Genomic DNA, 144,179 nt, shown 5'->3' on the forward strand with positions numbered 1-144,179 from the left:
TATGCTGGAGCTTTTCAAGGCCCAAACGGACATTTTTATCTATAGAATTTCCTTTTTAGTTTTCTGTCAATCCTCTTGTTTGCTCCAATGGGTATCACTGCCACAGGCAACCATTGTTAAGTGAAAAGCTTTGGGGAAAGGTCTTCCCTCACAGAGCAAGATTTTAGTCAGGCAAAAGAAAGACCAGCCCTGTGAATAAGGATTTTTATGAGAGTTGCCAGACAGGTCAAATTGTGACAATTTTCCAGGTATGGGACATTTTTGTTGCTCGAATGCCATCCGGCCCCTCCAGGGGCTGCTAGCTGCTGGTGTTCACCGTGATTGCAGAGTTGCTGATTTTCAAGAGAGAACTATCATGAAGCTCACCCTTCATACCGAGAATCAGCCATATTTTCTTGAATAAACTGTACTCCAAATTTTGCAAGCCATTGGTTAATTTCCAGATTTCTGAAAATGTTGATTTTTAAAAACTTTCCAGGGTTTGTTTTCATTTTATGGGAGAGAGAATTTTAGGAGGTCATGCCTATATCTGGAGGTACTTCTCCCACTATTACTCTTTTTGAGTTAATGAGTTTTCTCTTTACTTAAGAGTAACAGTATTAGATTATAATTAGCATTAGGAAACCCTGAGTATGATATAAGACATTAATATATGAAACACATTCTTTATACCACTTTAATCATTGTCTCCAATTTTAATTAATGAACAAAATAGTAAAAACAATGAGCATTTAGTACTAAGATGAGAAGATGAGAAACTATGATATTGAAGAAAAATAAAAGTTCATGGATTTACAGGGAACAATTTACCAAAAGACATATTTTGCAGCCAAAAACGATTAATTGATAGCAGTTCAAAGAAGCAAAAAATACTCTGAACATTCACTCTAACCTCATTTTCTTCTTACAACATGTTCCTTGGCCAAAATCCATAATCATAAGCTTGGGCTTTTCTGAGAAACTGAACATCCTTCATTCTGACCCGATTTCTGTTTACTGACTTCTCAGTAGTTCCACTCTTACCCCTTAGTTCTGGCTTGGAAAGGGAATCCCGCACCAGTTACTCCACAGAAGAGAGAGTGGTAGGCATTCCCTCTTTCTCTTTTCCTAATGTTTATTACCTTTTTCAAATACTCTCTTTCCCTTCAGTGATGAAGAAAATTAACCAGACCCATATGTTAACCCTGCAACTTTAACAGTCAGAAATGCAACAGATTACTGCCACGACACCGGCCGCGGAGCTGAGGCGTGATTTGGGAGAAGGATGACAGAGACAGGTTAGCTGAGAAAGAGAGCGTGGGTGCAGGGGACTACTGCAAAGCGTGCCACCACCAAGAGTGCGATCGCCCCGAACAGCTGCAACCTCACATATTTATTGGCAATAAACAATCGAAGACAATTAAGGGGGGTCTTGTGATCTGTGGTACACCCTAGTGAATAGTAGTACATCACGGGGAAGGTCATGGGAGTAGATGATGTAACGTTCAGCAAGTGAGGCCTATTCTTAAACATGTTTCTATGGACCCTGTGGGCTATTGTCAAGAGCAATCAAGTTTCCGTTGGGGCAGCATTCTGCCCTTTAGCAGACCAGGCGTTCCTGGCCGCTCGTTATCTGAGGGGTTTTCAGGAAGGACAGCGTTCCACCCTGAGCAAGCCGGGTGTTCCCAGCTGCTGTGCAAGCTGGGCGTTCCCGACTGCTGTGCTCTGACGTTTAAGCTAAAGTCCGCAGGGTCACTAACATGTTTTCCTATTATATCCTTAGCATAAGCTCTCGGCCAGGGGCTGCTGCTGATTACCTTTAGCACAAGACTGAGAAAGAGCTGAACATGTGAAAAGAGCTGATACTTCTGCTCTCCTAGAACTGGAATTGTGTGAGGACTTTACAAGTATCATCTCACTTACCTACCATATCTGCTGCATATAAGACCCTAACTTTTCCCCATATCACTGTTGGGCACTAAAACCTAAGGTGTTTCAGCTAATTAGGGCTAGAAGAAAAACATCAAACACGATTTTGTGTGATCTAGTTTATGCTCTTTCCAAGGATTTCTTAGCACATGTATATCCTTTCTGCCAGCAAAATACGCATCTAGTCACCCACTGGATTGGGGAAAAAATTAAATAGCTTAGTTTTTAAGCAACTGATTTCTTAAGTAAGTAACACAAGTATCAGCAAATTTATAGCTGATTATCACTCTTTTCTTGAATACCGAAGTATAGTACCTGGAGTGCCTAGTCTAGAAAACTAAGGAAAAGCTGAGTTTTCTTGATTTCTGGGAAAGCTCTTCTATTATCTGGTTGTTTTTTGCCACCTGTGGTTCTGAAATGATGCTCTAGGTAGCACTGACAGAATTTTTACTGTCATTTCAAGCCATTTGGGGATGCATTGTCCTCTACTTATACTTCTTCACTGTGTCTACACTAGACACAGGTACATTTTCTCCCAAATAAGACATCTTTAACACAGGGAAATGATGCGAAACAGACAAAATATAATCCCTTAGCTATTGATAATCTGCCATGGCCTGTATGGAATACATCTTACCAAAATAGATCAAATATATAAAATATTTATTTTAATATTTATTTAGTTTAATATTTATTTTATATTTATGTTTTAATTATATTATATATTCCTATTTGAAATATTAAGTTATTTTACCTCAGTTTGTTAGAAAATAAAGTGAAAACTGAATTGTTGCATTTTACATAGAAGTTGCTTCACAACAATAGATATAAGCTCAAGAGGGAATTTGTAAATATAAGAATAACATGATTGACAGTTTCATGAAGCTGGATTCATTCGCATTTTAATAAGCTACATATTCCTTTTCAAACAAAAACAAAAGAAAGTTCAGCATATTTAAATATCTTCCTTCTTTCAATCATTACAACTTGGCCATTTTAGACATGTTGGTTTTTTTAGATGTAAAAGTGTATGTTGTTTGTATTGTGATCTCCTTACAAAATGGCCAGTTTAATATTTGGACTGCATGAATTGTGATTTCAGGTGGAAGACCAGTTCGTAATTTGTATTCTTTTAAGTAAACCTTCCCCCTTGCTGATGATTTCATTTTCGTGTATCAACCACCCCCCAAAAGTTCCCTCAGGCTACTGACAGACAAATTAAGTTTGCAGAGGCAAAATGGCAACAAAGTCAGTAAAGAGCTAGTAGTCCCTGCTGACAATGCAGTGGCCTGAACCCTGGGTCTATGTGTTCTCTCCAGAACATATTTTGTATCGGGAATGTGGCCATGTCTGGCTGCCCAGCCCCCTTTGGTCATGCTTGTTTTGCAAGCCTCATTCTTCAAATATCTCAAGGACTCTATGAGACACCCAATATTCTTGTAATAAATTCTTTTCTGTTAAATTAGCCAGAGTAAACCTCTATTGCTTTCCATTAAGAACCCTAACTATTGCCCTGTGTCACAGCAATTGTGGGAGAATTAAATGAAGTAAGGAAAGAGCTTGGCACAGTGCCTGCCTCACAGTAAATAATCAACAAGTATTCGGTCTTTCCCATGTTTTAATACTGCATTCCATTCTGAATTTCCCTTTAAACTCCTCTTGTTAATAAGAATGCTTAATTTAGATCATGGGTAACATGCATCTCTAACAAATAATCAAACCTCTCTCCATTCAGGTTAATATGCTGCGTAATCACCCCAGGATGAAGCAGGATTTGCAGACTTACTTAATCACCTGGACTTTCATAAAATAAAAATATCTTAAATCCCCAAAAGCTGTAAACCCACATTAATATCTAACAAAAAAAAGGGTGGGGGAGACTTAATCCCTAAACTTTAGGTCCCTCCCTCAAAAGTCCTTTAGCCTGAAAGTTATTAGGGAGGAAAAAGGAGAGTAAGGTGAGAAATATAATACGGAGACACGTTCTGCACTATATTTATAAGAATTCTAATCAGTGAAATAAATGGTTTCTCTCCAGATATGTGTTCTATTTTTTTGTCAGCAAAATGTAGCACCCTTTTAGTTTTTACTTCAGCTAGGTATTTGTTTGAAAGCTTTATGGATTTTTCTCTAATAGATCTTTATTTCTTATTCAGTACCATTTCAAAGGTTTTTTTTTTCCCCTACAAACAGATACTTTGTTTAATTAATTGTGTCTCTAACACTTTCTTTAGTATTCTTGTCTTATATGAATTAAACACATCATTTCACCACTGTTTCTCATATGCTTTAAAAGCTTCCATAACACAAGACTATATATTACATACTTCATTTGATAATGGTATTGAACCAAGAATTTTGAAGTATTAACTAGATCTCTGGAGAATATTCTTTGCCCATGGTTTTATACCCATTATTCTAGTTTCGTTTTTATTATACTTTCTCTCTCTTTTTTAAGACCAGCTTTTCTACCTAAGATTACTATTTGTCCCACAAAATAATATTTGCACCCAGATTTATGAGTCACTTGAATTGATATTTAAAGCCCAAGATTATACTGGTTAAGGAGTATTAACCAGTACAGATATATCCACTGGATTGGCCACAAAATTAGAAGTCAGAAGATGTGGCTTAAATCCCAATTGCAACAATTTTTATTATATGATTTCAGGAAAATTAATTTAAACTCATTGAATCTCAGCTTCTTTCAACTGTAAAATGGGGACACTATGGGTAATATATACTCTTAACTACTCAGAATGTTACCTTGAACATCAGATGGTGTGATGTGTATGAGAGCAATTTGCTAAACTAAATAGCACTTCAAATTGCTTCTCTCCATGAAAGCACTTATCACAATGTCTGGTAATTATCTGTTAACTTGTCTGTCACCCCCTCCTAAATCCTTTCCTCCTTGAAGGAAAGATGAATGAATGAAAATGTAAATTACAAGTTCCAGAGCCAATAAGAGTATTATACTACTAGAAATCTAAAAGACTTTCACCACTTGCTGTGCTTTTACAGTCTTGTGCCTTCTTGCTTAAATTTAGAAACAATTTGTATGAACTTTGCTCCTACTTTCTCTTTTTTTTTCTTGTTGTTTTCTTATAAATGTGAAACGAGAAAGAGGAGAGAGCATGTGGTTATGAAAACTTGCTTTGTAGACAATGTCACATTTATAGAGAACATGTTACAAGTAATCAGTAACAGAAAACAAAGTTTTAAACTTTCCTTGTAATTTAATTAAAACTGTGATTTTTATATTCAACATGCTTTATAAATATGAACTGATTTGTCCCTGTATAACTTCGGAGGATATATATGTGAATAAAATAATTCTCATTATTATAACTAAAGAATTTAGGGGGAAAATTCTCATTATTGCAATTAAAGACATTCGGGCAATTGTGATTTAAAATGGCAGAGATGGAGTCATTTCTGCATTCTTGGTTATAAATCTTACTTCTGTTTTCATGTTTTAGAAGTGTGTTGAAATCATTTATCACTTGGAATGTATAGAAAACATGTTATTTTTAATTGGGGATGTGAACGAACAAGTCATTGCCTAATTTATTTCAGATTAAGTGGTGTTTTATTCCAAAACCTGGCAGGAAAATTCTTTCTCATTGTTACGAAAAAAGTTAGTGAAAATATAATCACTCTAATTTTTCCCTTTTGCCTTGGGCCAGGATTGGAAGAAAGAGCTCTGGGAGGAATTTTGTAAGAAAATCCCTGTGTTTTTGAGTGACATAAATTAAGGATCATGTTTTATTGAAAAATGTAACTTCAACAAATGTGACTAATCCGTGTCGAGAGAGGCCTTAGCTGGCAGATGTAAATAAACAAGGAAATAGAACAATTATATGGATATAGCAAGTAAATCATCTTTCTGTCCTTTCACTTATCAAATATTCATTGTGCGTATTTTGTACCAACACTGTGCTAGACAATAGAGCTTGGATGAGCACAACTATTCTGAGAGCCTTTACAGATGCATAACATTTAATGCAGTAACTGCTCTTACTCTCACAGCTCAAAGCAGAGATAGAGACAATTTGCAGATCAAAAGTGGCCAGAAGTAGTTTCAGCAATCCCTTTCTACAAGTTCACTGGAGCAGAACTGACTTCCTCAAGTAGCACTAAGGCACATTTATGTTTAGCACTACTTGAAATCAAAATGAGCTTAAAGGCGCTGTGCTCAGATGCTGAACACTGACAAAAGTCATTATTTTTCCAAAGAAGCACTCAGATCTCCTACATGATAGTCACCATCAGGGGGCCAACTAGAATGGAATGTAGAGAAAGATCTCTAAGAAATAGAAATGTGTTGTCAAGAAGTATGTGGTAAGCACCAGGACGAAGGTGTGTATGAGATATAATTTACATGCAGTAAAATTCACGGATTTTAGAGGTATTGCTCAATGAATTTTACCTTTGTATATACCAGTTAGATCGCTTCTCAGTTCAGGATATAAAACATTCCCTTTATCCCAGAAGCTTTATTATTGATTTTTCCAGTCCATCTTCTAGAGTAGCCACCATTCTGATTTCTTTTATAAGAGCTTAATTTTGCATGTCATTGAACTACATAAAGTTGTACTTATGTCTTACTGAGTAGGAATTTTAATTTATGGAATATTTTCACATTAGATTTATTGTTTGCTTTTTCCAGTGTATTTGCTAATTTTAATGGTATGGATTCAATAGCTTTCTACTAACTAATCCTTTCTACTAGAATTTTTTAATTCTATGCACAATATGTATTTGTGCATCAATAACCAACACGTTTTGAGTCTGGGTGACAACTGCAGGCAAGAATATGCCATATCCCCATGGGTAGACTACTTGAGTGGTGGTCATTACACAATGAGGGTTGCTCCTTGAACAAAGTCTGTTTATGCGCCATGTTACTTATCAGTTCACAAAGTTCTTTTACATAACATTTCATGTGACACTTAATACACCCTATAAGAGAACAGGGATATTTTTCTGCATTTTGTTGGAGATTGAGTGGTGAGTTTCAGAAAAGTGATAGGTTTAACACACTAAAGGAGTCTTATCTCTCTCTGCTATCCTACATCATTTTCTTCTTCTTGTAGTGATTGTGGTCATGCTAAGAGTGGTTTATTACAAGCATTGTACATAAAAGTCCTTGATTTAGCTCCAGATTGTACCATAACAGGGTTATAGGTTTTTTTTTCATCTTTTGTTCCCCTCTTAAAGATATTTTTATGGATGAGTGAACAAAGCCAAGGAATATTCTGTTATTCCTAGAAGAAAATTAAACGGTCACAGTATCAGGAAATAAAAAAGAGGTAATGGGGAAGGAAGTTGAGACAGAAAATTTGAACATCTGATCTCATTTAACAACTGCAGAATATGTTAAGTACAATAACCTATAGTCAACCTGATTCCTAGAGATTTCAGGTTGAGAGATCAGGCTACCTTGTCACTGAGTCCTTTTCCACTTTTGCAGGATTCTGTCAGAGTTCAGAGCCTTAGGTTTACAACACAGGTGGATTGAACCCATCTCTTAGAGGGGTTTTATGTTCAGTCAATCTTAGTAGAAGTTGAGAACAGACTATATTACATTTTAACATTTTTTCTAGCTCAGGGTTTTATGATCCTTTGGAGATTCATAATTTCCAGTATCTATGACACTCCTTGGTATTAAGCTGAGTTTTTCTAATTTACTGCATCACACTAAATGGTGCCCTAGTGGTCTGAAAAATGAATGTGTGCACCCAACCCTAAATACTGTATTTTGTGCACTTGCCACCATCCCTTTCTTCTTTGCATATTTTCATCTAGGATTATCTCTTATGAGCAGGAAAGAAATCTTTGTCAAAAGCAGTATCAACTGAATCCTGTGCTCGTCATATATTAGGCACAGAATCTTAAGACTTTACTTTCTGCATTATAGAAAAAGGAGGAAATTATATAGACTTCCCAAGGTGTTAAATGACTTAAGGTAAATAAAACATTTAATAACTATTTGGAACCTTTAACAAGATATTAATTATATACATAAATACTAATTATGTATGTATTCTGTACATATTCTAAATACTATTTATGTACATACACATGTATATGTATGTTTGTATATATGTATATGCCGCTATACATCTTGCTCTCATTTTCCCTCTTCATGGCATAATATACTAGCTTCTTAATTTGTTTTCTCCTTTAATTTCAGGGTAAAATGCAGTTTCAAAATGCAGTTGTCCTATCTCAGTATCTTTGATCTTTACCCTAAAACCCTACAGCGTTAAATTCCATTTGCTTAGTATGGCCAAAAAGTCCATCACAATCTTGCTAAACTTATTTCCCAAACTCATCCTGCAGCATCCCACCTCGTCACTCACCTCATCTGCAAATATCTTTGACTGAATCCAACTATTGGTTGTTCCTTCAATAAGCTTTATATGTGGGCTTCTGATACCATTGCTTCCTGCCTATGAGATGCTTAGCCCACCTTCCCACATCATAAATTAAGACATTCTTCAGATTTAGATAAAATATTACCCTCCTAAAACTCCTAGGCAGGCATTTTCTTCCAGGTTTCCACATAGTGTTTTCAATTTTGCTGATACAAAGTTTAATTAATTACATAACAATTAGTTGTTTGTGGGTGCACAGCTCTTGATAGCAAGAGACAGATGTCATCTTCCTCTGAAAACCGTATCAGAATCGACCCTATGTCAAAAATGTTAGTTTCTCTTCTGTGCATGTGTACTATAGTGAATATACTCTTATTTTAATTAACTTCATTCTTGGTTTACTTTTCTGTCTCTTAATCTCTCTTCTAGTTCCAAGTCTATGAACTCAAAGACACTGCATTTATCTATTTATTTATTTATTTACACATTCACCAGCAAGCCTAAGGCTTGACATAGAGGAAACATACCATTGATGTCTGATATTTTTCATTTTTTATCTGCCAACAAATGAAATTTAGCAAACCCCTCATGTGAAATTGTGTACTATTAAGTGATCACATTGGATCATTTGCTTCTGTTGGTTTGGTGTCAAAAAAGACAGAAAAAACAAGAAATAACTTCTCCTAAACACTGTCCTATAGGAATACAAAAAAGCAACTCAGAAATTGTTAATTTACTTTTTTACTCCCTCCTTCCCTTATATTAGTAATATCTGCCTGTCAGCTGTGTATGTATGTTGCTTTATATACTGGCAAACATTGTCCTTAGTTATTTGAAATTTGATATGACCTGTTCAGCATGACTGACATGGTAACCATTTTGTGTCATTGTCATTCTCAGCTTACTTGGCGTCTTCTGTCAGGCATTTTGAGTGGTGCAGGAGATGGAGTTTGTAAATTTATATCTCTGCCTTTATTTTTACATTTAGACCTTTCAAACTCTTGAGTAGTGCCTGACTTATTATCTGTGTCATTCTATACATTACACATGTTCCAATCACTTCATTTTTTGTTGCTGTCTTAGACACTTATTAATATTGTCACTCAGGGACAGTGAACTACAATACTAAAGTAGTCATTGTATTATTTCAATTTGTATCATGTATAGAAGTTAAAGTACAATAGATTATCTGCACTAGCCACTCTCTGCTACCTAATGGAGATCCCAAAAGAGAGTGGCATATATGAACAGAAATAGTGACATTGGAATAGCAGCCTGGAATTGGTGAATAATTCTCACTCTTAAATACACGATGAGAGTAGACCCAAATATTTCCCATCTGTTTTCATAGGGGGTTAGAAATAATGGAGGATATATTTTAAATTCATTTAAAAAATGTATATTCCGTGTCTGCACTCTAAGGAATAGTTCTTGTTACTCAACTACCATACAATCTTTTCTTTTTTAAAAATTCTTTCCTTCTTTTTTCTGTTCCATTTCTTTCTTCTTTCCATTCTTTTATCCTCTTTCTATTCTTATTTCCCTCCCTTCTTTTTTCTTCCTTTTTTTCATTTCCATATCAAATATTTAATAATATTGTTTTTAGTGAAAGATATCATACTATGACCTGTAGGAAATACTGATTTAAACAAAATTAGCCAACAAACAAAAAAGCTTGGTCCTTCAAGAATTGTTATCTAGTATACATGTACAAGAGTAAATGTGGGTAGCAGATGGTTTTCTTGGAAGGAAGAGAAAAGCAAAACAAGAAATAAAGCTATGAGAATAATCACAACAGATAGTGGTGAACAGATGCTTACTGTGCATCAAGAAATGTTCTAATATATGTTTAGTTTGAGTTTTGTCTTCCTGTGTAATGATCTCTGTTTTCCATTTTTTAACATGCTCCTATATTTCCGTATATACACATTTGTGTTTGTTTTCCATCAGATTATGTATGTATGTGTATGCATAAGTTATGAAGATTATTAGCAGAGAAAAATGAAAACTGACTTTTAAATTTGTTAATATGTATAGAGATGCATCAAATAAATTTTTGGCCAAACGCTTAAAAAAAAGAGAGAGAGAGAAAGAAAAAATAAAAAGAGATGAAAAGAAAAGAAAAAGAAATGTTCTAAGCATTATACCTGTATTATAGATTTAATCATCACAGCAAAAGGAACCATAAAAGAGATAAACTGAGGATAGCATAGCCTTAGACTGGGAGGACTTATTTAGGGATATGAACGTGAAATACTTCAGCAAAGATATAACATTTGAATCTGAAATTGGGGTGAATAATTTTGTGTTGATAGAGAAGGGATAGGTAAGGAACTGGACAGTGCATTCGTCTCACTTGGAAATTTCTTATAGAGATCTTTATACTTCTGAATCAGAATCTTCTAATGAGATTCCTGGTGAGAATCCTTACAGATTCACTAGGGAGGAGCACGGATAGCCACCATCTTAAAAAAATAGCCTCAATAATGCAACAATCAATAAGTCAGTGATGCTTGCCAACCTCTAGATTGTGAAATAACCTGGGATGAGGCTTGGCACAGGTTGAAACCATAATTAGTTGGAACTGAAGGCCCTTAAGTACATATAAAGGAGAAATGGTTGATAGATCTGAAAAAATAAGTAATTATCAGAGAATGAGGTTCTTAAACATAAGGTTACTATTTCTGGTATTTATTTAAAACATTTTTGAGAGCCAAATTGCTGTTGAAGACTATATGAATCAAGCAATGATCAAGATAGATATTTACTCTTGTGGATTTCCATGCTAGTTAAGACAGACAAACAATAAGCAAATACAAAAAAAAAAAAAAAGCAAGATTTTTTTTTTACATAACGAGTGTTATAAAGAAAGATTGTATCAGGGATGGGATAGGGTGGATCGAACAGTAATGCTTAGAAGACCTTAAAGATGAGAAGGAGCTAAAAATTGTAGACCGTAGGGAGGATCCAGGAAAAGTCTAGATGAAATGTATTTGCAGTAGCCAACATAATAGGTGATAAAGTCTTTCCCCAACCAAATGACTCTAGAAATGGCCAAGAGATTGACAACAATTTTGAGAGATATTTGGGAGGCAGAACTAACAGGACTTGGCAACTGAACTTGGCAATGTAAGCTACCACAGTAAAGAGAACGGTCAAAACTTGATTTAAAATTTTGAGTATGTGTGATGTTGTTTAATAGCACTACCATGTGCAAAAAATAAGGATATGTGAAACTAGAAAATTTGAACAGACCAATTACTAGCAAAGAAATTGAATCAGTAATAAAAAAAACTTCCAACAAACAAAATTCCAGGACCAGATAGCTTCAGAACTAAATGGTACCAGACATTTAAAGAAGAATTAACACCTATTTTCAAGCTATTCCAAAAAATAGAAAGGAAAGAAAAACTTCCAAATTCATTGTATGAGGCTAGTATTACCTTGATACCAAAACCAGATAAAGACAACACAAAAGAGAGAGAGAGAGAGAAAGAGAGAGAGAGAACTATAGACCAAATCTCTGATGAACATGGATGCCAAAAATCTTCAACAAAATATTAGCAAAATGAATCCAACAATACATTAAAAAAAATCATTCCCCATGTTCAAGTGGGATTTCTTCCTGGGTTGTAAGGGTGTAAGGATGGTTCAACATTCACAAATCAATCAACATAATACATCACATCAATAAGAGAAATGATAAGAATGTGATCATTTCAATAGACACAGAAAAAGCTTTTGACAAAGTACAACATTCAATCATGATAAAAATTCTTTACTAAGTAGATTTAGAGGGAAAAGATCTCAATGTAATAAAGGCCATCTATGAAAAATCCACAGCTAACATGATCCTCAATAGGGAAAAACAGATTCTTTCTCCTAAAGTCAAGAACAAGAAAAGGATGTCCACTCTCACCACTTTTATTCAACATACTACTGGAAGTCCTCGTCACAGCAATCAGACAAAAAGATATAAAAGGCATCCAAATTAGTAAGGAACTAGCAAAAATTTCACTATTTGCAAATTACATGGTACTACTTAGAGAAAAAACCCAAAGACTCCACCAAAAAACTGTTAAAACTAATAAATGGATTTAGTAAAGTCACAGGAAACAAAATCAATCTGTAGAAATCTGTTGCATTTCTATATAATGATAATGAAGAAGCAGAAAGAGAAATTAAGAAAACAATCCCATTTATAATTGCACCAAAAATAATAAGATACCTAGGAATAAATCTAACCAAAGAAGTCAAAGACCTGTACTCTCAAAACTATAAAAGTCTGATGAAAGAAATTGAAGATTTCTTCATTGATTGATTGAACATTCCACGCTCATGGATTGGAAGAACAAATATGGTTAAAATGTCTATACTACCTAAAGCAGTCTACACATATAATGCATCCTTAATGAAATACCACTATCATTTTTCACAAAGCTAGAACAAACAATTCTAAATTTGTATGGAACCACAAAAGACCCCCACTAGTCAAAGCAATCTTGAAAAAGAAAAACAAAGCTGGAGGCATCACAATTCTGGATTTTAAATTATATTACAAAGCTGTAGTAATCTAAATAGTATGGTACTAACATAAAAAATAGTCATATAAATCAATAGAACAGAACAGAAAACCAGAAACGAGCCCACAATTATATGGTCAATTAATCTTCAACAAAGCAGGATAGAATGTCCAAAAAGACAGTCTCTTCAACAATGGTGTTGGGGAAAATGGACAGCACCCTGCAGAAGAATGAAAGTGGACCACTCTCTTACACCACACACAAAGATACATTCAAAACGGATTAAAGACCTACATATGAGACAGGAAACCATCAAAATCCTAGAAAAGACTACAGGCAGTAACTTCTTTGACATTGGCCATAGCAACTTTTTTCTAGATAGATCCCCTGATATAAGGGAAAGATAGGCAAAAATAAACTATTGGGACTACATAAAAATAAAAAGCTTCTGCACAGCAAAGGAAACAATCAACAAACACTAAGGCAACCTACTGAATGGGAGAAGATGTTTGCAAATGACATACCCGGTAAAGGGTTAGTATTCAAAATATATAAAGAACTTGTAAAACTCAACAGCCTAAAAACAAAAAATCCAATTTAAAAAAGGTTAGAAGATGTGAACAGACATTTCTTGCAAAGAAGACCTATAGATGTCCAACAGACACAAGATGCTCATTATCACTTATCATCAGGAAAATGCAAATCAAAACCACAATGAGATATTACCTCCCACCTGCCAGAATGGCTTAAATCAACAACACAGGAAACAACTGGAGTTGGCAAGAATGTGGAGAAAAAAAGTACCTTGTGCACTTCTGGTGGGAATGTAAACTGGTGCAGCCACTCTGAAAAACAGTATGGGGTTTCCCAAAAAACTTAAATATAGAACTACCTTACAATCCAGCAATCACACTACTGGGTATTTATCCAAAGACTATGAACACTAATTCAAAGGGATACATGTGCCCCTATGCTTTTTACAGCATTATTTACAATAGCCAAGATATGAAAATGTCCACTGATTAATGAATGGAAAAAGAAGAGATAGTATATACATACAAAGGAATATTATTCAGCCATAAAAAAGAATGAAACCTTGCCATTTGCAATGAAATGGATGGAGCTAGAGAGTATCATGCTAAATGAAATAAATCAGTCAGAGAAAGACAAACACCATATAATTTCATTCATATATAGAATTTAATAAAGAGAACAAATGAGCAAAGGGGAGAAAAAGAGAGAGGGAGAGACACAGCAAGAAACAGATTCTTAACTATGGAGAACAAACTGATAGTTACCAGAGGGATCGAGGGTGGGTGAGTGGAACTGGTGATGGGTATTAAGGAATGCACTTGTCATGACGAGCACTGGATGATTAAAAAATTTGAAAAATTAAAAAATTAAAAATTTTAAAATATAAAGTAAGGATATTTGAAAATGAAGGCAAATGGAAAGGCATTTACATATTTTGTTCTGATTATATTAACTTCATGCTTTGAGAGAGAAGACCTTCTACTGCTTATGTGAGGGATTTAAAACTTGCTTCAGTTCAGAGCAATTAATTAATATATATGCCTTATAAGATAAATCCTCATTCAATTTCTCTGGGTATTATATTCATTACACTTTACTTTTATTTGACCTAAAAAAGTACTGAATCAGAAGGTTGGAAACCCTACATGTTTCTAGCCCTAATGGTGCAATCTTGAACAAGTCATTTTTCAAATATTCAATATTCTAATTTTAGAAAGAGGAATCTAAAAGAAGTCTTGATTTATTCTAGCTCTAAAATGTATGATTTTATTATTATTTTGGTAACTTGGTTAACCTATGAAAAGGTTTTTTTTCTTTAATGTTCTTTCCATATAAATTAATTGCCTTTTTTAAAGCATGTATTTTTTCTCTACATTTAGTGATTAAATACTCTCAACAATGGCCAAAGACACAGAACTAAAAATTAGAGTTAATGATCAGGGAAGAGATATTCATGTGGTTATTCATAGCAATTTTATATATTTTAAAAATATTTTGATTAATATATAATAAACTTTCATCATCGGCAATCAGTAGTAAAATTAAGATGTATAATTAAGATCAGTGTTATACTTAAATGCTTCATACAGGCTGCTCACAACATTTCTCAAATATTTAGGCCAATACTCATTGCCTCTGGTGCTATATAGACTAAATGTATGTGTCCCCCCAAAATTCATATATTAAAACCTAATCCCCAATGTGACCGTAACAGGAGTTGTTGGGAGCTTTGGAGGGTTATCAGGTCCTGAAGATGGGACCATCATGAATGAGATTAGTGCCCTTTTCAAAGAAGCTCCAGAGAGATCCCTCTCTCTTCCAACATTTAAGGACACAGTGAGAAGATAGTTGTCTATGAACCAGGCAGTGGGATCCCACCAGATACTGAATCTGCCACCACCCGGATTTGGGTTTCCCAGCCTTCAGAACTATGAAAAGTAAATTTTTGTTGCTAGAAGCCACCCCAATTATGGGATTATCTTATAGTAGCTTGAAGAGACTAAGACATCTGGTTATATTTTTTTGCAGGTATTGTCAGTTTGAGGTGACACTATGTTAAAAACTGATTTATTCTTTGAAAATACTGGAGGGGCACCTGGGTGACTCCGTCACTTAAGTGTCCGACTCTTGATTTTGGCTCAGGTCATGATCTTGGGGTCCTGGGATAGAGCCCCATGTCAGGCTCTGCGCTGAGTGCAGAGTCTGCTTGGGATTCTCTCTCTCCCTCTGCTCCTCCCCCCACTCGTGCTCCCTCTCTCTATTTCTCTCTAAAAAATAAATAAATAAAGTCTTAAAAAATATACTGGAAGAAAGTGTTATGTAATGGTCAAAGATCAGGACAGGATATCAAAAACACTTTCATTTGCTTCTAAGTTCTAAAACTTTGGTTAGCAAAAAGTCTATTATGCTGACACAAGACAAAAATTACTTTTATGAATTAAAAAGTTGAACATTATTCTAAACTCTGCCAAATACCTTGGGCAAACCATTTATGGGAGAGCAGTTCATTCTCCTTAAAGGTAAAATAAGGATAATTGTACCTTTCCCCTACCAACTGCACAGTAAAATTAAAAGGATTAACAATTCAGTCTGGTGCTTCGAGGTCCTCAGAGAATGGCGCTAGTAAGTATAATGCACCTTCATTAGCTGAGGCCTGTGGCATGTTATCTTAACCTGTCCTATCTTTGCTTCCTCATCTGTAAAATGGGGAACTAACAACCCCCTGCCATACCTATTAATTTGTAGGTGGATTAATTAGTAAATGATAGCTTTCTACAGCCTTATTGAGGGGGGTATCATATTATTGACTGAAGGATCCACAACAGGCTGCAGCTTGTTAGTAAAGGATCAGAATCATTTTGTGAAATAGGTATGCCCTAAACTCTAACAGTTTATGACTATGCTGCTTAATATTCAGCGATGTAATCTATGTGTATTTAACATTTCTCTTTGTAAGAACATTCCTGAAAACATGTCTCTTAATCTTTATTCTGTATGAATGAAACATTTTATTCAGTATCTTCCATATATCTTTCAACAGCAAAATTACAAGTTAAAAATGATTCCTTAAGAGATCTCATCACAGGAAAAAATTATAACTATGTTGGTGATAGATGTTAACTAGACCTACCATGGTGATCATTTTGTGATATATATGAATATCAAATCATTATGTTGTAGACCTGACACTAATATAATACGTCAATTATACTTCAATTTAAGAAAAATATTCCCCATCTTATATTAATAGTATTTAATTTTTTTGCTTATTACTCCAATTTAGAAATTGCATTACTGAATTACGTTTTCTAAAACATGCACCCGTTTATATTTATTAATATAAAGCAAAAATATTACCAATATTAAAAGTAATAATAAGTGTGTTAAAGTTATATGTATTTATCATGTGTTATTATATATTAAACAACATATTTTAATTTTAACTATGAAGTATCAAGCAAACTCATATACAAACTCACACACAGATGGAGTAAATGTTTACATTCTGCCATGGTAAAGGTATATTTTTTGTTTCCTCTTCAAATATATCACATTTAAATGAAAACTTCTTCCACATATTAAAATGACAAAAATAAAATTTTCCTCATTTCCAAATTTTGTTTCAAGATAACTAGACATGTAAATTCTTTAAAAGATCCTTTCTGCTAAATAATATCATTATTTAGTGTATTGGATATCTGTTTCTCTGTTTTCCTGAGATTATAAACCTACAGGAATGTGAATTTACATTACATTTACTAGTATAAATACCCAGAAAGAAAGCTTTTATAATTGGGTTCATCTTGAGTGGAATTTAACCTTTTTTGCCTATAAATAAAACAGCCCACATTTATTTTCTTTTGTGTTATTCTGGTTACATAAAAATAGTTAAATTACAAGAGAAGATATCACGTACCAGAAGTTTTATTTTGCTCAGAGCGTGAAATGTCTGGTTTTTTTTTTTCACACCTTGTAGGGATAGATTTACCTAGGATGAAATTTGGTTCTGCAGGTATCCTGTTGTGTTTTGACATTCACAATTAAACAATTCCACATCACCCTAATTACATTACATTGGCTATAGAGACAGAATAAGATATTTTCCCCCATTTTCACAGAGTCAAACTGGCGTAGTAATGAGACAATCTTACTAGGCAGGGGGGCCTTAATGCTGAGTATGTTCTTCAGCTACTCTTAAGATAGTTTTTAGGTGATGCTAAAACAATGTTTACCTGCGGTAAAGAATAATAGCTCCAGTTTTCTATTTGCTCTCTATCCCACGGAGCTCATCAAAAGAACTTTTCTTGAATCAGTTCAACAAATTCAGAATCAGGTAAGAAATAGTCCCTAAGATACCAAAAAGTATTTTGTCAAAGAAGTAGCTTGAATGATATTGCTGTATCAGAATACAAAAGGAAGAACAGATCAAGGCTGGTGCCTCTATCAGAGATACACCACTATTTAATTTTCAACAAATAATTGTTCAATTAAATATTTAATTTAATTTTAAGATTGATTTTTGCCTCCAGGAATGAGCCATTCTATTTGACCCATTGATACTTTCATTAGGTGAAAAGTTTTTTCTAAGATCAGGATAATAATATATTTGGTTACAAGAAACAGAAAATGATTCTGGTTAGCTTAGTCAATGTGTCAATGTATGTGTGTGTGTGTGTGTGTGTGTGTGTGCATCTCACGCATCAGGGGGGAGTTATAGAATCTAGAAAATTATTCAGCAGTGAGGTACTGGCAAAAGCTTAGCAGACACTCAAAAATCTATTTTATACGTTAAAGACAAGAGCATTTGACTTGGGGGTGTAGTAATTACCAGTGTGCAAAGAAGGTTTCAAATGTCTATTTATTATCTACTTGCTTATATGAGGGGATTTTTTTCTCCATTTCTTAAATGAAAGCTTGCCTTTTTGCCAAAGTTTATTTGTTCAGTTTATATCTGCAGAGGTCGAGCTCAGCGTTAAATGGCCAAAGTAAACTGGTCTTCAGAATTACAGATCCAGTTATCTTGACTTTGCAACCAACGACAAAATTAGATCAACTGTGCACAACTGCATCAGAGCTTAGCAAACGAAGTTAAACCACGCTTGGCTTATATATTACAAGGATATACTTATATATAGCCGCTCTGTTCTACTTTATTCCTAGCATGACCTTCAACTGATCAATACTATATTTTGTAATATTAAGTGGAGATTCTATTTTGAGGGTAGCATTGCTCTTCTTTGTTACTTCCAGAACTATCTTTTTATTAAAAGCATAAACGTTGGAATAATATTGACCCAGCTCCTCTTAAAGCAATGCTTCAATTAATTCCTCTGTATTTGCTTCTGGATCCCTGTTGCACCTAAAGTTTACTCCACCAGAAACAGAGCTGTCCTGTAATCATCTTTGCGGCATTTCTCCTACAGACCTGGAACTCTGATTTCCACCAGAATTTTTAGTCTACGTATCTGATGCCATCTTCCAGAAACCCCACATAATTTCTTGGAGCAGACTTTCTGGTTTTCTAGCATTCTTAACACTTTCTCTGTCTGTCTGTCTCTTTCTCTCTGTCACACACACACACACGCACGCACACACACACACACTTTACCCTTACTTATATATACCCTGGGATTTGTCATGAAGAACAGAAAGAAGGTAGTCATGCATATGCATATTTAGTTTGTTGTGTTATTCAAATTTCAGCTGACTATTCTTTTATCTCAACATAAAAGATTGAATGTTATACTTCATGTATTTGGTAATCACAGAGAAATTTTAAGTGTGGAATAGCATGCTCAGATATGTATATTAGAAAGATAAGTTTGGCGAATTTTGGAGATTAGTTTGAAAAGCTTCAAAATGGCAGGAAGAGAACTAGATGGAAGCTGTTTAAACATTTAAATGAGAATTATTAAGGCAAAGTTAAGGAAGAAGCTCTCAAAAGGAAGAGGCAGATAGAAGATACATTGCGTGGTGTGGAGGCACAGGGCTCCTTCAGTGGATGTGGATATGAAAGGACAGGTGAGTTTGCAATGCCTTCTGAGTTTCTGTTTTAGGTCAGAGTTGTTAGAGGTTACATTCACTAGAGTAGGAAATATAAAGAAGTGGATCGGGTTGAAAGGACATATAACCTTCATTTTGGCCTTCAAATGATCAGTTTAGAGCTCAGAACCCATCAAAAAGATGGAGATTTGGATTTAAGGACGATCAGGATATAAGTGGTAGTTAAAGTCAGAGGAAGCAGGAAATTACACAGAGAGGTCTGGTGGAGTGAAAAGAGAACCAAGAACAAAATGCTGGAGGAAAATAAATAATGGTTAAATAAAGAAGAAAACAATCATAATGGTTAAATAAGACAAAGGGAATGTGAGAGAATGATGTCATGGGGTAAAAAGACAAGAGAAATTCACCCAGGGAGTGGAGAACTCTGTTGCATTACATAAAGGAAAGCCAAACAAAACGAAACCTCTAGATTTGGGAATTAGAAAGCCGACTTTCTTTGGTAGAGCATTTGAATTACATGGAGGAGTCAGGTAGGAGAATGAGTAAGGAGTGTGCAAGTGCATATAGAACTCAGATAATGAACTTGAGTTTGAGAAATAAAACAATGTTAGGCATTGAAATTATGAAATTATTTTTATGACATATACATAGAAATACATAAAGTTATCACTGGCTATGTCAAATAAAAAGTAAATAAATATAAAATAAATGTGAATTCCAATAAATAAAAATAAAATAAATATAAATATAAAATTAAACTAAATTTGAAAAAAATGAAAAGCAGAATTTCTAGTATTTTTGAAAAGAGAACTCTAAATTTAAATATCAAATGTTAATAGTACTTTTACTGGAATTTGAATTATTTCCTGGAATGGAGTTTTTTTGGAGAATAGAAACAAATCCAGAGTACCCATTACTTCTAGTCATGCAGAAAGAATACCACTCTATACTGTACGAGATAAGGATTTTAGGAGAAATATAGAATGTCTAGTAAAACGTAACAATGATGTACTTTGATTGGCTTTGTTCTGATTTTAGCCAGAATATCACTATCTATTACCATAATAATACTGCACAATAAACAACCACGACTTTCTATGGCATATGCTAATAAATGTTCCTTTCTGCTGATGAGTCTATGGGTCAGCTGGGTGATTCTGCTAAGGGCCTGGCTTGACTCATCTCAGCTGGGCTTGCTCATGGGTCTTTGGTCAACTTGTAGGTCAGCTGGGTGCCTCTGGGTCTGGAATGGACTCAAATGTGTCATTATAATCTCCTGTATGCATCTGTCATATTATTTTGACAGACTAGCCCAGATATTTCCCATGGCAACCACATGGAGGGAAGACAAAGTAAAAATGTACAAGAGGTTTTTCAAGTCTCTGTTTCAAGTTTGTGAACTATAATATTAATGCAAGTCACACATTCAAGCTGCATAAGTATGAGAGGACACTAGCAAATGGTGTAAAAATAAGGAGCTGTGGAAAAACTGTTCATTCATCACAACATATATAGGGAGATATATGTTCTGAATGCATAAAATAACATCTTAATTTTAAAAATCTACTCTTCCAGTCCATCATGTTTTTAATCAGGTATTATCATTTATGCTTATATGGATGTTTAAAACATAATTTATAAAATATAATTTATAAATCAATGCATGATTGAAAGTATTAAAAATCAAACATAAAAAGAAACGAATAGTCTGGAAATGTCTAAAACACACATTTTATATCAAAATAACTAACTGTACAACTTCATTTCCCTAAGCTTGAGATTCAATAATATCTTTTTTTTCATGATAGGGGTCAACCTCAAATACCTTTTTCAGGAGGTTGTTCACATTTGATATCAAACATATGTTTTGCCTTTTAGACTTAGCTAGAATATTAAAACATTTCATTCTCTTTTCTTCCACTAGTGGAAGAAAACATTGTGGATTTCTCAAGAAAACCCATCACAGCATTGGTTACAATTTTTAAAATGACAAAAACTATCTCTACAATCATAGACTGAGACACATTCATTATGTGTGTTCATTGTATTGATGCCCCCAAATTAATCAATTTCTCTATAACCTATTTTAGACTAACCCATATACAATTGGATACAGAATGATGCATTAATAAAATTTCTACAACCAGAAAATCAATAATTGGCAATATCATACAAGGCTACACATCTCCAAAGTTTCTAGAGGCAAAATGAATATATGCAGGTAAAAGCTAAATCTTTCATTTCAGACTTACGAGAACGTTATATAAGGCACAGAGTTAAATTAATGGAATAAAAAAAAATATCTGTAAGTACAAACTGCAGTGATGTCCTAGTTAGGAAATGGCAGAAAAGTAGGAATTCGGAATAGAGGATAAATTCCTGGAGCCAGAACATGACTTCAAAATGCTCAGGAGGGCCTGAGGAAAACAGGATCCCGTCGCTCTGAATCCTTCGCATCTCTAGCAAAGCAGGCATCGCAGAGTAGGAAAGGAGTAAAGAACACAACCTTGGTCAATGTACTCATGATTCTAGCAATACTGCCCAATAGGATTTGCTTCATTTCAAGGATATATTCTATACCTGCCATGTTCCATATAGTGTCCACAAGTCACATTTGGCTGCTGACAGCATTGTGGCTTATATGACTAAGGGACAGAATTTTTAATTTTAAAAAAATGAACTTAAATTTGAATTGTCCCATGGGCCTAGTCACTTCGGCAGAGGACAATTCTATAGTTTCATCTATTGGGTTAGAATCTATATTCCCAGCTCAGTCTATTTCTTTGACTTGATGATAAATTTGATAAAAAGTATAGAAATTAGTCATAATGAGTTTTCTATTGTTCTTTTTCTATTGCATAGTCATGTTAGTACATAATGTAAGAAAGTGTCAGCCCACTTTTGAAGTCACTCGGACCAAAGCAAAACTGGGAAACACAAGCAGCTAGATAAATACTAACTCTGGTTTGACTGGGTGACAATATTGGAGTCACTGAGAGACGCCTTACTAATCTTTGCTCATTGTCTGAATGCACTGTTGATGATGTCCGAGAAATGTTTAGGTATATTTCTGATAGTATCACTACGTGAATATTATATTTTAAACTGTTCAAGTTGAAGAGAGAAATTATGCTAGTCCTGTTTACTCTTAAATTATCATTCAATACCACTTGGCCTTGGTTTAATTTGGCTTCAGAGCTCTGCCCCAAGTGGGAAATCTTTATTTATTTGATAGCACGCAGAGCAGTTCTCAGCAGAAGTGATATGAAGCCAGAAACAAGTGGACTAACTTTGCTGTGTGTCTGGATTTACAAATTAAATTTATTTTTTCAAACGAGCGCTCTCCATGTACTCAGTTGTCCTACTGCCTCTTGCAGAAGATAAACACTAGGAAAGATGGTTCAGGTCATTCTCACTAACTTAAGCCCTGTGTATGTTGACCCTTACTGGATGATCTAAAGGGAAAAAATAATTAGATCTTGCTAAATATTTGGTTAGCTATTTCATTTTGATGTTTTATATTCTTCAACATACTATTTCAAACAGTTATATCGGAAAATAGTTTCAAATGACATTGAAGTCAAACTCGTGGTGACGTTGCTTAAAAATCTCTTTAGGCTGGTTCCATGAAATAAGGAGTATAGACTGTGTTTGTAAGTTTCCATGAAGCTGTTAAATACTCTTTAACTTGGAAGTGAAAATAGCACCTCTAAAGAATCATGGCTCAATGATTCCTTTTTTTCTTTCCTCCAAAATCACCTCTAAACTTCAGAAATGCACATATTCTCCTGTTTCATTTCCTACCCTTTCCATCCTTCCCGGATTTTTTTTGTTCTTAGTTTAGTTTCATTCTTTATTGTCATCAAACTCTTTATATTACTTCCCAAAGACTAGCTTATTGCCAAGTCTTTTCAGCTCTGACTCGATATTTTCAAACTTAAGACATTATTGAGCAAAAATCAAGACAAATACTACAATTTAATAATTTTTAAAATGTTAATGTATATATGCATATATATGTATTAGAAATCAAGGAGATCAATATGCTAATGAATTATTGATTGCTAAACAGACTTAAGGCTCATTTTTATACTACAAAGGAAAAATATGACCCCTTGCTATAAATGATACTGGACTTTCTGCTCTTGTATTAGGTTTTTAGGGATATTAAAGAAGGTTTAAAAAAGTTTGTTGAAGATGCTAAATTATGTTAGTGGCTGCTATATTTTCCCTATTTTTTAATTTTTTTTATTCAATGTGTTTAAATTAAAAAAAATCTTTAGTCTGCTTGGCCACCAATAATTCATTACTAGCAATTAGATGAACTTAATAATTTTAAGTGTGTTTTGTATTACTGGATATGCAACAAGGCAATACTTCTTAGATGCGAACATGATCTAAGCCCAAAACATTTTGCAAAAAAGAAAAAAAAATCATAGAATAATTCATGATATAAAAATAACCGTCTTGGTATAACTGATAACAGTCTTTGTAAAACATAAGGCTTTGTGAAGATTATCCATATTCAGATATAAGGAGACATAACAATATGTGAGTGGGGACTGAGGAGGATGATATTTATTATTATTAAGATTGAAATAAGTGCGCTCTTCATTTAATGTTAAGAAAAAAAAGTATTAGTAAGGGATACAATCCAAAAGCTTAATTACTTGTGCACATATTGAAAAAATGACATTTCCTTTACCAGGATCCTTTTTAGAGAATATGTCAGTGTATAGGGCCTTAAGATCTTTAACTTTTTTCCCCCTTTTAAATGTTCCTACACATTGTTCAGCTTTTAAAAACTGGAAAATAGTTACTTTGCCATATTCAAAAATATAAGTAAATAACTTTTTACTTTAGGGGTGACTGGGTGGCTCAGATGGTTTAGCACCTGCCTTTGGCTCAGGTCACGATCCCTGGTCCTGGGATTGAGCCCCATGTCAGGCTTCCAGCTCAGTGGGGAGTCTGCTTCTCCCTCTCCCTCTGCCTCACCTCTTGGTTGTGCTCTCTCTGTTTCTCTCTTCTTCTCAAATGAATAAATAAAATTTAAAAAATAAAATAAAATAACTTTTTACTTTATCATTGTCTTCCATCTGGCAACAAAACTAGACTACCTCCTTTATATTTTTAAATATGGCATATTTAAAAATTATCTTATTTAAATTATAATTATAGTATTCTATATTATATTATTATTAAATTATAATTATAGTTGATTAAAATTATAGAAAATTATAAGATTTATAAAAGCCATAAGTCTGTCTTTTTTCTAATCATGAATATGATTAAAAGAAAAAGTAAATAATTACTTATAAATTCGTGCTTTTGGAGGTTTTGCTAAACAAATATGAAACTCAGAACACACAAGGAACAGAGACAGAAAATAGAAACAACAACATCAGAAAGAATGGCAAAAATGTCAAAATACAAATGCAAGATTGTTAAAAAGCAATAGTGACATATTTCAACAAAGGGAAAATATCTCCTGCTGGTTATCTCTCCAAAGAACTCTAGACTTTTATATCCAGCTATGACCCCAACTGGGATGTATAGTAAGCATCTCAAACTTCACCTGTCCTTAACAGGACCTCTGATCCTCAAACACAAAAACAAATTTAAATGCAGCATCAAAAACTTCAACAATTCCTTGTCTGCTATCCTTTCAAAATATATCCAGAATTCAAGTTTTCTTATCCTCCACTGCCACCTCGATGTAAGCCACTATAATTTTTTTCCTGGATTACAGAAATAGTCTCCAAAGTTATCTTTTGGTTCTGCCTTTACTACCAAACCTCTTCCCTACCTGGTCAAAATTGTATTATCAATTTGGCAGCCAGGGTGGTTCTTTAAAAATGAATTAGATCCTGTTACTCAGCTCAGATCTTTCTAATGACTCCCCATTTCACTACTCAGAATAAAAACACAAATCTTTATAATGACGCCTTGGGCCGTATGTGATCAGTCTTCCACCACCGTAACTCCTTGATCTGATTTTCTACCTTTCTCACCCACTCTCACTATGCTCCCACCACACAGACTTCCATACAGTTTAACCATCCATCAGAAATGCTCACCAAAGGGAATCTGTGCTTGCTCTTCTCTCTGTTTGGAATGTTCTTCCCAAGGTACAGATATCACTTCCTACCTTAGATCCTTGGGACTTTGCTTATATTCTCTAAGAGCAGTTTCTGAATACCCCATTTAAAACTGCACTTCCCCAGACATTCTGCATTTTGCATCCTCTCTCCTGCATTAGGTTTCACCATCTAATACACCGTACATTATACTCATTTATTTATTGTCTTCAAACTCTAGAATATGACTTTTATGAAGGCAGGCATTTTTGCCTATTTTGTTCACTGGATCCCACTGCCTAGAACAAAACCAGTCACATAATGGGTATTTAATGCATGTTTATTGAGTTAATGAACGAGTGGATACTTGATATTCAAAGAACTCTTTAAAACGATATAGTAGAAAAAGTTGGCAAAAATATGAATAGGTAGTTCATAGGTAAGCAAATAAACATTTGAAAATGTGCTCTACTCAACAGAATAAAGGTAATTGCAATTATTTCAAATGAGATTTGTATTTTTCCCATCAGATTGGCAATTTAAAAAATTGTTAGGTGCAGATACTAAAAAACTATGAATTTCTCTGACATATTTGGACAAACTGATGGACATCTTCTCTTTGTTAATTGATTTCACTCTCACAGTGATAACTATTGAGGGGATTTTCGTGGTTTCTGTGGTGGGAGCACAAACGTGGACCAAGAGAAAGACCAATGCTAAGGGAATGGAAGGCAGTGGTTTCCACTCCATTTTCCCCTTCTTCCCACACTTCCTGGAGCTCCTGGGATACTGACCTGTAAAGGTTCATTAGCTAGATGCCTGATCCTTGAATTTCTAGTTGTATTCACCCAATGAAGATGAGAAAAAGATTAAGGTCATAGTATGTATGTTACCGACTCCCTTTTATCAGAATCTCTGCTGGCTGACAACATCGCTGAGGCAGGTCACAACTCCTTTGGGCAGTCTTCTTCACATATTCCCTCTGCCTCTAGAGCCTCCTGGTCTAGAAGTGGTAATTCATTAGCGTTATTAGCATTAGTGGATTGATCTACCCCTCATAGTCTCCCTAAATCCTAGCCGCTCCTTTATAATTGGTCTCTTTATTAAACTCTTCTCAAATTTGATGACTTTCATGTGTCCAGGTTCCATGCTGGGAGCCTAACTGGTACAAAAAGCAATGACTGCATATTAAAACTAAAAAAAATTTATGTAATCTTCTACCAGCAACTCTTGAAAATCTAACCTTTTCAAACAAAAGCACCAGTACTAACAGAATATTGCAGCATATTAACCATAACGGTAAAGCAACTAAAAGTAAACTGAATCCTTTTCAATGAGGAAATAGTTATATCTATTATGGTATGATCATATTGAGGTATTAATGCAGTTATTAAAAAAATAATTAGTTAGAAGTATATCCTAATTTGGAAAGATGACCATGATATATTTTAAATAAGAAAATTAAGAGTCAAAGTAATTGCTACATTTTTTTAAGAAAAGCAATAAACCTCATATACGTGTATGGATAAGGGCCTGGGGAGAAACCATGAAGCTATTAATATTAAAAAGAGCTGAAGGGGACATACTTAACATTTTTCTTTAAAATATTTGCATTTTTTTTCAAGATGTAAAATGAACATGTATTACTCCTACTTTTAGAATTAAAATCATTAAAAAGTGGTAAGAGTAATGAACATAGCTATGTTCCTACAGGCTAAGAATTTCTCTGCCTCCTAAATCAGACTTTATTTTCCAGTTCTTTTTAACTTTCTTATAATCTCTACAGAGAATTCAGAAATCTCCTTCAGTGAGAGTAACAGGCTTTGGAAGGAGGAAGGGGGCTGAGTGAGGACCTCTCTATTTTTATTTTTTCCTACCCTTGTTTGTGGTCTGACTCACACAGGGCTGAGGCCACCAACTTTCCTCTGGCTAACATGGCACCTGTATGGAAATACTGGATATTTTCTTTTGCTTTAGCGTCCTTTATGACCTGTATTGTGTTGCAAGACCAATTGAGGAATATTTATTTCATTTTCTATTAATTATAGAAATGCTCATATTGTGTAGAATAGTCAGAATTTTACTCCAATCTTACCTCTTACTTAATAGCTATAAACTCAGAAGCTGTTCTTATCTAAAGAACATGTGCCAGGAAAGTAAATTTGGTATTAGAACAAGAGAAGTTCAAAATGATAGAGTAGAAACCCACTGTAACTTAAATGTGGCGGGAGAAAAAAATCTAAACCCAATTAATTGTATCCTGTTTCTGTTTTTATTTCAGAGGACAAAATGGCCTATAGTATATGCAGATCTACTTCAAATAGAGGCTTCAAAAGGAGTTCTATGCGCATGGAATCTCCACTAGAATTGTAAAAGTACCCCACAGAGTAAGTATGCCACCTAAGCCACCTCAGGCTCATTTCAAACCCTTCATTCCACATTCCAAAGGCATCTAAATAAAACATTAAAAATTGTGATAAATTGTTTAGAGTATGACCTAGATAGAAGGTACCATCTCAGTTATCTATGAAATGAACACATTAATAATGAAATTTGTAGACCATTTTATTAAATACATTAAAACTTGCATCAGCAGAATGTATTAAATGCATTTATAAATCAGATAAAATGCTAAGCCCTTGAATACAGTTATATGATAAAAACATTATTAATAGGAAATGGAACTGAGTAGCTGCATAAATTAATCGCAAATAGCTTACTGCAGGGGCTGAGGTTCATATCTAGATTAATATGATTTGTTGAAGAATGACTTTGGTTAGATTGCTAAACAATGATGAAATGGATTTCACAATCTCAGCACTTATCTGTGCGTTCATAGTTTTCTCACCCCCATGCAATAAATAGTCCCTGTTTGGATGACAAGTTTAAGTGAATGTGAAAAACAAAAGAAATGTATGTGTCTGGGATGCCACTTTAATACTGTCAAACAGCTTAGAAAGTTTACATCAAATACGTAAGGTTTACTTCAAATATAAGGTTTGTGTCAAATATCTTATTTTTGGAATGCATGGCTATAATATGGGAGACCAAATATTTAACATTTTCATCTTGCATAGTAATTCAGACAGATCTCCTACTTTCTTCATAATTCAGTAAAGACTATAGGCAGTTAAGGGGCACCTGGGTGGCACAGCAGTTAAGCTTCTGCCTTCGGCTCAGGGCGTGGTCCCGGCATTATGGGATTGAGCCCCACATCAGGCTCTTCCGCTATGAGCCTGCTTCTTCCTCTCCCACTCCCCCTGCTTGTGTTCCCTCTCTCGCTGGCTGTCTCTATCTCTGTCAAATAAATAAATAAAATCTTTAAAAAGATAAAACAAAACAAAATAAATAAATAAATATGGGTAGATCTATTGTAGACATGTCTACTACAGGCCAGTAGAAGCTAATATTGGATAAAATATTTTCTGTTAAAGCAATAAAAGATAGAATAACAAATATCCTAAATGTTTCTAGAGATGGACACATATCCATACATTTTGAAATATAGCTTAGTCTGAGAAAAAAACCTTGAAAAGTAGTGAACATATAATTTGTTTGCTCAGCTACGGTACAAAGCCAAAGACAGGTTCCCTTATATTTGAGATAACATTTGTATCCCCATCACCACATAGGGAGTTGGCTCAAGTAATTAGCCAGCCATTAAAGCACTCAGAGCACTGACCTAATAATCAGCAATCTTGCAACTTTCTAGTCTGTATTTTAACAGTTCTGGGACCAAATTGAAGGTCTATAAGTATTTGTTATTTTTGAAAATGTTTTGATTAAGAATTTAAAAAGAAAAAAAGGATTGGATATTTTTGAATGATCCATGTGCTTCTAATATGGTCTGGGAACACAGTGCTTTGATTACTAAACACAAGCATTCTATAACCCTAGGTATGTATATCTTACTAGTAAAAAATCAGATTTTACAAATCAAGGACCCAAATTCAGCATGTAATAGAAAATTTACTTTTAGATTTGTGGTTTTGTTTTTACACAAAATCTGAAATACGTTAAAAATCTAACTGTGGTACAATAGCTAAATCGTGGAAGGAGCCGAGATGCCCTTCAACAGATCACTGGATTAAGAAGTTGTGGTCCATATATACAATGGAATATTACTCAGCTATCAGAAAGAACGAATTCTCAGCATTTGCTGCAACATGGATGGCACTGGAGGAGATAATGCTAAGTGAAATAAGTCAAGCAGAGAAAGACAATTATCATATGATTTCTCTCATCTATGGAACGTAAGAACTAGGAAGATCGGTAGGGGAAGAAAGGGATAAAGAAAGGGGGTAATCAGAAGGGGGAATGAAACATGAGAGACTATGGACTATGAGAAACAAACTGAGGGACTTAGAGGGGAGGGGGGCGGGGGAATGGGATAGACTGGTGATGAGTAGTAAGGAGGGCACGTATTGCATGGTGCACTGGGTGTTATACGCAACTAATGAAGCGTCGAACTTTACATCGGAATCCGGGGATGTACTTTATGGTGACTAACATAATATACTAAAAAAATTTTTTTAAAAATCTAACTGTGGTAGTCTTGGTGCATTTAATTATTTTTTTTAATTTTACTACTTTTAAGTAATCTTTATACTTAACATGGGGCTCAAACTTACTATCCCCGAATCAAGAGTTGTGTGCTCTACTCACTGAGCCATAATATTAGAGAGTTCACATGTTTTTTAAGGTTGACTAATGTTGCTACTTAGTTGTTTCATTGTATAAATAAATAAATAGTGTTTGGATTTGGATGATAAACTGTATAGTCACTCTACTATAAGACTGAAAAGATAGCGATTTATTCTCTCATTTTACAGTGATGAAATTTAAAACTCAAAGTTGTTAAATTAATTATCTTTAGTAACACTGAGATCTGGTCAGTGCTCTTTCTGCCATAACTTTCTGCTTGTGGTTGCATAAAACCTTTTATTTGGGTACATTACTATATCCATTGTAGAGTGTAAGTAAATAAAGTAAAAGGCTCTCTAGCTCCATTCCAGATTCAGTAATTTGCATATAGACATGTATTACAGTAGGATAGGCCTATAGAGCAATATGGAGGAGCAAAGTCTTGGTAAAAAGTACATCTTGGCAGAATGAAGGTTGTGTTTTTCTTTCTGGATAGAAAATTGTTATTAGTTTTACTTGGATTAAAAATTGTAACTTACACAATTTTTCTCGTAAAATGGAGTGTACCAGAGAAAAATGAACTATTCATCCTTAACATTGCAGCATGAATTTATCATGATGATATGTAATATAAAATTATATAATCATAAAATATCTGTGACAAAAAGGACACAGGAGTGTCTGACTCTTGGTTTCAGCTCAGGTCATGATCTCACCAGTTGTGATCTCATGGGTCATGAGATGGAGCCCTGAGTTGGGCTTTGTGCTCAGCCAGGAGTTTGCTTGAAGATTCTCTCCCTGTGCCCATCCCTCTACTCGCACTCTCCCTCCCTCACTCTCTCTCTCTCTAAAATAAATAAATAAATCTTTTTAAAAACAGAAATCTTAGATTTCATCTCCTCAAGCCCGTAATTTTACAAATGAAGAAACCATGTCACAAAAGTCACATATTAATATTTAAGAGCAGATCAGTACTATGACATTGCATACTTTAAAAGATGGAATTATGAAGAGAGAGGTTTCAATATTTGATAACCAATTTCTTCCAAAACCTGTCCTACAAAAGGCTTTGTATAGAAAGATCCTTTGGTCATACATGTTTATAGAATATTTCATACAGCACTAAGAAGACCAAGAACTCAGTAAAGTTATGTATTTAGAAATCTAATTTTCCTTCATGTCACCAAGCATTTTCAGAATTTATTTCTCCATGTATTCTTATTGTGTTTATGTATACTTATTAGGAAGATCTATTAGGAAATGCTGATCTATAGAGATACTTATCAATCTTTCAAATGAAAACATTCCCTTTCTCAATAATCCCATGTAATTTGAGTGTAGGTTGATCAAGAAATGAACAATGACTAAAACGTTATTAAGAATTTGGTAATAGTAGTAAATTGTTTCTACAAAAGAGTTACTAATGTTTACTTAAGTTTTTATTTAAATTACAAACATTACTTGAGATAACAGATGAGATAGATAGATAGATAAATAGATGGTAGATATTCTCAGTCCCAAGGCTGACATGTTGTACAAGGAAATAAATACAGAGCAATCTTTAAACTAAACATACATATACAGAGAACTAGATGGAATAAAATAAATGACTAGGGAATGGAAAACCTAACCTTAAAGAGAGAAGTATAGGCCAATAAAATATGAACTATGCTTCTTGTTTAATTTATCCCAGTCACAGGGATGTTGATGGGAAAAATAAAGGTAAATTATTCTTTATAACTCTTTTTATATATTTGCCCAGAAAAAACCCAAAATTTCACATGCCTCACTTGTACAATGCTAATTTATTTCTAGGACCTAGGAAAATCCAGAATTGCTTTAGTATGTTTCACCCAGCTCTCTTTCTCTAAACACTGTGTGCTTTGAAGCGCTTTCTTGCTTTTGCATTGGAAGAAGTGTGTGGTTAATTATGAGACATTATCTCTTGCAGAAGATTCAAGAAACAGTTTCTTCAAATTTCCAGAAAATAAAAACACTAGTGCTTTGCCTACCAAGAATATAAGTGAGGATGGAGCTCATTATCTCCATCTCCAAAGAGCAAACATTAATTCTTGTCAAGATACCACATTCTTTTTCAAAACTTATTTCCTTCTTCTCACTTTTCAATAGATCCACCATTGCTTGCTTGGTCATTCAATATCTGAAAGAGGGATTCATAGTGTTGGCCATCGAAGAACACCCTTCAATGACAGTGTAAGTACCTAACATGATATTGCCAAAACTACAGTTCCTCCTTTGGTAAAATGAGAAAGGACCCTGCCGTAGAAGACTTCATGGTTGTCAAGACAAGACACAAGCCAATCTCTAAGGCTATGACTAGAGCTTATGTTCCAACTTCAACCCTGAAACTAAAATTTTAATTTTTCGTTAAACTAAAGGAAGAATGGAATTAAGAGTACTTGAATGCATACAACGTGAGAAACACATCATTAAGTTTTGAATCCCATTATTTCAATTGTCCCTGGCTTAAAGCCTCTAACATGATGGAATTATCTTGAATTTAAGATGAGAAAACTGAGGCTCAAAGAAATGGGGTAATTTATGAGACACTGCGTGACTAGCTAAATTGCAGTGGTGGCATTTGAAAGCAACTGGATTAAATGGCATGGTCTTTTCTCTCTATCAGTATGGCTCCATGAACATAATATCTAAACTCAGGGAAATAAGAAAAAATAAAAATAAAAAGCATCTCTAAAAATAAAGTTTTCCCTATGTTTCTCTAGGCTTCTTCAGGCTGAAAATTTAAACACAAAATCATAAAAATTAGAACAAGCACTCTTTCTTTGATTTTGCCCCAATTTATGTTTTTGATCCCACACCTCCCAATTTACAGGAATTTGCATCCTTCACTATCTTTCCCTCTCTTACATGCTTTATGACACTTTACTAGATATTTTATAAAATCAAACGTTATGTTTTTTCAAGTTTTTCACATAAAAACAAGATAAATGGAAAAGTGTCCCTTCCTTCCATACCCTTCATCTTCTCTAGCTATCGCTTTATCTTCTTTTTTTACAGCACTACCTTTTTGAGCCCATGATCTTGAAGAAGTTGCCTTCATTTTATTCGACTCTTTATATTTCATAACCAATACTGATACGACATCCACCCCCATCACTTCACAAAGCAGATTTTGGTGAAGTCACCAATGCCTTATGTATTGCTAAATACATTTTTTCAGCCTTGCTCATAAGCCCTCAGGAACTTCTTACACTGTTAATGATATCCTTGGTGAAAAATCTTCTCTTCTTGGTTTCTATAAAGATACACTCTTTTGGTTAAAGTCTTACCTCTGTGGCTACCTACTCTCTCATTCCAAATGGCTCTTTCTTCCAGTTATCAGACATTAATTATGGAAGTTCTTCAAGTCTTAGTACTAGTACTTTTTCTCAATTAACTCTAGCCCTAGCAGACCCTAAAGTTATATCATAGATCAGGACATTCCCTTAAAGCCTCAGACCTACTTATCCAAACACCTTTTGCTATCATTTATTGGATAATCTTATATATAATGTAAAGTCGATATGCCCAAATCAGAACTGCTGTTTCTTCTCTCTCCCTATTCCCAAATCATCCATTTTTCTGTGTCCTTTACTTAAAAGTATAGCAGCAGCAGACTTCATCCCATTGTGTAAGGAAACATTTATGAAATCATTCCTGCCAATTACTTCTTCTTATTCCTAATAGGCAACCTATCACATCTGGCTGACTTGACTTTCCAAATACCTTAAGACATAAAAAAACTAAAAACTCTGGGTTAAAATTGTCACAGATGCCCTGGTTTTGCTCTGTATCTCTAAGACATCTTTATATTAAAATGTCCTTAAATTTTGCCTATACTATCTCACTACATGGGTGGAGAGAAATTATTTATTTCTGTGTCCCTAGATTAGCCTCTTAAGCTTTAAAAAAGCAGGGATGATGGTGGTGGTGGTAAAGGGTGCCATGAAAACAGTCCAATAAAAATACATTGTTCAGAACTAGAGCCCTGTACTTTTTAAATCTGTGTTTTGGCTCAAATTAGGGGACTTCAAAAGTAAGTATAATAGATACTGCCCAATATATTAGCTTAAAGTAGAATATTTAAGTTCAATTAATTGACATAGAGTGTCTTAATAGTTTCAGAGTTCAGCGATTCATCAGTCTTATATTTTAAAAAAATTATAAAAAGAAGTTAGAAGCACAGTAGAAAATTGAAGACATTTCAAATTGTTTTGGAGAAATTCCAGTGTCAGTTATTTAGATACAGGAGATAGCTAATTTAAATTATCCATGTAATTTAAAACATATTCATTTTCTGCCATTTCAATGAATATAATGTATCTTTCAATATTCCTATATCTAGAAAATAAAAGGTCTTATTTATACTCATAAAAATAAAGTAGAATATTTAATGTGCTGATAAATAGAAAATACATTCTGTACCCAGTCTTCCCATATTCTTTTTTTTCTGGTTCAAAAATATGGAGGAAATACTTGGGCTATAGGGAAATTTGGATTATCAACTTTTTGCATGACTGCTTTAACTTTGTCTTCACTAGTGCACAGGCCATCCCGAAGCATCCACGCATTCTGCTGCTGATATGGACACACCTACCCCAGGCACTGAGCCCCTTTTCATCTTGGGTTGGCAATAGGAGGGAACATAGCAATTGACTGTGTCAAAGTGCCTTAAAACATCACTGTGGCACTCAAACCCCTGCTTCTTACCAACTGAGGCTAAATCTTTCCCAGATGCCCAGGCCTGTTCACTTGGAGCTCAACTTCTGTGCTAGGTGGAGGAGGTGGACAGAGTAGAACAGCTCACAGAATCTCCTCAGCCTCCTTCCATTTCCTGTGGTTTTTCATTTCACCAGGTCAAAGAAGTCTCTTGGCAGGTGAAGACACTTGGCAAGGCACAGTGTGCTAATGCTTTGCTGCATCCTCTTTTTCTCCCCCTTTCCCATCATTTTCCAAATTGACTGGTTCTAACTGGGAAGTATTCCAGGGCTCGCTTAGTCCATCTTTACACACTTTACCAAGGTTCTAGAAGCCAGTTTGAAAAAAGGTTTTGAATTTTCTGCAGCAGATTTTGCTATATAAAGAATATATATTCTAGTTGATATTATTCAGTCTGAGGACAGAATCTACCTTCTTAATCCTTGGGCGAAAAATCTTTTATTGTTCCCTTGCACATAAAAGTAATTCCAAATTCCTGAGCGGACATCTAAAAACTTTCTTAAATCTGATCTCAGGCAAGTTGAAGACAAGAAGTTTTCATGTTTTTAGATAGAATGAGGATGATTTGGTGAATTAAAGGTGTGAAAGAGGGGAACAGGAAGGAGACATTGTCATCAGAAAGGTAGAATGTTTAGGAAAGCAGATCCTGGTGAAGTGGCAATTCTTGTGCATGGGGAAGGTAAAGACTTATCCCAGTGTTTCCAAGGAATTAGGTACTGCGCCTCTTTTTTTTAAAGATTTTATTTATTTATTTGACAGACAGACAGACAGCCAGTGAGAGAGGGAACACAAGCAAGGGGAGTGGGAGAGGAAGAAGCAGGTTTCCAGCAAAGGAGCCTGATGCGGGGCTTGATCCCAGAACCCCCGGGATCATGTCCTGAGCCAAAGGCAGACGCTTAACAACTGAGCCACCCAGGCGCCCCAGGTACTGCCTCTTTGATGGCACTGTTCTCTTTAAGGATAAAAACTGGCAATTTATCAATTCTTTTATCAAGACCTTTTACTGTCTTTTAATTTTTGAATAATTCAATACTCATAGTAAAGTTGCTAAACAATTAAAGTTGCTCTCTGCCCAAACTGAAACAGAACACAAATAATGTATTCTCCAATATGTCTAAATCATAGCACCTGGCTGTATTTCAGTGTTTCTAACCTTCCAGAGAAGCCGACCTCATGCCAGAGAAGAGCAAACCTGTGCTCCTGGGATGTCTTACAGACATAGACACGGGAGTGTGAAATGTATTTCCTTTGTCTTAAAAAGTAAGGCATTTAACTCTACACATATCCATGTAAACATTTTAAGTAGGTATTTCTGCAAAATCATTGACACAGGTCATTTTACCTTGTGGCTGGCTTCTTTGCTCCCTAGCTAGCACAATGTAAAAGCATTTGTAAAAAGCATTTACTGTTTTTCTTCTCCTTGGCGAAATCATCCCTGTATCACAGTTGAAAAAGTTGAGCATATTGTGTTTAACATCTAGTTCAGCTCTCTTTTCTCTTGATGGACAGGTCAATTCAGAGGTTTGAGACTGCCTGAGGCAAATATACATGAAGACCATACAAATCACTGCTTTCCTCTAATTAGAAGTATATTTATGAGACAAAGTACAAGAGAAGTAATTCTATGTTTTTGACCTCATTCTCTTGCTGAATAATTGGAGATAATTCTCATTGATATTTGAATATCTATTTAATCTTTATAACTAAATCAAACTACTGTCATATCTGAAATATTTTCTTCTGTTTATAGAAAGTGGAGTTTAGCAATTATCCAGAGAAAAGAAAATGTAGACAGCTGACCTAGATAATGTGGGTGTTTCTTTACACTGCCAAAATTAACTGAGTCTCATGCTCAACCTGCAATTCATTTTGACTGCATAGGTCAGACTCTTGGCTCTATTACCTGAGTCCAGTGCATAACAAGTACTTCGTTCTGGTTAAATGACTACACTTACAGCAGGTCTCAGTGCAGAGTTCACAATCACCTTCACTAAAGCAAAATATTTCACCATCACTGTTAACAGTGCCATTCAGTATATCTATCAACCACACTCCAATATGTCCTGGCAGCAATTCAGACCATTCGATTTGCAAAGATATGACGGCCCACTAGAGGCCCACCAAATCACTCCACCATAATAATCACATCTAGCCTTGGCACTGAGTCCCAGATTATTCTCCCCAAATGAACAAATAAAACGGTTGGGGGAAAATGCTTCTTGGCAACAGCTTGAACTTAAACAGTAACAACAGCTGGCTTAGCAGATGTTCTTCATATGACATAACACCTGAGTTCTTGAAGACAGAATTTTGACTGAATTCATACCTCTAGATGTCCTAAAACATATTTTAATATAATTTTGCAAGCCAAAATGGGAAATGCTGAGTGAAACCAATGACACTGATGACATTAAAAAGATAATATTTATTTCTATACTTTTAGTAGTCATATATCTCCAAATTTTAATATCTTCCTGCATAATAACCTATGAATCAAATCCAGAAGGACAATTGGTTTTATCTTACAATCTTGCTAAAGTAGAAATGGTTTATATAAAATTAGTCCTATGCAACTAAATAAACGCATAATTTAACACCATGATAATTTTAATGTTTGCATCTTCTTCAAGTACCTTTTTAAACTTCAATACCTTTTTGTTCTAAAAGTAATTTTTGCCTTAGAAAGTCAAAATATTCAACAAGTACTGATTAAGTCCTAGAGTTGCTTGTACAAATGTATAAAGGTATTGGTAATATGTATGATAGTAATATAGACATTGAAAAGTTATATTCAGAGACATTTAAATTCTGAATTGAAATGTTTCAGAAATTCTGGGACCAATGATTGTGGTAACTTTGAACAACTTGGCTCATTGCAAATTCAACTATATCCCTGGACCCAGCCATTGTTTTAATGTCTCATCATAACAAAGATATGTAAGAAAAACATGGACATATTACATGAACTTTCAACAATATACTGGTCTACATCTGGTTAGGTATAAGTATTTATGAGCAACCTATGTCAGAAGAAACAGAATGTATAAATCTAGCTGTATTCATTAACTTTTTTTGGTGCATCCAGGTTTATTAATGTTTCTTGTCAGGTCATGTGACCTGAATGTGATAATATACATGACATATACATTTACTGTATTTTCTATAATAATATTTCATTGTTTTCTATAGTTTCTCAATAGTGTCAAATTTGAAAGCAACAATTCCTAGACGAAAAAGTGCTTATTTTTTAAACAAAATTGATGGATAAGTAACAATCCTCAACTAAAAAATTATAAGTTAAGAGGCTTTCAGTGAACCTAAACAGCAACAACAACAACAAAAAAAAAACAGTTTGAAAAGAAACCATGGGAATTGGGAAGCCTCTCTCTTAGAGTCATTTAAAGCTATACCTGTCAGGTTTAATATTCAAATGGGCAAATTAATGTTTTATTGATAGTACAAAGAAAGGGAAATAGCTATTATAGTAATATACTCTTCTTTTCAAAAATTGAATTGTCATGCTCCATAAGAGATTAAACTCTTTCACTCCACTCTCATTCTCCAAAAGATCTGAAATAATCAACACCAGTTACTGAACTCCTTCTATATGCCTGAAGTTCTACTCTGCATTCAACATTCATTCTTTCATTTAATTTTCACCGTACTATAAGGCAGGCTTATTATTATTTTCTACATTAGTCAGGATATTTCAAGTTACACCATTCAACTCCAAATGCCTTAATTTTAAAAAACAGGGGTGCCTACGTGGCTCAGTCAGTTAAGCATCTGCCTTCGGCCCAGGTCATGATCCCAGGGTCCTGGAATTTAGCCCCACATCAGGCCCCCTGCTCAGTGGTGAGTCTGTTTCTCCCTCTTCCTCACCCTCTGTGGTCTGTCTTGCTCTCTCTCAAATAAAAAATATAAATAAATAAATAAATAAAATCTTAAAAAAATTCAAAAAACAGCATATCACATTTGAAGATTCCAGAAAAAGGACAGGCTTTGAGTTATTTGATTCAGTACTTCATCGATGTTCTTGATGGTCTATGTTCTTTCTATTTTTTGTTCATGGTATAGATTTTTTCCTAAGTCTGGCTCACCTCGTGACTGCAGAATGATTGAAAGAAGCAGCTGGGTTCACATGTTCCCTGATCACATCCAGCCAGAAAAAGACTGGCTTTTCTTTCTCAGAAGCCTTGAGCAAAAGATTTGAAGGGAGCCTCAATGCCTTATTGGACTAAATAAGATTAAATCATCTCTAAAGCAAGGAACATGTAGCTATCCTGATTGGCTGAGAAAAAGTATAAGAGATGCAGAAAATGCAGAGGAATACAAAATGATGTCATTTCCATTTTTCTTTTGGAAATAAAGAAACTGAGAATGACAAGCTAAATAATTTTCCTAAAGTCCTACAGTAATTGAATGATGACTTCTGAATTGGGAACCATATCTCTGCCACAATATTTACTCTACTTTCTGCACTTTCCTTGAATAGCTTACATTGGTGGACAGAGGTAAGAAGGAATGAGCATACAAACACTAATGATTTCTTCCATTCCTGTAAAAATAATTATTATTTCACAAAGTGACTTCCACAGATAGGAAATTCCATATAATATATACTTGATTTTTTAAAAAAGATCTATTTTAGTGACAAGATAGTGTAAATCTTTTCCCTGCTTCTCCTCACTAAGGGAAAATGTATTACCACAGATAATTTGAGGATTATGAAAGAGGATTCTGAAAAGTAGGAAGAGAAAGTTGGACTGACTAGGGAATTGAAGACTTGAGGAGCAAATCCCAGCATTTTCAGCTTTTGGTTATCTAATGGGTTGACTGGTAGAGATGCCTGCAACTCTGAACCACCAGGAGGCACAAATAAAAAGAGTTCCAAGGAAAACCTATTCTCTTCAGGCAAAGGACTGGGAAAGGGGACAGTCTAACAGTACCAAAATCTTTTTAACAATATCTAGCTGACTCCAGCCAAATACTGTAGATGGTCACCCTTCCACCCCACGACAGTGTCAATGGAGGGCAGTGGTGCCAGATGGCCCAGATAGCATTCCTCTTCCTCTCTGGTGTAGTGTCAGCAGAGACTGTGTAGGAAGTCTAGATTTTCAGTTACAGCCCAGTGATGGTAAGATGCCACCATCCTTACCCCAATGAGGCATTGGAAATAGGATCCCAGAAAGAAGGGAATTAAAGAAAGTGATTCTTTAAACATGCAAAGGAAGTCTTGGGCAGATCCCTGTCAGACCTAAAAAGTGAAATTGACTAGAATTAACATAGTGAAAGGCTTAAAAACTGAACTACTGTATAGAATAGCACCCACATTCTCAGAGTGGTCTCCTTGTATCACAGAAATGGGGCAGACCAGAAAGGTACTGCAAGGGCTCTGAAAACTAAATTTTCATTGGAACCACAGCTTATTAAAGGGAGCTAGAACTTATATGCATTAACAAGGTGACTGCCTGCTTAAAAAAAATTGAATAAAATGTAGTTTCTCAGAATATAATACTCAAAATAAGATGCAACTGAAATCACTCATTATACAAAGAACCAGGAAAATCATAATTTGAAAAAAGGAAGACAATCAACAGACACCAACTATTGATTGATACCTTATCAACCAATCAGATAACAGTTATAATTGATATCTGATTGATACTATCATATATCATCAAAAACATCATATACAAGATGACTCAGATGTAAGGATTCTCTGACAAAGATTTTATTTTTTTTTAATTTTATTTACTTATTTATTTGAGAGCGTGAGAGAGGGAGACAGAGCATGAATGGGGAAAAGGAGCAGAAGAAGAGAGAGAAGCTGAGCAGGGAGCCCCACTCGGGGCTCAATTCCAGGACCCCGGGATTATGATCTGAGCCCAAGGCAGGCACTTAACTGACTGAGCCACCCAGGTGCCCTTCTCTAACAAAGATTTTAAAACAGCTGTCACAAAAGTGTTTCAGTGAAACAGGTGGAACAGACAGAAACAAATAATAAAATGGTGAAATAATCCCTAATATATCAATAATTACTTTAAATAAAAATAGTCTAAATATGCCAATTAAAAATATCTAGAGTGCATTTTTATTTTTTTTGTAATTTTTTTTTGTTATATTAGTCACCATACAGTACATCCCCAGTTTTTGATGCAATGTTCCATGATTCATTATTTGCATATAACACCCAGCGCACCATGCAATATGTGCCCTCCTTAATACCCATCATTGGCCTATCTGAATACCCCACCTCCCTCCCCTCTGAAACCCTCAGTTTGTTTCCCAGAGTCCACAGTCTCTCATGGTTCATTCCCCCTTCTGTGTGTGTGTGTATATATATATATATATTTTTTAAATGATCCAACTATATGCTGTCTTTAAGAAACTCATTTCAGATATAAAGACATAGCATAGCTAGGTTAAAAGTAAAAAAATAGGAAGAGACATATCATACAAACATTAGTTTTTATATAAAAGCAGAAGTAATAATATTAATATCAGCTAAATGTGACTTCAGTGCAAAGGAAATTATCAAGAGTAAAGAAGGAAACTGCATTATAACAATATGTCAGTCCTCCAAGAACATCTGGTGATCCTAAATGTTTATGTATCTAAAAAAAATGTAAAAAGTGAAAACTGGTAGAACTGCAAGAGGAAATAGAGAAATCCACAATTATATTGGTGACTTCAGTAACTTTCTTTCTTAGATTGATAGAACTATTTAACAGAAAATCTCCAAGGATAAAAAGGAACTCAACAACACCATCAACCAACATGATCTAACAGACATTTAAAGATATTCCACCCAACACAGCAGAAAGAACATTCTTCTCAAGCTCACATCAGACTTTCACAAAAGTAAACCACATTCTGGGCCATAAACACACCTTAACAAATTTTTAAAAATTGAAGTCATAAAAAATATGTTCACAAAAAGTGGAAAATATCAAATTAGATTTTAAAAATAATAATAAATCAGGAGAAGCTGAATGATGTCTATCTAAAAAGACCAATAATCACTAGCCAGACTGATCAGGAAAAAAAGGGAAAGAAGACAAATGACCTACATAAAGAATAGACAGGTGATATGATCACAGATTATGCACATATTAAGAGGATAATGAAGATTATGAACAATTTTAGGAGATAATGAAATGGCTATAGCCTTGAAATGGATACAGTCTATAATAGTCGTGTATCTACCAAATGAATTTTGTAGTTAAAAATATTTCCACCAAGAAAATTCCAGCCCCAAATCTTAATTATGGAATTCTAACAAAAGTTTCCAGAAAACTGATGAAGATATAAAACTACCCAACTCATTACACAGTGCCAGCATTGCTCTAAGACTAACACCAGACAAAGACATTGCAAGAAAGGAGATAATGAAATGGCTATAGCCTTGAAATGGATACAGTCTATAATAGTCGTGTATCTACCAAATGAATTTTGTAGTTAAAAATATTTCCACCAAGAAAATTCCAGCCCCAAATCTTAATTATGGAATTCTAACAAAAGTTTCCAGAAAACTGATGAAGATATAAAACTACCCAACTCATTACACAGTGCCAGCATTGCTCTAAGACCAACACCAGACAAAGACATTGCAAGAAAAGGCAACTACATAATACTTCTGAACATAGATGTAAAAATTCTTTACAAAACTTTATCAACTCAAGTGCAGCTACATAAAAAGAAGAAAGCACTTCATGACCAATTAGTTTACTTCAAGACTGCAGGTTAGTTTAAAATTTTAAAAATCAACATTGATTTGATTTGCCATATAAACAGACTAAAAAAGAAAAAAAATATATTGTCATCGCAATACATGAAAAAAATGGGCAAAATTCAATATTCATTCTGTATAAAAAGTTCTTGAGATATGAAAAAAGAAGGGAATTTCCTCCACTTGAAAAAAGACATCAATAAAAGATCCTACAGCTGTTATCAAGGAAGGACCCTGTGTTTTCTTCCTAAAAGGTTAAGGATGTCCATTCTCAGCACATCTATTCAGCATTGTGCTGACCATTCTAGACCATTCAATTGGGCAAGAAATTAAAAAGGAGGAAATAAACTGTTCTTATTTGTAGCATTCATGATCATCCATCTAATAAAATCTTCACAAAAGGCCCTAGGACTAATAATTGAATTTAATGAGGCTGAAGGACACAAGACCAATACAAATAACCACATTTTTATATACCAGCAATAGTTGATCAGAAGTTGAAATAAAGAAAACAATGTGATTTAAAATGGCATTGAAAATATTAAATACTTGGTGATAAATCTAACAAAATTATGTAAGACTTGTACTCTGAAAACTGCAAAATACTGCTGAGAACATTTAAAATACTAAGTAAATACACAGATATAAAGTATCCATGGGTCAGAATACTGTTGTTCTTCCCCAGATTTGTCTGTAGATCTATGAATTCAACACAATTCCAGTCAAATTTCACCCAGGCATTTTGGTAGTACTTTACAAGCCAACTCAAAAATTCATGCAGAAATTAAACAAAACAAAACAACAACAACAAAAAAAACCCCAAAACACCTAGACTAGATAAAACTGCTTTTAAAAAAACAACATTGGAGGATATATTCTACTTAGTATAGTATATAGTATATAGTATATTGAATATACAGTATATATATATATATATCCCATAGAATATATAGTATAATATATAATATAGACTATATAGTATATAGAATGTATAGGATATATTCTATTTAGCATAAATTTATAGTAATCAGAACACTAGAATTGGCACAAAGGTAAAGACAGCAATGAAACAGAACAGCAAGTTCAAAATAACCCACACCAATTTGGACAAATGATTGACAAAAGTACAAAAAAAAATTTCTTTTTTTTTTTAAAGATTTTATTTATTTATTTGACAGAGAGAGAGACGGTCAGCGAGAGAGGGAACACAAGCAGGGGGAGTGGGAGAGGAAGAAGCAGGCTCATAGCAGAGGAGCCTGATGTGGGGGTCGATCCCATAACGCTGGGATCACGCCCTGAGCCGAAGGCAGACACTCAACCGCTGTGCCACCCAGGTGCCCCCCAAAAATTTCTGGGATAAAAAACAAAACAAAACAAAACAAAAAGACCCAAACAGTTTTCAAAAAAATGATGCTAGAACAATTAAATATTCATATGCAAAAATGTTGATATATATTTCACACCATATGAAAATATTAAATAATTGGCCTTAGAACCAAATATAAAAAGAAACATAAAACTGTAGGAAAGAAACAGATTAGAAAATCTTTTTTGACCACATATTTCTCAGTGACAACACCAAATGCATGATCCATAAGAGAATAAATTTAAAAGCTGCACATTAATAAAATGAACTTATGCTTTTTGAAAACAACTATTAAGAGAATGAAAAAACAAGGTACAAGCTAGTGGAAGATATTTGCAAATTATAAATCTGATAAGGTATTGTATCCTGAATATATAAAGAATCCTTAGAATTCAATAATAAGAAAATATACAACCCAAATTTAAAAATTAGCAAAATATTTAAATAGATATCTCTTTCCCACCCAAAAAGACTCCTTTAATATATCTTGCAGGGCTGGTTTGGTGGTTATGGACCTCTTTAGTTTTCATTAGTCTGGAAAATGCTTTATCTCTCCTTCTACTCTGAATGATAGCCTTGCTGTATAGAGCTTTATTGGTGCAGATTTTTCCCATTCAGCACATTGAATATATCATGCCACAAGCTTCTGGCTTGCCAAGTTTCTGTGAAAAGATCTGCTGCTAACCTTATTTGTCTTCCCTTGTAAGTTACGGACTTCTGTCTTGCTGCTTTTAGGATTTTTTTTTCCTTATCTCGATATTTTGCAAATTTAACTACAATATGTCTTTTTTTTTTAAGATTTTATTTATTTATTCGACAGAGATAGAGACAGCCAGCGAGAGAGGGAACACAAGCAGGGGGAGAGGGAGAGGAAGAAGCAGGCTCACAGCAGAGGAGCCTGACGTGGGGCTCGATCCCATAACGCCGGGATCACGCCCTGAGCCGAAGGCAGCCGCTTAACCCGCTGTGCCACCCAGGCGCCCCTAACTACAATATGTCTTGGTGTTGGCCTGCTTTTGTTGATTTTGATGGGAGTTCTCTGTGCCTCCTGGACTTGGATGTCTATTTCCTTCCCCAGATTAGGGAGTTTTTCAGCTATAATTTCCTCAAATAAACCTCTGCCCCCTTTTCTCTCTCTTCTTCTGGAACTTTGATGATATGAATGTTCTTTCACCTTATGGAGTCTCTCAGTTCCCTAAGTTAACATTCATGATCTAAATTTTTTCTTTCTCTCTTTTTCAGCTTCATTATTTTCCATAATTTCATCTTCTTTTTTTCATAATTCTATCTTCTATATAACTTATTTGTCCCCTGCTTCTTCCATCCTTGTAGTCATTACATACATTCGGTTTTGAATCTCAGTTCTTGCATTTTTCATTTCAGCCTGACTAGTTTTTAGGTCTTTTACCTCTGCAATAAGGGTGTCTTCTATGCTTTCTCCAGGCTAGCTAGTATCCTTATGATTGTTGCTTTAAATTCTGGATCAGTCATATTACTTATATCTGTTTCAATTAGATACTGGATATGACCGTCTCTTGTTCTTTCTTTTGGGATAAATTCCTCTGTCTTGGCATTTTGTCTAGGTCTCTATCTTTTTCTTTGTGTTAGGAAAGTCTGTTAAGTTTCCTGCTCCTGAAGTTCATATCTACCAGTAATTACTCTGAATGAAAATGGACTAAATCCTCCAATCAAAAGACATAAGGTGTCAGACTGGATTTAAAAAACAAGACCCATCCGTATGCTGCCTATAAGCAACTCATTTTAGACCTAAAGAAACATGCAGATAGAAAGTGAGGGGATGGAAAACACTCTATCATGCTAATGAACATCAAAGGAAAGCTGGAGTAGCAATACTTATATCAGACAAACTAGAGTTTAAACCAAAGACTATAACAAAAGATGAAGAGGAGCACTCTGTTATAATTAAGGAGTCTATCCAACAAGAAGTTTTAACAATTGTAAATACTTATGCTCCCAACTTTGGAGCACCCAAAAACATAAAGGAACTCATTGATAGTAATACAATAATAGTAGGAGACTTAACACCCCACTTACATTAATGGACAAATTGTCCTCGCAGAAAATAAACAAGGAAACAGTGGCTTTGAATGACACACTGGACCAGATGGACTTAACAGATATTCAGAACATTTCATCCTAAAGCAACAGAATACACATTCTTTTCAAGTACATGGGACATTCTCCAGAACAGATCACATACTAGGTCACAAATCAGGCCTCAAAAAGTACAAAAAGACTGAGATCATACCATGTATATTTTCCAACCATAATGCTATGAAAGTTGAAGTCAACCACAAGAAAAAAATATATATATATTTTTTGGAAAGACCACAAATACATGGAGGTTAAAGAACATCCTACTAAAAAATGAGTGGGTCAACCAGGAAATTAAAGAAGAAATAAGGGGCACCTGGGTGGCTCACATTACATGTCTGACTCTTGATTTCAGCTCAGATCATGATCTCAGGGTCATGAGATCAAGCCCATGTCACCTCTGGGCTCAGTGAGGAGTCTACTTGTCCCTCTCCCTTACCCTCTGCTCATTTCCCTACTCACCCCCATTGCTCTCTCTCTCTCTCTAAAATAAATTAAATAAATACAATCTTTCTTTTAAGAAGAAATTTAAAAATACATGGAAATGAATGATAAATTTTTACAACAAACCCAAACCATTGGGATGAACAAAGAGGATCATAAGAGAGAATTATATAGCAGTACAGGCCTTCCTTAAGAAGCAAGAAAAATCTCAAATACACAACCTGAACTGTACACTTAAAGGAGCTAAAAAAAGTAATAAATGAAGCATAAAGCCAATAGAAGAAGGGAAATAATAAAGATTAGAGAAGAAATAAATGATATAGAAACAAACAAACAAACAAAACGCAGTAGAACAGATCGATGAAGGCAGGAGCTGGTTCTTTGAAAGAACTAATAAAATTGAAAAACCTCTAGCCAGATTTATCAGCTAGAAAAGAGAAAGGACCCAAATAAATAAAAATCACAAAAGAGAGAGGACAAATCACAATGAACACCACCGAAGAAATACAAGCAATTATAAGAGACTATTATGAAAAACTATATGCCAACAAATTGAGTAATCTGGAAGAAATGATAAATTCCTAGAAACGTATAAACTACTAAAACTGAAACATGAAGAAATAGAAAACACACAGATAACCAGTGAAGAAATTGAATCAGTAATCAAAAATTCCCAGCAAACAAAAGTCCAGGGCCTGATGAAATACTTAAAGAATTAATACTTATTCTTCTCCAACTGTTCCAAAAATAGAAATGGGAGGAAAACTTCCAAACTCATTCTACAAGGCCAGCATATGTTGATTCCAAAACCAGACAAAGACCCTACTAAAAAAGAGAAATACAAGCCAATAACCCTGATAAACACGGATACAAAAATTCTCAAAAAAAAAATTAGCAAATTGAATCAAACAGTATATTAAAAGAACTCCTCACCACAATCAAGTGGGATTTATTCCTGGGTTGCAAGTGCTTCAATATTTTCAACAATCAACACAATACACCACATTAATAGAAGAATAGATAAGACTCAGATGATACTCTCAATAGGTGCAGAAAAAGCATTTGACAAAGTACAATATGCATTCTTGATAAAAACCCTCAAAAAATAGGGATAGAGGGAAAATATCCCAACATCATAAAGGCCATATACAAAAGTTATATCACCCTCAATGGGAAAAAAACTGAGAGCTTTTCCTATCTAGTGAAGAACAAAACAAGGATGTCCACTCTCACCATTGTTATTTAACATAGTACTGCAAGTCCTAACCTCAGCGACCAGACAGCAAAAAGAAATAAAAGGCATCCAAATCAGCAAAGAACTCAAACTTTTCCTATTTGCAGATGGCATGATACTCCATGTAGAAAACCTGGAAGATTCCACAAAAAAATTGATACACAGATTCAGCAAAGTCATAAGATACAAAATCAATGTACATAAATCTATTGCATTTCTATACACCAAGAAAGAGAAATCAAGGAATCAATCTCATTTACAATTGCACCAAAAATAATAAGATACCTGGGTAAAAGAGGTAAACTCTGAAAATTATAGAACACTTATGAAAGAAATTGAAGATGACACAAAGACATGGAAAAACATTCCATGCACATGGATTGGAAGAAATATTGTTAAAAAGCCTGTACTACTCAAAGCAATCTACACATTTAATGCAATTCATATCAAAATACCACCAGCATTTTTCACAGAGTTAGAACAAACAATCTTAAAATTTGTATGGAACCACAAAATACCCTGGGTAGCCAAAGTAGTCTTGAAAAAGGCAAGCAAAGCCAAAGGCATCACGATTCTGGCATTCAAGATATATTACAAAGCTATAGTCATCCAGACAGTATGGTACTGGCACAAAAAACAGAAATCAATGGAACAGAATAGAAAACCCAGAAATGGACCCATAACAATATGGTCAACTAATCTTTGACAAAACAGGAAAGAATATCCAGTGGAAAAAAGACAGTCTCTTGAACGAATAGTGTTGGGGAAACTGGATAGCAAAAGAATGAAACTGGACCACTTCCCTACACCATATACAAAAATAAATTCAAAGTCAACAAAAGACCTAAATGTGAAACAGTTAACCATCAAAATCCTAGAGGAGAATGCAGGCAGCAACCTCTTTGACCTCAGCTGTAGCAACTTCTTACTAGACATGTCTCCTGAGGCAAGGGAAATGTCTTTTTCAAAAAAGACATCCAGATGGCTAACAGACATGGAAAGATGCTCAACATCACTCACCATCAGGGAAATAGAAATCAAAACTTCAGTGAGATATCACCTCATACCTGTCAGAATGGCTAAAACAAACAACACGGGAAACATGAGATGCTGGTGAGGATGCAGAGAAAGGGGAACCCTCTTGCGCTGTTGGTGGGAATGCTAACTGGTATAGACACTCTGGAAAACGGTATGGAGCTTTCTCAAAAAGTTAAAAATAGAACTACTCGTATGATCCATAAATAGCATTACATGGTATTTATCCAAAGTATACAAAAATACTGATTTGAAGGGTCATACATATCCTGATGTTTATATCAGCATTATCAATAGCCAAATTAACAAAGAGCCTAATGTCCATTGACTGATGAATGGATAAAGAAAAGGTGGTATGTGTGTGTGTGTGTGTGTATATATATATATATATATGTATATATATATATATATGCAGTGTGTGTGTGTATATATATATATATATATATATAAAATGGAATATTACTCAGCCATCAAAAATAATGAACTCTTGGGGCGCCTGGGTGGCTCAGTCGTTAAGGGTCTGCCTTCAGCTCAGGGCATGATCCCGGAGTCCTGGGATCGAGCCCCACATCGGGCTCCTCCGCTGGGAGACTGCTTCTTCCTCTCCCACTCCCCCTGCCTGTGATCCTTCTCTCACTGGCTGTCTCTCCGTCAAATAAATAAATAAAATCTTTAAAAAAAATAATGAACTCTTGCCATTAGCAATGACATGGAGTATATAATGCTAAGTGAAACAAGTCAGTCAGAGAAAGACAAATACCATATGATTTCACTCATATGTGGAATTTAGAAACAGAACAAATGAATATAAGGGGAAAAAATGGGAGGCAAACCATAAAATAGACTCTTATCTATAGAGAACATACTGAGGGTTGCTGGAGGGGAGGTGGGCAGGGGATGGGCTAAATGGGTATTAAGGTGGACATTTGTTATGATGACTACTGGGTGTTGTATGTAAGTGATGAATCACTAAATTCTGAAATGAATATTACCCTATATGTTAACTACTGAATTGAAACAAAAGCTTGAAACAAATAAACAAAAAATTAAAAATAAAAATTAAATGTATATTCTATAAATAAATAAGACAAGGGTAAAAATATTTAAATAGATACTTCATTGATAATGGTACATGGATGGCAAATAAGCATAGGAAAAGATGTTCAGTACCACTAGTCATTAGGGAAATGCAAATTAAAACCACAATGAGATATTACAACATACCTATTAGAATGTTTACCATTAAAAAGACTGACTGTATCAACTTTTGGCAAAGATATAGAGCAAATGAAACTCTCATACACTACAGTTGGGAATGTAAAATAGTGCAATCACTTTGGAAAATGATCTGACTTTGGCAATTCCCTAAAATGATAAATACAGGGACATCTGGTTGTTACAATCAGTTAAGTGCCCAACTCTTGGTTTTGGCTCAGACTGTGATCCCAGGGTCATGAGATTGAGCCCCAAGTCAGGCTTTATGCTTGGCACAGAGTCTGCTTGAGACTGTCTCTCCCTTTCCCTCCCTCTCTGATCTTACCCCCTGCTCCTGCACTCTCTCTCTCTAAAATAAATAATTTAAAAAATATGATAAACATAAACCTTCCATATAATCTAGATATTCCACTCCTAGATATTCATCCAAGAAAGTGGAAGCATGTGTCCTTATAGAGAGTGGAATGTGAATTTTCATAGCAGCTTTATATGTAATAACAAACAAAAAAACAGAGAAAGTTCAAATGTCAACAGGTTAATGGAATAAAAAATATGATAAATTCATACTCAGAAATATAAAAGAATATATTGTTTATCTACTTATAAACACAAACAAAACTGAAAATAATTCTGAGTGAAATAAATCTAGACTAGAAACAGTAAATATCTTATGATTATGTAAACATCTAAACCACACAAACAAACATATGACAGAAAGCAGATTAGTGATTGCTAAGGGACAGGTGGTGTTCTGACAGACAGAAGCAGGGAGGGATTTTAAAAGGGAATAGTAATCTTTTGGAGGCGATAGACCTGTCTTATCCTGACTATGATGTTGGTTTTATAGGTATACATCTGTGAGCACTTATCAAATAAATGTTACACTCTTTAAATATATGCAGTTAATTATATGTCAATTACACACCAATAAAATGTTGAGAAAAAAAATAAATTGTAAGGTATAGAATGTATAAATCAAATGAAGGCGGGTCAATTTGGTATGTAATAGGTAGTGCAAGTCTTTCAATGCAGAGCGAAAAATTACTGTCAATGGAACAACATTACTATATTTAAAATAGAAGTGTCGTGGAGTGCCAGAGAGATTCAGGTATGGCAGATAACGATAAAGTCTCAGCAAGAACAGCTGAGGCCCTGAGGCTATTACTGCTAGGGTGTCAAGCTCTGGCGAAAATCTTGAGTTAGTTTCACATCAGCATTGTCATTATCCAGCTTGAAAGAACCCATATTCAATTTCTACCAACCCATTTTTCACTCCTATCCAATTATTAAGTCTCTAAAAGAAAGGATTTATTTTTATTACTCCTGAATGTAAAGGCTTTTTTTTTAAATATCTGCTCTTTAATTAATTTGCTTACTATTTTTGAAAAACAGTATTTTATTTTAATTGATAACTATTAATTTGAACTTTAACATATTTGAATTTTCACCTTACAAACTTCTTTTAAAAAATAGATTTCTTTCTTTTTCTTTTCTTTTTCTTCTTCTTCTTTTTTTTTTAATAGATGTTACTCTAGGCACTTATGCTGAGAAAGAACTTTACAAATGGGAAATGACATAACAGTGTTTGGAAAAGTTATAGACTGGCCAAACACTTTTAAAATAAGGCCTTAACCCCATTAAAAATTGACTCATTTAAAGACAGCTGCTTTGAGAATATATAAGCACCTCTGGATGATAGAACTGCTATCTTAAACACTTCCCTTCCATCTGTGTGTAATAGAGATGTATTGATTGCTCCTTACCATCCATATTTTTGATGACCTCTTTGCAACCAACAGGATGGCACAGTGTCACTTTCAACACTATTCATACCAACATCATTAAATCAGCTCACAAAATGAGCATGGCTCCTGGGAGAGAGGGTAACTTCATTGGAAAAGACAAGGGCAACTCGGAGACATGACTTCAATATTCTGAAATGTCTATTGCAAAGATAGAGCTACAAATATCCTAAAGAAATACACTCTTTTATATCCTATATGAGATCACCAATATGCTTGGAAACTGTAATTATTTATTTTGATTTCTCTTTATCTTCTTGGATTCTGAGAAGATTTTCTTAGAATTGAAACATAAACTAGGTCATAGGTATGAGGGAAGAAAAAATAAATAAAAATCAAAACAAGAAATGAAGAGTAAGAGACAAGCTAAGTGGAAAAAATTGGGATGGTCAAATCAGAGAAGAGAAGTGACATATGAGTTCAGTGTGGTGATGGCACCTTGCACCTGGAGTTCAAAGACTACAAATTTGGCCACTGTCAGCTGTGTTTCTTAACCATTCTAACCTTTAAAGCTTCTCATCTGTGAAATGGGAATTGTGTGCATATAATGCGTTATGCTCTTACGCAGATCAAAATAAGATAAATGTAAAATTTGTAAGTCCTATTGAGTTTTATAAGTATAAGGTATTGTTGTATGACAAACATGGAGAATTCATATTCTTGTATAACAGCGATCTTGATAGAGAACAATGCAACTGTCTGTAAATCTCTAATAATTAGTAATGGAAAGTTCAATTATTATCTTTCTACTCAAATAATATAATATGACAAACTCCTTTTTTTTCTGGAAATAAGTGAAAAGCAGTAGTAACGTCAGAATTTCTATACAGTAGACACTTAGTGGAAGGAAAGGTGGGAATATAGTTGGAAGGCAGGGACTAGATGACTTGTCTTAATCCCAAATCTGCATAGCAAGTACATGAAACTTAATTAAGTCTTATGTTTATTTTGAGGAGATATGGCTTTGGAAAGGCAGCTTTAGATGGTTGGGGAGGCAGATGCTGATGAAGACTGTGATTAGGTGCCTGTTGAACTTTCTGTTTCCTCATTGTCCCCCCCCATACTCTTTGGCAAGACCACTGATCAAAGATCCAGTCACCACATGAAACATAGATACAAAGACCGCAATATCCGAGACTTCAGGATATTTTTTCCTTAACGACAGTATACCTTTCAAAGATCTATGCTTTTATTTCTCTATTTTTCATTCTTCCAACAATATAATTTTATTTTGACTTTGGCAAGGATAGAAAAAAATCAGATTAATGGTAAGTATTGCTTTAGATCCTGCACCAATTCATCATGAGGCGTTCCTTCCGTCAGTCAAATACCATTAGAATTATTATTCACAGTCAGTTTTTCTAAAGACTTCAATTATTCCATAGATTATCCCCTAAAAAAAGGCTCATCATTTTACTGGCAGATTTCCTTAAGTGATTCATTCAATGGAACAAATCATTAGTAGTGATTATGATAACCCACAATTTAGAACACGAAGTTGAGGAACAACTTTCTAAAAGTTCTCAGAAAATGGAATGTGATACAATACAACTATAAGACATTTAGACATGTCATTTTACTTGTCAGCTAACTATACGAAGTGTGTGTTTGTCAGGGGAGAATATGGTGCACACCATTCAGAGTAACAGTTTAGTTAGCCTGGCTTTAATTTGAAGTAAATTATATTGGCTTTTGATGGCAGCAAGTAAATCTTTATTTTTAGTTTTTGATGTGATAGTGATAAACAGGTTTTTATTCCATGAGTCTATGCTAGTCAATACTTGTAAACAGTCATGTAAATTACATTTCTATTGGGACCAGAACAGACTCTTTAAGTCTTTATACCTAGAAAAGGGATTTGAACACTGTTTTCTAAAAGGCATCTGACATGAGGTGCCTGGGTGGCTCAGTTGGTTAAGTGTCCATACTTGATTTTGGCTCAGGTCATGATCTCAGGGTTGTCTGATCAAGCCCCAAGCTGGGATCCTTCCTGGTGTGGAGTCTCTCTTTCCTTCTCCCTCTGCCCCTCCCTTGCTCACATGCACTCTCACTCTCTCTTTTTCTCTCTAAAAAATAAAAATAAATAAATGAAAGGCACCTGGTAGGGCAGAATAACCCAATCATTGATATCCCTTCCATATCTAAGCACAAGTCCAGACAATGGGTGGCCTCTGGGGACTATTGAGGTTTGGGAACATGTGACACACTGATTGCTCCCTCAGGGATTCCAACCAGTACTTAAAACCAATATTTTCTTTAGAAAATACCAAACTTCAACTTTGGAAAACCTAGACTCAATTTACTGAATGGCTGATTAGATATAAGCAGTAACCAGTCAACTTTGACTTCCATTCTTTTCTTATCTAGAGTTTAAGTCAGAGGCAAGATTCCTGTGAAGGCAAAGAAGCTTAAGTTTCTGGAAACTTCACTTGTATGAGCTTCTTTCCAGAATGGCTGTCCTCCAAGAAAGTGGGGAGGACACAGCTGCTGTCCCAGCTGGGGTCCAACCCAGCCCAGGTAGTGGTTTCCAGGTTGAAGGTCAGCATTCACCCACTGCCAACCACGACCAGCCCCTTTCAGACTTCATGGAGCATCAAGATGCTTGAATCTCAGCAGAAGTTGGCTAAAGACTTCACTCTGCTCCCTGCTTTAGGTAGAGAGAAGGCTATGGTCCTGGTTTCATAACCATCTCACCATGCATGGATTCTCTCTTCAAAGGCTCAGCACTGAAAAGCACAGTAGACCTGGCAGAAATGGAGCTGCTGAAGCACCAAGTGTCAGGACCAAAGAGGTTAAAGGCCTGGTAGTCTCTGGAACTTTCCTCTGGCTAAGGACTCACCTTCTCCTAGCAAAGAACTATGAAGGGACGTAGAGACATAATATCACTGCTAAGGCATAGTGAAGTTGAAAGAAGCTTTTTGAAATTTTCAATAGTAATCATCATCATCATTCAATAAATAATGATGGAGGAAAGAACATATTATCTTTCTGTTCTTTGAATAAACAACATTAAACAACTGTCATTTGACAAGGTAACTACATATAGAAGCAATACAAATTAGTAGGAGTATTATTGATATATGCTAGACAATTGCTATGGTTATTATTATATTGTTACTGTTCTAAACGACGTGATTCTTAACTTTTATATTTTTTTTAAATTATTGTCATTTTTTCTCATTCTAAATAAATTTATTTAGAATAAATAACTTTGCATACCTAAATAAATACATTTGCATACCTAATTTTATATTCATATTTTGCATATGTTTGTTTGTTACTGAATGGACCCACAAATCCTGGGTCAGCCTCAGTGCTAGTGCATTCTCTAGGCATGAATGCCAGTGCAATGCTTTTGGACTGCATCTTACTTTTCTATCATTTTCTGGTGTGTAAATCACAAGATTTTTAGATTTCTTTTACATTTCTCAAGTGCCATTTGCTACAGTACTAGAGTTTGCCCCCATAGTCTTCTGAATGCTGCCTTTCCTAAACTCCTTTGATTCAATTCTTCTGAAGCATCTCTTTCCTACACACTTCCCTCTCTTGTGTGATTTTCATGTTTTGCTGCCCTTCGTGGGTTCCACACCTTTCCTTGCACGCTCTTTCCTGTTTCACTTCAACATCCATTCTCTTCACCCTCATCTCCATTCCCAAGCTCTACCAGGCTTTCATTTTTGTCCACCCGCCCACCCAACTTTTAGCCCAAGTGGCAAATTTTTCAGTTCTTTGTCCCATAAAATAAGATAGGATCTGGAGTTCCTGGAATACCTTTATCTAAATCATTTAGTTTCCTTCAGAGGCATAATGATCTAGAGTCTCTGAACGTATGGGGCCCAGAAGTTGCCTTTTAAGAAGCCACCAAAGTGATTCTTATGCACACTTCAGGTCTAGACCCATGGTCCTATGGAATTAAACCTACCTCCTGATCAGCAAGTTACATGGATTTCAGTGGCCACAGAAGAGCTAGTAGAATGAGCTTTTCTTCTTTCTTTTCTTTCTCATGCTAGCCTCTTCAAAGGGAATAAAGCAGTTCGGAGTTCTCTCTTTTCACTAATATGAATTATACTACCCTTCACATTCTAAATGCCAGAAGCTAAAGAAAGTTAAAATTAGTCTTGGTTTCGAATTCCCAAAAATGTTCATTATACCTAAATTTCCAAAAAGTGGTCTTAATCACTGCTCCCCAAAAAAGCAAATAAGAGTAAATTTACATTACATATTCCTTTTATTCAAGCCATGCTGCATATTGAAAAGAGATTGACTCCATATGTTTCCAATGACATTTTAATATACTTGCTCATAATTAATCTCTCTACCATGTATCCATGCCTATAACTGCAACCTCATCATATAGTTCTTGCCATTCCTGGACACGCCCTACTCGCCAGCTTTGCCCAGTGCTACTTCTCATTTTTCCCTTCTTTATATTACTACTGCTGCTGCTGCTGCTGTCTTACATTTGTAAAGCACTTTATTGTTTACTAAATTCTTCCACATGTTACTTAATCCTTACAATGATCTCCTTTAAGAAAGGAGAAAATCAGGGATCATAAATTTCTCCGAATTCTAGTGTTGGCAAGAAACAACCATACTCAAACACAAGTTCACTGTTTTGTTTTTCTATCTACCAGTCTTGTCAGTGAATCAGTTTTCCAAGAAACATTCCCATAACCTTCCATGAAAATGCATCTCCTTCGACTTTATCAGTGCTTAAGGGTAAGTGAAAGGTATTAACTATGTTTACATTTCAGGGTATTGACACAACTTAAATGCATACTGCAAAAACAGACAAAACTAACTTATGGTGCTGGAAATCAAGATAACGGGTACCCTTGCAGGGAGTAGGGTTAGTGATAAGGTGACCGGCAAGTGTCACATGAGAGCTCCTGGGTCTTTAGTAATATTCAATTTCTTGATCTAGGTGCATGTTTCACAGATGTTTTCAATTTGTAAAATTTCATGGAGTTGAACAATTAGAATTTCTATTGTCTCTGTGTACGCTATATGTCATTTGTAAAAAGACACAGTGCATGAAAAACTCTCAGCAGAGCTTGGCAATAAATTTTTTNTCTGGAAACTTCACTTGTATGAGCTTCTTTCCAGAATGGCTGTCCTCCAAGAAAGTAGGGAGGACACAGCTGCTGTCCCAGCTGGGGTCCAACCCAGCCCAGGTAGTGGTTTCCAGGTTGAAGGTCAGCATTCACCCACTGCCAACCACGACCAGCCCCTTTCAGACTTCATGGAGCATCAAGATGCTTGAATCTCAGCAGAAGTTGGCTAAAGACTTCACTCTGCTCCCTGCTTTAGGTAGAGAGAAGGCTATGGTCCTGGTTTCATAACCATCTCACCATGCATGGATTCTCTCTTCAAAGGCTCAGCACTGAAAAGCACAGTAGACCTGGCAGAAATGGAGCTGCTGAAGCACCAAGTGTCAGGACCAAAGAGGTTAAAGGCCTGGTAGTCTCTGGAACTTTCCTCTGGCTAAGGACTCACCTTCTCCTAGCAAAGAACTATGAAGGGACGTAGAGACATAATATCACTGCTAAGGCATAGTGAAGTTGAAAGAAGCTTTTTGAAATTTTCAATAGTAATCATCATCATCATTCAATAAATAATGATGGAGGAAAGAACATATTATCTTTCTGTTCTTTGAATAAACAACATTAAACAACTGTCATTTGACAAGGTAACTACATATAGAAGCAATACAAATTAGTAGGAGTATTATCGATATATGCTAGGCAATTGCTATGGTTATTATTATATTGTTACTGTTCTAAATGACGTGATTCTTAACTTTTATATTTTTTTAAATTATTGTCATTTTTTCTCATTCTAAATTAATTTATTTAGAATAAATAACTTTGCATACCTAAATAAATACATTTGCATACCTAATTTTATATTCATATTTTGCATATGTTTGTTTGTTACTGAATGGACCCACAAATCCTGGGTCAGCCTCAGTGCTAGTGCATTCTCTAGGCATGAATGCCAGTGCAATGCTTTTGGACTGCATCTTACTTTTCTATCATTTTCTGGTGTGTAAATCACAAGATTTTTAGATTTCTTTTACATTTCTCAAGTGCCATTTGCTACAGTACTAGAGTTTGCCCCCATAGTCTTCTGAATGCTGCCTTTCCTAAACTCCTTTGATTCAATTCTTCTGAAGCATCTCTTTCCTACACACTTCCCTCTCTTGTGTGATTTTCATGTTTTGCTGCCCTTCGTGGGTTCCACACCTTTCCCTTGCACGCTCTTTCCTGTTTCACTTCAACATCCATTCTCTTCACCCTCATCTCCATTCCCAAGCTCTACCAGGCTTTCATTTTTGTCCACCCGCCCACCCAACTTTTAGCCCAAGTGGCAAATTTTTCAGTTCTTTGTCCCATAAAATAAGATAGGATCTGGAGTTCCTGGAATACCTTTATCTAAATCATTTAGTTTCCTTCAGAGGCATAATGATCTAGAGTCTCTGAACGTATGGGGCCCAGAAGTTGCCTTTTAAGAAGCCACCAAAGTGATTCTTATGCCCACTTCAGGTCTAGACCCATGGTCCTATGGAATTAAACCTACCTCCTGATCAGCAAGTTACATGGATTTCAGTGGCCACAGAAGAGCTAGTAGAATGAGCTTTTCTTCTTTCTTTTCTTTCTCATGCTAGCCTCTTCAAAGGGAATAAAGCAGTTCAGAGTTCTCTCTTTTCACTAATATGAATTATACTACCCTTCACATTCTAAATGCCAGAAGCTAAAGAAAGTTAAAATTAGTCTTGGTTTCGAATTCCCAAAAATGTTCATTATACCTAAATTTCCAAAAAGTGGTCTTAATCACTGCTCCCCAAAAAAGCAAATAAGAGTAAATTTACATTACATATTCCTTTTATTCAAGCCATGCTGCATATTGAAAAGAGATTGACTCCATATGTTTCCAATGACATTTTAATATACTTGCTCATAATTAATCTCTCTACCATGTATCCATGCCTATAACTGCAACCTCATCATATAGTTCTTGCCATTCCTGGACACGCCCTACTCGCCAGCTTTGCCCAGTGCTACTTCTCATTTTTCCCTTCTTTATATTACTACTGCTGCTGCTGCTGCTGTCTTACATTTGTAAAGCACTTTATTGTTTACTAAATTCTTCCACATGTTACTTAATCCTTACAATGATCTCCTTTAAGAAAGGAGAAAATCAGGGATCATAAATTTCTCCGAATTCTAGTGTTGGCAAGAAACAACCATACTCAAACACAAGTTCACTGTTTTGTTTTTCTATCTACCAGTCTTGTCAGTGAATCAGTTTTCCAAGAAACATTCCCATAACCTTCCATGAAAATGCATCTCCTTCGACTTTATCAGTGCTTAAGGGTAAGTGAAAGGTATTAACTATGTTTACATTTCAGGGTATTGACATAACTTAAATGCATACTGCAAAAACAGACAAAACTAACTTATGGTGCTGGAAATCAAGATAACAGGTACCCTTGCAGGGAGTAGGGTTAGTGATAAGGTGACCGGCAAGTGTCACATGAGAGCTCCTGGGTCTTTAGTAATATTCAATTTCTTGATCTAGGTGCATGTTTCACAGATGTTTTCAATTTGTAAAATTTCATGGAGTTGAACAATTAGAATTTCTATTGTCTCTGTGTACGCTATATGTCATTTGTAAAAAGACACAGTGCATGAAAAACTCTCAGCAGAGCTTGGCAATAAATTTTTTAAAAATTCTCTTCAGGGGCTCTTGGGTGGCTCAGTCGGTTAAGCATGTGCCTTTGGCCCAGGTCATGATCCCAGGTCCTGGGATCGAGCTCCACAACAGGCTTTTTGCTCAGCGGGTGTCTGCTTCTCTCTCTCCCTCTGCTGCTTACCCTGCTTGTGCTCTCTCTGTCTTTCTCTAAAATAAAATCTTTAAAAAATTATTTTTTTCGTATATATTAATACCAAAATTAATATTTTCATTGTTAAAATTCTTTTTGTACAGAGATGAATATTTTATTCCACAGACAAGGAAACTAATACGTGGAGATGTTAAGGCAATTTCATCCAGAAAGTGAATAATAGAGCTGAGATTCAATCCAGGTAGAATCCTTTGCCACTTCTATTCTCCTGTAAAATAAACTTACAGTGTAAGTGAGCATTGCTCGTAGACTGCCTTTAATGAGTGTTCTCTAGATACATACATATAGTGATTTCACTAAACTTTTAACTCCTGGAGCAGAATGTTTGATTCATTTTTCTACCCACCCCACCCCACCCCCGCCCACCATGAGCTTACACATCTTATATATTTGTACTGTCCTCAGAAAAACACATGTGAGCACACAAACACACATTTTTAAAACTCTCCTAAAGGGAAACAATATAGATATCTTGAATCAAGGGCGTGCCTCTTGCACATTATCAATGCATTTTTGCACTAGCAAGCAAATAGTTATTTTTCAGATTAAATTTTGAAAATAAGCTCCCCAGCAGCTAACTGAAAATCACTGCAAAGTGTGTAACTCAATCATCCATTTTCCTGTACACAAAATCTGCCTATGTGATATTTTAGTATAATGCCCTTTTCAATATGCAGTTGGAAAGAAGTACAACAGTATTCCCTGAACTTCCAGTTTTTGAAAGAAGATGAGGCAAAAAACATGAATAAATAATTCTCTTATGTATTGGATTCCTTTAAGAAGCAGAGAAATTTTCAAGACCTTGGAAATCTTTACGAAAGAACTGTGCCTTTTTAATTTAATAAAGATAAATAGGTTTAAAAATATTTCATTTTTCTTGCTTAGAAAAATAAGAGATTCACACTGGTTCCTTTCTGTCCCCCCCTGCCCCATGTAGTGATTTCATTGTGGTTAGTTGTTGAGAAATGTTCTTCTTTTAAATTTGAAATACATTATTCTGGAGTTCTCAAAGAATAGGAAAATAAGGTTTCCCCTTCTCATTTATTATTGCAAACACAATGAAACCATATCCTTCAGCTTAGCTAGATACAGTAAACTGATTTATGAAGAATTCATTAGCAAGTGCTGTGAAGTCTAAATATTATTGTCATAATATCTAGAATGCTTAATACCTTCAGGGAAGCATAGGTGTTTTTATGTAGCAACTAGAAAATTGCATAGCTGTTAGACGAATTAAGCTACCCTTTCTCCAGATCTTTATCTTTGCCAGCTATCAGAAAAAGGACTTAGGGTGATTAAACACACACACATACACACACACACACACAAACTAATCCAATGTGCACTTAGATTATCTTTCTCACTTCATACAAAATATCTATAAAGAAGGTTATTGGTTTCTTAAGAATGTTTTCATATGATTACCAGGAAATGTATAATAGAGCATGTCACAGAAAAGATATGAAAGATGGAAAATAGGTTTCAGGGGGAACAATTTTTTTTTTAAATGGCAGTTCGTATAACACTGGTTCATAAAAAATGTCCTAAAAACCTAAAAAATAAAATATCTAATATTTATTTTTAAGTCATTTCTTATTTTTTTCCTGGCTGAGTGCATGCCATTTCTCAAGACCAATATTTTTTTAAATTTTATTTATTTATTTGAGAGAGAGAGAGCATGAGCTGGGGTTGAAGCGGATGAAGAGTGAGAGGCAGACTCCTTGATGAGCAGGAAGCCTGATGCAGGGCTGGATCCCAGGACCCTGGGATCATGACCTGAGCCAAACACAGATGCTTAACTGACTGAGTTACCCTGGGGTATCTTTTTTTCCGAAGAACCTTAGAAAAATTTGTTTCGAAAGGAATAAAAAGTATCAAAAGGAAAAAAAGTGTGGGGGTTACTAGGTGGCTCAACAGGTTAAGAGTGTGCCTTTTGCTCAGGTCATGATCCCAGGACCCTTGGATCAAGCCCCACATCACACTCCCAGGAATCTGCTTCTTCCTCTCTCTCTGCTCCCCCCTCCTGCTCGCTCCTACTCTCTCTCTCTCTCTCTCTCACACGCACACACACACACTCTCTCTCAAATAAATTCTTTTTTTAAAAAGGAATAAAAAGTGAAAATAACACAAAAGTGAGAAAGTACCGAATTGATTGTGTGATGATGAGTGGAAAGTGAAATTAAAAGGTAAATAGATTATTTGATTTGCAGTAGAATTTAGAGTGGCCAAAGGAACATGAGACTTCCCAATTCCTTCCTTTGTATTCTCCTTACACGTGTTAGAAACTCTTCAGAATTTCCCAAAGACCTGGGAAGGAGTTTCAGTATTTTCTTTTAAGCAGGAAAAAAAAGTGGCTTTAATAGGTACACATCTTGCGAACATTTGATATCATAGGAACAAGTTTGAGATTTGGAAGCTGACAGATCAGCATCAAATTCCTAGCTCTGATACTTACTGTCTGTGATATTTGTGACAAGTCACTTGAAATTCTGATTTAAAGTCATCTCATGGAATCAGGAATAGCAATAATTATTCTCAGTATTTAGGATTCAGGATTAATTATTCCTACCATTCAGGAAGGATAATAATTTCTAGAATACATGAAAAATCAAAGTGTCCCAGATACTTTTAAAAATATTTTCCATGCATTACTTCATTTAATTTTGACAACAATCTGAGGACATAGGTGGCATTTTTTTCTCCATTGTATAGATGAGAAAAGTAAGTCACAGAGACACCAGAAACAAGATTTCATCTCTAGCAAGGGGAAAACCTTCATTAAAATTCTTTAGTCTGGCTTCAGAACTCATATGCTTTAGTACTTTGCTCTACTGTTACTAATTATTAACAATGCCACTGTATTAACGATGGATGAATAATTTTAAAATACTAGATGCCAAATAAATGATGGCTAGTTTTTTTTAATATGCCAAACACCATCTTAATTTTTTTCACTTAAAAAAGTCACTGACACATAATAGCCCCCCATGTATTGAATGGACAGATAAATGAATGAGTTATGAATTAATGTATTTCAGCTAACTGTGGGACCTACTAATGTTTTGAATTTAATAAAGTATCATGGAAGAATTTTTAGTAAAAAATATTACTGGCTTATAATTAAAATATAAATTCTTTATATCAAAATGAGCGTTTATAATATTTAAGGCTTTGAAATATTTTATACTTTAAATTTGAACATTTTTGTTGCAATATAGTTCTAAACAATGAATTTGGGCAATACCTATCTTCATACATCGTGCAAAAGTCAGTATCAGCTAACTTCCATGCAAATAATAATAAATTAGACCTTGGTGGCTCAAAATGAAAGAATTCTATTTATACGTACAAGCTGTTCTTTTATGGTATATATGCACAAAGTGTGTATGTATATATATATAGCCATACCTTCGATAGCAAAACATTAGCTGTTCATGTAAATTTTACTTATTTCACTAGTACCCCGAGGGATTGCTTGGTTGAAAGTGCAATTAGTCTGAAGAAATCATTTAGCTTTTTTAAGTTTCCTTTTGCTATTGGAGCTAGCAGTGTTACTCTGGAATTAGAGATAAACACTAGCTTTATCATACACAAACCATAACAAGAAAAAAGAAGGAACGTTGTTTCTGTGTCTTCCATTATCTGAGCTATTACCTGCTTGTTACACTATTTTAATTAACTAAAAATTAATGGTCTTTTAAGTAACTAAAGCTGAAAACTTTATGATTTCTTTTAAAAAGATATCTTGATTTTAAAATATTTATATGTTTCCAATGTTACTAAATTGGAATAAAAGTATATATATTCACATGTTTACTTTAAAAATCTCTTTAATTTTTATTTTGATTTTATGTGTTATTATAAAGTAGCTGCACCAGTGAAAGCTAACTGCACAGACCCATCAATTATCAGATTTTTAGAAAAATATAGAAAAGATTCATTTTATTACTCTTCCTCTCAATTTTAAAGAAAACTAAAGAAACTCCATAGTGACAGTAAACAAATACATATCCCTTTATGCTTAGTAAGACTAGACAGATAGGTTTTGTCGTAAGCGAAGATACAGATTTTCGACACATGCTGGTCTGAACCACTCCAGTCGGCTTCACTGCTCTCTGAGGGAGGTCCCCATAGCTTCCCTGGAAGACTATTAGCCTTTGCTGACTGACGTATCCTAATCAACTGCCCATCTGTGAGAACCATCCAAAAAAAGCAGAAGTCCAGTTCCACAGATTTATTTTTATCTCATGAAAATCACTGAGAGTGTTTGTGAACAACCATTTATTACCTTCCTTGGGGCCCATCTAATTAAAATTGTCTGTCTCACTGATTTGCTATTGAGTGAGATTTAGAAGAAGAGTGATATTGCCATAAAATGACACAGTCATAGATTTCATTACCATCCTCACAGGGAGCCATTTGTCTTTCTACAGTATCCTCTTATGGTCTCTCATCTGTAACTGATCTGATGTTGAGTTCCAGAAAGTAGGCCTAATCCCTATAGATCCTAATCACACTAAACATAATTATCGCTACTTGTTGCGTCTCTTTTGTGTGTCAGCCAGTGTTCTAAAGGAATTACAATGATTGTTTTTGTAGTGCTCTCTACAAAGCTACCTGTAGATGTGTGGATTTTACAGGAGATGGAACTGATTTTAAAGACAGTAAATGAACTGCGTGGGGTCAATAGATCGTGACTCTGGAGAGATATAAAGTCAGGACTATCCATAGAACCACAGGTTCTAAGTTTTTCTTCTACTCTCTGTGCCAGGCCTAAGCGTCTGAGATTTTCCTGGAGAGAATTAAATAGATTACTACCCTTCCCAAATTCCAAAGCTAACAATATGCTCTAACTAGATAAGATGGTCACTTAATAAAATATTTCAAAAATAATGGCTGAGACAATAATACTGAATGAACACATATGTATAACTTGTGATAAGAAAAGGATCAACAATAGACCAGAGATGAGTTTATTCTTGTACAGCTGATGGGAAAATTTCATTCTCAGAAACAGTCAGTGTCAGATTATATAATTAATAACTGAACAGATAGATCAAGAGTACATACATCACCTTCTTTTGGCCAATAGTTACAAATATGCACACACCAAGAAATACAACACATGACACCATTCTTGGATCAAAGGCTAAGAACACATTTTGCATAATATTGTGAATACGCCTGCAAAACCCACATTAGATAGATCCCCTAAAATGATAGCTAAAAAATGGCATATTCTGCAGTTATTTTAGATATATTTTTAAGTCTTAATGATCTGAAAAAATCCTCATATGAATATACACTGAAAACTTCAGGATATAAAACTAAATATATGTTTATACTTACATAAAATATGCATCCATATACTCACATGTACATTTACTAAAAAATGCCCAAAGGGAACAGAAAAATACACTCAACGACTATAACATATTTGAAGAATTATAAAAATTATTTTTTCTTTTTATACTATTCTCTATTTTCCAAGTTTTACACATGGACTATTATAAAATTCATTATATAAAAAAGTAATACCATAACATTTTCAAGATCTTAAATTAAAATGGTATAGATTTATCTAAAACTAAGTTTGTTTTACAGATATAATCCTCTTCCCCAAATCATAAGACTTTAATAACTTCATATTTATTTTACATTTTCTTGTCATGAGTATTTCCAAAGCAGATATAACTTGCTTTTCCCTTCTGCTTTGTAAACATGGAGATGGTTTGCCTAAGTAGTATTGTGATTTATTTTATCTTGTTTGTGGTTAGAATTTCCACAATGATAAGGAATTAAATGAACAGCTTGTCCCAAGGCAAAATGCTGTCGTTTAAATGAAAAAAATAAAATTTAACCATCAGCAGGCAGTGAAATTTGAGTCAGATTTGAGCTTAATTAAAAATCAAGATAAAAAAAAGACAAAAACAAATTCTAGAAATTTCATATCCAAAATCAACCTGACTCCTCCTCATTTTTAAAATCTCAAACAACATATATTTTAGTTTCATTATTAAGATTCATGAGGACAGAGGATATGCTTATCTTTACATCTATTCCCACCGCCTCACACAGTAGATGGTCAATGAATATGTCTTTGAGAATTAACAATTGAATGAATGAGCAGCAAAATTGCTGGCAAATATATTCAGATATCTTGAATTTAAGGAGCCCTAAAATAACTAAGATACATACTTCTGTTTTTTAAGAGGATATTCTGCTTAGGAAATAAAGTACTCATATTTAATGATTAAAGAATAAACTATCGTTAAGTCCAAAATAATTATTAAATGGCTATACTATCATTCTATATTTTTTCGATAAAATTTTAAATCTCTTTCATATAAAAAAAGTACACTTCTTTGATAACAGGTTAATATTGCAGAATATTTCAGTTAGCATTCTTATGGTAATCGAAATTCAAGTTCGGACTCCAAACAATTTTTTTCCTATTTTTTATCTCATCCCCATTATTGGCCTCATCCTCATGAATTATAAAACATGATCATTATTCCATGGAGTCACCTTTGATTATTTACTTGGATATTGTATTACCCTGTTCATTTGTTTTCCTTTATCATGCATCTGTTTCTATCAATAATTATTTCCACTTTGCCAGCCAAATATTTAGACGTTCTTTAGGGTTGTGGAAATGCCTATTTAAAAAATTCGGAATTGAGCACACCATAAAATTCCATCTAATTCCATAATCCTATATAATTCTGAAATCTTTTTGCCAAATACTATATGTGTGTGTGTATATATATATGTATGTATATATGATTCATCTCTTCAAAAGTAAATGCCTAAATAATCCTTAACACTGGCACGGTATTGTGCTGAGAACCTTGGAGTACAGTAGGAAAATGCACAGCTGGAATTAATATTCCCAATACAGTCAGTGTTTTAAACAGAGGGCAAATAGGTTGTAATTGAGAAGAAAGGGATGAAAGGCAGAATTATTAGCCTTATGCTTCCTTAAATATAGTCATAAATGCACATGAAACCTTATGGCATAGCTGCTCCCTCAGTTCCATAGAATCATGCAAGTATTTCTGCAGTACCCCAGAAATCACAGAAGCACAATCCCATACCACCATTTTGTTTGCTCACCCTTCTCTTAGAAACTATCAAAACTAGACTCTATTTCATTTACCTCAATCACTGCTGGAAGCTCTAGGCTCACCAATCCATTTCAACATACATCTCTGGGATGTCTGGCACATCCTCTAATCTACCTAGTCCTCCAGTTCCTCTCCTTCCACTAAACTCTTTCCAAGTGGCCCCCAAGAATTCCCTTCACCTCCTTGTCTTAAAAATTTGGCTGTCCTTTGTTGATACTGCTTCCCATGCATTTTTCTTAAATAGAAGTTCTTTTTTGTTTTGTTTTGCTTTGCATTTCCCCCCAAAATTCTCCCCTTATCTCAAGACCAGGGGGTCAATTTGACCAAGACAAGTTGTTTTTATTTCCATTGCTTCTTCAAGACCCTCGTCCCCACCCCACCCCACCCTCAATCTCCTGCCACCCAACAAACTCTAGGAATGCTCTCTCATACACTGAATCCACTGCCTGTGCTCAGCACCTACCTGCAATAAGAGCTTGGATCTCTAATCTCTTCTTTTTCATCTCTTTTACTTAAGTGACCTCATGTCTACAAGTATTTATCCTCATTGTCCTTCAGTTCTGAAATATTTTCTTGAATTATTTCAGTGGTGAATTTCTCTGCTTCTTTGATTCCTATACTAAACCTTTTGATGGAAACTATAAATGTCTTAAATTTTCCATACTCTTTGAGTTGTTTTTTTTTTTTTTTTGAGATTTCATTTAGAAAGAGGGAGTGAGCCAGAGAGAGAGCACTAGCAGGAGAAGTGGCAGACAGAGGACGAAGTAGACGTCCTGCCAAAGCTGGGAGCCCAAGGCGGGGATTGATCGCAGGACCCCAAGATCATGACCTGAGCTGAAGGCAAATGCATAACCAACTGAGCCACCCAGGTGCCCCAGAGATTTTTTTCTTTTAATTCCTGGAAGATTTAGGGAAGATTTCCTCTACTTTTTTTACTACATTTTGTGAATTTTTCACTTCTACTCTCATGTTTTTACTTTCTAAAATGATTTTTAATTGAATTCTTATATGAGTTTCATGGATGCAACATATTTTCTTATTTCTCCAAAGACATTAGTGATAGTTTTGTGTTTTGTTTTTTTTAACCCTGTATGATCTTTGTCTTGTTTAGTTTGTTTATTTGTTTGTTTTATCTTGTGTATTTGTTAGGGCTTTCTCAGCTCTTTGGAATACTCAGTTGTCTATTCATTTTTAAGCATGTTAATTAAAAGCTAATGGGAAGTTTTAAATGTGTGGGCTGAATGCAATTTGATCACTTTAGCCTTCACTGTAAGGCAATCTGGTTGATCAGTGTTTGGAGAATCCCTGGTGTTCCTTCCTATCTATAGGTAGTTCCTTTGAGGCTGATCATATCCCCAGAGAAGACCTCCTGGAGACCACACAATTGGATGCCATTGTAGAGCTAAGTGATTAGAAAGGGTTGGAGAGTACTGGACTTCAGCATATGAGTATTCATTTCATCCTTTATTTTCAACAAGTTTTCCTACCCTCAACTGTACCTATTTTTTTCTTAGTTCAAAGACCCTTTGCCTTACCTTCTCCACAGAACAAATGCTCAGTTTTTTTTGTTTGTGTTGTTATTAACAGCTTTAATGAGATATAATTCAAATACCTTTATTATTCACCCACCTAAAGCTTACAAGTCAATATTTTTTACCATGTTCACAGAATTGTGAATCTATCATAATCTAAATTTAAAACATTTTTGTCTCCTGCAAAGGAAACCCTATGCCCTTTAGCAATTACTTTCCATCGCTCCTGTTCCCCACCCTCAGCACTTGGCAAAAGTTAATCTAGTTTCTGTCTCTATAGACTTGTCTACTTTGCACATTTCATATCAGTGAAATCATACCATATGTGGTCTTTTGTGACTAGCTCCTTCCACTTAGTGCAATGTTTCCAAGGCTCATGCTGTAGCGTGTAACAGTACTTCATTCCTTTTTATTGCCAAATTATATTCTATTATCTGAATATGCCACATTTTGTTGATCCATTCATATAGAATGGATAGAAGGTAAAGAGACTATTTTAGTGTCTAGTTGTTCCTTATTCAGACTTCCAGACAATAATTTCAATTTTAAAAATAGGTAGTTCTACTAATATCTGAAACTTGTAAAGATTCTGTGGAATGAATCGGGTCACTTTTTAGCTTTCACCTTGAGATACTGCTTTCTTCCTGTAATTCAGGGACCACTTTTTTTTAGCTGAAGTTTTGTTTCCATAATTGTATTATTGTTTTCTTTGATCTCCCTTATTTTGACCTCATTGTCTCTTAAAAATTCCTTTGCCAACCTTTTAGTGATTTTCTGGGGATAGCAATATAAATGCACTCTTTCTATGTATGACCTGTACTCAGAAATCTAGCTCAGGTACATTTTGCTATGTACTGTTCTAATTTATATATGTAGTCACTATATAAAATGGATGTCCACATTACTCACAAAATCTATAAAACATTTGTATCTCTGCAATTTATTGCCTGTGTATCTCTGATATCACCAAATAACTTTCTCTGTGCTAAAATAAAGATATTCTATGCTACATAACTGGTTTTATCGTTCACACAAAAATTAAAATGACCTTTGCTGAAAGTGGCTGGTTTTTTACCTGCCATCACTTTGAAACTGTGCACTCTTTGAATATTACATACTGTATTAATTATCAAATGTATATTTTTCATCAAGTTGAAAACAATGAATGGAAGAATCATAATTCTAAATATCTCTAATTTAAGAACAAATTGCATGAGGTTAATGTGAGAAAAAGATACAGGATATTTCTTTAAGAAGATTCCTAGAGATCATGACTCCACAAATCCACTTTGCTCATACTAATATCCTTTTGTAAATACATGACTTAACCTCTAAGTTTCAATTTCATCCTCCATAGAATTTGTATTGATTTACAAATAAACTCATTGCACAGTTTCCAAAAGAGGAAAATTATGCTGACCTACACTATGGTTATGAAGAAAGGCTAATCATTAGGCAAACATTACCTAGCAGAGTGCTAGACACAAAACAGTAAGTGTATACACTAAAGTAAGTATTCAGTTGCATACTACTGTGGATGAAAGCTCTGACAACACAACTGGTTCATATCAAAATTTCGTGTGAGTTGATTTTGGGTAATGTCTTGTTCCTCTCTCCCCCCATTTTCAGTTTCTAAAATTGGGGTGATAATATTATCTACTCCATATGATTCTGTGTAGTTTTAAATTAATATATTTGTGTAAAGTTCTTACTAACAATGTCCTCCTCAATAAATATTAAATATTAATATTAGGAATAATTGAACATAACATACTTGTCATGTTTCTTAAGGAAACCCTGAGATAAAAGACAACCATATTTAAACACCACAAAAGTGTTACAGGCTTTAGGTAAAGCCTAGGTCGAAGCATTTAATCATATCACTTCCTAGCTATATGACTAGGACCAAGTTTCTTAACCTCTCTGAATCAAAATACTCCATCTAATTCATTCATTCATTCATTCATTCATTCATTCATTCATTCATTCACTAGTCGTTTATTTGGTAAGTATGATGTGTAAGGAACTGTATTGGATGAACTAGAAAGGTAATGGCAAACAACTACACTTTTACTTGATTCAGGCATTGTGTTGAAAATAAAATAGTTAATTTATTAAAAAAAGGCAAATTTAAGAAGTGTCATTTCCATTTCTCTTTTTCCCCACATTTATATTACAGTAAGACTTTATAGTTTAAACCTGGTCATATTATTATAAAATCTTATCAGCCCAAAAAGAGATAAAAGAAGTGATCTAGTTCATCTCCCTGTTTTTTGAAAAGCTAATATAAATAAATGAGAAATAATTTAGGTAAAATGATTTTTTAAAAGCAGCAGCTTTATCATAACACTGACAGGAGGAGCAATAAAGACTCAGCATACAAGTAGCCAAACATTTTTAAAAGCACATCAATATCATCATTATTCTAGAGAACGTTTACAAAGGTGGCACTTCACCTGTTTCTATAGAACAGGGGTCAGTAAACTACTTCTGCAAAGAACCAGGTAGTAAAAGCAGATTGTAAATATTTTAGGATTTGAGGACCATATAAAGTCTCATTCTATTTTTTCCCCAACTCTTTAAACATGTAAAGTCCATTCTTAGCTCACAGGACATATAAAAGTCAGCCAGAGGTTGATTTGGTCTAAAAGTACTCCTATTATTTAAAAAAAAAAAATTGAAACCTGTTGAATTCACAGTTAAAAGCTCTTGTAAAGAGCCTCCAAGTAGCTAATCCAACTCCTCACTTTTCAACGAGGATAACGAGTCAGCCAATCATGCATTCAGCAGATAGGTATTCAACACCTACTAAGTGCATAGAGAAATTGCAGATGTTGGAAATACTAATACTTCCCCACACTGATTTTTGTCCTAGTCTAGTTTTTTCTTCACATTGGAATCATAATATTTTTAATAGATATCAGGTCATACCATTCCCTTCCTTGAAACCCTTTGACGGACTGCGCCTGAAATCCACGTCACGATTTACAAGCTTTTCATATACTAAGCTTTCACATGCTAGTCAAACTTACCTGCAAATATTACTGATGACCAGTCCTGAGAGTTGCCTATCCTTCAGTGTCAGGGAACTCACTGCCTTTATAACCTCAGGAACATTACCTAAATCATTGCTTCTGCTTGCTACATTCCTTCCTCATTTTTTTGCCCCCTTAGCTTTAAGTCAGCCTTATGGTCTCTAATTAAGTATCAATTCCCGTGGAAGTCTTCCCTGATGTCCTCAATTCCTAGACAGGTTCAAACATCTCTAAAATCTAGATTCATCTTCCAAATGACACGTGCATTCAATGTAGTACCTTTTCTATATTCCAAAAGTTTTGAATGTTATTAAATCAGTGGTACATAAATACACTTTATGGCTTCTTACAACTAAAGAAATGTGGTGCATTCTGAGAAAACTCTACAGTTGCTCTGTTATTACAGTTACTATCATGTTCTTTTTTTCTCATTTCATCTGAAAAGTACCATGAGTCCTGGACCTGTGCCCATCTCAGTCACCGCTCACCTCCAGAGTTTAACACAATGCCATAGCTTAATAGATAGCCAGTCAATACTCATTGCTTACAGAATGACCTCATGGCTCTTCATTCTCTCTGGAAATAAATACATGGTGTTAAACGTGATGAAAAACATATTGGGGGTTCCTGGAATCTTAATGATTTATCAAATCCTGTTTCAAATCTATAGGTTCAAAACCTGGGGGAGTATAGTACTTTCAAATATCTTTATTCACAATCTCTGCTTCTGCATTGGTTCAAATTCCTTAGATTATTTAATTTTGTAAAAAGTACCCAAAACAACTTGTTGCAGAACTCAATAAATTAAACAATAGGAATTAATTCCCACCAAATGTGTCATGATTTTTTTCTGTGTTTGATTCAAGTTGACGGCATTGAGGTGGAAAGACTTCACATTATTCACCACACCAGATTCTACCAACAAACACTGGGCCTCCTGCTGTGCATCAACTCTGTTCCAAGACACAAGCTATGACACAAGTAACCACTTCAAAAACCCCAGACCTGTCTTCATTCTGGATCTGCTGAGAATTAAATTCACCACTACAGGGAGAACAGCAACCCTTGGGACTATAAAGTGAAGAACATGGATTTTGCAGGCAAAAAGAGTTGAGTTTCACTTCTAGGTCTTCCATTTACTCACTATGTAACCTTGGGCAAGTTGCCTAATATCCTCAAACATCAGTTTCTTCTAATGTCAAACAATATGGAAACACTTATCACTTAAGTTTGTTGTAATGATTAATGAACTGGCATATGGAGCCTGTCGAGTGTGGTGGCAGCCACATGGAGCAATTTAATAGTATTACAGCTCTGGAGCACCTGGGTGGCTCAGTCAGTTAAGCATCTGCCTTTGGCTCTGGTCACGATCTCAGGGTCCTGGGATTGAGCCCTGAATAGGGCTCTCTGCTAAGTGGAAAGTCTGTTTCTCCCTCTCCTTCTTCCTCTGCCCCACCCTCCACTCATGCTCTTTCCTTCTGTCTTCTAAATAAATAAAAAAATAAAATCTTAATAGTATTACAGCTATGAATCTGAATGATGGGAAATGGTATATCGAACTATCTAAAGACACAAAAATAATAATTTCAGAAAAATAAGTATCGATGGGAGAATTTTCCAATCAGTAGAGAGAAGTTTCTCCCATACTTCATACAAACCCCAATCCCTATCCTCTATTTACCATTGAATAGTGGTGTCCACCTTCAACAGTAGTGGACAATTATAGCAATGATATTCAGTAGTGCTTAAAAATAAAAGTTTATGTTTAAATAACATTTATATAATAATAATGTAATAATTATGTTTAAATAATAGCTATTGGTTTTCCTATTATGTTTCAATGATAGCATTAGCTATTAATCCTCCTATATTTTAAAAAATTATGGGTTTCCTTAAAAATTAGCAAATGCAAGGAAATTAAATTATTCTTACATTATAATTTTATTTCACAGATGAGAATTATGCTGTAAATAGTCCTGTGTAGGTATCTGGCCTCTCATTTAAGAACTCTGATGATAAGCTCACTCAGAACAGAATCAAGCTTTCAAAGCCTGAAAGATGTTTGTTCTGATATGGATTAAGATATAATTTTCAAATGATGGATAATAAAACTTACCTTAATTACAGAGGTTTTGCTTAATCATTTCAAGTGTTCTTAATATTTCAAGGCTCCATAGAATTTAAAAGAGTGAGATTTGGTGTAGAATTTAAAGTGAGCTCAATTGGTGAAACTCATTTAATAGAAATATAGAGTCAGTCCAGAGTGTCTATTAAGTCCTTCTTATGTGCCAACACCCTTGTTAGGTGTTTTTAAATCAGTATTAAACAAATTAGACACCATCTCTGTCATTACAGTCTAGTGGGATAAAACTTTGGCAGTCAGAATCAAAGACACAAAAAATAAAACCCGATGCCATAAAGGTAAACATTAACATAATCTAATACTTTAAAACTTTGGAATTCTGTATTGCAAAAAATGCTATAAACAAATGTAAAAGAGAAACATAAAACTTGGAGAAACATATAACAGAGATGTAGGAAATAAACATAATTATGTTAGTCAATAATAACATTTTGTATGTTGAATGATATTTATATTTATCAGTGCATATAAAAAAAATTGAGGAGGGATGCCTGGGTGGCTCAGTTGGTTAAGCATCTGCCTTTAGCTCAGGTCATGATCCCAGGGTCCTGGGATCGAGTTCCACGTCAGACTCCACACTCAGTGGGGAAACTGCTTGGGATTCTCTCCCTCTTCCTCCGCCCCTCCCCCTGCTCTCTTTCTCTCTCAAAAATAAATAAGTAAATCTTAATTTAAAAAAAAAGTGAGGAACGTACACATCAAACTATTGACATAGTTACCTCTTGGGTGTAGAACTAGGTTAATGGGAAAGAAGACATAAATTTCTGTCTTTCCATTTACTACTTATCAGTGATGCTGAGTTATTTACCCAAGCCTATATTTACGTAATTTAAAAGATATGTAGTAACCACATGTGTAGCAAGACAATACAAACAACTCCAAAATATCCAAAAAATCACCTAATTTATGTCCTATTCCTTCAAAGTAAAGTTTCAATCATGTGGGTTCATTAAATAATAGAAGAAAACCAAACCGTCTACCAGAATTCATTATTCTAACATAATGTATATGTTATAGAAAAAATTGAAAGATCAAATTAAATCACACCTGAGATATGGGGAAATGAATAACTACGTCATGCTAAAAAATTAATGTCTTTAAAAAAGAAAATATTCATTAATTTACATCTGAAAGTATATACTGACCAACATTTAATTGTCAGACATTGTACTAAGTCCCAGGAAAGCAATGACAATATCAAGATCTTCAAAATAGGAATAATTTCTTGAGGTGGAAGATAAAAACATACAGAATCACAACACAATGCAATCACATTGCTAGAGCTACCTATACTGTTTTATAGACACATAAACAAGAGAACAATTAACTTTCACCAGAGTCCAAATGGCTTACCAAGGAGGGAGTGTTGAACCTCGACTTAATGAGATGAATGAAATTCATCAATAAAATAAGGGTAAAAATTCCATTTTAGGCAGAAAAAATGGTGAACAATATGGCCAGATCTGTATATTAGGGTGAAGAGCACAGTTTAGAAAGCATAGGATTTGTGATAAAAATTAACATGGCTTTTTCTTTATTGTGCATACAAAGTTGAATGTGAATATGAGTCACCCAGGAATCTGGTTGAAATGCAGATTCTGATATGATTTGGTAAGGCTTAGCTGCAATCTGAGTGTCTATATGCTTTCTTACAAGTTCTCAGGTAAGGTTTATTCTACTACTGCATCCACAGAAATCCTTGAATAACAAGGACATGGTGCATTTGATAAACTGTTTTATGAAAAATATCTGCCTCATCATGGATCTATATTCCATTAAATCAAGTTTCAACAACTGAAGTTGTTTGTTACTCCATAACGACAAACTATTTGACATTTCCAACTTTAGAGGAAAATAAATATTTTATATACTTTTAATTTGTTAGTTTTTTAAAACTGGAGTTGGGTTTGCTATGTTGCAGGTTTTGGATTTTTTCCACTGCATTCTTTACTTCCACACCTTGTCCTCGCCCTGATTCTGTAATACCTAGTTTGGTAAGACCTCTACAATTTTTGGCAATCATATTCATAGAAGCCTGCAGTGCCAAGAAAGAAAAGAAATTAGTTATCCACTTCTTGCCTTCTGACTATTATGATTTAACATAGGTTTATATAACATAGATGCTAGGTAGGAAGTGCAGCTGATCACGGCATCTTCCCTTCCATTGTTGGGCAAGGCTGTTGACATAACTAATCTGGGGGAACAAGTGTTCTTTCTCTCTCAATTTCTGTCCTCAGTATATTGTTAAAGTTATGTTTTCATCGTAATTAATAATTTGAAATCACATTTCTTAGGATCAAATTTGCACATTTCAATCACAGATTGAAGAAATTACTTCAAGAAATTTCTTCTACTGTAAAGTGGTAGCTATTGTAACTACCCTATAAGAATGAAATGAATAATGAATATATACATTTAACAGTGTATGCTGACAGAAGGACAGACCAAGATGGTGACACAGGAGACGCCGGGACTTCCTTCCTACTACAGACACACTGAATGGAACTGGAACATGGAACAATGACCTCTGAAATCATCCAGAAGGTAGCTGAGTGATTCCTACATACTAGGTGAATGAGAAATGCAAGCACTCAGCCGAGGCCATCGCCCTGGAACAGAGCCGCCTGGCGCGCCTAGATCCCCACCCTGAGCTGCTGCCTGAGCTCAGCTCCCTGCCCCCTGTCAATCCCTGACAGTGGACCATACACGCACCCCACCCCTGGATGGCCACCAGCTCAGCAGCCCCCTCTGCCACTTGCTGCTCACAGCCCACACTTTGGGGTGCTGCCATCCTCTCTCCCCTCCCCCTTCACACATTCCTTGGCCAGAGACCCCAGCCAGGCCCTGGAGGTCTGACAGCCCCTCTCTCCCAGAGCTGGTTCCTCCCTGGGAGGGTAACTTCAGGGCTGGCCACTCCCTGTTCCCCATCCTCAGCTGAAGTTTGATGAATTGAAATTGGGCCTCTATGCCAGCTGGTTTCCTTTGTTCTCAATAAATACTGGGTTTGGTAATAAACCGTCGTAATGATTGTTGGGGGGCCAAGGGGTTGGTCAGGGAGGAAGCACACACGGCTAGAGGGAATGTGGGTCCAAGGGACAGAGCAGGATGGGAAGCAGGCTGGACAGGTGTGGCTGGTGTGGACAGCCACCAGAGGGGAGGGGAGGGTTGTGGGGAGACCACTGTGGACAGGGTCCAGTCCAGGGCTAAAAGGCAAATCTCAACACAATCTGGAGAGTATAGGTGTGAGTGAACCACAGCTGAAGTAATTTGCAAAAACATGAAGGATTTTCTTAAAGCGTGCCATGGTGCATGGAGCCGGCGGCAAGCAGGAAAGCAGCCCTGTGCTGGTCCCAGGCTGGGCTTTCCAGTCCTCCAGCAGGGCACTGCCCAGGCGGAGCTGAGAAGGAGGAACCGCAGTGTGTCAGGACCATAGGCNAAATATATAGAGGGCAAATATTAACAGATCTGAAGGGAGAAACAGACAATAATACAATCATAGTAGGGGATTTCAGTACTCCACTTTTAATAATGGATAGCTCTTTCAGACAGAAAATCAATACAGAAACATTGGACTTAACTTACACATTACACCAGATGGGCCTAACAGATATACACATAACATTCAGGGAAGCAACCACAGAATACACATTATTTTCAAGTGACCATGAAACATTCTCCAGAATTGATCATATGTTAGGTCACAAAACAAGTCTTAATAAATTTAAGAAGATTCAAATTATATCAAGCATCTTTCCCAACAATAGTGATATGACACTAGAAATCAATTAAAAGAGGAAAACAGGAAATTTCACAAATATGGGGAGATTAGAAAATGCATTCCATAACAGCCAATGGGTCAAAGAAGAAATTATGGGAAAATCAAAAAATCTCTTGAGACAAAGGCAAATGGAAACCTAACATACCAAAGCATACAGTATATAGCGAAAGCAGTTCTAAAAGGGAAGTTTATGGCAATAAATGCCTGTATGATGAAAAGAAGAAGCATCTCAAATAAACAACAGGAACTCACTTTATAACTCAAGGAACTAGGAAAAGAATAACAAACTAAGGTCATATTTAGCAAAAAGAGGTGAATAACAAAGATCAGAGAGAAATAAAGTGAAATAGAGGCCAAAAGGAAAATAGATCAATGAATTTAAGAGTTGGTTGTTTTTGTTTGTTTGTTTGTTTGTTTGTTTGTTTGTTTTGAAAAAGAAAAATGACATAGAGCTAGCCTGAGGAAAAAATAGAGAAAACTCCTATAAATAAAATGAGAAATGAAAAAGGAGACATTATAACTGATAATACATAAATACTAAGGATCATAAGAACTACCATGAACACTTACATGCCAACAAATTGAACAATCTAGACAAAAATGGTTGAATTCCTAGCAACATACAACCTAGGAAGTCTGAGCCATGAAGAAATAGAAAATCTGAGCAGAACAATTACTAGTAAGGATATTGAATCAGTAATCAAAACCTCCCAACAAAGAAAAGGACCAGATGGTGAATTCTACCAAACATTTAATGAAAAACTAATAGCAGTCCTTCTCAAACTCTTCCAAAACAGAAGAGGAGGGAATACTTCCAAACTCATTTTACTTGGCCAGCATCACCCTGATACCAAAACCAGACAAGAACATTACAAGGAAAGAAAATTACAGGCCAATATTACAGTGAGATAGCAAAAGAAAGTAAGAACAAAGAGATTAAAGAATGACAGAAGCGTCTCTTTAAATTTTAATTTGAGAGATGATCGAGCATATCTATTTTGCTTATTCAAAGTTGAAGAATAAGGCCAAAATGTGTAGCATAACTTCCCTTTAATAGGACAGCTGAATCAGCCTTGGCTTCTACTAGTAAACTAGGCTGATGGTGGAGACTGTGTTTTTAATATTTGCCTAAATGACTGGGGCAATGAAACAGGTTCGCAGAAGAAATGGGAAAAGAAAGAGCTATAGGAACCCTCTTCCTATACCAAACACTTATAAGAAAAACAGGATGCTTGTCACGTTACTAGCAACTCAGACGTTTAGCAAATTTCAAGAAGAGTCTGAACACCAAAAATCCTCAGCAAGTTTCTACTTCTTACTTTGGAGAATGGGTTCTAAGGACCAGAAGAACTTAAGGGTGTGCAGAATTGAGATGCTATAAAAATATTTCAACTTCGGAGATTCACGGTGTGGCCAGAAGGTCACTAGGACATCAAGAGGTGCCTTGGGAGTAATTGGGGGTGGAAATAACACTGCAACAAATCAACTCTGTCATATTCAAGCCTGAAACCCTTTCCTGCATACCTCCTCTATACTCACACATTATGTACCCATTGTGTTTTCTAATTATATCTTTATATGTCTGCAGCCTCCTCCGAGCTGAATTTAAGAACTCTTAGTGTTCCTAGAGTTGGTAGAGTGGCAGAATAGTAAGTTTGTCACAAGTACTGGCTGAAGTAAACAAGTAAGCACTTGGCTGTAGAATGATGAATTAGTACTCTAGGAGAGTGTGGAATTAGGAGGTACAAGGTGAAGTGAAAATCCAAAGTGGTACGTGGCAAAATAGTCTGAAATCTTAGAGCTAAAACAGCCCATGTTTTCTTTCAGGTTGTGAGAGTGACTTTTCATAATCTCACTCTTTTCAGGACACCGATATCCTGGGAGACACTGAAAACAAATAACATCTACCTTAAGAGTACTTTTTCGTTTCTCAATTTTTCTCCATATTTGTAAGAGGAAAGCACCAGACCTTCTGGTAAATATATTTATCATGTTTCAGGATGAATACTCGAACAGAGTAAGGAAGGAAACTATTCTAAATCATCGGGGGCCCTTCGTTCCATGGAAACTGTAACAAAATATATGTAGGTAGCTGCTGCTTTGGTTGATTGCTTCTACTGTCTCTGTGGTAGGCCATCCAAAAAAATCAATGTATACTCAACCTGCATTTCAGTCACGAATCTGTGATGATTCTCCTGTTTCTTGTGTACCAGAACAAGGTGAGGACTAGATAGATGGGAAACAAATGGAGGTGATGGAAACAAGGAAAGGGAATAGGAAAGCAAAGTAAAAATAAATGAGGGAAAAGAGTGGAAAAAAAAAAGACGGTTGATAGAGAAAACAAACAAAATAAGGTAAAATTAAAAATAAAGAAAAAGCATACTGGAAGCAAACTATAGGAGAAGGTAAAAGGAAGTACCTCAGAGATGAGATCATATGTGATCTTGTTAAACCCACTCATAACTTTGATTAATTCTGTTTTTTTTAAATAATTAAGCAGTGTAGAATCATTGAATAGAATTTTAGTGTTCCTCATAAGCAATATATTGATCTCTAGGTAGCCATTGATCTTATCTAAAATAGAACAAAATAAGCATTGATTTTCTTATTTAAAAATATAAGACTGTGTGTAAACATCTCAATAAATGACCATGTTACATAGCAGTGAAGGAAAACAGAGAGTTATGCTAACTTACTGTGTTTATTAGGGTAGGCGGAACAACTGTAAAAATTGATGCTGAAAATATAACCACTAAAACAATAGAATTGTATTACTTGCTGACATAACAGTTCAGGACAGTTATTCTAGAAAGATTTGGGTGTGCCTCTCTTCCATATGCTGATTCCGTGATCCAGGCTTCTTCCATTTGGGGGGGGGGGTCAGACTCTTCTAGTATCTTATCATCTTTTGCATCATTTTTTTTTTTTAAAGAACAGCGTGGTTGAAATATAGGCATTCTTTTAAAAGCCCTGGTATAGAAAAAAAGATATGAGTTCTGTTCATGTTCCACTAAAAAGAATGTAGGCACATGGACACACTCCTGGAATAGGTCTTCCTAGACATTATTTTACTTGGCTTTTAGCAGCTCCTGGCATCAATAACACATCCCTTCTACCTAATGAACTTTCTTCATTTGGCTCTTAGGATTCCATACTCTTCTGAATGTGTTCCTATCTAATTCACTCTTCTTTCTCAGGCTCCTTCCCTGGTTTCCTCTCTTCAACCTCTTAATGTTAGAACTATCCAGGACCCACCGCCTGATCTACTGTCTTCTCTCTCTGTAATCCTCAGTCCTTTGGTGATCTCATTCAGGTTGTGGTTTCATATGTGATATATGCTGACAACTCCCAAAGTTACTCAGACCTCTCTCGAACTCCAGCTACTTTTTATCCAATACACACTCAACCTCTTCTCTTGGATACATAACATGTATCTGAAATTTAACATGTTCAAAACTTAATTCATGTTCTTCCTTCTTAAACCTGCTTCTCCTCATATCTTCCCCCAGCTCAGCTGCTGAGAATTCCATCCTTACAATTCCTAAGGCAAAAAAAAAAAAAAAAAGGAATCCTGAATCCTTGATTTTTTTCATTTTTTACACTCCACATAAAACCAATAAAATGTATATTTGATTCTACCTAAAAAAAAAATGCAGAATGCCAGCATTTCTCACCACTTCTGCTCATCTTGACCTGGTTTATTCACTACCATCTCTGTTCTGCTGTATTTCAATAACTTTTTAAAAATCTCACTGTGTCTAGGTTGCCTCCTATAGCCTATTCTCAACACACCAGCCAGAATAATTCTTCAGAAAGAGTTAGCATTTTAATTGAGACCGATTGACTGCCCAATTCAAAACCCTGCAAATGACCCCATTTCATTTGGAGTAAAAGCCAAGTTATTTACAATGGCATATAAGGCCCTATATTGACTCCTGTTATCACTCAGATCTTTTACATGCTCTTTGACTCTCAACTTTGTCCTCTCAAAATTCCTTTCTTGTCCATAACACCCTGTGGCCATATCTGAAAGGAGCATGTGGGATTATGTCCTCCTGTAGGATCATACTACTTTTTTAATTCCCTTCTGCAGGTGCAAGTTTGGTAGCATAAGGAAGACTTAAAATCTGAACAGTCACAGACTTTTTAGTCAAAGTTCATTTTATTTGGCAATAAAATTCCCTCAAAAGCTTGGTATTTCTCTGATGTGTTTTGTTTCCAGCATGTTCTCTGTGTTACTGACATAACCAAGTTTCTTAGATAGACATTAATATTAATCCTACTGTATTTTTTTGAACCTCAATCTGCTGTTGGTTCTCCCTCTAAACTTAGTAGTAGGCATGCCCTGAAGCTATCTGAAATAATGAGCTTAGTTTTCCAAACTCTAGAGCCCCCATTTTCTGGTCTCTGTCTTTTCTTCCATCTCTTTACAAAACCATCATACCCACCTAACCTCATCTCCTAAAATGTCTTGCCAAAAGCTGTAGGCAGCAATCAACAGATGGTGACCTGCTTTTTTTTTTTTTGCCATTTCCCATAGATCTAAAAACTCAATACATACTTGCTTTGTCTTCTAAGTTATGTCATAATGACAGTTTTATCAAATGTTCATCACAGCTTGACAGAACTCTGTCACTTTCTAAACTTGAAAAACAAATTTTTTTTGCACTGCCCACCAACTAAACAAGTATCCCATCTTTTAGTTTTATTATGGCAACACCCTGCCACCCACTACAAATTTTTCTATTTTTATGAGCTACATAAGAGAGCAAAGACAATAGAGGCTGAGTCCTTGTTCTATTCTATTCGTTTGTTAAAGTCTCGTTGTCACTTGCACCCAGAAGGCAGGAAAGAAAGAAAGTGCAAAGAAGACACTTGCTCTCTTAAAATCTCTGGCCTAGACATGACACACATCAGTTTTGCACACATTACACTAGAGAGAGAGAACGTGGTCTACACCTACTGCAAGGGAGGCTGGGAGACAGTTTATCCACATACCAACTACTACCCTATGAAAATGGAAGAGGATTTGGCAGAGAGCAAACCATCACTGCCACCATCAGTTAGAGCCTTGATTCTTATGTATTAAGAGGAAATATAAATCAAATATCTCATTTTAGACTTATAATAATTGTGCTTAAAATGGACTAGTATGAAATTCTAAATTTGCAAAATAAATGGAGAAATAGCTAAAGTATCAACCAATGAGAAATTATAAAAAAAGTATATCCCATGTTTAGATATTTGCATTACTTCAAGTTTCTAGGAGGAACATAAGCTACTACAAATATTAATAAATTACATCTTAAACTTATCACCTTGAGATTTATGCTACTAAGCCTGAGGCCTCCCCAGCCCGGGTGTTCCCAGAGGAGGGCTCTCAGGAGGGCCCAGCAGAGGGCCACGGCTGAGCTCTAGGACTGACGCCTGTACGGTCTGCATGTGTCTTGTGGTCCACAGCAGTTCCATCTGTGTGGCTGTCCATGGTGTCTCAAGCCTGGAGCACCCTCCCTGTCCCCCCCCTCCCCACAATAAAGATGATTTTTGGCCTCCCTGCTGCTGTGGGCTGCTCTCTTCCAACCAGGCCTGCCCCACCTGTTTGTCTTCCCCCTGGGCCTCCAGTGGGATCCTGCATCACTGGAGCACACAGGCTCTGAACACGCAGCCCATTCATCGGGGAAGGGTCTGAGCACCAGTTTCAGGACAGCAGCCTCCCTGGTGGGCACTGCCTAGGCAGGTAGCAGGGGAGGCAAGCCTCTACCTGAGGCAAGGCTTGAATCTGACCACAGAGGAGGCTGCCTATCACACCGAGCTCCCAACCCTTCATCTGAGGGCTCCAGGCAGCTTGGGGTCCCCCCTGGCTGGATGTAAATTCTGCTCTGCTACTCCACCTGCCTCTCCCTGCCCTGGGGGACACCACAGGCCAACACAGGGCCCTGTCTTCACAGTGGCTCACTGGCGCCCCAGTAGATAATCTGGAAGGAGGCAGTTTGTCGTCTTGCCCACTGCAGAGGTTGTCCCTCACTCGGGAGCAAGGCCTGGCTGGCTGGTGGATGCCTTAAGAGCCCCCTGGACCAGTCTTGCCCAAGGCCTGGTGGGGGAAGCAGCAGGCTACAGGAGGGGACATGGGTGTTCAAAGGCCAATGCTGGTTTAGTTACTAGTGTTTACTATACCTACTGAGGGACCAGCTGCTGTCAGCTCTGCAGGCAACCCCAGGCCTGAGGGATCACTTTACATCCACCACCTTGCAGGCACACAGCAGCAAACTGCAGGGCCTAGGCTTTGGATTCCAAGATGCACTGTTTCACAGGTTAGCAACTATGGCTTTGGGATAAAAGACGTGCTAGAGCTTAATTGTAGCCTTCCTTTTTCCTGGTAGTGCTGCTAGATCTCTGCGGCATTAAAGGCAATGAAAGAAGGTGTGTATTAATAATAAAAAAAAAGAATTATGCTAATAATATGAAAAGTAAGTCCCAATTTTAGTAATAGATTGGCTCAAATATTAAAATAATTTTAAGATTTTGATATGTGGATTTCTGTTTTGAAATACATGAAGGTATTTCTGATAATAAATAATGTTCACGGAAAATTGAATGGCCCATAAAACTTCAATAAATTATTAACATTATGTCATCTATTTTCTAAATATGATAATTAAAGATACAGTGAAAAAGCTATTTAAAAGTTTTCCTTAGATACAAAGTGGGTCAATTTAAGACACAAATAGAACTCAAGAAATTGATATTATTTTAGCCCTGTACACAGAAGAAAAATGTCTTTAGATGAAAATGGAGACTAGATCAATGAAATACATTTTATGCCAGTGCTGAATTGAGGCTCTACGTGAAATTCTCATCTATAAAGAATCCTCAGTGAAAATGTACGAATCTTTAAAAACCAGGCCTTCTAACAGAGGAAATGATGAAGCCATAATCACATCAGTGAACTCACTTTGTATTGAAGTTTACAGGTTCATCTAACTTCATTAAGTTTTTTTCCCCTTATTATTGCTGAGACAGAAAGATGGCAGGTGAATGTAGAAATTAATCCATTAGAGTGAACATGTTTCCATTTCAAAGTATGTTAATTTCATTTCTACTTTGTCAGCTTTAATTTGTCACTGAACCTAAAATGGGATAATTGCGCCAGCATTTAAGTTCTCATACGTAGTGAAGGTTTTTCGTAATTTTATGAAATTACATCTAGGTTCCGTTGACACTGTTTAATGTATTACAAGGTAACATGTGTTGAGACTTGGCTACCAACATGTCAAATTAAATCAAAATATAAATTAATTCAATGACAACTCCTTGATATTTGCTCATTATGCTGCAAATAAATTGTGTGTGGAATCTCTGCAATTTAACCTAAAATTATACAAAGTACATTGACCATGAAAGTATTATTTGTTTTTAATATGTTGGATGTTCACTGTGCCAAACTACAGGTATAACGATGCTTTATCTTTTTGGAAAGAGGCAAGGGAGGAGGAGAGCTATGCAAAGATGGAGATATAAAGATACCTGATAATAACTAGGGCTGCTTTCAAGAATTCTATCCTCTGTTAATTCACTTTGAGTAGTCAAGGTAGAATAGAAACAGCTTTGAAAATCAACAACATAGAAATTTTAGTCCTCAAAATTTATATTTTGGTACATCTCCAACTCTAAGTTATTTGATTAAAAGACACTTATTCTTAGGAAAGATATCTTTTATCAGTCACATCTTAGTATAAATGCAAATATCTCACAGAGTAAGGAATTTGTTGTGGTAAGTAGGATGAGAAGGGATAAAGGCAGAGAACCTGTGACACCAACACAAAATGAATGAAAAAATAACAAATGAGAATAAGGGCAAATAATGGGCTTTAGCTTTAATATTTTTTTAAAGATTTATTTGAGAGAGAGACTATGAGAACAAGCTACGGGAGGGGCTGAGGGAGAGGGAGAGAAAGAGAATCGCAAGCAGACTCCACACTGAGCAAGGAACCCGACTTGGGGCTTGAACTCACAATGCTGAGATCATGACCTGAGCTGAAATCAAGAGTCAGACACTCAACCGAGTTACTCAGGCACCCAAAGGGCAAATAAATTTTAATAGTTCTAAATCCTACACTCACACTTTTTCCCTTCTATTATGTCATCCACTGTATTAAATCACTGACTTAGTATAATTTAGTAATTACTTCCCATTAAGGATATCTATGATACTTTCTCTAAAATACCAAGACACTACAAAATTTAAGGGAAAGAAATCACTTAATATGTAACTTATAAAAGTCACCTAGAAAATATTTTCAAAATATTTTATACTACATAAGTAATTTAGGATATTGTGTTCAAAATAAATTTGTAATACATTTATTATATTTATATTCTTGAATATAACTAAATATTAAATTTGTATAACATTTTATAGATTTTTCTTCCTAAATAACTCATCAAAATAGTACAAACTAATTATAATTCCCTTATTACAGCTGTTAAAATAAATTAGTACTTTTTATTCACACTGACGTTATTGCCAAAAAAACCCCCCAAAACTGTGTAGAATCTGTGCCCAAAGTTGTGTCAAACTGAAAAACCAGAATAATCATATGAATGTTACTTATGAAAATCACTGATTTCTATAATGAAATTTCCTAAGTTCAACTATTTGATGAAATAATCATTAAGATCTTTTACTTTTATTTGTGGACATATTACTTTTTATTGCTTAAATCATCTCATCTTTATTCTTGTTGTGTTCACTGTATTATATAACTTCAGACAAAGAATATGAAATTTATCATGGTCTATATTTTATTTCGTAAAAATCTGTAAAAAAAAAATCTTATTTTTGGGGCGCCTGGGTGGCACAACGGTTAGGCGTCTGCCTTCGGCTCAGGGCGTGATCCCGGCGTTGTGGGATCGAGCCCCATGTCGCTCCTCTGCTATGAGCCTGCTTCTTCCTCTCCCTCTCCCCCTGCTTGTGTTCCCTCTCTCGCTGGCTGTCTCTATCTCTGTCAAATAACTAAATAAAATCTTAAAAAAAAAATCTTATTTTTAATATCCTGACAGTTTCCTTCCTTTTTCATAAATTTCCAGTGAATCCCATACCAAAGAGAAGATTAAAACCCAAATCTAAAAGTCTTAGTTATAAAAGTAAGAGTTGGGCAAACACAGAAATGCTTTACAACACAGAAATACTTTCTAAAATGTGGCTATTTTTCCAGTCATTGTACCATATATGCAATTGGTTTTTGGTTATGACCATATTAAACTGCAAACATTTTACATCTTGAAGATATTTTAATTAAAAAACATAATACATTGTTGTGGTAGAAACTCACCTTCTATTACAATTCTGGCATATTTCTTTGCAGCCATACTATAATTTTGTATAACAATTTTAAACATAATTAGTACGGAAATGTTTATGGTTCTATAAAGGAAGACAACACCAAATACTACCTAAAGATCAATCAACTTTGCTTTTATAGATTCCACAGAGTTGTGATTTTGATTGAGTTATGTAAGATCAAACCTAATTCTTCATGAATGATTAACAATACATTATATCATAGATAATGTATGGACAAGTAATCACGGCAAAGTATATTAACTGAATGAATGCATTTTGAATGTTATTTTATCAGCTGAGTAACAGTTAATTACTGTAAATGTTTATATTTTTACAAATATATATTTTCATCTTTACTGATCCCTCATTAACTCACACAGTTTTTGATTAGCCTTCTTGGGTTATCTAGCCATAAAATGATACAATTTGGAATAATGCTATGTATCCTTCTTTTCTCTCCATCCAGTTTCACGTACAACTTGCCAGTATTAAATACTACATTGTTTAAATTCTAAGATATACTTTTTCATATTTTTAACACTTCTGAAATATAGAGGAATCTTATATTTATTACATTTAATGTGATTGTGTTTTAAAAAATTATTAAATTGAAAATATTAAATTTTACATTACCTTGAAGTATGAACGATATAATTGTAATAGTTATAGTAACATTTTTTCCTTTCCTTTTTTTAACATCAATAATTCTGGTAGTCCAATTTAAACTGTGACTATACTAAAGACTAACATTTATTGAGAATTTAACATCTATAAGGATTGTTCTAAGTGCATTATACCTATTAACTTATAAACCCTGGAAGGAGATACTATTTTTATACACATATTCCTAGTGAAGAAACTGCAACACTAAGTAAATTTGCTAAGGTTTATACAGCTGGTATATAGTAGAACTTGGGAATGGGGAGGATTAACAAATCTGTCTTTCAGCTTAGTATCTAGGCTCTCAAACCTTCTTAGTAAAGCTGTCAGCTGACAGTTTACTACAAATAATGATTATGTTAATGTTGTCATGCTTAAAGCCTAAATCTTTAATGACTCTTTCATTTTTAAAAACAGGGATGGGCTTTAGCTTTTATCAAATCAATATCCAGCAAGTATTCAATAATCATATAAAATCCTTATTTGTCATCCAAATACATTTTATGATCCATTTCTCTTTTGTAAACTGGACAAAATATCTATTGAAAGGGGGCGCCTGGGTGGCGCAGTCGTTAAGCATCTGCCTTTGGCTCAGGGCGTGATCCCGGCGTTATGGGATTGAGCCCCACATCAGGCTCCTCTGCTATGAGCCTGCTTCTTCCTCTCCCCACTCCCCCTGCTTGTGTTCCCTCTCTCACTGGCTGTCTCTATCTCTGTCAAATAAATAAATAAAATCTAAAAAAATATATCTATTGTAAGGTAAAAAACTCATTTTTAGACAAAAATGTAGAAATACACTTATTTTACTGATATATGTTATTTATGGTGTTTTTTTAACCTTTATTAATTTCATTCTTAATTTCCACAGGGTTAATATTTATTAATTTTCATCCATTCTGGGAATAAATTATTTCTTTGAGTATATTATTCTGTTAGTTTATTAGCTTTATCGCTATTTCTAACAAAGTGAAATGTATTTACAATTATTTGTTCCAGCATTATCAGTATTTCTCCCTGGACCAATCAATTCCAGCCAGGGGCAGTGTGAACTGGCATACAAGTCCTCCATTTCTTTTCTTCACTTTGAAATATATGAAGAATGTTTATAAACTATAAAAATCAAGTGAGAAATTCTACATTTTAAAGATATTGTACCTCTTTGTTCTGGAAGATGATATCTCCATTCATTTAGTACAGCTTTATACTTTCTTGTCATGAAAGGCTCACAATTTTTATTCTGTTGATATATTTTCTAGCAATCTTATGCTGGCACATACAATCTATCTACTTTTGTATTTTTTTGTATTCATCATCAGTCTTACCACATTCTATTTCTAATTATGACTATTTACCTTTACATTTTGGTGTGAGAAAATTTCTATGTAAGCAATCACACCTCCTTCAAATAATGACTGCTTCATATGGTGTATTTCTTGGAACTATTATTTCCTTTTATTTGTCTAACTGCAGTGGCTAAAACTTACAGTAAAATGTTGATTAATATGGCATAGGTAGGTATCATGATCTTCTTCATGATTTAAAAGAAATACATCCACATATAACTTTGAAGGATGCTTTTTATTTAACACCTTTCTTCATGTCTGGTAAATGACTTTCTAAGTTTCTTAATTACAAATGGATACTATTTATTTTAATTTTGTGTATATATATTAATGTGTTTAACTTTTAGCCTTACTCTTTTAATGTGCACATCGCAGTAAAATATTTTCTAATATTAAATAAACTATGAATTTCTGGGATAAGAAAATCTTGGTTATTAGATTCTCGTTTTGTTTGGTTTTACTCATCTATTGTTCAAGAATTTTGCATCTCTGCTTATCATTGAGATTGGTTTATAATTTCAATTTTTGTCCTGCTGTCTAACTTTAAATCCAGCATCATATAAAGAGACAGGCGTTCTCTTTTTTCTATTCCCTGGAAGAGACTATAAAAGTAGGATATATCTGAGATATAAATTTCTAGAGTAATGCACCTACAAAGCTATCTGAAGTTAGTGCTTTTAAGGAAATATTTTGAGTTCCATTTATTTGATTGTTATATAAATTTTTTCTTAATTATTTTTTTAAGATTTTATTTATTTATTTATTTGTTTGTTTGAGAGAGAGAAAGGGAGTGAGCATAAGTAGGAGAGGGAAGCAGAGGGAAAGGGAAAAGCAGACACCATGCTGAGCATTGAGCCTGATGCTGGGCTCCATCTCAAGACCAAGAGATCATGACCTGAGGCAAAATCAAGAGTCAGTCGCTTAACCAACTGAGCCACCCAGGTACCCCAACTTTTCCTTAATTCTATTTCTACTTAAGATAGTATTTGAAATTTACTTTCCCTAGGGAATTATCCATTACATCTAGAATTTCAAGTTTATTGTCATAAAATTATCCATTCCCTAAATGCATGTTTAGTTTCTTTCTTTTTTTTTTTAGAGATTTTATTTATTTAAAAGAGAGAGAGCTCATGAGAGCTCAAGTGGGGGCGGGGAGGGACAAGCAGACTCCATGCTGAGTGGGGAGCCCAACACAGTGCTTGATCTCACTACCCAGGATCATGACCTAAGCCAAAAGCAAGAGCTGCACACTTAATCCGACTCTGCTCTATGTTTAGTTTCTTATGCATGTATAGTTCTTCCCCTTTTTTATGCCTCAGATTAGTTATTTGTAACCTTAGTCTCTTGTTTATTATGGTCCTTGATTAATTTGAGCTAGTAGTGTGTCTTTTATTAGGTTTTCAAAAAACAACTTTGGTTTGATGTATACATTCTATAGTATGTTTCTAAACTCAATAAAATTTATTATTTATTTTATATTTCTTTTATTTCCTCTGTTGTTCTTTTTCTTACTCCTGAAATGAATTAAATACTTAGCTTATTAATTTTCAACCTTTATTTTTAATATGAATATTCAATATTATACATTTTCCCTCAAGTAAGAATTTAGAAGCATCACACATATTGATATGTGATATTTTAACAATTGTCTACTGTAATATTTTCTAACACTGGTTATTTTTTTTAACTCATGATTTATTTAGAAGTGTTCGTTTTTCTTATTTCCAAGCATATATACATTTTCTTGTAGTTCACTTATTGTTGATTTCTAAATAAATTATGTTCAGAAAATCTGAAATGTGCTCAAGCTGGCTTAATGATTTTGAATGTAGTAAATTTTAATAAAAAGTTGCATGAGTGATTAAAACACATGAGAATTCTCCTAATTTGATTTCAATGTTCTTTATGTGGCTACTATAAGTGGGAGCAAATTTCTTTATAAAGAAAGAAAATTTAATTTCTTATTATTTAATTCAATTTTTTAAAGATTTTATTTATTTATTTGAGAGAGAGAGTGAGAGAGAAAGAGAGAGCACGAAAAGGGGAAGGGGCAAAGGGAGAAGCAGACTCCCCACTGATCGGGGAGTCCCACACGGGGCTTGATCACCATGACCTGAGCCAAAGGGAGACGCTTAACGGAGTCACCCAGGCTCCCCTTGTTTAAATCATTGTTTTTGAAGTAGTTGTGCCTTACAGAGAAAACAATCCTAGTAACTCAATCACAAAGAGAAGATAATGGACCAAAAAAAAAAAAAAATCTATCTTCCTCTGTGGCACCAGACTTAATGACTCAATTTTACATAATACATGACATGAAGCTTTCATGACACATTGTACTACAATTTCTCTATTGACTTTCATTCTCTGCATTTTTAGACTGTTTTTTGTACTTCACTTTCATCCAAAATAGCAACTCAATGACAAGGTAAATAATAGCTGATCTCTTTAAGATAAATTAGATGCTTCTCAAAACATGTTAGCATTGTCAAACAAATGTCTTTAGCTAATACTGGTTACTGCCATTTTTTTAAATTATCATAATGTTCTTTCACTCTAAGAATATTTGTTATCTAAACTGGTTTATATATTTGAAATATATTGTATTTTAAAGCCAAATCATGTTAGTTTCACTTTGAGTAGATACTGTTATTAGAGACTAAAGGTGAAACTACAAATAAGATAGCAAAACTGTCATTTCAGTTCCCGGTGAGTTCATTATGATATCTGAACCACTGAACACTTAGTGAATATCAGTTATTCTCACCATATTGCTTCTCAGGCAGATTATTGATCAGTGTAACAGAAAAATGCAATCCGAAAAATTCAGAGCAATCCTCTCTCACTGCGTATGAAATTATCAAATTTCAAAAACATTTACTAAAAACTCCTATCTCTACAAGGGCTTGTTTGTGACATTATCACCAGTGTTAAAAGTGAAATCATCATAAAAATACAACTTAAGGTTGCTTGAATAGTAATTTATTTTGGCAAGCTCTGTTATTCTTCTACATTTTATTATATATTATATATGCAAGCCTCTCAGTGAAGGAAGGTAGGAAATGAGAGCTGAAGTTGGGCTTAAATTAGCTGATTTTCAATTAGATAACATAGAGCAATTGTAAATAATGAAGACATTTCATCTTGGGCAAAGATAATATTTTTTTAATCATCCCATGTATCAAAGAAGCCAGGAATTCATGAAGAAATATGTTAAGGAAAGTTTGATATATTTCTAAATATTTTTCCCTTCTTAAAGGAAAACAGTCTACATCATATATTATACCGGAAAACTTAAGATATACTTGGTCTTTCTGCAGTGTGTGTATTTAACAGATCCATATACACAAATCTCACTGTGTACTTGAACTTGTATTAGCCTTAGGCTAATTTAATGTGGTAGATTGAGCTGTTTTTCAAAATATGTTGTATCTTTTCCTGAGCTCTTGAAGTCAGTTTTGACTGTGTGGCTTTCCTTGGGCAATAAAATGTGAGTGGCAGTTAGGAGTGTGTTCCTAAGAAGAACTTTAAGAGTTCTGTTTCCAACCTCCTCTTTATTCTTCTCTGAGCTCAAGTATGGCCCAGGCAGAGACTAATCCATCTGCCTAAGTCCCAAAGTGAAAACACATGGAACTAATCCACAGCTGGACTTCAATGGATATGTAACAAACAGGTGACTGCAAAGCATTGCCCATTCTTCCCTCTTTTAATGGGAATATTTATTGAAAGTTACCTTCCAGCATTATACATTGAGTGTCTGTGATATAACTTGTCATTTTAGTTCATAAATCTCTAGATCAGGAGAATCCATATCCCAAACCAATGTAAAGATCATCCTGAGACCTTGGACTTTAAGCCTGGTGCTGTGATGGGTGAGACTTTTAAATTATATCTCTTGGGAAGGAAGTGGGGGTGTTTTATATGCAGAAAGAAGGTAAATGAATATATGTGATGGTGGGCATAAATCGTGGGAGAATATATTATTGTTCAAATTATTTACTGTCCTTTCCCAGTGGATGACAGATCATGAATTTGCCTTAGTTATTGGAAAGAGTACAAGTGACACATATCATTTCTAAGCAGAAGCTTAAAGATCCATCATGTAGTACTACCATGCGTCCTTTTCCTTCTGTCACAATAAAAGCACTATCCTACTTAGAGATTGCTCTAACGGCTGAGGACCTAAAATGAAGATATGAGCAGCAATACTGTAGGTAGCACAGATCAGTATGTAACATGAGTGAAAGATCAATATTTGTTGTAAAATATTAAGATTTTGGGGTTATTTGTTAATTGCAACATAAACTAAACTGAATTACAAATGCATGAAGTAATCAAAATCCAGTATTCTGAGAAAGAATTATTCCTTTCAGGTGTAAATTAAGGACTCAATCTTGAAAAGGACACAGATAGAATATTAAGATGCATATACCACTTTCCAGTTTAGTCTCTCTTACCTTTGATAATCAGCTGATCATAGCTATATGGACAATTTTGATATGAGAAAGATTCAGATGACTGTTTTCCTCCATCTGTCTTATCTTTTAAATTGTTTCTAGTTCACATTTTTAAAAATCTCATTTGAACTTTATCTCTATATTCCAAAGCCAACATCATTTTTACTGAGCAAAACTTGGCTAAATACCTGTTCCATGCGTTTCATAAATCAAATAATTAGAACAATATTTACAGAGAGCAAAAAAGGAATTTTAAATAATCACTAGCCATTATTTTCAGTGGAAACTTAGAAAGCAATATCTTTCAATAATATGTGTTGGTATGCTAACCTAAAAGTATAATTCAATGAGACATGGTCACAGACATAGTTCCTAGCTGGATATTTGTAGGACATCTTAATCAGCTGTAGCATATTAAGCTTCTCATAATCAGTAAGGTGTACTTGTTTACATTTTTTATCCTAGTACATGATGATGTGATAAAAATCATTTTTCCATACAAAGTTAGTGCTTTATCATAGTTCTCTAAATGTATAAATTGTGTGGGGAAAAAATGGGAAAAGGTATTCTACAAAGATTTTATTTCTCTCTCCAAAAAATATACTGTGAGAATATAATATGTATAAGACACACTGTTAAATGCTGGTAATTTGAAGGAGTATATGATACATTTTGTCCTTAAGAAATCATTAGTAACTCTGGGTAAGAAAAATCATTGTTCAAGGAAAGAAAAATGTTATAGCCTAACACATAGAACAGTTTTAATGCCAAGTAATTGGTATGGATAGAAAATTCTACAAGTTTCAAAGGAATGAGCAATCTCCAAGTACAGGCAGAGTAAGTAAAAATTTTATGGAGCAAATGGGATCAAGGTCTATTTGAAGGATTGGGTAGGATATAGACAAAAGAAGTAAAGAACTATCAGGTTTTGTTGTTGTTGTTGTTGTTTTTGAAAGAAAAAACTTGAAAATAAAATGACCATCCCATTTTAAGGGAAACTCAAAGACCTACTTTAGTTAGGACAGATCATTTGTAAAGGGGGATAATGAAAGATAAGGAGCCCTTAAGGTTTCTATAAAGGTCGTGACATCTAGAGGCACCTGGGCTGCTCAGTTGGTTGAGCGTCCAACTCTTGAATTTGGCTCAGGGCATGATTTCAGGGTCATGAGATGGAACCCCCTATCAGGCTTCACACTGGGCATGGAACCTGCTTGGGATTCTCTCTCATTCTCTGCCCTTCCTCCCTCCCTCTCTCTCTTCCTCTCTCCCTCTCTAAAAAATAAATGAAGGGGGTGAAATCTGAAACAATATGATGGCTAAAGGGTTGAGGAGCCTTTATCCTGATGTTATTACACAGGAAGGGTCAGCAAGGTTTGGTGACTGAAAGAATAATCAGTAAGGAGATATACCCTATGATGGCCCCAGAGTGTTGTGTTCCCTGAATGGTGGTAAAACAAATGTATAACAGGTGTATTTCAAGTGAAACAGTAGATTCATGGAATGGGGCAGGTAGAGGAAGAATAGTTTTAAGTTTATGACACTTTGAGTTTAAGGTGCTAATAAGTTATTCAAATAAATGTGTACAGTTTAATTGTATACAGAGAAGAATAACTTTGAATAAGTCAGACTTTAAATATAGATTTGGGACTCATTGTGCAGAGTCATGTTTATAGGGATGAACACCCAAAGAGCTGCATGAAAAGAGAGAGGGCTGGAGACCTTATTAAACTCTAGAAAGATAACTCGAAGAGACAGAAAAGAAACTGAAAACAAGTATAAGAAAAATGACAAGAGAATAATGTCAAGAATATAAGGGAACACACAATTTTCAAGAGTGAATCCTCAAGACTGTTAACACATTCTAAAATAGAAGGCAGGGGTAAAGATAAAAAAAAGTGAGAAATAAAGGAGATTAATATTCATGAGCATTGAGAAATGTATAAGATTGTTGAATCATTATAAGGTACACCCAAAACTAATATAACACTGTACATTAATTATACCTAAATTTTAAAAAGTTTTTAAAAGGCAGTGGTGTAAAAATATTTAGAAAATCAGTAACAGCTATAAATTTGATGAGCAGTAAAGTGTAGTCAGAATAATGTGGATCAAATAAACTCAGTATGAATTTTATGAGATTTTAGAAAGGATTGCAAAATGGTGAGACTGTCAGCTAGTCCCTATGGTGACTGCCATCTGGTTACCATCAGAAAATAATTGCTGGAGAGTAGCGCTGGCTACCTTAATGAATTTCATAACTGTAGAGATACATCTAAATTTATATTTTTCAACTTGTATCTGTTTTTAATCTATGAATTTATGTTAAAACAAAATAATATTTTTAAAAAATCAAATATACCATTATCTTGCCTCATCCCTGACATGTTCAGCTCTCACAACTGTATCCCCTGTTGATTATTCCTATATTTTTAAATACCATATTTATGTTGCTATTTTCTTCCTTTACCAATGTAGTAAACGAGGTTGACCCTTTTTGGTTACGGTGTACTCGACCAAGCCCAGTTTATCTTTTACCCTCAGCATAATTACAACACCAAATTTAGATACTCTATTGCTTTGTTTTTGTATGTTTAAATATGTTGTTTATATTTTTTATGACTTATTCCACAGAATTTATACAATATTAGTGACACTAAGCATTAAAATATCAGGATACAGATATCAATACCCTTATAATTTTCTTTCTTCCTTCTCCTTTTACTATCTAATTCTCTCATGGGGACTTTTACTTTCCTATTGTCAAATTGATCCCATTAAATCAGTAAAATTACATTCTCCGCTCTTTGGCTTTTAGTTGATTTTAACATTGTAATAAATGTCCTTTCATGGTTTCATGGTATTATAAAATATTAATTATTGTAATTTTGAGAATTCTACTATTAAATTCAATTCTTAGAAGGTTTTATTTTTCTTGATGTTACTAACTGCCTTTAAGAAAAAACGTAATCTATTTGCTTTTTTCATGTGTTTTCAAATTCCACCATTACGGTATCCAAATCTATGGACATCCTACTTCCATCTACGTCATTGCAAATGGCAAGATTTCATTCTTTTTTATGGGTGAGTAATATACTATTGCATATATATATATCATCTCTTCTTTATCCAATCATTGGTCAATCAACATTTGGGTTGTTTCCATAATTTGGCCATAGTTGATAATCCTGGGGTACATGTGTCTCTTCAAATTAGTATTTTTTTATCCTTTGGATACCTAGTAGTGCAATTGCTGGGTCGTAGGGTAGTTCTCTTTTTAACTTTTTGAGGAATCTCCATGTTGTTTTCCAGGGTGGCTGTACCAGTTTGCATTCCCACCAACAGTGTAAGAGGGTTCCCCTTTCTTTGTATCCTTGCCAACATCTGCTGTTTCCTGTGTTGTTCATTTTAGCCATTCTGACAGGTGTGAGTTCATATCTCATTGTAGTTTGATTTGTATTTCCCTGATGATGAGTGATGTTGAGCATCTTTTCATTTGTCTGTTAGTCATCTGTATGTCTTCTTTGGGAAAATATCTATTCATGTCTTCGACCCATTTCTTAACTGGATTATTTCTTTTTTGGGTAATCCATCCTTTTATTTTTGTTTACTCCTTCATTTCGCTGAAGTACCTCTTAAAATAACATGCTGAGGAGGATGCATAATAAATAAGCATTATGATGTCTTAAATGCTAAAGAGTCTTCCACTCAATCTGTACACTGGACTGACAATTTCTTCAGGTATAGAATTATCAATAGAAAAGTAAAGACCTTTGTTTTTTTTTTGTTTGTTTGTTTTTTGTTTGGTTGGGTTTTTTTTAGATTTATTTTATTTATTTGACAGAGAGAGAGAGACAGCCAGTGACAGAGGGAACACAAGCAGGGGGAGTGGGAGAGGAAGAAGCAGGCTCCCAGCAGAAGAGCCAGATGTGGGGCTCGATCCCAGAACTCCAGGATCACGCCCTGAGCCGAAGGCAGATGCTTAACGACTGAGCCACCCAGGAGCCCCGTAAAGTAAAGACCTTTGAAAACATTTTTTAAAATAAGTACCATGGCCAACATGGGACTTAACTCATGACCCTGAAAGCAAGAGTCACGTGCTTTACCAACTGAGCCAGCCAGGCACCCCTGGAAGCATTCTTCACTTTCCTCTCAAATCCACTGCTGCTGTTGAAATTTTGAAGTCAGTCCATTTATTTCCTTTATGCATAGGTGATCTGTTTTGTTTCTGACTTGTTTTCTCCCTCTGGAATTTTAGAATCTTCTCTTTAGCCTTGGTGTTCCTGATTTTTCCCACTATGGTGAATGGGTGTTTTAGTCTAAATGGGTCTTTTACTCTAAAGTATTGTGCTCTTCAGCCAGGAAAATTTCTTGCATTATTTCTTTGAGGATTTTTCCTTATGTTTTCTCTATTCTCAATTTAGTTGGAAGTTTGACTTCCTGCTTCAATTACCTATATTTCTAATTTTTAAATAATATTTCCTGATATCCTCTGTCATATATTTCTGGGGTATTTCCTTTTCCTTATCTTTCCACCATTCCATTGAATTTTATTTCTACACTCACACTAAACATTTGCTAAAAAAAAAAAAAGACAACAAGCCCAAATGGAGTCATTGTGTTAAACTCCATGTCAACAAACCAAGACTTAATATCTAATCCAATTGCAGCTTTAACCTCTGCCAGGAATGTAACTTAACCAGTCAATCTGAAATTACTTGGTTAGCTCTAATGAGATAATCTACTTTATAGACCTATTCTGTTCCCCTTAAGAGTGTAACCTTGCCTGGAACAATACGTTCTTTCTAATAATTTCCTTTTTTGCCCTCTTCCTGCCTCCAAGAACTTTTCCTTTTCTACAGTTTGGCAGAGCTCCTTCCTATTGTTCAGTGGGATGCTGCCCAATTCAAGAATTGTTCAATAAAGCTAATTGATCTTTAAATTTATTTAGTGGAATTTTTGTTGTTTAACCCACTTAAAAAATTCTTTCTTGCATTCTAATCATTCCATTGTTATTGCATCTTACTCTTATTTTTGTTTTGTTTTGTGGAGATACAATATCTCCTTCAATCTCTCCAATACTACAAATTAAAATTTTCAATTTAAAATTTTTTTCTGTGATCCCACAGTTAGCACTACTACACCAAAGTCATTGTGTATGCTTGATACATTGGGTTCTTTCATTTTACAAATTTTGTCTAAATCCTGGTGATCTTCAGTCCTAAGGATGAGACAACAAAAAGCTGAGTGTGACTTCCAAGTAGTGGGCATGGCTTACCAATTATTAATCTCAAGAGCATGAGGACCTCACACTTTGGGACTCTAAAACAAACATGCATTCCAGTCTCCCCTTATAGACTATAAGACCATGGAACTAATAGTGGATGCATACTAAAATTCAGCTAATTACCATCTCTTGGGATGAGCCCATAAGATTTCATAGCTCTCCAAGTGATTTAAGATGCACAGAGGGTGAAGAACCATTGCTATTCAACCTCAAGAATAGCAACATGTTTTATTTGTCTTTGAAATTTTAGTCTCTGATACATGCTTGACACAGAGTGATTAAGATATTAAAAGGATATGATATCAGCACATCAAACTTTATTAATCCAAATTAAATGACTTTAAAGTATATTTTAAACTAATATTTCAAAACTCCGAAAATAAACAATTATATTTTATTAAGCAATTCAGTTTCATGTTTAGAAAATGCTTCTAAGGATTATTTAATAATGATCCACAAAAATCAATCTATGGAGAAAACATGATATGCAAATAAATATACCTATCTTCATATGTGTATATCGCTCTATGAATAACTAGCTATACAAGAAACCAGACACACATATACACACTTAAATACACACACTGATAAAGCCACATTGTATATTACATTCTGGTATTTGGGGTTTCACTAATTAGGGTACTAAAATAATTTTCAGAAATTAAATAAGACTGCTGTGAAACATGATTTCAAAGAGGCGGATGGAAACTAAGTAGGTATTAAAGCCTGCTGTCATACAGGATTAGTTATATTTTTCCATCACATTGTTAAAATAAAAATAGAGAAAAGGAGAAAAGAGGGAAGGAAAAAACTAAATGCTAAACAAAATAGATCTCATCCTGTATTGGAAGCCAGAGATTAGCACAGCAGGTACACAAAGATTTTGCTGAAGAAACCACTAGTAGAGAGCTTTGGATTCTATTGCCTGACACTGGCATTGAGAGGAAAAATACATATGGATAAACTGTTAGATTGATAGCTTTATTTCATAAAGAAAGCAGATCTCCAGAAATAGATTCTAATTCAAAAGAACAGGAGAGTGTTTTGTTTGTTTTTGTTGTTGTGGTCAGAAGCCATCTCAGAACTGTCTTGGTAATAGAGATTGTTTGGTTGAGGTTTTAGGTTATAAAGAAAGTATTCAGTACCCTTATCTAGCATAGAAATTCCTTATAAAAGTTAATATATAGCATATTAGGTCACAGATTCCATTTGAGAAAAAGAATTAAAATTAAATACTTGGTAAATGCAGCATGAATTACTTGAAAACTCAATATAAATAACTTGACAACTATGTCTGTACTTTGTGACATAACCTAAGAGTCACGCATGCGAATCCTTTTAAAAAGACAGCCATATTTGTCCTCACCCATGTCTTCATAAGGACATCTTATTATGTGGTAGTTTAGCCAAAGAAAGACATATTCAACCTCGTTAAAAAAAAAAAAAAAAAGATCCTCACAGTATGTTCCTTCTGCAACAGGAGCAGATAGTAGCTTTGACCTGGCCAACCAAAAGGATACTTTTACAACTGCAGGACAATTTTCAAGAAACAAAAATGTACTTGAAGGTGTTTGTGGTATCAGGTATGCACATTCCATTTTTCAGCAATGCACAGATATTTGGATATGAGTCATGTCAAAGAAAAATGCACTGTAGAGAGTTAAACAGATAAGGGACATTTCATTCAAGAATATTGCAATAGGGAAGAGAGATTGAACTCAACTACACCGAAACAAAAGGCAGGAGGAATTTTAACACCAGACGAGCTAGTGGAAAAGTACTGGAGAACATTAAGAGGGACATTCACCAGTGTGATTAGGCCATCTGTGTTTGCTAATTGTCACTTATCAAAGTTAGGCTCCTACACTCACAAAGACTGGGAGAAAGGGGACGCTCTCTCCTTCAATGATTACATTTTAATGGGATGGTTCCCATATCCTTGAGAAAGACATTCCTAGTATAAAACTGTCAAAGAACTGGCAGATTTAGATCGTAAATGGACAAAGAATTTATAACTGAAATTTTTCTGAAGAAAGTGGTCTAAGAAAACGGGGGTCAGGAGCCTATTGCCAGGAAGAAAACTATGTAAAATTTAGTCAAGATGAGGCAAACTTTAAGGCAGTCTTGGTTAGACATAAAGCAGAAAGATGAGCTCAGGATGCCAAGAATCTGTCACTATTAATTATCAAACAGCATTTCCACAGTATATCCACTAAATGTGGGGAACTGCCTGGTTCGAATCCCAGCTTTGCTACTTACTGGGTGTTTAGTCTTAAGCCATAGTTTGATCATGTTTAAATGGAAGAAACAATTATCAAAGTGAAATAATGCAGCATTTTTCCCAAGTAAGAGCCCTGTTCTGTTAAACCATACATCTTAATTAGGACATCTAGATTAGAGATAGATAAACTCCAGTGTGGGCAGACCTTGAAAAGAATCAAGCAAAATCAAAAATCTTTTGCATAATAAAATAAGAGGTATTTGATGTTTCTTTTGCAGGATAGAGGATGGGAGGAAAGTCTTGAAAAGGACAAAGAAGCAACGTCAGAGGAAAATGGAGAGAAGGCCCAGACCCCTGACAGGAGTATGGAGCCTAAAGAGAACAGCGGCTGGGCAGAAATTGCTGGGGGCAAGAAGGACAGAAGGACTTTGAAGAACAGGCATGTCTATCAGTCAATTTTAAATTGTTTATAGTTCTGGGAAGAATTCTCTCCTTCGCTTTTCCCTGATGATGCCTTCCATAAACCCCTGCCACACACAGCTGTCCTATGAGGGTGCTGCTTTAGGCGGTTCAGTGAGATAGAGGTAAAAGGAGAATCACATCATGTAACAGAAAAGAGAGCGAAAATTCAACATGAATTTGAAAGCACAGGTTGTCTACCACCACCAGAACCCCACTTTCACCCTCTTCAGAAGCAGTGGAGGATGCCAATTCTAAAATGGAAAGTCAAGACATTGACTGTTACCTGAAAAGACAGCACCGAAAAGACACTTAAGGTTGACACTTGGGTTAGGTGAAGACAATAATTGTAATCTCCTGGGAAGGACTAGTGTAGACTTAAGCAGGTAATGCAGGTGCCTAATGTGAAGTCATGATGACCAATTGTTGTTATCATTAGCTATTATGAGTGTACTTAAGAAAAACTGATAAGATCATTGGTAAGATCCTAGAGACTGTGTGGATCAAGTTCTTCAAGGGAGATCAGAGAAAAGGGTTTTGTACATTTCCACAAAAACTCACAAGAAGATTTGAATTCCAAGGATATACATTAAATAATATGCTAAAATTTCTGCAGATACAAATTCAGAATGCAGTTTCTACCATGGCCGGTAAGTATCAAAAGCAGATTTTGCACTCCTGGTTTTTGAGCAGTTATCACATGTGTAGTATATGTTTCTGTCAATCACCCAAACTAAGTATGTAAATATATTATGCCATAGTCCCTGCAGAAGTCAACAAAGCTCAGGTCCATTCTCTAGTCCTTGCTTTTGAACAGTTCTGAATGCAGATTTCGAATATTTTTTAGCAGCCCCCAAAATAAGAAGGAGTATAGCTTTTTCAGTTATTCTAACAGTCATTATGGTTACATATATATGTAATTTCATATTAATTTATTCATAATTTCAACCATTATTGAGAACTAACTATATTTAATGGGCAGATTTAACACGTGTCCTCAAGAAATGTATAACCTAGCAGGAAAAACTATCAATCAAATAGTTTAAAAATAGCCTATTCTGTCTTTTCAGACATTTATGTTTGCTTGGCTCTTTGTTTTACAAAAGCATAAACTGCCTCCAGATGTTCTCCAAAGTAGGCATTGATTCATATACTGTTCCTGCTAATGTTATCTTCCTGAGAAACAAGGTTTGAGACTCCTTCTGGATCGAAGGAAAACCTTTCCTTAGCAAAAGAGAATTCTTGGGGAAAATCTGGGCACTCTGTAGGCCGTAAAAATAAGTACTAAGGCCATCATTTCATCACACAAAATTTACTGGGTTTTTTAATAAGATTTTATTTATTTGAGAGAGAGAAAGACAGAGATAATGACAGAGAACACAAATGGGGAGGGGAGGGAGAAGCAGGCTACCCGCTGAGCAGGGGGCCCCAGGACCCTGGGACCATGACCTGAGCTGAAGGCAGATGCTTAACCTACTAAGCCATGCAGGTGTCCCAAAATTTACTGCTGAGATTATTTAAAAGGCAATGTTTCAGAAAAGATGAAGTGTCAATTCCACAAAGGTTTCTGTTATTCAATAAATAGGTATGAACTTGCTGATTTTGCCTAATATATTGCTCTATACGACCTATACATGGTATTAAGTTTTGTACTGTTGAACTTTAGTAATTTTAATTTAATGATATTCATCTAACAAAATGAACACAAGGGGGCCTATATTTCAATTACATGTTCACTGAGAACAAGGCCTATACTTATTACAGTATGTGCTCTATATTTTACTTAGTTCACGGTTCTATATACCCTATAAAGATTTAATATTAAATCCTTAAATATTAATTTCCATGATTGAAAATATACACAAATGGTAAGTTAGAAAGTTATTATTTTGCATAAAAATTATAGGGATATTTTCTCTACAAGGAAAAAGAATCAGTGTTGTTATTGTTTTTTTCTAACCTTGGGTGAAAGTCTACATTTGTTAAAGATGTCATTAAATAATTTCCCCTCTTCTTCAATGCCTCCAGCTATTCATCAGCCTTTGAGGAAAGAGCATGCTTTAAGATTAACAGCAATAGAGTAAAACAGAATATGCTAGAGAAAGTGAATATAGGAACACATGAAAGCCATAGCTGTAGAAGCAAAGATAAAATAGCTATCTCTTTCTGGAAAGAAAAAGGGAAAATAATTCAAGGGAAGACAAGTAGGGAAGAGGAACAGCAAGTTTAAGATTAAAAATGACATGCACCATGCATATAAATGTATGGATCAGAAAATGAGATGGCAGAACTCTTGAATGCTTGATCTTCAAAAACACCAAAAAGAAAATTAAATGTTAGAAAGAAAATAAGACAGTTTGCTTTAGGTCATATGCTCATTTAAATCATCTGCTGGCTCTGTTTTCCAGGTTCAAGTTTTCTGGGGACTAATCTGTGAGAGTTTTATAAGGTCTCACATGGTTTATTGTAAAGGATTTCCAACACTTTTGAGAAAAGTTGAGAGAGAGTTGGATCAGATTATTTTTTTGATTACATATGTAGGCACATGCATATGTGTATGTTGTAGCTGTCTGTATATTAGGTTTAAATTTAAAGTATCTGTATTGCTTATTTTTAAAAACAACTAAAAGACAAGTGCTTGTCTTCCTATTTTAAAAATTCAAAGTCTTAGAAAGTCATCAAGTAAACTGGCCAAAGTTAAACAGCTAACAAGTTGAGGCAGCTGTTATTTCAATGCAGATAATCTGATTTCAAAACCCCCTCTGTTACTTACTAGTCTAAACAGACTCAAAAGAAAAAAAAAGGACAACTGTCTCTGCAATTCATTTTCAACATACATGGCTTTACAATTTTATTGAATATTAAAACTTCAATATTTAAAAATTTTAACTATTTTTTTTCTCTCTTGTAAGATTCCTAAAAATTTTTGCAATTTGCTACTCCAATTTTTTTTTCCTTAAAAGAAGTATTATCATGTCGGGGCACTTGGATGGCTCAGTCAGTTAAAAGTCCAACTCTTGATTTTGGCTCAGGTCATGATCTCAGGGTCACAAAATTAAGCCTAGTGTGCTCTATGCTCAGCATGGAGTCTGCTTGAGATTCTCTCTCTCCCTCTCCCTCTGCCCCTCGCCCTGCACTCTCTCTCCCTCTCTCTCTCATTCTCTCTCTCTTCTAAATAAATAAATAAAATCTTTTTAAAACTACTATCATTTCAATAGTATTTTAGTCTATGTGAAAATATAACTAATATTGCAAATAAATATCAATGTTCCATGCATTCTATAAAATCATAGAAAAGAAATACAAGAGTTTAAAATATCTGTAGAGTCCAAGTCATAGAAAAGTCAATGTTAGTACTGAAGAGATTTATGATCTTTTCAGATACAAAACTGAATCCATTAATCTCTATGTAATGATATATTTTTTTTAATTTAATGAAGCAGATACGCATCTCTTTGTTGGAAACCATCTATAAAGGAAGAATTGAACATTGACCCCTACNACTATGTAATGATATATTTTTTTAATTTAATGAAGCAGATACGCATCTCTTTGTTGGAAACCATCTATAAAGGAAGAATTGAACATTGACCCCTACCAAGATTAAAATGTTAACTATAGAAAAATTAATTAGTGATAAAAAATATTGTATATACACATGTAATTTGACAGCAATGCTTGCATCCTATTTAAAGCAAATATTCTTACTCAGAAATTTGACTTTCTATGGTGTTCATCATTCACTCAAAAGAGTGCATTCATTCATTCATAAAAGGTAATTGGCAGCTGAAATGGCTTTATTTAGTATGTGGTTTTCTGGAGGAAAAAATACCCAATTTCAGAGATCCTTTAAGATTGCAAACTATGGCTAAAAGCTGAAAATATAAGTTTAGAGTTTAGTGTGGGCAATGAGGAATATTCTGGGAAACAGCACACAAACATGCAATTAGTCAAATGTGGTTCCTTACATCCGATATCAAATACAGTATTACCGAGCTGGTTCAAAGACGCAGACTCCATCTCTCATAATTGCTCAAAATTGCATCAACAGTGAAGAATATTAAAGGGAAGATCTAGAAAAGTTTTATATGCAAATATAAGAAAGAAGGGATCACACAATTTTGCAACTGGGAGAATACTACTTCCCTTCATAGGGATAGTTTCACTGAAGCATTGGAAGAATATATTTCAATGTATTAAACAAATGAAAGGAGAAAATCAAGATAAAAACACTAGGCTCTTATCTAAAATTTTTTTGTAAAGGTAAAGAGTGAAATAGGGTAAAAACTAGAGGAAGATTCATCAGTATCTATAATTGATACAATAGGATATTATCTATTTGTAAAGAATGAAACACTAATACATGCTACAGCATAGGTAAAACTTGTGAATAAGCGGGGTGCCTGGGTGGCTCAGTTGGCTAAGGGTCTGCCTTCAGCTCAGGTCATGATCCCAGGGTCCTGAGATCGAGCCCGCATCAGGCTCCCTGCTCAGTGGGGAGCCTGCTTCTCCCTCTCCCTCTCTCTCCCCCTGCTTGTGCTCTCAGTCAAATAAGTAAATAAAAATCTTAAAAAAAAAAAACAACTTGGAAATATGCAAAATGAAAGAAACTAGTCATAAAATACCATATATCATATAATTCCCCTAATATGAAATGATTACAGCAGGCAAGTTAAGACAGATAATAAATTAGTGTTTCTATGTCCGGAAGGGTTGGGTGAAATGCGGAGTGACTGCTAATAGGTATGGNCATTTTTCAGCAATGCACAGATATTTGGATATGAGTCATGTCAAAGAAAAATGCACTGTAGAGAGTTAAACAGATAAGGGACATTTCATTCAAGAATATTGCAATAGGGAAGAGAGATTGAACTCAACTACACCGAAACAAAAGGCAGGAGGAATTTTAACACCAGACGAGCTAGTGGAAAAGTACTGGAGAACATTACGAGGGACATTCACCAGTGTGATTAGGCCATCTGTGTTTGCTAATTGTCACTTATCAAAGTTAGGCTCCTACACTCACAAAGACTGGGAGAAAGGGGACGCTCTCTCCTTCAATGATTACATTTTAATGGGATGGTTCCCATATCCTTGAGAAAGACATTCCTAGTATAAAACTGTCAAAGAACTGGCAGATTTAGATCGTAAATGGACAAAGAATTTATAACTGAAATTTTTCTGAAGAAAGTGGTCTAAGAAAACGGGGGTCAGGAGCCTATTGCCAGGAAGAAAACTATGTAAAATTTAGTCAAGATGAGGCAAACTTTAAGGCAGTCTTGGTTAGACATAAAGCAGAAAGATGAGCTCAGGATGCCAAGAATCTGTCACTATTAATTATCAAACAGCATTTCCACAGTATATCCACTAAATGTGGGGAACTGCCTGGTTCGAATCCCAGCTTTGCTACTTACTGGGTGTTTAGTCTTAAGCCATAGTTTGATCATGTTTAAATGGAAGAAACAATTATCAAAGTGAAATAATGCAGCATTTTTCCCAAGTAAGAGCCCTGTTCTGTTAAACCATACATCTTAATTAGGACATCTAGATTAGAGATAGATAAACTCCAGTGTGGGCAGACCTTGAAAAGAATCAAGCAAAATCAAAAATCTTTTGCATAATAAAATAAGAGGTATTTGATGTTTCTTTTGCAGGATAGAGGATGGGAGGAAAGTCTTGAAAAGGAGACAAAGAAGCAACGTCAGAGGAAAATGGAGAGAAGGCCCAGACCCCTGACAGGAGTATGGAGCCTAAAGAGAACAGCGGCTGGGCAGAAATTGCTGGGGGCAAGAAGGACAGAAGGACTTTGAAGAACAGGCATGTCTATCAGTCAATTTTAAATTGTTTATAGTTCTGGGAAGAATTCTCTCCTTCGCTTTTCCCTGATGATGCCTTCCATAAACCCCTGCCACACACAGCTGTCCTATGAGGGTGCTGCTTTAGGCGGTTCAGTGAGATAGAGGTAAAAGGAGAATCACATCATGTAACAGAAAAGAGAGCGAAAATTCAACATGAATTTGAAAGCACAGGTTGTCTACCACCACCAGAACCCCACTTTCACCCTCTTCAGAAGCAGTGGAGGATGCCAATTCTAAAATGGAAAGTCAAGACATTGACTGTTACCTGAAAAGACAGCACCGAAAAGACACTTAAGGTTGACACTTGGGTTAGGTGAAGACAATAATTGTAATCTCCTGGGAAGGACTAGTGTAGACTTAAGCAGGTAATGCAGGTGCCTAATGTGAAGTCATGATGACCAATTGTTGTTATCATTAGCTATTATGAGTGTACTTAAGAAAAACTGATAAGATCATTGGTAAGATCCTAGAGACTGTGTGGATCAAGTTCTTCAAGGGAGATCAGAGAAAAGGGTTTTGTACATTTCCACAAAAACTCACAAGAAGATTTGAATTCCAAGGATATACATTAAATAATATGCTAAAATTTCTGCAGATACAAATTCAGAATGCAGTTTCTACCATGGCCGGTAAGTATCAAAAGCAGATTTTGCACTCCTGGTTTTTGAGCAGTTATCACATGTGTAGTATATGTTTCTGTCAATCACCCAAACTAAGTATGTAAATATATTATGCCATAGTCCCTGCAGAAGTCAACAAAGCTCAGGTCCATTCTCTAGTCCTTGCTTTTGAACAGTTCTGAATGCAGATTTCGAATATTTTTTAGCAGCCCCCAAAATAAGAAGGAGTATAGCTTTTTCAGTTATTCTAACAGTCATTATGGTTACATATATATGTAATTTCATATTAATTTATTCATAATTTCAACCATTATTGAGAACTAACTATATTTAATGGGCAGATTTAACACGTGTCCTCAAGAAATGTATAACCTAGCAGGAAAAACTATCAATCAAATAGTTTAAAAATAGCCTATTCTGTCTTTTCAGACATTTATGTTTGCTTGGCTCTTTGTTTTACAAAAGCATAAACTGCCTCCAGATGTTCTCCAAAGTAGGCATTGATTCATATACTGTTCCTGCTAATGTTATCTTCCTGAGAAACAAGGTTTGAGACTCCTTCTGGATCGAAGGAAAACCTTTCCTTAGCAAAAGAGAATTCTTGGGGAAAATCTGGGCACTCTGTAGGCCGTAAAAATAAGTACTAAGGCCATCATTTCATCACACAAAATTTACTGGGTTTTTTAATAAGATTTTATTTATTTGAGAGAGAGAAAGACAGAGATAGTGACAGAGAACACAAATGGGGAGGGGAGGGAGAAGCAGGCTACCCGCTGAGCAGGGGGCCCCAGGACCCTGGGACCATGACCTGAGCTGAAGGCAGATGCTTAACCTACTAAGCCATGCAGGTGTCCCAAAATTTACTGCTGAGATTATTTAAAAGGCAATGTTTCAGAAAAGATGAAGTGTCAATTCCACAAAGGTTTCTGTTATTCAATAAATAGGTATGAACTTGCTGATTTTGCCTAATATATTGCTCTATACGACCTATACATGGTATTAAGTTTTGTACTGTTGAACTTTAGTAATTTTAATTTAATGATATTCATCTAACAAAATGAACACAAGGGGGCCTATATTTCAATTACATGTTCACTGAGAACAAGGCCTATACTTATTACAGTATGTGCTCTATATTTTACTTAGTTCATGGTTCTATATACCCTATAAAGATTTAATATTAAATCCTTAAATATTAATTTCCATGATTGAAAATATACACAAATGGTAAGTTAGAAAGTTATTATTTTGCATAAAAATTATAGGGATATTTTCTCTACAAGGAAAAAGAATCAGTGTTGTTATTGTTTTTTTCTAACCTTGGGTGAAAGTCTACATTTGTTAAAGATGTCATTAAATAATTTCCCCTCTTCTTCAATGCCTCCAGCTATTCATCAGCCTTTGAGGAAAGAGCATGCTTTAAGATTAACAGCAATAGAGTAAAACAGAATATGCTAGAGAAAGTGAATATAGGAACACATGAAAGCCATAGCTGTAGAAGCAAAGATAAAATAGCTATCTCTTTCTGGAAAGAAAAAGGGAAAATAATTCAAGGGAAGACAAGTAGGGAAGAGGAACAGCAAGTTTAAGATTAAAAATGACATGCACCATGCATATAAATGTATGGATCAGAAAATGAGATGGCAGAACTCTTGAATGCTTGATCTTCAAAAACACCAAAAAGAAAATTAAATGTTAGAAAGAAAATAAGACAGTTTGCTTTAGGTCATATGCTCATTTAAATCATCTGCTGGCTCTGTTTTCCAGGTTCAAGTTTTCTGGGGACTAATCTGTGAGAGTTTTATAAGGTCTCACATGGTTTATTGTAAAGGATTTCCAACACTTTTGAGAAAAGTTGAGAGAGAGTTGGATCAGATTATTTTTTTGATTACATATGTAGGCACATGCATATGTGTATGTTGTAGCTGTCTGTATATTAGGTTTAAATTTAAAGTATCTGTATTGCTTATTTTTAAAAACAACTAAAAGACAAGTGCTTGTCTTCCTATTTTAAAAATTCAAAGTCTTAGAAAGTCATCAAGTAAACTGGCCAAAGTTAAACAGCTAACAAGTTGAGGCAGCTGTTATTTCAATGCAGATAATCTGATTTCAAAACCCCCTCTGTTACTTACTAGTCTAAACAGACTCAAAAGAAAAAAAAAGGACAACTGTCTCTGCAATTCATTTTCAACATACATGGCTTTACAATTTTATTGAATATTAAAACTTCAATATTTAAAAATTTTAACTATTTTTTTTCTCTCTTGTAAGATTCCTAAAAATTTTTGCAATTTGCTACTCCAATTTTTTTTTCCTTAAAAGAAGTATTATCATGTCGGGGCACTTGGATGGCTCAGTCAGTTAAAAGTCCAACTCTTGATTTTGGCTCAGGTCATGATCTCAGGGTCACAAAATTAAGCCTAGTGTGCTCTATGCTCAGCATGGAGTCTGCTTGAGATTCTCTCTCTCCCTCTCCCTCTGCCCCTCGCCCTGCACTCTCTCTCCCTCTCTCTCTCATTCTCTCTCTCTTCTAAATAAATAAATAAAATCTTTTTAAAACTACTATCATTTCAATAGTATTTTAGTCTATGTGAAAATATAACTAATATTGCAAATAAATATCAATGTTCCATGCATTCTATAAAATCATAGAAAAGAAATACAAGAGTTTAAAATATCTGTAGAGTCCAAGTCATAGAAAAGTCAATGTTAGTACTGAAGAGATTTATGATCTTTTCAGATACAAAACTGAATCCATTAATCTCTAACTATGTAATGATATATTTTTTTAATTTAATGAAGCAGATACGCATCTCTTTGTTGGAAACCATCTATAAAGGAAGAATTGAACATTGACCCCTACCAAGATTAAAATGTTAACTATAGAAAAATTAATTAGTGATAAAAAATATTGTATATACACATGTAATTTGACAGCAATGCTTGCATCCTATTTAAAGCAAATATTCTTACTCAGAAATTTGACTTTCTATGGTGTTCATCATTCACTCAAAAGAGTGCATTCATTCATTCATAAAAGGTAATTGGCAGCTGAAATGGCTTTATTTAGTATGTGGTTTTCTGGAGGAAAAAATACCCAATTTCAGAGATCCTTTAAGATTGCAAACTATGGCTAAAAGCTGAAAATATAAGTTTAGAGTTTAGTGTGGGCAATGAGGAATATTCTGGGAAACAGCACACAAACATGCAATTAGTCAAATGTGGTTCCTTACATCCGATATCAAATACAGTATTACCGAGCTGGTTCAAAGACGCAGACTCCATCTCTCATAATTGCTCAAAATTGCATCAACAGTGAAGAATATTAAAGGGAAGATCTAGAAAAGTTTTATATGCAAATATAAGAAAGAAGGGATCACACAATTTTGCAACTGGGAGAATACTACTTCCCTTCATAGGGATAGTTTCACTGAAGCATTGGAAGAATATATTTCAATGTATTAAACAAATGAAAGGAGAAAATCAAGATAAAAACACTAGGCTCTTATCTAAAATTTTTTTGTAAAGGTAAAGAGTGAAATAGGGTAAAAACTAGAGGAAGATTCATCAGTATCTATAATTGATACAATAGGATATTATCTATTTGTAAAGAATGAAACACTAATACATGCTACAGCATAGGTAAAACTTGTGAATAAGCGGGGTGCCTGGGTGGCTCAGTTGGCTAAGGGTCTGCCTTCAGCTCAGGTCATGATCCCAGGGTCCTGAGATCGAGCCCGCATCAGGCTCCCTGCTCAGTGGGGAGCCTGCTTCTCCCTCTCCCTCTCTCTCCCCCTGCTTGTGCTCTCAGTCAAATAAGTAAATAAAAATCTTAAAAAAAAAAAACAACTTGGAAATATGCAAAATGAAAGAAACTAGTCATAAAATACCATATATCATATAATTCCCCTAATATGAAATGATTACAGCAGGCAAGTTAAGACAGATAATAAATTAGTGTTTCTATGTCCGGAAGGGTTGGGTGAAATGCGGAGTGACTGCTAATAGGTATGGGATTTAATTTGAGGGTGACGAAAATGTTTTGAAAGTGATTGTTAAGTGATAGTTGCACAACTCAGTTAAAGNAGAAGGGTTGGGTGAAATGCGGAGTGACTGCTAATAGGTATGGATTTAATTTGAGGGTGACGAAAATGTTTTGAAAGTGATTGTTAAGTGATAGTTGCACAACTCAGTTAAAGTACCATTAATTTGTACACTGCACATGGGTGAACAAAGTGGTAAGTGAATTATATTTTAAGAAAGCTATTTTTAAAACTATAAAAAACTATATTTTTTAAAAAAGATTAGTCATAAGGAATGTTAAAAAAGTAATGTTTTAAAATATTTAAAATACTGAAATTGGGGAAACTTTTTGACTAGATCAAATTCAAAGTCATTTTTTCATACTCTCCTTCGGATTCACTTGTCTATCTGAGTGAGAACAATACAGTAGAGTTATAGCTACATTCATTCATTTGCTCGTAATTGAAAGTCTATGTAATCCAAATTTAAACTCTACTTCAACAGTTGATAATGTTTGTGACTATTTGCCATACTATCTGTGTACTGTGACTATAATATACTCTAAGTTCGGGTGGATTCTGTCAAATATATGTACGTTCATGGAAGTGTTTTACACATGTTTACATCATTTGATAACAATAAAATTTTTTAACCAAAATTTCCCATAATATCTCAAGTATCTTATAATTCATATTTATTATATAATATGAACCTCTGTTAGCCATTGGTATAGAGAGTTCCCTTACCAATTTCTTCAATAAAAAATTTCTTTTTTCAATAGAAGTTGTGTATATATATATATGTGTGTGNGTGTGTATATATATATATATATGTGTGTGTGTGTGTGTGTGTATATATATATATATACACAAACACGACATGCTGTTATACAGAGTGCAATGATTTCTACAGTCAAGCTAATNATATATATATATGTGTGTGTGTGTGTGTGCGTATATATATATATATACACAAACACGACATGCTGTTATACAGAGTGCAATGATTTCTACAGTCAAGCTAATTTACATTCCATCTCTTCACATACTTGCCTTTCATTATGATGAGAGCACCTGAAATCTCTTAGCAAATTTCCAGTAAACAATACAGTATTACTAACAATAGCTGCCTATTGTTCACTAGATCTACTTCAACTGAGATTTTACCAAGAAAATGTATTGATTTACACATCCTCTTCCTATTACAATTTTCTTGAGGTGAAAATACTACATTTAAAGATCCCAAGCATGATAGAAGCAGGAAAAAAAATAAACTATATGGAAAAATTTACACAAAATAATTAGTTCTGAAGTTATAGAGACTTGTTTATTTAACTGGCAATAACTTTTATAAATTCTTGCTTTGCTTCCACATACCCTCATGGTTTCAAGAACTTGCCCATATCACTTTCCCATATTTTTATGACATTGCTTTCAGTAGAAAGATTTTCACATAAAACATCCTTTTGGAACTGCCCAAATACTGATGTTATTTATTAGATTTCACTGAATAAGGAAGCACTTGTATAAGTATGAAAGAATTCAAAGTTTCTAGAAAAAATTAAAAAGTCAAAATATATTGCCCTTCTTTCTTGTTCAACCTATCTCCCGAGAACACGGAATAGTGGTTTACCCCCTCTAAACAGAGTCTATATTCACTGCAAACTAAAGCCAATTTTGCATTATTATTGGTCAAGATGCAAGTAAGTCATTGTCTATCTTTATATTAGGTGAAAAAGATGAAAAATAACATGATTAATAGTAGAAGTGAAATTTCAAATAGGTTTTGTGTCCAATAAAGAGAGAATAATGTTTTTTTTTTTAAACTCTCTCTTGCTAAAATAGTTACCTACTCCTTGCAGCCCAGTTTACACCCACTATTTTACTTGAATTCAAATTTTAAATTACTATTTAAAATAGTAATAGTAACCAGTTTGTACAACTGATGTGAGTACCTCCATAAAATTGGCTGTAAACACAGCACTCAGACATATTTACAATTATCTACCTGATGCCCCACACACTATAATAGTACCAGAGAGCCAGGGAGAGTAGAGCAGTGGGCATACCTAAGCAGCAGAGTGAGCCCTCTGTTCCGTCCAGTCTCCCCCATCGCCACTGTTCCTGCTGTATGGTGTCACCCTGGAAGCCTGGTCCTGCTTAAGGAGGAGCAGAACATGCTATTTTACTTCCTCACCCACTCACATCCAAGCACAGGCCTCAAAGTTCTTAGGAAGAAGCATTCCCATCTTTCACCCCTGACATAAATCCAGAGTCCCATGTTTGACCTTCCAAGGTAACAGCTTTTTTGTAAAGCATATTTAGGTCCCATGCTGCACCCTCTTGAGGTAAAAGTTGGCACAGGAAAGCTGTCAGTTCTTGTTAGGGTAATTACCACCCCGCATTGGAGCATCAGTGTCTGCTTCCTTCTCAAGGATCCACCAAAGAAAAACAGGTAGATTTTTCTTCTAAAGACTCAGAACATGGGTTCCTGGTTGGCTCAGTTCCTTAAGCATCTGCCTTCAGCTCAGGTCATGATCCCAGGGTCCTGGGATGGAGTCCTGCATTGGGCTCCAGGCTCAGTGGAGAGTCTGCTTCTCCCTCTCCCTCTGCCCCATCCCCTGCTCATGCTCTCTCTCTCTCTCTTGCAAAAATAAAAATAAGTAAAATCTTAAAAAAAAAAAAAAGACTCAGAACACAATAGGACCAGCGATAATATATACAAATATCTCTCTCCAGTTGCTCCAGTATCACTTGTTGAATTATTTACCCATTGAATTACCTTGGCGCCTCTTTTAAAAACCCATTAAGTATTAAGTAGGAGGGTTTGTTTCTGAATTCCCAATTCTTGTTCAATGACCTACATGTCTAATTGCTACAAAAGAATCATATTGCCTTGAATACTGTAGCTTTTTAAGTACGTTTTGAAATGTTTTGGTATTAATGAATAACACTGGCCTCATAGAATGAGTTAGGAAGCATTCCTTCCTATTTTACTTTTTTGCGGCATATAAGAAGAATTAGAAGAAATTCCATTTAAATGTTTGGTGGAAGCTGCCAGTTAAGCCATCTGGGCTTGGGCTTCTCTTTCTGAAAGTTTTCAATATTTCTAAGTCAGTATCTTTTATAGGTCTATTCAGATGTTCGGTTTCACCTTGAGTAAGTTTTAGTAGTTTGTGTCTTCCTAGGAATTTGCCCCTTTCACTAGTCATCTAAGTAGTTGGTATCCAGTTGTTTGTAGTATTATCTTATAATCCCTGTTCATTCTCTCATATCCATAATTTGAGTCTTCTATTGTTTTCTTTGGTCTGTCTACATAAGGATTTGTCAATTTTTTTCAAAGATTTTGTTTATTTATTTGACAGAGAGAGACAGCGAGAGAGGGAACACAAGGAAGGGGACTGTGAGAAGGAGAAGCAGGCTTCCCGTCGAGCAGGGAGCCCAGTGCAGGGCTGGATCCCAGGATCCTGGGATCATGACCTGAGCTGAAGGCAGACGCTTAATGGCTGAGCCACCCAGGCGCTCCAAAGATTTGTCAGTTTTTAAAGTATTTTTAAAGACCCAAATTTTGTGGCGTTCTCAAAAAAATTATAGTTTATCTATTCCCTATTTCATTAATTTCTGCCCTAATCTTTATTTTTTTTCCTTTCCGCTTGCTTTGAGTTTAGTTTGCTTTCATTTCTATTATCTTAAGGTGGAAGTTTAGGTTATTTCTTCTTTTCTTGTTTAGATGCCCACACCTATAAATTTACTTCTAAGCACTCTTTTCCATATGTTTCAGGATATGTATCTCCATTTTGTTTATATTTTATCTCAAAATACTATCTAACTTATCTGGTGATTTCTTCTTCCAGCACCACCCTTCTTTTAAAGTAAGAGTAGTTAATTTCCTCTAGAACAGCCTTGCCCTAAGAGGCATAGAGAAAGAGAGGAAGCCAGAAAGAAAGTGCTCTGAGGACCCCCTAGAATTTTTATAGCGGGATTTTTGAACCAAGGGCATATTGAATTATAACGTAGTTCTAAATTCTAGGTGTACTTTGTTTACTTTCCTTTATCTTTCCCAAGTCTGCACTGAAATACATGTACTCTTAATCTGCTATCCGCTCTCTTTTCTCTCCACGCTCTATCTACAAAATAACTAAATAAATCTTAAAAAAAAGAATCACATACTACAGTCTGCAGTCAGCAAAGGATAGTAAAGAAACAGGTCTGTATTTTTATATTGAAAATGGCTTTATTTTTGGTCCCATAATATTGTTTATCATGTTCTAGAATGATTCAGAGTAAAGAGTAGATTGTAGTTTTCCTACTTTGCAAAGTATTTACTAATTGTAAAAGACTAACATTTACAAATTTTACTGATTCATTTTAATTCTTTGTGAATCTGAAATGAGCAGCTTGTTCAATAAATCATAAATGACAGAAATGTTGTGTAGTTAAAAAAGAAAACCAAGAATGAGATAATTATGTATAAAATGGAAAGCATAATGACAATTTTGTCTGAATAAAAAACAATATAAATCCCATTACTTGTTGCATTTAAGAATATGAAAAGATGCATTATGATGAAAAATATAATTTAATTGTGCAGCTAAGTAGCAGTGTTTCTTCATATGTAGTCAAATAGACAAATTAAGGAAAAGCTGATTAGGTCCTAAAAAATTCATCAGTAATTCAAGAGAATGAGACAGAAGGATCAGAGTACAGTAGCACTACTGAGTGATTATTACAACATCCTTTATAACCAAAAGGGTAGCTATTTCCTTAAATAAGATTTACAAAGTGGAAGAGCAGGATAAAGAAATGTATGAAAACAGAGAAAATAGGTACTGCCTAGAAAATTATTAAAAATGGATGAGGCAATAAGCAGCTAGCATTCATTCTGTCCATGGACTTGTCTTTGGAATTTCACTTAATTAGAATACAGTATTGTCAGTCACTCATTTCTACAAAGACAAAAAATACAGCATATCAAACATTAAAAAGAGAATGATTCTCCAAATAGGTTGTCCCCATCTACAACAGAGACAGGGGACTTATTTTCTAGTGATGCAAATAGCATATAAATCAGTCTAAGGAATTTCATCTTAACATGAACTTTTTCTAAAATTGTCAAATTGTCAGTAAGATTACATTAGGATTTTTAAGCAACATTATATAATTGTTGTAGTATTACGATGCAATAGATTATTTCTTCCAAGTAGGGAGAAGACAGTGACCTGACAGTGACCTGAGAAGTTGAAGTTGACAAAAATGAATGTCTTTGAAAACTTCAGAGGGTGGTACACAGAAAACATCTATAATTCTTTAAGAAGTCTCTCTCTCTCTGAAGTTAATCTATGTTTTGCTCTAAGAAGACCTGCAATATTAGCTTGTTAATATTTATCTCAATATAAAATTTCATATATCATCATTCTATTGGTTTCTGACACCAGGTAAGGATTCTCAGGGTGAAAAATGCCTTGCTAATTAAATCATATTTTCACAATTTTACTTGTAAGTGGCACTTATTCATAACACTTTTCTCATCTGAAGAAATGTTAGAGGCATTGCGTTTTAATTGGAAAAGAAATTTAGCTCATACAGAGCTGGCAGATGTACAGTTTCACTGATTACTTTTTTCTCCCCCTTAAGAAAATTGGTTTCGTGGTTAAGCTTAAAGGATCAGGAAAGAACAATCATTATGAAGCTGTTACAAAAGTTACAGTAAAAGAGGTCAATTCAGTAGAAAAGGGTGATCACCTCACTAAGTACACTTTGTTTCTACCTTGTGGAAAAAAACAACAAATATGCCACTTCACACTGTTAATGATTGTACATATTATTATAAATAAATTTGCAGGAGCCAAAAAAATCAACCAAACTAAAAAGACAGCTTGACAAATTCAGGCACCTGCACTGAGGGAAAAAAAAATCATTTAAGCAAATCTTTTTCACAAGGTGGTTCAGTTTTAATGACAGCATGTGAGCTTTGGTTGAATGCCCAGATGCTGTAATTTATTTATTTATTTATTTATATTTATTTATTTATTTTGCCTTGCTAGTTTAGTGAGTGCTGAAATCCTAAAGAAGCAATAGAAGCAAGTGACAGCACACAAATTAGTAAGGAGTCTGCAACAGCTGACTCTTTTTACCTTTTGCTACACTTGACTTCAGAGGTTTTGGATTCAGAATAATATAGTTTTATTAAATATCCTCCTTGTGGAAATGACNGTCCATGGACTTGTCTTTGGAATTTCACTTAATTAGAATACAGTATTGTCAGTCACTCATTTCTACAAAGACAAAAAATACAGCATATCAAACATTAAAAAGAGAATGATTCTCCAAATAGGTTGTCCCCATCTACAACAGAGACAGGGGACTTATTTTCTAGTGATGCAAATAGCATATAAATCAGTCTAAGGAATTTCATCTTAACATGAACTTTTTCTAAAATTGTCAAATTGTCAGTAAGATTACATTAGGATTTTTAAGCAACATTATATAATTGTTGTAGTATTACGATGCAATAGATTATTTCTTCCAAGTAGGGAGAAGACAGTGACCTGACAGTGACCTGAGAAGTTGAAGTTGACAAAAATGAATGTCTTTGAAAACTTCAGAGGGTGGTACACAGAAAACATCTATAATTCTTTAAGAAGTCTCTCTCTCTCTGAAGTTAATCTATGTTTTGCTCTAAGAAGACCTGCAATATTAGCTTGTTAATATTTATCTCAATATAAAATTTCATATATCATCATTCTATTGGTTTCTGACACCAGGTAAGGATTCTCAGGGTGAAAAATGCCTTGCTAATTAAATCATATTTTCACAATTTTACTTGTAAGTGGCACTTATTCATAACACTTTTCTCATCTGAAGAAATGTTAGAGGCATTGCGTTTTAATTGGAAAAGAAATTTAGCTCATACAGAGCTGGCAGATGTACAGTTTCACTGATTACTTTTTTCTCCCCCTTAAGAAAATTGGTTTCGTGGTTAAGCTTAAAGGATCAGGAAAGAACAATCATTATGAAGCTGTTACAAAAGTTACAGTAAAAGAGGTCAATTCAGTAGAAAAGGGTGATCACCTCACTAAGTACACTTTGTTTCTACCTTGTGGAAAAAAACAACAAATATGCCACTTCACACTGTTAATGATTGTACATATTATTATAAATAAATTTGCAGGAGCCAAAAAAATCAACCAAACTAAAAAGACAGCTTGACAAATTCAGGCACCTGCACTGAGGGAAAAAAAAATCATTTAAGCAAATCTTTTTCACAAGGTGGTTCAGTTTTAATGACAGCATGTGAGCTTTGGTTGAATGCCCAGATGCTGTAATTTATTTATTTATTTATTTATATTTATTTATTTTTTTTGCCTTGCTAGTTTAGTGAGTGCTGAAATCCTAAAGAAGCAATAGAAGCAAGTGACAGCACACAAATTAGTAAGGAGTCTGCAACAGCTGACTCTTTTTACCTTTTGCTACACTTGACTTCAGAGGTTTTGGATTCAGAATAATATAGTTTTATTAAATATCCTCCTTGTGGAAATGACAGTCATCCTAGAAGTTAAAGAATTAATAAAAGGAAGATATGATTGTGCCCTCCGAAAACTGGCAGGGTTTTAGAAGCATAGCCATATTGAAGTAAGCAAAGCGAAATTGAAAGTTAAGAAAATTTATCTACCTAACTTCAGGAGAAAATTTCTCTTCCAATAAAGGAAAAAGAAACCATTTCAGCAGGAATGAGTCAGGGTGAATATCTAGGTTGTCCAGACACCCACTCCACCCTGCCATACCTGGTAAATACAGTGTTTTAGCCTTCTGATATTTAATATACATCTCATTAAAAGTAAAATGTAATAGTGCTCTGGACTTTTTAGTCTCACTTCCAAATCAGACTTATGGGCTATTTTTCAGTAGTAGGAAGGTTTTTGAGGGCTGTTGAGGACTATTTTGGTGTTAGCTGGCTGTCAGGCGAAGCAGAACTCTGAATAGTGGGCTTAAGGAAGTAGAGCTTCTGGTCTCTCTTACATATGTAAGATGGGCAGAGGGCATGGAGGTTTAGTTGAAGATTATGTTGTGAAGTGGAACATTGTTCTGGTGAAGCCAAAATAGCTGCCATGTCCCACCACGCTGCCATTTGCGGAAGCCCTGCTGAAGGCCTGCTATTAGTCAGGAACTGTGTTATTCTTAAGTAACCTTTGATGTTAAACCATATCACTTNGGGAGAAGACAGTGACCTGACAGTGACCTGAGAAGTTGAAGTTGACAAAAATGAATGTCTTTGAAAACTTCAGAGGGTGGTACACAGAAAACATCTATAATTCTTTAAGAAGTCTCTCTCTCTCTGAAGTTAATCTATGTTTTGCTCTAAGAAGACCTGCAATATTAGCTTGTTAATATTTATCTCAATATAAAATTTCATATATCATCATTCTATTGGTTTCTGACACCAGGTAAGGATTCTCAGGGTGAAAAATGCCTTGCTAATTAAATCATATTTTCACAATTTTACTTGTAAGTGGCACTTATTCATAACACTTTTCTCATCTGAAGAAATGTTAGAGGCATTGCGTTTTAATTGGAAAAGAAATTTAGCTCATACAGAGCTGGCAGATGTACAGTTTCACTGATTACTTTTTTCTCCCCCTTAAGAAAATTGGTTTCGTGGTTAAGCTTAAAGGATCAGGAAAGAACAATCATTATGAAGCTGTTACAAAAGTTACAGTAAAAGAGGTCAATTCAGTAGAAAAGGGTGATCACCTCACTAAGTACACTTTGTTTCTACCTTGTGGAAAAAAATAACAAATATGCCACTTCACACTGTTAATGATTGTACATATTATTATAAATAAATTTGCAGGAGCCAAAAAAATCAACCAAACTAAAAAGACAGCTTGACAAATTCAGGCACCTGCACTGAGGGAAAAAAAAATCATTTAAGCAAATCTTTTTCACAAGGTGNGAATGTCTTTGAAAACTTCAGAGGGTGGTACACAGAAAACATCTATAATTCTTTAAGAAGTCTCTCTCTCTCTGAAGTTAATCTATGTTTTGCTCTAAGAAGACCTGCAATATTAGCTTGTTAATATTTATCTCAATATAAAATTTCATATATCATCATTCTATTGGTTTCTGACACCAGGTAAGGATTCTCAGGGTGAAAAATGCCTTGCTAATTAAATCATATTTTCACAATTTTACTTGTAAGTGGCACTTATTCATAACACTTTTCTCATCTGAAGAAATGTTAGAGGCATTGCGTTTTAATTGGAAAAGAAATTTAGCTCATACAGAGCTGGCAGATGTACAGTTTCACTGATTACTTTTTTCTCCCCCTTAAGAAAATTGGTTTCGTGGTTAAGCTTAAAGGATCAGGAAAGAACAATCATTATGAAGCTGTTACAAAAGTTACAGTAAAAGAGGTCAATTCAGTAGAAAAGGGTGATCACCTCACTCACTAAGTACACTTTGTTTCTACCTTGTGGAAAAAAATAACAAATATGCCACTTCACACTGTTAATGATTGTACATATTATTATAAATAAATTTGCAGGAGCCAAAAAAATCAACCAAACTAAAAAGACAGCTTGACAAATTCAGGCACCTGCACTGAGGGAAAAAAAAATCATTTAAGCAAATCTTTTTCACAAGGTGGTTCAGTTTTAATGACAGCATGTGAGCTTTGGTTGAATGCCCAGATGCTGTAATTTATTTATTTATTTATTTATATTTATTTATTTATTTTGCCTTGCTAGTTTAGTGAGTGCTGAAATCCTAAAGAAGCAATAGAAGCAAGTGACAGCACACAAATTAGTAAGGAGTCTGCAACAGCTGACTCTTTTTACCTTTTGCTACACTTGACTTCAGAGGTTTTGGATTCAGAATAATATAGTTTTATTAAATATCCTCCTTGTGGAAATGACAGTCATCCTAGAAGTTAAAGAATTAATAAAAGGAAGATATGATTGTGCCCTCCGAAAACTGGCAGGGTTTTAGAAGCATAGCCATATTGAAGTAAGCAAAGCGAAATTGAAAGTTAAGAAAATTTATCTACCTAACTTCAGGAGAAAATTTCTCTTCCAATAAAGGAAAAAGAAACCATTTCAGCAGGAATGAGTCAGGGTGAATATCTAGGTTGTCCAGACACCCACTCCACCCTGCCATACCTGGTAAATACAGTGTTTTAGCCTTCTGATATTTAATATACATCTCATTAAAAGTAAAATGTAATAGTGCTCTGGACTTTTTAGTCTCACTTCCAAATCAGACTTATGGGCTATTTTTCAGTAGTAGGAAGGTTTTTGAGGGCTGTTGAGGACTATTTTGGTGTTAGCTGGCTGTCAGGCGAAGCAGAACTCTGAATAGTGGGCTTAAGGAAGTAGAGCTTCTGGTCTCTCTTACATATGTAAGATGGGCAGAGGGCATGGAGGTTTAGTTGAAGATTATGTTGTGAAGTGGAACATTGTTCTGGTGAAGCCAAAATAGCTGCCATGTCCCACCACGCTGCCATTTGCGGAAGCCCTGCTGAAGGCCTGCTATTAGTCAGGAACTGTGTTATTCTTAAGTAACCTTTGATGTTAAACCATATCACTTCTGTCTCAGTGCCTGCAATTCGCACAAGAGCAGCACAATGGACTTCTTATATCCAGCTAGTACATTACCATTTACAAAGAGCCTAATTTATTATCTAGTATCAACAGTCACTTGGTGGATAGGAAAAATTACTATATTCTAATTGTTTAATTTGTTTTTCTTTCCCACTATACTGTACACAGGAAGTGCCACATTGTATCATCGGTGCATCTCTAGTGCCTGGAATGGAACATAGTAAATGTTTAATAAATATTTTTGAAAGAATGAATTGTTATTTTATTTGTTTCATATGACAAAGGAAAACAAAGGAAGGAAGGGAGGGGAAGAGGAAGGAAGGGAGAAAAGGAGAGAGATCGAAAATGGTGAGGAGAAAGGGAAGGAAGGAAGGGAAGGAGGGAGGGAGGGGTGAGGGAGGGAGGGAGGGAGAAGGGATCACAACAAAAATACTAGTAAATTGTTTGTGCCAGTAATGCTTATTCAAGTGAATAGGCAAGTCCACAAGTATTTTTCTAAGGAAGAAAGCTAACTTCTCCATGTGCAAAATTACACAGGTGGCAAATAGAAATATATGCATTTCTCTAGGAAAGTCATTGGGCCCTCAATGGGTTGAAACCTTTCAAGCAAGAGTCTGGCTTAGTTGGTTCTAACTTATCCATCTGGCCCTAGCTGGAGGTGTTTCTGATCAATCAAAGAACTACAGAGGTTCGCCACTCATGGGTTAACTAGGAGTGATTAAAAAGGGCTGCTAATGCAGACCAAAAGAAGTATCTTCTCTGCTTCAAGCCTCCTGAGTCAATGCCCTATGAATATGAAGAACCCTGTATGCCAATGAAAAAGTAATTTCGGATTTTTGTCTTTGGCACAGTCTTTTTAGTAGAGGAGAAAGATGTTAAATTAATTTTGTAGATGAAATGTCTTTTGGAGTGAATTTCCTTGTGTGTATGCCCTCAAAGGATTTCAAAGAAGGGATTTGTTTAATTAGTGGAAATATTAAGTAAATAAAATGAACAATCTAATTTCCACCCTCTGGCTAAGAATTTATACATCTCCTCCTGACTAGCCACTAGAAATGAAATAATTAGCTCATTAATGCAATAATGTGGTAACATAGATAAATCATAGATTAAGATTAGGTCCAGTTATAATCATATTGAAGCTTAGTATTTAAAGTAATATATATCAAATGTGTAAAAGACTCTGCAGTATTCAGAAATTAACCAACATATTTGACTTATCCAAAGTAGGATGTATGCCTAGGTCCTAAATGCATAGACATTACAGCAACATACAGTAAGATCTCAATTAAGATAAATCTTAAGAAATTATTATTAACTTTTCTAATGCCTCAAAGTTTCAATATCTAAAATTATCTAATTATCCTATCACCATTAAGTAAAACTACATAAAAAATCCACTTTTAATTTTAGTGTCATTAAATTAATACTTCCATTTCAACAATGCTCTTAGTTTTTTTTATTTTGAAACACACTTTGGTTACTGAGAAAAAAGATTTAAGTTGGTTTGATTTTTATAAGACATATTAACATACATGCTTTGTTTTTAAACGTAATTATAAATTTAAAAATGCAAAATAATGACCACCAGCCAAAAGCTTACCAAGGCAACTTTTTACTTAAACCCAAAGGGAAATTAACTGGAGCTTTCTCTGAGCCAAATTAAACAAAAACAAAAATTAATGTGACTGAGAGCAGTTCAAATTCTCAGAGCCATAAGAGTGAGTCTACTGGCCAGTGTCTGGCTGTCCCACCTAGGGGAACATGTGTTCATATGGGATAAGTGGTCCAGAAAGCTTACAAAAGTTACAGAGTACCAGGCAATCTGGAGAAAAATACTAGTCTTATAGAAAACAATTAGTTTTCTCTTTAACGTGCAAGGTATCCAGGATCAGTTTTGAGAATGTGTACATATCCCTTCTCCAAACATGTATTATAGATGCAGAAACACACATAGTCATCCCGCCACCAGTATCTTCTCCTGACTCAATTGGTTTTAAACTACAAGCTATTAACAAAATCTGTCCTTGATATTCCCTCAGTGAGTCATGTTTTGTGATTTATTTCCACCTTTTAACAAAGGACAACCAATCAAGGAAATTTTCAGAGCAATCCCTGACTTTCATTGTTCAACCCCCAGTGAAACACTATTCTAGCTGGTTGGCCATGCGTTGTTCTCATTTCCTATAGTTTGTTCTTAATAATTAACTTCTTGACAACATAGCTTGTTCCAAAACACATAGATCTTCTTTCAATGAGTAACATGACAATCCCAGTATAAGTCCATTTATTTTTAATGATGAATATGTCTAATTTATTTACTTACACATGTAAGCGACATCAAAATTACCTTGGAAACTATAGAGCAAACAAACTGAACTACATTTTTTTTTTCCTACTGCAGTAATTTAAGGTTTCCATTTCTTTCCCTGTTCCACATCCTCTTAAGAAGCATACAGCACCAAGCCTCACTCAGGGCTCATGTGGAGATATACTTGAGGCTAACAGTAGACAGAATAGAGAGAGAAGCCTCACTCCTTTCCCAGTGACCACATCACACACTCATTTCTAGGCCTGGTGAACTTATTCCCAACAGCATGTGTCCCCCGGAGCCCACAGCTATAGGCTTATTTTTCTCTTGGATATTCATATTCCGAGTCTGTCAAAAATATTTATGAGTGTGTTTTTTCTCTGAAATGTTAAGTCTACCTTCAAATTGTTGTGTAATAAATATTCATATAACATGCATATATTGTTATCTTCTTTGGAAAGCATAAAACTTGGAAAGAGAAATGGGGGGGAAAGGGCAGGTAAAAGGTTTTTGTATTATTCCCCATTGTTGGCTACTCTTCCAAAACTTCAAAAGGCTGTGAGTTGGTGTGATCAGCAGAGCAGGAAAGAAACTGGGACTGCAACAGCAGGCAGGAGGAGAAGAATCCACAGTCCAAAGCAGTAAGCTCTATCAGCAGAAAAGGTTAAAGCTATAAAATGTGATCTAGGAAAAGGCATGGGAAGCAGAACATATAGCACATGATACAGACGGGAGAAAAGAGTTTTAGTCAATAAATTAAATATTAAATAAAAAATGTAGAAAGTACCGTAAGTACACATGGAAGAAACAGGACTCAATATTGAAACATTTTCCGAATGGAGCCCACGACCTCCTTACCCTGATGCCACGGAGGCAGCGGCTGCAGCTCTGCACGTGAAAGGGCGAGGTTTGCCTCCACTTGGGCAGAAGCAGGCGGAGATAAGAACGGAATTCAGCAGGAGGTGGCACATTCAATGCGGTTTGAAAACATAATTAGAAATGAGATGTGTAGATCTTGACTGTAAAATGGCCAAGAGCCAAACAACAGAGAAGTCAAGCAGCGACAGGAATAGGCCAGAACTGGAGACCACAATTAAAATAATTTATAATTGTGTCACTGAGCAAATTGTGTTGGCCAAGTTGCACTGCCACAGAAAGATGAGCTTACGTTTCATTTAGTGTTATGATTTTCCTAGACCGAACATAATGCTAGGAACTTGCCAAGTGTTCAGTACACGCTCCTTAGATCCAAATTCCAAGTTAAGCAAAATGGCATAAAGACTAATGCAGAAGACTAAGAATATATGTGATGACAAGATCGATTTATCTGAAACAGAATGGTAGGGACAGGAATTAAAACTCACTGTAAGTCCTTAAGGGATATGGCATTTGCCATCAGCTTTCCCCTATAACAGTTTTCCAATTCCCCCTTCCCATTAAGCTGAGCTCCCTTCCCATTAAGCTGAGCTCCCTGAAATTTCTATTTCAGTATACCATCCCCCAGAATATGTTAGAAGACAGTTCTCTACAGATCTCCCGTTTCTGCACACCTTTTGTTCCAGCCTCTCATTTCAAAGATGTTTGTTTGCATGTATCCTTGGAAGATAGACAAAGGCTCTCCCTCAAAAGCAATAGACAGATTTGTTTCCCAGCCAGATATTCTTCTGGGGCAAAGTTTGAACACATTTTCTAGATGTCCCCTTACACGGCTGGGGTTTCCTAAGCACAGAGTTCCTCAGTTGTGACACAGATCCACCCTGCCCGTGGCATCTACGTGAGCCCACAAGTGTGTTCCCCTGTGGGAGTCAGGAGCAAAGGAAACTGATGCTCACATAAAGCTCCTGTTGGCTGCTCTGCTGTGTGTAATGCAATCCTTGCCTTTTCCCCAGAGTCTCGTGGCTTCTGCCAGTATCTATGAAACTAAGGCAGGCCAAATGGTTAATTTACAAGTAGGGGTAAGTTTCAGGTACTTTACAATTTGGGCACCTTCAGTTAAGTGCTGGCCACATGACTAACTCCTGACTACCGGATTTGAACAAAAGCGTCTTACAACCTTCAGGACATGTACTAGAAACAGAGACCAAGAGCTTCTTCTATTCTCCCTCTGGTCAAAATGTAGATGAAAGTAATGAAGCTTCAGCATTCATCCTGGATAGAATCTGACTTTAGGAATAAAATTCATGCAGTACTTAGGTTCCGTAGTCTCTGACACTATATAGGATTTTATAAAATGCATTAACATAACTTTGTTTTTAATTGAGCAGTATAATGTGCCTATCATCTCGTTAAACAATCACCACTTATTAACCCAGGATACCATCATAAAAACTCTACAATGCAAACATTACTATAATCCTCATACGACAGATGAAGTAAATTGCTGATTATTGAACAAGAATTTTGGCCATCTCGTCAATTGCACACAACCAGAAAGAGGCACACAACTTGCTACTGGCACTGAACGAGAAAAACCACAGGGCAGGAGTGCCAACTCAGTCTTCCTGATGTTGTCAAACACTATGCCACCTTTTAAGCTCCACACGCACAAGGGACAGGCCTGCTCATTCTACTACCATATACCTGGCCCCTAGCAACATACTCATAGGCAATCGGCAGTGGGTAATCAATAAATATTTATTGAATCAATTAGGAAGTTAAAGTCACTTAATCACTCTGACCCTCAGTTCTCTTATACATTAAACAAGAATGATAGAAATCTTGCAAAAAATGTTATAAAGATTAGACATAATAGATGACTAAGTTTTGTCATATATCAGGTATTCAATTAATGGCTGTTGTAATTTTTAAGTCTGTTTTAAGAAATGTGGCAGTTGACTCACTCTGTTCTTCTGATCTCTAATGACCAATTTGCTTCCAGGGGTTAATTATGGTAAACGTTTTAAATACAGAAAGACCCTACTTTATGCAAGCACAGGTAGCATATAATGTTAAAGCCACATGTTGCTCCATTAAAAAGATGTTTATAATTGACATAAGAAAGAGTGGATTGGATTTTATTATTTTTGTTTTATATTTCATAATGAATGAAGATCCTTTAAATACCACTCAGGTCAGGTATTGTCTTCTCTGCAACAAATGCCAATTATTTCGCCCGCACACAGTGGTGAAGCCTAGAGATAAATGCATTCCCAAACAGCTGCAGTGCACATAATTAAAATGCACATTTTGGTTGACAGTCTGTGTCTCCCTAATCTCCCGCGATTTCATGGCTCTGTTTTTAAAAAGCAAATAGAAATAATAAACCATTGCTAAGTAAATACAACCAATGAATACTCTAGCCCTGAATTTCTAAATATTGAGACATCACAGCTGGAGACACTAAGAAGTCCCCAAATAATCTATCAAATCTAAGGATTGTGTCATCCCAAGATGAATGAACACAGGTCAACATGGAATAAAAGAAAAGACAAGAATGAGACCAAACCAGCAAGATTAAGGAAGAACAGGATCCAAAGAAAGCAGGAGGGAAACACCTTTCTCTCTTTTCTGGATAAGAGCTCAACTAGGCACCTAGTGGGAAGGAATTGGTTTTAATTCTCTAGAATTATTTGTATAGCTAAGACTTTATATTTACTGTCTTGTAGCTCATCCACTAATGTGAACTCATTACTTATCAAAAAAGAAAAATATAATAAATTTGTCCTCATAGAGATTTACATAACGGCCATTTTAAGAGGTTTCCTAACAATAAGGACTTGATGTTGATTGACACAAATGCTCATTATCATTAAAATTCTCCTAAATAAGTTCTAGAGATCCAATGGAAAACATGGTGACTACAGTTAATAATACTGTATTGTATAGTGGAAATATGCTAACACAGTAGATCTCAGGGGCTCTCACCACACACACACACACACACACACACACACACACCAAACGGTAACTATGTGAGGAGATGAATGTGTTAGTTAGCTTGACTGTAGTAATCATTTCATTATGTATATGTATATCAAATCATCATGTTGTATAGCTTAAGTACATCCAGTTTTATTTTAAAAATAGAAAAAATTTCAACTAAATATATGAAAATGCTATATTTTTAATGAAACCTTTATAGATGGTGACTAAAAAGGCTCTTGTCCATTGAGAGTACCCTTTCTTTTGGTAGACATATGAGAGATTTTAGTAGTTTCAATAGGAAGAAATAACAAAGGATAGATCCAACTTACAGATGCAAATAAATATTTGGATTATTATTTGGCATTTCTTTTCAAAATTATTCTCTGTGTGGTTAAGCAAACCATAAATCTACAGGGTATATGTCTATAAAATTAATACTTAAAAATAAGGAAGAGATTTAGTAGTTCATTTGTATAGCATTGTAGATCCAATTCTCCCTTACATAGCAGGTATCATATATTATCGCTGCCCTTATTTCTTGCTGCAGAGTTTATAACTATTTTGGGATATGGTCCTATTTCAGTCAGATTTAAACTCATTACTTCATGCACTTGGTGGAAGAGAAATTAGCTGTCATCTTATATTTGACAGGATGTTCTCCTGGGCTGTGTATTTTAAGTTCAAATATAAACTCTGCCTCCTTCTGTCATTTTGAGTCTTGTCTACTTGGAATGAGTAACTGGGTGGAGAATATTGTGTTTGTTTAATGCTAAACCTATAAATATTGCTAACTTAACATAGTCCTTGGTATATTTTCTTTATGAACATGTGAAGTGATCAATTTTCCCACTATTTGTTACACTAGCTTCAATGGGTACCTAAATCTTAAATGCATACTAATCATTGTTTAGGGAATAGGACTCAGACATTCCGCATCACTATGGGAGCTAGAACAGCTGTGTTTTGGTCTGCTCACTTCATGACTGATTCTGACATTTTTGCAATACCTACTATTTTTGAATGCATCTTATGAAAGAATGACCATCATGTGGCTAAATGATGAAGTCATTTCAAACTACAAGGTAGAAAAAAATCTCTCCCCTGAAACCAATTGTACAAATGTTCAATAGAATCATTAGCTATAAAATCGAACAGATTTCTCATTCTTTGTTCTTAGTAGTAGTTTCAATTTTTTAAATTTTTGGTACTGTTAAAATTTTATCTCTTCCAGTGGCATAGCATCAATCTTCTTTTATAACATTACTCTTCAGTTGTTTTTCATTATTAAAATGAATTTTCATAAAACTTACTTTGTTTATTAATGAAACTTCTGACCTATTTAATTTTGCCACTGTGGTGTCTTCTGTTTTAATAATTATTGAGTTCTGCCGTTTTTCAGACAGAAAAGACCTATTCTAATATTTTCTATAATATCATGAAAACATAGGAAATTGATCCTAGTATGATTAGTCAAATTCATCGTAAAATGTTTTTCAGATCATAATTACAAACTAATTTTTAAAATCTATTATTTAGCAAACAAACCAATTATATAAAATAAGAAAATACTCTCAATCTAAAAATCCCTAGATATACATCTATGGTAAAAATATCAAAATTTCAAAATCTAGAGATCATTAGTTTCCAAGGAAAAATATTTGCAAGACTATCTTAAGACTATTGTATGAACTGAACAATATCCAAACCAAGGTCAATATCTGTGGGTGTATTTTAAACATGTACATATCCATAAAACTAGATTTGCAAAGTTGATGCTATTTTCTGCGAGATAATAAGGAAGGAGTCTTTGCATAGTAGTCAGACAGCATTGTAGAGAGATAGGAAAATGACACTGGCTTACAAGTTCTGGGGAGAAAAAAATTATGAATAAACATTTTAAATTTTTAAATTCAACTGGAGAAATATAATAAAACCTTGCCAGTCCTTCCTAGTACATTTTGATTGAGTGGAAATATAGTGATCTGGAGATTTGCCATTGACTCAAACAACTAAATAAGTATCACTGAAACTCTGACAATTTTGAGAGTAAAAAGGGACACTATTAACAATCATACCAGGAAAACAAGTGCATATATAGACCATCCCAATCAAACCAGGTAAGCAGACCACCACAGCTAGTTAGATGATTTGTAGAAATATTAGTAAAAAGGAGCTATTAGGAAAGGCTAGACTGGCATTGTGTGAGGCCAACTCAAGACCATGCTGAGATTTGTGAACCACAGACTGAAAAACATCTTTAAGGAAGATTTAATTGCATTCCATGAATTAGTTACAGATTTTACTTCATTATAATTTAGAATACATCTACTGTACGTTAAATCCATTTGATTACATAGCCAATGAGATACATTTGATTTCACAGCCAAAGTTCTATAGATAACTGCTATTAATTTTCAGTTACATGAAAAGAGATTTCTGGATGTTTCCATTCCATTTCTATTGATCCCTTCCTTTTCTCCACATTAATGCCAAATGAGAAACTAAGCAAGAAAGGCAGGTTGAAAGAGATATCAGTAGTTTTGACTGCCAACATCATAATCAGAAAAAAAAAGCAGCCTATTTATAGACAGGATTGTAAGAAAGACGGTGCCTTATAAGAAACCCTAAAAGTGCTATAAAATGGCTGGTGAGTCACTTTTGATCAAACAGTATAGTCTGAAATACTAATAGGTTTAATAATAATTATTATTATTTATGAAGAGCATTGATAATAATAGTTAACAGAGAAAATGTTTAGTATGTACCAGGACTCCTTCTAAGCCCATGACATGTGTAACTACTTTCTCTATTAAAAAAGAAACCAAAAAAAACAAAACATAACAAAATCTCTAGACAATCCTATGAGATAGGTATGAATATTACCCCCATTTTGCAAATTATGAAACTAAAGAAAGGTGAAGTTATATAATTTGCTCAAGTTCACATAACTAGTAGGTATTTGATTTGAGATTTGAATCCAAGCAGTTTGGATCTAGAATGCTTACAGTTAAATTCCCAACAGAACTATAGTTATAAAGACAGACTTGTCCAAATATAGGATAAACCTCCTCCAAATGTAGAGAAATTCCAGTAAATAAAGAATATGTAAGAAGTAGTCTTTCAATTGATGATTAAACAAGACAATATTACTATAAGGTCTGTATGCCTTCAAGGTACTTATTAAAGGTTATAAATTTATAAGATCAGAAAAGATATTTGGAAGGAAATTAACCGTAAAACATGCTTGTTAAAAAATACAAAATATTTACTGCACTTGCCACCGAAAAATGTACATTTAGAAAGAAAATCACAGGATACACTCGCAGCAGCCTCATGTATATAAAGTGGTGAGACTGGTTTTTACAGTTAATACTTTAAACTTAAAAAAAGCAAGATCCCTCCCCCCAAAAGCCTAACTTTCTGGTAACCAAATGTCTTCAAAGAGAGTTCATGCACAAGACTGAATTGCAAAAGGATGATATGTTTTTCCTTTCATAATTCCAGATTCCGATTACAGGCAAGAACAGGACAACCGGAAAGCCAATCTTAAAAGGCACTTTAAAGAACACGTGGCAGGTGAAATAGAAAGTACTCAGTCATACCCAGCCAAAATAAGCATCACATACCTATATAAAACATTCATGCATGGGGACACATCTAGTCCTAATCCACCTGTTGTTGAAAAACTTATAAGTAAAGAAAAAGACGAGACGAAAGAAATGGTCTGTCTCCCTCTGAAGGAGCTTTCTCTGTTCTATGTTCAGTGGCAGCTGGTTTCCTTTCCATTTTTCTTACATTTTAATTGCAGTTTGTTTCTTGTGTTTTTCCCCTGTGAAACATCCCATATTTTTCTGATGAATTCTATAAATATCTACAAATATCATGCCCGTGCCATTAAAATATCAGTAGATAAAAAAGCAAAGTAAAGCATTCTTAAATTAAAAATTAAACTCATTTTCCACAAATATTTCCAGAGAAAAAAGAAAGAAAAAACTTATAAGAGATACATTAACTGTCTTAGTAATGGATTATCTATTGCTTAAATATCAAAGAACAAAATTTGGTAGGGTGATTCATGGCTTCACCAATAAAAATATACAAGTGATTACTAGTAAGTTATCAGGATTACTTATCAAAATTTGCAACTACTGAAGTTTATATAATCCTTGTCTTATTTATTTTTGAATAATTTATGTACTTATAATCACCATTGCATTAATAAAACAAAATACCAAGCAGAGTTGATGATAGATACACAGTCCAAGATTCAAAATTGGCCAATGACTTGACCAAAAATTTGAATTTAACACTCATCTATAACAGATAGGCTTTGAGGAACTAACTCTTCAGACTTACAGAAACGTTTTGCCGCATTTCAAAGGGCAGGTCTCCAATGGAATAGAAGTCATTTGTTTAATTAATTCAACACATGTTTACTGTGTGGCTACTATGTGTAAGCTAACACTGGTGAATATTATTGACTAAGAAACATTCCCTCCTTTCAGTGTTTTATAATTTACCAGAGGAGGATGAGGAAAGAAATTTCAGTTCAATGTTATGGCATACCTAAGTTTCAAAACCCCACGTCTTTATTGTGTCTAGAAAAAAGCTTAAGAGTTTCAGTAATTAGTAAATCAATATGAAAAATAAGTATGATGAGCCATTCATACAGAGCTAAAATTCACTGAGGAATTGTAATAGTGCAGTGGTCTCCAGAACAAGATAAGGGATAATAGAATTTTCCCAGACATTGATCATACTGCTCCTTAATTATTATGTCTCATTGTATCTGAAACTCCAGAGGACACTGACCGCAAAAGAGAAGCCACATTAAATTACATTATGTGGAGGACGTGGTGAGTTTGTGCACCAAATCTATTTAAACTTTTCTCTATTTTTAGGCAATTTATGCTATCTTCATTTTTTCAATTCAACAAATATTTTTACATACACATTTTTGTACTTACCATACCATTTTCTTTTTTTACTAATTAAAAATTATTACTGAAGTATAGTCGACATAGAAGGTTATATTAGTTTCAATTGTGCAACATAGTGATTTTACTTCTAATGATGGCCTTTTCTTTCTCACTTAAAGAAGCCCTTTAGCATATCTTGTAGGGCCAGGTTAGTGGTGAGGAGCTCCATGCTATTTCCTTTCTTTTTTTTTTTTTAAAGATTTTATTTATTTATTTGACAGAGAGAGAGACAGCCAGCAGGAGAGGGAACACAGGCAGGGGGAGTGGGAGAGGAAGAAGCAGGCTCCCAGCAGAGGAGCCTGACATGGGGCTCAATCCCAGGACTCTGGGATCACGTCCTGAGTCAAAGGCAGACACTTAACAACTGAGCCACCCAGGCGCCCCTCCATGCTATTTTCTTAAAGTAAAATGTTAGATGCAGAATTTTTAGGTCATAGAGAATATAATTGGAAAGCTCGGTGCATATGGCAAGATTTCTTGAAAAATTTTGATGTTTACCTCTTTCCCTGGTCATATGTGGAAAGGCCTACATTTCATTAACAACTCTACAATTGCATTGCCCAGTGTGGTAGCAACTAGCCATAAGGGGTCATTCAAATTTAAATAAAATTTAAAGTTGTTTCCTCAGTCACACTAGTTATATGCCAAAAGCTCAACAGAATGCTTGGTAGAATAGTATGTGTTTACCCTTGATATAAGTCCTGCACATTTAAAAAAAAATGTATCCCCAGCTATATCATTATCATTATTGCTATCCAAAATAATTATTTAAATAATATTTTCTAAGCAATTATTGGTGATAAATTTTTAAAATATTAGTGTTTGCACATCACCATGATCCTTACCATTTTATCTGTTTGAATAGCTTTATTTTGATGCACCTCCTTAGCACAAATGTCATGACATCTGCAAATAATGATGCTAGTTAGAAAAAATATCCCCGTGGACTAAAGTCATTTTTGGTGAGGGTAAGTGTAGTTCCTTTGTGCTTTGTCTCCTCCCCTTTGGAAATAGCCCAAATGGGCGACCTTCTCAGTGGTGTTCTCTTGCCTCCAGACCTAGCTCTCCTAGGCTATTCCCACGTTGGAGTAAATCCCTGCCACTTTTAAGAGATTGGCTTAGAGAAAAACAGCTAGAAACAGGCCTGTGCTTTACTTTAGACCTCCCTTTGAACCATTAAATGCTGTTTCTCCACAGTGATGGAAGGAACTAAATGTATGACGTATTTCATTTATTTTATGTTCTACTCATGCATCTTTCACTCTCTCTCCAGAATAGGGAATGTTGATAGAACATGCCAAACTTTCTTTAATCTCCTTCCTGAAAAGCTGTAATTACGTCCCAGGAAAGGAATTCATGCATCAACTCCCAATGTTGTCATCAATTTATCTGAAGCATTTTTGTATCTGGCAAAATTTTCTTGAGGTTATGATTTGCTACCCTCTCATTCTGCAATTTCACTGCCAAGGAATTCTTTGAGGTTGTTGTTGTTTCTTTTTACTCTATTATCTCCTTCCTCTTTTCTTCCTAGACTTGTGCATTTTTAGTCAGGGTGGGCAGATGGTCTTACCATTTTTGCTTCACCTCATACACTATGGAGTTTGAGTATTTATCTATATCTAAAAGCTGCTCTCTCTCCCAAAAAACGCTGCGAAACTGTGGACAATTCCCAGCTAATCTCCAGCACCAATTTAGTATTTCTCGAAAGGTTTTTACAGTTACACAGTACTGTGAAATGGGAAAAAAATGTGAAGTTATTAAGGTTTCAGAATGGTATAAAAATTTTACTGAAATGATGACTGTTTTGTACTTGTAATCATGGTGATAAGATGGCATCTTGAAGCTCCATGGGATCTTTAGCCTTAGAATCCTCCAGCTTTATTAATATTCTTTCCTATATCATCCTTCCGGGACATTAAAGTTTGTTACTCTCTCCACTTCCTGAAGAGTTCTATCCCAGCTGAAAGCCTCCTGGGGTAGACAGGGCAGAAGAGTAATGATCACCATTTTCAAAAGCCTCAGCCCCAGGCAAGATTTGACCTTTTTAGGGTCCCTACCTTAACCCACAGATTTTCATGTAACGGAAGAGCTTTTCTTATTTCACGTAACTCCTGAAAGGACCACCATTCCCCAGTCACACACACGCCAACAAGTACATATATACCAAGAGGATCTTCTTACATTAACAGTTTCCAAATAAAGAGTCTGGAATTTCAGCTCATGTTAGCATTTTTCTGAGATTAGGCTGATAATCACAGTATCATTGCATATTGGAAACTATGATCAAAAAAGTATTGCAGAATAAAGTGGCAATTGAGGACTACAATTTGACCTACACAGTATTTTAAAATATTATGTATTATTATTCTAAAATATAAAGATGTGATTGGATTTCCATTATTTCAAAAACACTGAGGAGCTCATCTTTTTCATGCCTACACAGAGGCCGAATCAACCAGAGTCATGACCACTACAGGCATTTCAGCTATTCTAGTAGTCAGTACAAATCTCTGTAGCTAAATTGGTCTCTCCATGATCAATATCAATTGCGAAGCTCCAAAGTTTATGTGCATGTTCAGGCTGCACTCAAATGGTCATGTGCATTAGGTCAATAACAACGGGGTGATATTATCAACAATTGTGATCATGTTTTTCCTTTATACTTTCCTTTGTATTAGATTAAGAGGCAAACAAGTAGCTTGATTTTTTAAATTAGAAAGTAACTTTAAAAGTTCTAATATTATCCGAACTATTATCTTAAAAACGATCCTGTCCCTTCCTTCCTACCTCTCCCAAAAAAAGCAAAAAAATGCGTTATCCACCACAATTATAATGCTGCTTACAGCTATGCCTTAGGCCTAGAGGAGAATGTGGGAAAACAAAGCAGCTTATTGGTAAGTGTGATGAAAGTGTTTTGATGTTTTCTTTATATTCTGCATTTCCATTATTACTATTACTTACGATTTCCCAATATTTAAATGTAACCAAATTGTGATTTTTTATAAGTAAATCATTATTTTTCTTCATAGTTTATAATATTTCACATAGTTCATAATATTACACCATGCTGTTAACTGTTGTGAGTGTATCTAAACATATTCATTAGTATTTGCTAATATATCAATCACATTTATGTAATAAATTTTTAAAACCCCTCCACTTATCTATAGAATTTAAGTAACTATAGTTGAAGCATTGTTAAATATCTAGCACCAAGGCCTTGTGTTTTTCTGGTCTTCTCTAGATGACTTTTCTGTGATCAGCAGCCCTTAAGATTCTCTTTGAGGTAGAACAAAAGGGAGATGTGATAAATATAAAATTGAAGGGCAAAATGAGAGCAAGGACACAGGTTTCCAACAGCATCGACTCTCAGTACAAAACACTATTGTTTGGGAAGTCTGTTTATATTTATACAATGAAAATATCTGTTCTATAATCATTACTGGTCAATCTGTAAGTAACACACACACATGCACAAAACATATGCATGTTGTACATCATAAAAATAAGACAATTAGAATACAGATTTAGTGTCTACAATGAAAAGAGAATCTTAAAATTTTAAACTTTGAAGCTATAGGAAAGATCATATACTTATTTTTTTTTATTTTATAAATTTACAAAGGTAGCAGTGGGCAGGCTGGGGTCAGAACATAAGCTTCGAGATATACTTGTGTGCTTTCTACTACACAACTATACCCTGAAATATGCAAGCAGAACTCATTAGAGAGACAACCTTTGCCCAAAGATAATGCATTTTCCTCATGCCGTTCTACAGATTTAGGTAGAGAAATTCTTTTGAAATCTTGGTAACAATGGCATATAGATTTCTCTGTTCATGAAGATAACAAATCTATTGATTTGGCTTTCCTTGTAAAATTGTAAAAGAATAATAAAGCCATTCCACAAACAAAGTCAAGGAAATGCGTGCTTTAGTTTTATCTGTATCCACTCTTAAATGAACCTGCCGTTGAGTTTATTGTTGACTCTACTAACTGCATCTGAGCTTGCCATGTTTCCTGAAGATGTCTTTCAGATTATACTGATGGTTCTTTAGTAGTTTTTATTTTGGTCAATTACGTCAAATACTTTTGTAAATTAATACAATGAACGATCTTATTATTCTTTAATATATTTTCACTTTGTAGTATGTGGGAATTAAATGGTTTTTGCTCACTACTGGATATTGAATGTTCATAAAAACTTATGTTGTTGCATTTGATACTTTAGTCACTGATTAAAAGAAAACTGGCCACGATATGGTCAGCCACCAGGAAGAGCATCATGTGCTTGTTCACTTTATTAATTCCCTTTCAACAATAATGTTGTTTGACACTGTGGTGCTTATCATTTAATTTTTTACAACCATTTGTCATTCATTACTTCAGCAAATACTTATTGAGCATCTGAGGCAGTTTTCCTATGCCTTGAGTAGAAAGGTTACAAAAATCACTACTGTCAAGTCCCTCATCATATATTTTAAGACATGCTTGTCCATAAGGTGTGCTACTGAAATGGAGTTAAATACTCTAGGTTAAAAGAAGAAATGTTTTTGACATTTCATGATTCTTAATTTTATCTTTAACATTATATAGGTCTACCCCCACAAACTGCTCCTTGCTTTGGAACTAAAGAAAATAATGCTGTGTTTGAATGACCAGGTCTCTTCTTTATGTAATGCACTGTTACAATAATCTATAATATAACTACCATAGAACAATTCCGCTTCTCAATATGTAACCAAAGAACTGAAAGCAGCATGTCAAAGAAATATTTGTATATCCATGTTCATAGCAATATTAGTCACAATTACCAAAAAGTGAAATAACTTAAGTGTTCTATGATGAATGAATGACTGGATAAACAAAATGTAATATGTACATGCCATGGAGTATTATTCAGCATTAAAAAGAAAGGAAACTATGATACACGATACTACATGGGTGAAATTTGAGGACATTATGCTAAGTGAAATAAGCCAGTCACAAAAAGACAAACGCTATATATTCCACTTACATGAAATAGCTAGGATAATCAAATACATTGGGACAGAAAGTAGAAGTGCAGTTGCCAGGGCCTGGGAGAAGAAGGGAACGGAGTAATTGTTTAATAGGTATAGTGATAGCAGAAATGGTTATGAGCTATGTGTGCCCTCTACTCTAGCATCTTAAAAGATGTTACAACTTTAACCAAATTTTGAATGACTGAAGCAGGGTCTTACAGTGGAAAATCAATGTACTCCTTTTCAAGGGGGACATTCTTTTCATGGACCTTAAGGCATTATTGTATTTCTTCTTCTTAGTATTATGCTAGAGATCCATAAAGAAGAATGACTCTAGGGGCACCTGGGTGGCTCAGTCAGTTAAACACCTGCCTTCAGTTTAGGTCATGAACCCAGAGTCCTGAGATGGAGGCCCACATCCGGCTCCCTGCTTAGCAGGGAGTCTGCTTCTCTCGCTCTCTCTCTCTCTCTCTCTTTGCCCCTCCCCCCATTTGTGCACACGCACGTGCTCTCTCTCTCTCTCTCAAATAAATACATAAAATCTTTTTAAAAACCCAAAAGATTAAAAGCCAAAATGGTATTGAAGAAGAACAAAGTTGGAGGACTCACATTTCTCAATCTGAAAATTTACAACAAAGCTACAGTAATTAAGAAGGTGTGGTACTGACATATATGTTTGGAATAAAACTGCGGGCTCCAAAATAACCTATCAATGGCCAGGTGAATTTTGACAAGAGTCTCAAGGAAATTCAATCAGAAGAATAGTCTTTTCAATAAATGGTGCTAAGACAACTGGATGTTAACATACAAAATAAAGTTGGACCCCTTCCTCCTGTCACACACAAAATAAAATATAGACCTGATTTTACAAATGTTACTTAATAATAAATGTGACCAAAATTAAGCATAAAACTCATGAACAAATTGTTTAAAATTATTAAATAAAATAAATGGTGAATTTTCTATAGTGCTTATAGGTTAAGATGCTTAATATCTTAGGTTCCCTCAAGATTATACTATTGATTCAATGCAATTCAATAAAATACAAAGTTTTTCACAAAATTTAAAAAGATCTGCCTAAATTTTATATGACATAGAGCCAATGATAGCCAACAAATTTTTAAGAATAAAATTTGTCTCTACTATATTTCAAGACAAAAGATGGTATTTCAAACAGTGTATAAAAGATAGCTACATTAATGAAAACTGAATAAAGAAAACAGATGCAAACCCACTCTTTAATGAAAACTTTGTGTGTGAGAGTGGAAGCATTACACATCAGTGGAAAAAAGTAATGAACTATTTAATAAATTGTGTTTGTTTCATTGTAGGTCCATATGAAAAGACATTAAAGTATATCCTTATACCATGTAAAACATAAACTCCAGATTTAACTCAAAAACGAAAAATGAGAAAAGCGAAATTTTAAAAGAAATTAAAATATTATTAATAGTATTATTATATTATTTTCATATTATTATTATTATTATTAGCTTTGAGCTACGGTAGATTAGCTTTTATTTGATCAACCCCCTCACCAAGAATAAAGAAAAGCTAGAGGTTATGTGGTTGAAGGTGTCAGAGAGAAGCAACTTAGCTATATCCAAAAGTGTCAAGACCCTGAAGAAAAAGGAAGTGCAGATTTATGAGATGGGTACTTGGTGTGACTTTCCCTCTGAAGGCATTTGGCAATCTACAAATGGCAGGACGGGCATTTGAGAGTCTGGGCAGTGCATTCCACCATTTCACAGAACTGCAGAAGCAGGAGTTAGAGTTCAGGACTCACCAAGGTGCAGGTACTCTGGTAATGAGCCCTGGATTTAAGATGGGTCCCCCAAAGGAATAAAGGCATACTGGAAATAGAACACCCCTAACAGAAAAAAATCTGTCATTGAATCACCTCAATTACTGATTTTCTTGTGAGTATTTGTCTTTGCCTTAGCTATAGCTGAGGAACTGACAGACCTTTGGCAACACCACATGTTTGGAAGACAAAAAGTGGAGTTCAGGATCCCAAAGATGATGGCCTTGTAAATACTCTAGTTTTTCAGTTAAAACCAATAAAGGATTCAATAGAGGATTAGGGTGATGTAGAAAAAGAGAGAAAATTGATAGTAGAAACTGATAATAGAAATCCACAGCTGATCCAGATATTAGAATATCAGCAATAGCATTTATGATCACAATAGCATGTGTTGAAGGAAAGGGGGAAGATATAACATTTCAACAAACAATGGGAACATATAAAAGGGATACAGATAGAAATTACAGCTGAAAATATAATAACTAAAATAAAGAATTCAATAGATGAGTTTAACGGCAGATTAGCCACAGTGTCTTCTCTCTAAAAAAAGAAAAAAGAAGATTAATGAGGTGGAAGATAGTTCATTAGATCCAGACTCAAGCACAGAGAGAGAGNGAGGATTAGGGTGATGTAGAAAAAGAGAAAATTGATAGTAGAAACTGATAATAGAAATCCACAGCTGATCCAGATATTAGAATATCAGCAATAGCATTTATGATCACAATAGCATGTGTTGAAGGAAAGGGGGAAGATATAACATTTCAACAAACAATGGGAACATATAAAAGGGATACAGATAGACATTACAGATCTGAAAATATAATAACTAAAATAAAGAATTCAATAGATGAGTTTAACGGCAGATTAGCCACAGTGTCTTCTCTCTAAAAAAAGAAAAAAGAAGATTAATGAGGTGGAAGATAGTTCATTAGATCCAGACTCAAGCACAGAGAGAGAGAAAGAGATGGGGGGAAGGAGGGAGGATGGAAAATACTCTAATGCATTTAAGAGACAAATGGGATAGCTAACATAAACTGCAAATAGAGTCTCTGGTGGAAGGTCAAAGAGAAAATTACAAAGCAATATTTGAGGGGCCCCTGGGTGGCTCAGTCATTAAGTGTCTGCCTTTGGCTCAGGGCATGATCCCAGAGTACTTGGATCGAGCCCCATGTCAGGCTTCTCTGCTGGGAGCCTGCTTCTTCCTCTCCCACTCCCCCTGCTTGTGTTCCCTCTCTCGCTGGCTGTCTCTCTCTCTGTCAAATAAATAAATAAAATCTTTAAAAAAAAAAGCAATATTTGAAAGTACAAAGCAAATAATCTTTCGAAGTTGATTGAATACATTAAACACAGATTCAAAAAGTACAACAAAAAGTTTATGTAAAAGAAATAGAAATAAAACACCAAGGCACACCATAGGATAACCAAAAACAAAACAAAAAAATAAAACTTTGAAAGCAAGAAAGAAGAAAACAACGGACCCATTACTAAAATAAGAGCAATTGAGCTGACAGGTAGGTGACTCTTCTATGGAAATGATGGAAGCAGAAGATAATACAGTTGAAAAAATAATACACTAAAAAAAAAGCTGAAAAATGCACTAAGANGAAGAAGAACAAAGTTGGAGGACTCACATTTCTCAATCTGAAAATTTACAACAAAGCTACAGTAATTAAGAAGGTGTGGTACTGACATATATGTTTGGAATAAAACTGCGGGCTCCAAAATAACCTATCAATGGCCAGGTGAATTTTGACAAGAGTCTCAAGGAAATTCAATCAGAAGAATAGTCTTTTCAATAAATGGTGCTAAGACAACTGGATGTTAACATACAAAATAAAGTTGGACCCCTTCCTCCTGTCACACACAAAATAAAATATAGACCTGATTTTACAAATGTTACTTAATAATAAATGTGACCAAAATTAAGCATAAAACTCATGAACAAATTGTTTAAAATTATTAAATAAAATAAATGGTGAATTTTCTATAGTGCTTATAGGTTAAGATGCTTAATATCTTAGGTTCCCTCAAGATTATACTATTGATTCAATGCAATTCAATAAAATACAAAGTTTTTCACAAAATTTAAAAAGATCTGCCTAAATTTTATATGACATAGAGCCAATGATAGCCAACAAATTTTTAAGAATAAAATTTGTCTCTACTATATTTCAAGACAAAAGATGGTATTTCAAACAGTGTATAAAAGATAGCTACATTAATGAAAACTGAATAAAGAAAACAGATGCAAACCCACTCTTTAATGAAAACTTTGTGTGTGAGAGTGGAAGCATTACACATCAGTGGAAAAAAGTAATGAACTATTTAATAAATTGTGTTTGTTTCATTGTAGGTCCATATGAAAAGACATTAAAGTATATCCTTATACCATGTAAAACATAAACTCCAGATTTAACTCAAAAACGAAAAATGAGAAAAGCGAAATTTTAAAAGAAATTAAAATATTATTAATAGTATTATTATATTATTTTCATATTATTATTATTATTATTAGCTTTGAGCTACGGTAGATTAGCTTTTATTTGATCAACCCCCTCACCAAGAATAAAGAAAAGCTAGAGGTTATGTGGTTGAAGGTGTCAGAGAGAAGCAACTTAGCTATATCCAAAAGTGTCAAGACCCTGAAGAAAAAGGAAGTGCAGATTTATGAGACGGGTACTTGGTGTGACTTTCCCTCTGAAGGCATTTGGCAATCTACAAATGGCAGGACGGGCATTTGAGAGTCTGGGCAGTGCATTCCACCATTTCACAGAACTGCAGAAGCAGGAGTTAGAGTTCAGGACTCACCAAGGTGCAGGTACTCTGGTAATGAGCCCTGGATTTAAGATGGGTCCCCCAAAGGAATAAAGGCATACTGGAAATAGAACACCCCTAACAGAAAAAAATCTGTCATTGAATCACCTCAATTACTGATTTTCATGTGAGTATTTGTCTTTGCCTTAGCTATAGCTGAGGAACTGACAGACCTTTGGCAACACCACATGTTTGGAAGACAAAAAGTGGAGTTCAGGATCCCAAAGATGATGGCCTTGTAAATACTCTAGTTTTTCAGTTAAAACCAATAAAGGATTCAAGAGGATTAGGGTGATGTAGAAAAAGAGAAAATTGATAGTAGAAACTGATAATAGAAATCCACAGCTGATCCAGATATTAGAATATCAGCAATAGCATTTATGATCACAATAGCATGTGTTGAAGGAAAGGGGGAAGATATAACATTTCAACAAACAATGGGAACATATAAAAGGGATACAGATAGAAATTACAGCTGAAAATATAATAACTAAAATAAAGAATTCAATAGATGAGTTTAACGGCAGATTAGCCACAGTGTCTTCTCTCTAAAAAAAGAAAAAAGAAGATTAATGAGGTGGAAGATAGTTCATTAGATCCAGACTCAAGCACAGAGAGAGAGAAAGAGATGGGGGGAAGGAGGGAGGATGGAAAATACTCTAATGCATTTAAGAGACAAATGGGATAGCTAACATAAACTGCAAATAGAGTCTCTGGTGGAAGGTCAAAGAGAAAATTACAAAGCAATATTTGAGGGGCCCCTGGGTGGCTCAGTCATTAAGTGTCTGCCTTTGGCTCAGGGCATGATCCCAGAGTACTTGGATCGAGCCCCATGTCAGGCTTCTCTGCTGGGAGCCTGCTTCTTCCTCTCCCACTCCCCCTGCTTGTGTTCCCTCTCTCGCTGGCTGTCTCTCTCTCTGTCAAATAAATAAATAAAATCTTTAAAAAAAAAAGCAATATTTGAAAGTACAAAGCAAATAATCTTTCGAAGTTGATTGAATACATTAAACACAGATTCAAAAAGTACAACAAAAAGTTTATGTAAAAGAAATAGAAATAAAACACCAAGGCACACCATAGGATAACCAAAAACAAAACAAAAAAATAAAACTTTGAAAGCAAGAAAGAAGAAAACAACGGACCCATTACTAAAATAAGAGCAATAGAGCTGACAGGTAGGTGACTCTTCTATGGAAATGATGGAAGCAGAAGATAATACAGTTGAAAAAATAATACACTAAAAAAAAAGCTGAAAAATGCACTAAAT

The sequence above is a fragment of the Ailuropoda melanoleuca genome, chromosome 9, assembly GCF_002007445.2.
Source record: "Ailuropoda melanoleuca isolate Jingjing chromosome 9, ASM200744v2, whole genome shotgun sequence".
Taxonomy (NCBI): domain Eukaryota; kingdom Metazoa; phylum Chordata; class Mammalia; order Carnivora; family Ursidae; genus Ailuropoda; species Ailuropoda melanoleuca.